Raw genomic sequence first — 124611 nt, 5'->3', positions numbered from 1 at the left:
TTGGTGCTGTGGCTTGTTGTCACCGACAACGCCAACAGATACTGGCAAGAGCGTATAGATGAGGCGAGGCGCATAAGGCTTCAGAAATTCTCGTAATTCGTAATTCTCCTTCTTCTGGGTTTACGGTGTTTACAGATCCCAGCGTGCTCGCGGGGCGTGTGTGGGCATGTGAGGACACTCCTCCTCACCAATCAGTGCACAGGGGAGTGTCTCCTCACGCCCCCAGCCCCACTCGGCTCGGTTGGGCTCACTTCAGCCCCACTCCAAAACCGTGCGAGTTTTGGGTGCTGAGTAGGGCTGAAGCGAGCTGAGTCGTGCTGCTCTGAGGTCGCCGAAACGCGAGCTGTGTCGGGCTGAAGTGAGCTGAAAAAGGGTAGTGGAAAAGGGCCATATGGGCATTTTCACATGCACTATTATTTTTGGCTTCAAGGGCTTTACATCAGTATTTTAGTATGTTGAGTGTAAAAGGTTGCAAACATATATGAAAGCCCATCCCAGCTACCATAATAATTGACTGTCGCCTCACAGCAAGAAGGTTCTGGGTTTGAGCCCAGCAGCTGACAAGGGCCTTTCTGTGTGGAGTTTACATGTTCTTCCCGTGTCTGCATGGGTTTCCTCCGGGTGCTTTGGTTTCCCCCACAGTCCAAAGACATGCAGGTTAGATTAATTGGTGGCTCTAAATTGACCGTGAGTGTGAATGGTTGTTTGTCTCTATTGCCGCTTTTCCACTACAAACGCGGCTGAGTCGGGCTGAGCCGTGCCGTGCTGAGTCGGGCTGAGCGGGGCTGTTGGAGTTGCATTTCGACTACAACCGCGCTGAACCGTGCTGGCTGGAAGTGGGTGGACACATTGGGTGGAGTTAGCGAAAGTGGGTGGACGTCAGGTGATGTCGTTAAGCAGCGCAAACAGTGACATCAGTGAGCTTTTAAGCGGTAGTCTCACGACCCGAATAGTAAACAATAAACATGGAGGACATGGAGTCGTTAGTGTTGCTGGTCTTGGTGCTGTGGCTTGTTGTCACCGACAATGCGGACAGATACTGGCAAGAGCGTATAGATGAGGCGAGGCGCATAAGGCTTCAGAAATTCTCGTAATTCGTAATTATTCTCCTTCCGGGTTTGCGGTGTTTACAGATCCCAGCGCGCTCGCGGGGCGTGTGTGGGCATGTGAGGACACTCCTCCTCACCAATCAGTGCACAGGGGAGTGTCTGCTCACGCCCCCAGCCTCACTCGGCACGGCTTGGCTCGCTTCAGCCCCACTCCAAAACGGTGCGAGTTTTAGGGGCTAAGCAGGGCTGAAACGAGCTGAGTCGTGCTGGTTTTTGGTAGTCGAAACGCGAGCCGTGTCGGGCTGAAGTGAGCTGAAGCGAGCTGAAGTGAGCTGAAAAAGGGTAGTGGAAAAGGGCCATATGTGTCAGCCCTGCAATGATCTGGTGACTTGTCCAGGGTGTACCCCGCCTCTCGCCCATAGTCAGCTGGGATAGGCTCCAGCTTGCCTGCGACCCTGTACAGGATAAGTGGTTATGGGATAATGGATGGATAATTTGATTAGACAAGCAGAGTTCCAAAAGTGCTGACATTTATTATAATATAACAGCCCTGTTACATTTCACTGTTTGTATCCCTTCACTTTCTGTGTTTGTGACATAAACTTCAAATTCTAGCAACAGTTCATGACATTGTTACACTTATTACAAGCTGTCAGATTTCTAAAGCAAGTGAGCAGCAATATCACGTGACCACCATGGGGCGTGTTTGATCTACTTTTAACCAAAATAAGTCGGCGTGGGCAAACATGGCGGACTCGGCTCTTTTGCCAGTTAAAAGCCAGTGAAAAAGAAAAGGAAAGCCTGCCTAGTGAGTGCAACTGCAAGCTAGAGCGAGGTTAGATGACGTCATTTTCCTGGACACATAACTAAACCGTTCTCACTAGCGCTTAGCTATCTTAGCTTTAGAAAGCATGGGTTCAACTCCATGGTAGCGAGTATGGAGTTATACACCTAATGTTTTGATCTGACAGAGAAAGAAACAAGAACACAAAAGCAGTAACTGAGAAAAGATATATTCATATTTTGTTTCACAAATCTGTTTGCGAATATCAACCACAAATTACATCCCTGTGAGTCAAAACTCTCCAAGGTCAATGCAGAGTCACGATGTTTTCCGCATCATCTTGGTGTGACCCAGTTCCATAATTATGCTAATTAGTTAAAGCTCTTCACATTCGGCTGTTTCCACAGGACCATAGTGTTTACCTCAAGAGGGAGGAAAACGGTCCCAAAACGGAGGAAAGCGACCCTCAGTACATCAAAATAATCACATCTCGTCCGCATGATATTATTCTTGCGGGACATAGGAAAATACAACGCACAGTAAAAAAAATAGGTACCCTATGGGTACATGTGGCTACTGCTTATAAATAAAATTGTTTTCTGATACCATGTCCATACAGTAAACATAGCATATATATTTACTCTATGAGACAGTAGCCACAAAAAATGAAGCGTAATCCAAAAATGAACAATTTAACAATCACAGAAGTAAAATATACCAAGTGTCTGTACTTTATATTATTCTACTCTTACGTCTTACAGTTTTCAAAACTGAAACCTCCGAACCAAGGCTGACATACACACGCTGTCACCATGAACTATTTAACAATCACAGAAGTAAAATATACCAAGTGTCTGTACTTTATATTATTCTACTCTTACGTCTTACAGTTTTCAAAACTGAAACCTCCAAACCAAGGCTGACATACACCACTCTGTCACTTATTTCCCGGAAAAGGCCTGGTGCTAGAGCTCAGTGGTCTCAATACTCTTTTTGATAACTTCCCAGTAACAAATTGGAAGTGCATCACATCGACATCACACATGGGACCACTAGCCGAAGAAGGCAAGGAAAGGGGGACAACTTGGAGTATATTTTAAAATACGATCGCACTTTCCCTCGGTAATAAGCATAAACACGTCTGAAAGCGATTTCTTTAGTCCATTTTATTTTGAACGGTGAACCGAATTGTATACACTCACCGGCCATTTTAATTGGAACACATGTATGCGCAGTGCGCAATTGTTACACTAATTCTTACATTCTTACAACACAATGATATAGTGGTCTCTGCCTCTATATGAAGCAGTAGCCACAAAAATTGAAAATTTCAGATGACTTTGCAGTCGGTGCCTTTAAACGTTCAATAATTACTATGAATTTGTTACTGCAGTAAAACTAATCAGAAAATTATAAGCAGTATCATGAAGCCATGCTATACTAATTCACTAGCAGAGAATTTTGGGATTTCATTTTGTACCTCATCACACAAACCAAGACATCTCTCTTCTTTCATGTACACATGTGTAGGGATCAGTCGCTTGCAGAGGTGGGAGAGAGCAGCCCTACATGGCCTGAACCCCCCACAGGAGATTAAAGACATACTGCTGAAGGAGACTACAGACCCAGACTACACACACAGGTGTGTACAACAATCACTAACTACGATTCATTTCACATGATGACATGTCGAAATGCACACACACACACACGGTCATAACACACTGATAAGTCCAGATTTAAACATAGCCTCATGTTTGATATTTTTTTTTGTTTCAGTCTCTGGTATGACTATCCCTTTTGAAGAAACATGGGTGAAGAAGATGAGACAGCAGTGAGAGAATGGATTGTCATGGTTATCATCATTGTTCATGTTTGAATGTTGCTGGGGGGGGGTTTGTGCTTACTAATTTTTACACTACATTTTTATAAAGTGGAGTTTTATTCAATGCTGCTTTGTCTTTACTTTAATAACCTTATAATAATAATAATAATAATAATAATTAGTTCAATTTATATAGTGCCTTTCTCACACCCAAGGTCGATTTACAATTAAGGGGGGAAAAAAATAGTAATAATGGCGGCACAGTGGTGTAGTGTCGCTTAACAGCAAGAAGGTCCTGGGTTCGAGCCCAGCGGCTGACGAGGGCCTTTCTGTGTGGAGTTTGCATGCTGTCCCATGTCTGCATGGGTTTCCTCTGGATGCTCCGGTTTCCCCCACAGTCCAAAGACATGCAGGTTAGGTTAATCGGTGGCTCTAAATTGACTGTAACTGTGAATCGTTGTTTGTCTCTATGTGTCAGCCCTGTGATGACCTGGCGACTTGTCCAGGGTGTACCCCGCCTCTCACCCGTAGTCAGCTGGGATAGGCTCCTGCGACCCTGTACAGGATAAGCGGCTGCAGATAATGGATGGATGAAAAATAGTAATAGTGTCTAATAGTCATGTGACAAAGTCAGTCATGTATTTTATTGCTATTTAGCCTGTAGTTGAAAAAGATGTGTATTTACATGCATACAACTAAGAAAAAATGAACTCAGATGCACACATGCATACAACTAAGAAAAAATGAACCACATGCACAACCACACATTACTCAAAAATACATACACACAACCACACAATTATTTATATATATATATATATATATATATATATATATATATATATATATATAAACACACACACATGTACTCTATATACTCAAGGTTCTAACTAGGCCTTTTCAGCGTATCGGGCTGATACACACTTTTTCCTTACTACTACGCCCACAATATTGCTGACACGGCTGTAAAAGTTGCCGCTACACTAATAAAAAGACTTATCAAGCTTGAAAATATGGTAATCCAGTCACTGGGGGTGCATAAGCGTACTCTTGGTGCCGGTCCCATAAATTGGAGAGGGTTGCGTCAGGAAGGGCATCTGGCATAAAACTGTGCCAAATCTAATATGCGGATTGAAAAGATAGCAAAACAGAATACATGTGCATCAGTGATAATGGGGATGAGAGTGTAGTGTAGATGCAAGGAGTCAACATAAAGAAAGTTGGTGAATTCAAGTACCTGGGGTCAACTGTGCAGGAAAATGGGGGCTGTGATAGTGAGGTGAGAAAGAGAGTGCGGGCAGGGTGGAGCAGTTGGAGAAGGATTTCGGGAGTCATTTGTGATAGGAAAGTCCCAGCAAAAGTGAAAGGTAAGATGTATAAGACAGTAGTGAGACCAGCTGTGATGTATGGATTGGAGACCGTACCCTTAACGAAGAGACAGGAGGCAAAGTTGGAGGTGGTGGAGTTGAGGATGTTAAGGTTTGCGATGGGAGTGACAAGGTTGGACAGGATAAGGAACGAGCACATCAGAGGGACAGCACATGTGGAGAGCTTGGGAATTAAGCTAAGAGAGATGAGACTGAGATGGTATGGGCACATCCTGAGAAGAGATGTTGAAAGGAGAATGTTGAAGATGGAGCTGCCAGGCACACGAAAACGAGGAAGGTCAAAGAGGAGATACATGCAGGGGCGTAGCTAGGATTTTTCAAAGGGGGGGAAACACTGACTGGCAACCTGAGTACATTATGTAACAAAAAATAATTACCATTGCTAGTTTTAGGTAGCTTAGAAACTGGCTCTTCCATTATTGCTGTTTCTTCCACGTTTTCTTGATGTTGTGTTCTAGAAACGGCAATAAAACTTAGCTTCGAAGCCACAAAATGCAATTTTGATGGAAAAAATATATAATAAATTGCTTACCTCTCTTCACATCGAAAGAAGGAGGAAGGTTTTGCTTGTTCTGACATGGCGAATTATTAACATGAGGAAATACTCGTAATTCGCAACTAAAAAGACTGCAGCTACACTGGCAGCTTGACCATGCTTTCTAGTGCGATCGTGTTCTGCTTCGCAGAACTGTTTCAGTCCTGAGCACCTTGGCCTGTGCACCTGAAGGCGCGCCTGTTGAGCTCCAGCACATGCACTGTTAACAAAGAACACCTGTCTTTAATCAATGAACTATGTTTGGGCTATTTAAGGACTGCGCCCATGCAAGGACGATGCGAAGTATTACGCCGTGTCTAGTGTGTCTTACTGAGCCTTGTTTCCTGTCCTTGTTGACCTCCTGGTTTTTCGACTCCTGTTTCTTGTCCCTTGATCTTGTATAGTTTTGCCTCTGATATTCTGTCCGCACCTTGATTGGCCTCCTGCCTGTTTCCTCGATTACGACTTTGCCTGCTGTTTCGGACTGTTTGCCTGTTATCACACTGTGTATTATTTAATATCTGCACTTACATCCGCCTCTCACGGTGGTGTAGTGGTTAGTGCTGTCGCCTCACAGCAAGAAGGTCCTGGGTTCGAGCCCCGGGGCCGGCGAGGGCCTTTCTGTGCGGAGTTTGCATGTTCTCCCCGTGTCCGCGTGGGTTTCCTCCGGGTGCTCCGGTTTCCCCCACAGTCCAAAGACATGCAGGTTAGGTTAACTGGTGACTCTAAATTGACCGTAGGTGTGAATGTGAGTGTGAATGGTTGTCTGTGTCTATGTGTCAGCCCTGTGATGACCTGGCGACTTGTCCAGGGTGTACCCCGCCTTTCGCCCGTAGTCAGCTGGGATAGGCTCCAGCTTGCCTGCGACCCTGTAGAAGGATAAAGCGGCTAGAGATAATGAGATGAGATGAGATGAGACATCCGCCTCTCCCGCACACACTCTGACAAACTGGGTTTTCGCGCCCAAACCACAGGAAGGCTCTGGCTGAGGTGACAATCTATTTTTTTTTTTTTTAAATGTTAGAAAAATTACAGTGGGTGTTTTTCTAATATTCTTATGCGGCTACTGAAAACATGTATGGTCCGACAAAGGGGGGGTCATGGGCACCCCCCAGCTACGCCCCTGACAAGGATGTGGTGAGAGAGGACATGAAAATGGCGGGCGTGGTAGAGAAGGATGTGGAAGATCCACTGTGGTGACCCCAATCAAGAGCAGCCAAAAGAAGAAGAAACAGCTTGAAAATGTGGTCTTTTGTTTAGTTTTTGGGCGGCACGGTGGTGTAGTGGTTAGCGCTGTCGCCTCACAGCAAGAAGGTCCTGGGTTCGAGCCCCGGGGCCGGCGAGGGCCTTTCTGTGCGGAGTTTGCATGTTCTCCCCGTGTCCACGTGGGTTTTCTCCGGGTGCTCCGGTTTCCCCCACAGTCCAAAGACATGCAGGTTAGGTTAACTGGTGACTCTAAATTGACCGTAGGTGTGAATGTGAGTGTGAATGGTTGTCTGTGTCTATGTGTCAGCCCTGTGATGACCTGGCGACTTGTCCAGGGTGTACCCCGCCTTTCGCCCGTAGTCAGCTGGGATAGGCTCCAGCTTGCCTGCGACCCTGTAGAAGGATAAAGCGGCTACAGATAATGTGATGTGTGATGTGATGTTTAGTTTTTGTGGCTACTGCCTCATAGAGGCGAAGCGAGGCAGGAGCCACTATGTCATCGTGTTGTAAGAATGAATGTAACAATAGCACACTGCGCATGCGCATAAGCATTACAATCACCAGAACGGCGAATCGTGATCTCGCGATACGAACAGCTGATCTCGCGATATCAAAGGTACACAAGAACGAGTGTCACCGTGTTGTAACAATGGAAGATTGAGTGTAAAAGTGTAACTTCGTATCCAATCAGCACTTATCCTGATCAAGTTCGATTACCCGTTCTACTTCTTGATAAACTTCGGAACAAATCGTTCTGAAACGAAATAAGAGAAACCTCGTTATAACTTGGTAGTATCGGAAGATAACCGGCAGATAAAAAGATAAACGAAATTCACCTCGTGGTTCGCCAAAACTACTGATCCGATATCGAGTAAGTGGTGTTTATTTTAAGAAAATTTACCTTTTGATTATCACAGCTTTTGTTTGGTCCTTCTGAAAGGTCAAAGGTTTTTTGAGCTTTTTGGCAGATATACTGAGAAGCCGCCATCAAACTTCTGCTATTCGTGTTAATTTTTTAATTTTATTTTTTTATTTTAGAGTCTTTACACTACACTTGTGAAACAAAATGTGCTCATTAGTACTAAATAATACTTCTAAGACAACTCATGAACAAGTGCTTTCTTACTATTTTGAAAATAGATCTAGTTCACAGCACTGTCTTTTGAACAAAACACAGTAAACAAAACTGGTAACCAAAACACTCCAAACCCTGATGCTGCTCACAGCTTGGTGATGCTTGCAATAGATGAGGCGAGTATCATTGATAACATGTATATATGCTATGTTTACTATATGGACATGGGATCAGAAAACTACTTTATTTATAGCGTATAAATATAGGCAGAGACTGTGGATACATAAAGAAACCCATCGAGTTGTTTTCTGATGGTTTTGGTCCTGTGCATGCCTCCACTATACCAGTGTTAGTAATTACCAGTCATACACACCGCCTAGTGGCCAGTGTTAGTAATTACTAGTCATACACTCCGCCTAGTGGCCAGTGTTAGTAATTACTAGTCATACACTCCGCCTAGTGGCCAGTGTTAGTAATTACCAGTCATACACACCGCCTAGTGGCCAGTGTTAGTATTTACCAGTCATACACCGCTTAGCGGCCAGTGTTAGTAATTACCAGTCATACACACCGCCTAGTGGCCAGTGTTAGTATTTACCAGTCATACACCGCTTAGCGGCCAGTGATAGTAATTACCGGTCATACACACTGCCTAGCGGCCAGTGTTAGTAATTACCAGTCATACACACCGCCTAGTGGCCAGTGTTAGTAATTACCAGTCATACACACTGCCTAGTGGCCAGTGTTAGTAATTACCGGTCATACACACTGCCTAGCGGCCAGTGTTAGTAATTACCAGTCATACACACCGCCTAGTGGCCAGTGTTAGTAATTACCAGTCATACACACCGCCTAGTGGCCAGTGTTAGTATTTACCAGTCATACACCGCTTAGCGGCCAGTGTTAGTAATTACCGGTCATACACACTGCCTAGTGGCCAGTGTTAGTAATTACCAGTCATACACACCGCCTAGTGGCCAGTGTTAGTAATTACCAGTCATACACACTGCCTAGTGGCCAGTGTTAGTAATTACCGGTCATACACACTGCCTAGCGGCCAGTGTTAGTAATTACCAGTCATACACACCGCCTAGTGGCCAGTGTTAGTAATTACCAGTCATACACACTGCCTAGCGGCCAGTGTTAGTAATTACCAGTCATACACACCGCCTAGTGGCCAGTGTTAGTAATTACCAGTCATACACACTGCCTAGCGGCCAGTGTTAGTAATTACCAGTCATACACACCGCCTAGTGGCCAGTGTTAGTAATTACCAGTCATACACACTGCCTAGCGGCCAGTGTTAGTAATTACCAGTCATACACACCGCCTAGTGGCCAGTGTTAGTAATTACCAGTCATACACACTGCCTAGTGGCCAGTGTTAGTAATTACCGGTCATACACACTGCCTAGTGGCCAGTGTTAGTAATTACCAGTCATACACACCGCCTAGTGGCCAGTGTTAGTAATTACCAGTCATACACACCGCCTAGTGGCCAGTGTTAGTATTTACCAGTCATACACCGCTTAGCGGCCAGTGTTAGTAATTACCGGTCATACACACTGCCTAGTGGCCAGTGTTAGTAATTACCAGTCATACACACCGCCTAGTGGCCAGTGTTAGTAATTACCAGTCATACACACTGCCTAGTGGCCAGTGTTAGTAATTACCGGTCATACACACTGCCTAGCGGCCAGTGTTAGTAATTACCAGTCATACACACCGCCTAGTGGCCAGTGTTAGTAATTACCAGTCATACACACTGCCTAGCGGCCAGTGTTAGTAATTACCAGTCATACACACCGCCTAGTGGCCAGTGTTAGTAATTACCAGTCATACACACTGCCTAGCGGCCAGTGTTAGTAATTACCAGTCATACACACCGCCTAGTGGCCAGTGTTAGTAATTACCAGTCATACACACTGCCTAGCGGCCAGTGTTAGTAATTACCAGTCATACACACCGCCTAGTGGCCAGTGTTAGTAATTACCAGTCATACACACTGCCTAGTGGCCAGTGTTAGTAATTACCGGTCATACACACTGCCTAGTGGCCAGTGTTAGTAATTACCAGTCATACACACCGCCTAGTGGCCAGTGTTAGTAATTACCAGTCATACACACTGCCTAGTGGCCAGTGTTAGTAATTACCAGTCATACACACCGCCTAGTGGCCAGTGTTAGTAATTACCAGTCCTAAACACTGCCTAGAGGCCAGTGTTAGTAATTACCAGTCATACACACTGCCCAGTGGCCCGTGTTACCCGGTAAAAAAGAAAAGAAAAGAGGCTGGCTATGGGGCGGCACGGTGGTGTAGTGGTTAACACTGACGCCTCCTGAGTTTGAGCCCAGCGCCCGGCGAGGGCCTTTCTGTGTGAAGTTTGCATGTTCTCCCCGTGTCTGCATGGGTTTCCTCCGGGTGCTCCGGTTTCCCCCACAGTCCAAAGACATGCAGGTTAGGTTAACTGGTGACTCTAAATTGACCGTAGGTGTGAATGTGAGTGTGAATGGTTGTCTGTGTCTATGTGTCAGCCCTGTGATGACCTGGCGACTTGTCCAGGGTGTACCCCGCCTTTCGCCCGTAGTCAGCTGAGATAGGCTCCAGCTTGCCTGCGACCCTGTAAAACAGGATAAGCGGCTACAGATAATGGATGGATGAAGGCTGGCTATGATATGGATTTCAACAACCCAGAAACAGATGGGAGCTGCGCTTTTAGGCAGTGCCTAAATCTATATATTAAGCAGTAGCCACCTGTACCCATAGGGTACCTATTTTCTCTTGTTATCCCCACGTGGTGGTGATGGCACGCCGCCATGCGAATATCCTATATTCGGACTAGGGCTGGGGTATGACCCAAAATTCATATCATGGTATAAATTGAATCTCTTCACGGTAATGGTATATATTGTGGTATAAATGTTGCGGTGTAAAACTGATAATGGAAGTGTTTCTGAATGGGTTTTGTACTCCCTTAGCAAAGCTAAATTGATTTAAACAACAACAAAAAAGCAAAGATATAATGTAATTTTTTGAGAATTTATTGTGCAGAAGAACAACAGAAGTAAGGATTGCGCCTCAGAAGTACAAAATTCTTACAAAAATAAAGTGGATATTGTCAACAGTACTTCAAGTAAGAGAGGTTTTCTATCAGGCAAATGGCAAAAACAGTGAAAAGGTTCTGTAATCCAAAATAGTGCAAAAGACACCAAACATTAAATTTTCCACATCTTAAAGAACACAAAAAATAAATAGATATTCTAATAACACTACTTCAAGTGCACAGACAGAACAGGCTTTTGTTCTCTTGTGCAAAAACTGTCACTGAACATTTGGTTTCATATTTCAAATTACAATCAAGCTACAAACACTGAACTTTGGTTGCCAACAATAATGGCCCTTTTCCACTACCCTTTTTCAGCTCACTTCAGCTCGCTTCAGCTCACTTCAGCCCGACACGGCTCGTGTTTCGACTATCTAAGAACAGCACGACTCAGCTCGCTTCAGCCCTGCTTAGCCCCTAAAACTCGCACAGTTTTGGAGTGGGGCTGAAGCGAGCCAAACCGAGCTGAGTGAGGCTAGGGGCGTGAGGAGACACTCCCCTGTGCACTGATTGGTGAGGAGGAGTGTCCTCACACGCCCACACACGCCCCGCGAGCACGCTGGGATCTGTAAACACCGTAAACCCGGAAGAAGGAGAATTACGAATTACGAGAATTATGAAGCCTTATGCGCCTCGCCTCATCTATACGCTCTTGCCAGTATCTGTTGGCGTTGTCTGTGACAACAAGCCACAGCACCGAGACCAGCAACACTAACGACTCCATGTCCTCCATGTTTATTGTTTACTTTCCGGGTCGTGAGACTACCGCTTAAAAGGTCACTGATGTCACTGTTTGCGCCGCCTAACGACATCACCTGACATCCACCCACTTTCGCTAACTCCACCCAATGTGTCCACCCACTTCCAGCCAGCACGGTTCAGCGCGATTGTAGTCGAAATGCAACTCCAACAGCCCCGCTCAGCTCGACTCAGCCCAACTCAGCACGGCACGGCTCAGCCCAACTCAGCCGCGTTGGTAGTGGAAAAGCGGCATAAGGTTTTCTTCTCTAATCCAAAATAGTGCAAAAGTTACCAAACAAATTTTCCACATCTTAAAGAACACAAAAATACAATTCTAAATAACACTACTTCAAGTACACAGAACAGACTTTTATTTTGTTTTGTCTGTTGTGCAAAAGTGTCACTGACTGATTGAACAATATATTTTTAAGAGAGAAACACTTACAGTACACTTAGCATCTTTTCAGTAAAAAACAACAATAACAAAAAGCAGCATATTTCAAATTAAAATCATAAGCTGCAACACTGAACTTTAGCGTTTACTCCAGTTCACTTGCTTCCCAAGTTCCCATCCTCTTATAGGTTGTTAGCCAAAAAACACAAGCTTGTCCACAGTCTCTGGCTTTAATGCAGACTGGTGGCATGTGACAATGTTGCCACCAGTGCTAAATGCCCTCTCTGAAGGGGCACTGGTGGCAGGAGTGCAAAGATATTTCTTTGCAAGGTTTGCCACCCTTGGGAAATTAGCCTGGTGCAGCTTCCACCACTCTAGTGGGTTAGCTTCTCCGTCAACTTCCACTGACTGCAGGTAGCTTTTTATCTCCACTTCAATGGCATCTCTATCAGAGAGAGCAGCTGGGCCAGGCTGAGTGGATGCTTTTTTGAAAAAAACTGCCCAGACTTCGTTTCACCTTCTTTGCCCTTCTCTCCACAGCTCCACCAGCAGCTGCAGTGCTTGTTTGTGGGGGTGACTCTGTGGCAGGTACAGCTTCAGCTTGCTTCTCAAGCAGTGCTTGAATTTCCGCTGCTGCTCTGGTCTTGATGTAGTCCTTTCTGTCATCAGCTATGTAGGACTCTTTTAAAGCGTGGATCAGCAAAGGACGCCGTGTCCAGCAGGTCATTGGTAGCAGGGTCAGAGTATTTATCATTAAGATACTGGAGGATGGCCGTCTTCATTTGTTTTGTCAGGTCTGTGTCATCATCAGAGTGAGGAAGAACTGTATTGTTCAGTAGATGGAGCACAGGTTTGAGGTATGACACACTGATGTACTCCTCCCCAGACAGTGCATCGGTGAACTCCATTAGAGGGCTGAGGGTCTTGTTCACAGATTCCCAAACATCAATGTCCTGCCAAGATGTCTGGTCTTTTTATCTGTTTTCAGGACCTGTGACATGGCCTTCTCCTGTTCAAGAACCTGCTCTATCATTTGTTGTCGTGACCCCCACCTTGTTGGTGTTTCGGTGATGAGCCTGTGAGGAGGCAGGTGTAGGTCAGCCTGGGCAGCAGCCAATTCTCTCTTCCTTTTCCATGTATATGAAAAAGCACTCACAATCTTTTTACACACGCCAACAGCTCACTCCACACGAGGATCTTTCACACTTTTCTCTGTTAACAAAGATAAAGGTTATTCGTTTAAGCCTAGGTCACAACCGGACGTACGATTTTTTGGCCGTGTGATTTTTGGCGTTTCCCCAAATCGCTGCGTTTTTTTTGTTCGTGGAGAAAGACACACGTTGGCCGTAAGTTTGTCTTGCAACCTGAAAAAAACGTAAGCGCCCGTAGAGTTTGTTTGACATGACAAAGAATCTCTGCGGCTGGTCTGCGGCCAGTCTACGGCTTGAAAATCAGCACGTCACACGCGCGCCCTCCGTGCGTTTCTTGCGTTTTTTGCACGTAGACCGGCCGTAGGAGCACGTACGGCCGGTTGTGACCGAGGCTTTAGTTTCACCTACAGAGCATCAGACATCTCTTCAACAAAACATAAAAATACTATACAGTTATCTAATAACAAATTAAATTAATGAATCTGAATAATTTTACCCCATGGAGGTGTGAAACTTAAAATTATCTTTATCAGTGTCCACATTGTGAATCACCCTAGGAGGCTCACACACACACACTATTGAAAATTGGAAATGCAAATTATAGTATATAATGTTGCACTTTAACCTACCAATGGCGAGATGCAGCCTGTGGCCGAAGCATTGCGGTCTTCTCCAGTCATTTAGCGTCACTGCCTTCACTACATTTGCGCCGTTGTCGGTGGTAATACAGACTTGGGATTCTTCCCTGAGGCCCCATGACTCCTCCAGCACATCCTTTAATCCTTCTGCTATTGCCTCACCCGTATGGTCATCAGGGAAATACAAAGTCTGCAAGCACCTGCTGGCCAGTTTCCACTCATCTGTTATGTAATGAATCGTGAGGCTGATATAAGGCTCCATTGTGCGACTCGACCACAGGTCCGTAGTAGTCACGTAGTATGTTAATTCACGGAGGTCTTTCTCAACTTTCTCTCGGAGCTGCCTATACAGTTTGGGCATTTCTGTCTCACTAAAATACTTGCGGCTTGGAGGCTCATATCTTGGATCAAGGGTTTTAATCATGTGTTTAAACCTGCTGCGCGCCACCGTTTGGAAAGGAACCATGTCTTTGCACAAGTGTGTTGTGATGGCTCTTGTTATGTCATTCCATCGCATGCTCTTTCTGTCATAAGGAGTACTCTTGGAAAAGGCTTGCACAATGGAGGTCTGTTGTTGGGTCACGGGGGAAACTTTTTTCTTTCCTCCCATGTTCGTAGACTGAGCCGGTGTTTGAGCCGAGTGCAGCCTCTGCCTCTCTGCATACTCGAGCACATGTTTTGATTTCAAATGGTGAAATAAATTGCTTGTGTTACCTTTGTTGGCGGTCACAGTTACTCCACACACTTTGCAGATGACATTTTTCTGCTCAACATCTGACTTTTTAAACCCGAACCACGTCCAAATCACGGATGTAGCACCGTTTTTTTTTTTCTTACTAGCTCCTCCTTCTCCGCCGTTCCTGTGTTTGCGGGCATTTTCACACAGAGGCAGGTGCGATGATGTCATCGACGGTATGACGGCAGAGCACAAATCTCTACCATGGCCAAATTTCTACCGTCATACCGTGTATACCACACAGCCCTAATTTGGACATACTCCACTCCCTGTGCACGTAAGCGCCCAGTGCATAGCTGCCCAAGTAGTTCTGTGTGGAGATTGTCACTGATCATGCTAGTCCGGTTTACCTCTGTCCTTACGCTGTGTTCGTGGTAAAGTGCCATCTGTGTTAAGAGGCGCTTACGCGCCATACGTGTAATACGTGCCAGTCCCCAAGTTAAATCTGGATAGTCATGTATTGTAATTGGCTGAAGCTGAAAATAAAGCTGACACTTGGTGAACATCAACTGGTTGTTTTATTCTTATTCCTTAACCCCTTCAGACATAATGTGTACAATTGTACACATGACGTTCCATAGCATTTTTCCTTGTGTCCGAAAGGGATAAATAGGTCACTAATATAGTTTAATATTAATTATAATAAGTCTTCCACCAAAAACAATGTAATATAATACATATAATGTAATATATAATATTATAATATTATTACAATTATGTTATAATAATATTATATTATAATTATAATATTATATACTATTATAATTATATAATAATTTTAATAATAATAAAATTAATAAATATTAATTAAATTAATAATAAAAATAAATTAATATTAATAAAATTGATATTTATTATTTATAATTATAATATTATAATTATAATATTATAATTATAATATATTATTATATTATACATATAATATATAATATAATAATATAATATAATGCCACTTTTGGCAAAAAAAAAAACCTCATTAATATTACCAAAAAAGAGTGACTTTCAGGGAGGCCTGCAAGTGCCAGGAAATGCACTAGAATGCAGGTCTGAGCATGTAGAATCTGTGCACTTTCAGGGGGCCTAAGGCAGCCCCTGAACCCCCAGCCATTATTACTGGTGCCACTATGCTGATATTTTGGTCTAGTTAGAACCCTGATATATATTCATCATATTAACAATTATCAGTTTTTCTTTGCTAAGTTACAGTTATATTTTTAATCCATATATTATGAGTCTTCGATTATGTTGCGTTTCTTCTATGCAAGGTCCCCGTGTAAGCAGTTTCTCTCGAAATGAGTGCATTAATATAAACCTGTACAACAATTCTTAAAACTAGAACTTTGACTGAGTGGTAACATACAGTGCCCTCCACAATTATTGGCACCCCTTTTAAAAATGAGTAATAAAGGTTAGAAAAGAATCCACCGTTTGGTGAAGTTGCTTCATCTTACACTGAAAAAATGAGAAAAATCCAACCTTTAATTGAAATAAATTTATTCAGAAGAAAGCAAATCCTTCATCAAGAAACAATTATTTTCAACAAAAACACATGTGCCATGTTTATTGGCACCCCTGCATTTGTAGTACTGTGCAAAAGTCTTAAACGGCTTTTTTCATACAAACTTTGTTATAGATTTCAATTTTATGACTTCTACATTATCAAGTCGGTACAAAAACATTTTAGCAGACATCCCAAGTCTCCCGGAAGTTCTGGGAGTCTCCCGCATATTGATAGTGGCTCCCTGATGCCCGCAAATTGGATAATATCTCCCGGAATCTAGAGCAAGTGAGCAAGAGCGTGCATGTGAAACACTGTCTGCATCGTGCATCTTAGAACGTGCGCATATGATGGAGAGCGCAAGGGAGAGCGAGAGAGACTGCGTGTGTGCCTGTTCATGTAGCCCATGCTAGACAAAGAGCATCCTGATTGGTTTAATCAGCAAAATAAGCCAATCAGCTTTCAGTGTGGGTGGGCTTTTATCTCTTTTCTCGAGGACCGAAGGCTTCAGTTCAGTCAGTGCAGCCTACAGGATCGTCATGGCAGAGAGAGAGCGCCCCAAAAAACGAAAATACAAAACCCACTTCACCTCAGATTACACAAAAGAATATCCTTGTCTAATAAGGGTAAAAAATAATGACAATTTCGCGTGATGTACTGTTTGCAACAGTGATTTCAGCATTGCCCATGGTGGCTTAAATGATTGTAAAGGACATGTTGAGGTGAGCTGTCGCCTCACAGCAAGAAGGTCTGGGTTCGAGCCCTGTGGCCGGCGAGGGCCTTTCTGTGCTGAGTTTGCATGTTCTCCCCATGTCCGCGTGGGTTTCCTCTGGGTGCTCTGGTTTCCCCCACAGTCCAAAGACATGCAGGTTAGGTTAACTGTGAGTGTGAATGGTTGTCTGTGTCAGCCCTGTGATGACCTGGTGACTTGTTCAGGGTGTACCCTGCCTTTCGCCCGTAGTCAGCTGGGATGGGCTCCAGCTCGCCTGCGACCCTGTAGAACAGGATAAAGCGGCTAGAGATAATGAGCATGATCTTTTAGGGAGCACAACATATTAGGGAGGCTAAGCACAGGGAAGGCTGCTCCAATATATCTCCGTTCTTCATCTCATCTCATTATCTCTAGCCGCTTTATCCTGTTCTACAGGGTCGCAGGCAAGCTGGAGCCTATCCCAGCTGACTACGGGCGAAAGGCGGGGTACACCCTGGACAAGTCGCCAGGTCATCACAGGGCTGACACATAGACACAGACAACCATTCACACTCATATTCACACCTACGGTCAATTTAGAATCACCAGTTAACCTAACCTGCATGTCTTTGGACTGTGGGGGAAACCGGAGCACCCGGGGGAAACCCACGCGGACACGGGGAGAACATGCAAACTCCGCACAGAAAGGCCCTCGCCGGCCACGGGGCTCGAACCCGGATCTTCTTGCTGTGAGGCGACAGCGCTAACTGCTACACCGCCGTGCCGCCCCATCTCAGTTTTTTTCATTAGAAAAGCAGAGTCTCATTGAGAAGGTTACTACAGCTGAGGTGTATTTCGCATCTTTTATTGTTGAACGTAATGTGTGTAGGCACACTGGCAAGTTATTTAGGAAAATGTTTCCAGACTCAGAAATAGCAAGAAATTATGCCTGCTCCTCCACTAAGACAGCAGCTATGATGAACTTGGCACTGGAACCTGAATGTTCAGAGGATGTGTACAAATTAATCTGGACAGAAAAAAGGCCATACAGTATTTTGGTTGATGAAAGCAATGACATCATGTGTGAGAAAGAATGTGCTATTTTAGTCAGGTACTACAGTGAAGCACAGGATAAGGTGATAGTTGGATTTGTGGATATGCCAGTGTACAATGATGACAAAGCTGAAAATATATTCAACTGCACTGCATCATCCGTGCATGAAAAAGGCCTTGAATGGTCTAATTGCATAGGATTCAGCAGTGACGACTGCAATGTTATGATTGGCAAAAACAACTCTGTCTTATCAAGAGTGAAAGCACAGGCCCCACATATATACAGTGTTGGCTGTCCTAGTCACTTGGTTAACATACGTGCCAAAACTGCTGCTAAAGAGCTCTCAGTGTCACCTGAAGAATTGCTAATTGACATCTACTACTACTCTGAGAAAAGTTCAAAAAGAAGAGAGGAACTTAAATAGTTTCAAGACTTCTGTAATGTAGCCCAGCAGAGAGTACAAAAGCACTGCCCTACACGATGGCTTTCTTTTAGAAAATGTTTGGACCATCTACTTAACCAATGGCCTGCCTTTACTTCTTATTTTGAATCACATAATGAGAATCAGAAGTCCTGTGATATTCAGAAGAGGCTGACAGACCCAATCATGAAAACTTACACTTGCTTTCTCCACAATGTCACACAGTGTTTTGACAAATTTAATTTGATTTTTCAAAACAAGGCACCCATTCTTTTCAAATTAAACGACAGTGTTGAAGAGCTCCTGCATGACATAGCAAGCAGATTTATTGTGCCAAAGGTGTTGAGAGAACAGAAAGTGCAGGAGATAGATGTGAGTAACCCTGAAATCCACTGTGAAGATGAAGAGCTTTTTGTTGGGTTCTTGACAAGGAGGCACTTGCTAAGTGAGGAAGCCCTCCCCCCTTACAAGACAAAGCAATTCTTCAAAGATGCCAGAGCATTCTATGTCCGAAGCTTCCAAAAAGTAAAGGAAAAGTTCCCAATGAGACACCAAATCTTGACAAATCTGTCAGTGGTTAATCCAGAGAGCCAAGATGATATGAAACCAGAGCAGATTTTGACTTTGGCTGAGAGATTCCCTAATGTGATGAAGGCAGTTGCCAGAGAACAACTCCACTTGGAAGTCCTGGATTATACCTCTACCAGTTTGGAAGCACTGGTCCCAAATTACAAGAATTTGTCAATCGATGAGTTCTGGGGGAAGCTGTCCAAGGTAAAATCAGTAAGCTCAGGGCAAGGCAGATTCAAGGAGCTCTGCCAGTTAATGAAGGTGTTGTTGGTTCTGCCTAATTCCAATTGTAATGTGGAGAGAGAGCATTCAGTTTGATGCGTCACATCAAAACTGAATTCAGGTGTCAGATGTCTCGCCAAACTCTCTTGTGAACCTGATGTCCTGTAAAATCAACAAATTCATTGACACAGAGTGCTATGAGCTTGAAGTTTCAGGGAAATTGCTTAAGTCTGCAAAGCAAGCAGCATCAAAATACAATGAAACCCTGCAAAAGTCACATGAAAAGGAATATGTCTACATTTAGGCTAAAAAACAGTGTTCTATTCATGTGAAGATATGAAAGGAAATTAGATCCTAACATGGAAAAGACATGGAAGTAGGCCTACATTCCGGCTATGTCCAACCTATGTAAATAGCTACTGAAAAAGTTGTGTTCTATTCATGTAAAAGCAAAAATGAAAGGAAATATCATAAGTGTTGTTTTATATGGCTTGCTCTGTAACATGCTAGTAGTTAATTAAAATTTGTTGAAGTTACATCGCCCCCCTGTTATGTGCATCTTTATTTATTTATTTTTTTGGGGGGGGCATGACTTTTTTCCCCATCAGCGGGGGGTCACGACACCTCCCTGAAATGAGTTTCTGCAGGTTGGGATGTCTGTTTTAGAGTCCAAACATTTGTTTTCCACCACAAAATTAAATGTTACAGAAAAAAAAAATTCATATCTGAGCAGCGTATTACATACAGTAAGAGAGCACTTTTCAGATTAAAAAAGAAAACATAACGAAGGCTACTGGGTTTTGGTGCAAAATGAAGAAGGAAGTGAGACAGTCAAAGTGTCTAGAAGAACTGTGGCTGGTTCTGTAATGCCGCTTTTCCACTACCAACGCGGCTGAGTTGGGCTGAGCCGTGCCGTGCTGAGTTGGGCTGAGTCAAGCTGAGTGGGGCTGTTGGAGTTGCATTTCGACTACAACCGCGCTGAACCGTGCTGGCTGGAAGTGGGTGGACACATTGGGTGGAGTTAGCGAAAGTGGGTGGACGTCACGTGATGTCGTTAGGCGGCGCAAACAGTGACATCAGTGAGCTTTTAAGCGGTAGTCTCACGAACCGGATAGTAAACAATAAACATGGAGGACATGGAGTCGTTAGTGTTGCTGGTCTTGGTGCTGTGGCTTGTTGTCACCGACAACGCCAACAGATACTGGCAAGAGTGTATAGATGAGGCGAGGCGCATAAGGCTTCAGAAATTCTCGTAATTCGTCATTCTTCTTCTTCCGGGTTTACGGTGTTTACAGATCCCAGCGTGCTTGTGGGGCGTGTGTGGGCGTGTGAGGACACTCCTCCTCACCAATCAGTGCACAGGGGAGTGTCTCCTCACGCCCCTAGCCCCACTCGGCTCGGTTTGGCTCGCTTCAGCCCCACTCCAAAACCGTGCGAGTTTTGGGTGCTGAGTAAGGCTGAAGCGAGCTGAGCCGTGCTGCTCTAAGGTAGTCGAAACGCGAGCTGTGTCGGGCTGAAGTGAGCTGAAAAAGGGTAGTGGAAAAGGGCCATAAGATGCTCAGTAAAACCTGCAGCTCGTTTCTTTATAAAACTGCACTCACTGTATCTGAGAACTACCTTTTCTTCTTTTTTTTTATAGCAAAGGGTTGTCTCACACCAAATATTGACTTTGTTTCATTTATGATGGCTTACTGCTGTTTCCAGTATTTTTTAATGTTGAAACATTTCATTTAATTATTTTTGAAGGCATCTTTGCTCTACAGTGTTTCATTGCATGTGCCTAAAGTTTTTGCGCAGTACTGTAATACTTTGTACAACCTTCCTTTGCCAGTAAAACAGCACTGAGTCTCTCCTATAACATTTTATAAGGTTGGAGAGACGGATCAGGGCATCTGAGACCATTCCTCTCTACACAGTCTTTCCAGAACATCCATGGCCCTGGGTCCCCTCTTGTGTACTCTCCTCTTCAGCTCACCCCACAGGTTTTCAGACATTTTTTCAGTGTTAGATGAAGCTACTTCACCAGAAGGTGGACTTTTTTAAACCCTTTTTACTCACGTTTACAAGGGGAGCCAATAATCCTGGAGGGCACGGTACCCTCAGAACAATTTCTTGCAACAAATCATAGCAGGGGCTTTGTGGTCACAGAATGTGTGCATGGAAAACTACTATCATAAACCATTTCCCTCTACAGATTCAGTCTGAAATTAATTCAGCAGTGTGCCGTTTTTCCAGTCATCTTTAGCCAGACTAGTCAGTGTGGACTATGGGGTCTAGGATGACGGCGATATACGCTCTCATTTTGGAAAAAGAGAAAAAAGAGCAAGACCAAATGAAGGAGTTCTGTTACAGTAAGATTGTAAGGGAGAGGGGCTATGAGGTCTGATAAATATAGGCTCATATCTATACAAGAATGAATTCTGAAGAGAGTATGATAGTAATTAGCATCATCTATAAGGACAGATAATTCTGGCTGCTTAACTGGGTCAGGTTGGCCTTGAGGCACATTTTCCTACCCACACTTACATTTAGACCGTACTGACAATACTAGATTTTTTTTTGTCACATGACGCACAGCATCATGTGATTCATAATTGTAGATTTGAACAAAACGGTTTGACTTTACAGGCACATTTGGTAGTTCCCCAACATTGCTCATCACCCCAAGAATATCATCCTTACAGTGAAGCATGGTGGTGGTGGTAACATCGTCCTGAGGAATTAGCCTTGGCCTCCCAGTTTGTTCTCTGATACTCTACAGAAACCCTTACTGATACTTTGACAGAACTTCTGGACTTGTTTTGGTAGCTCCTTGGTCTTCATTATGCTCTCCCTACCTACCTACCTACCTACCTGCCTGCCTGCCCGCCCACCCACAGGTTTTCCTGTATTTTGAATATTTTCTACATTGTAGAACAATACTGAAGACATCAAAACTATGACATAACATATGGAACATATAGAATTATGTGGTAAACAATAAAGTTGCATGCTCTGGTATTTTGTTTGGGACGCTTTTAGCTTTGATTATGGTGCGCATTCGCCATGGCATTGTTTTGACAACCTTATGCAACATCACAACATTTACCGTTCAAAAGTTTGGGGTCACTTTGAAATGTCCTTATTTTTGAAAGAAAAGCACTGTTCTTTTCAATGAAGATCACTTTAAACTAATCAGAAATCCACTCTATACATTGCTAATGTGGTAAATGACTATTCTAGCTGCAAATGTCTGGTTTTTGGTGCAATATCTCCATAGGTGTATAGAGGCCCATTTCCAGCAACTCTCACTCCAGTGTTCTAATGGTACAATGTGTTTGCTCATTGCCTCAGAAGGCTAATGGATGATTAGAAAACCCTTGTACAATCATGTTAGCACAGCTGAAAACAGTTTAGCTCTTTAGAGAAGCTATAAAACTGACCTTCCTTTGAGCAGATTGAGTTTCTGGAGCATCACATTTGTGGGGTCGATTAAATGCTCAAAATGGCCAGAAAAATGACTATATTTTCTATTCATTTTACAAGTTATAGTGGTAAATAAAAGTGTGACTTTTCATGGAAAACACAAAATTGTCTGGGTGACCCCAAACTTTTGAATGGTAGTGTATTTCCTTCATTTTTCACTGAGATCTTGTTTTGAAGATAGGAGGCTCAAGCCACTCCATAAAGTCTTCTCCAGCACATCCCAAAGACTTTCAACAGGGTTAAGGTCAGAACTCTGTGGCGGCCACTTAATTGTGAAAATGATTCCTCATGCTCCCTGAACTACACTTTCACATTTTAAGTCCTAATTTTATGCCCATGCCATCAAGGAAGTAAAAAATCCATTGATGTGATAACCCGGTCATTCAGTACATTCAGGTCGTCAGGTGACTTCATTTTATTGCTCCACAATGTTGCTGAGCCTTGATCTGACCAACTGAAGCAACTAGACCCCGAAGCCGTTTGTTTTCAGGATAATGGCTGGCTGATGAAATTATTGTCTGGCTAGCTGACTCAGCCAAAACCTTAATGGCTGCTGCAGCCACCAAAATGTTTATGGCTACAAATGGCTGATACTGGACGTCACTGTGTGGCATATATCCGGGTGAACGGATCAAACAAATGGGGGGAATAAATAGCAAATTACCACAGGTCCCCTGGTCTCTTACTTCATTGTAAATATAAATCTAGCAAGATTGTAGTTCAATGCTAATAATAAGCTAATCTGGATTGTTCGAGGAAGGCATCTAGCTATCTACTCTCACTAGCAATGACCAGTGAAGGACTGGCAGCTATCTTACTATGATGAAAGTAGAGTGGTGGAGTACTTTTTTTTTTTAATCAATCTCGAAGTATGTGAAACAAACAAACAAAAAAAATACCTTTACACTTTCCCTCAGCAGCGGCAAAGAATGCAGCCATCTCGTCGATATCGGAGTCGATTGATGCTCTGGGTGGGTTCCCGGGTTCCCCAGTGTATCGTGGTAACGGTGTGAGGGGCGGGAAGCCAGACAGGTAGTCACAACGGCAAGCTTGTGGTGGCTCTCTGTGCTGTGATATCAGTTCTAAATCTCTACAGTGTATGCCTATACGTCTCTATTGTGTTACTACTAGTGTGTACAGTTGATCATGTTTGTGTCACTTTTCTTGTAGCTCATGATGTGGATAAACCCATTATTTGGTGTACACAATTCTTAGTGGCTCAGCCAAATTTTATTAGATAGCGGCTCAAATTGGCTTACAAAATTATTGGCTGGCGGCGGCTCAAATTCTAAATGGCGGTTTTAGCGGCGCCTGGCGGCGGCTTCGGGGTCTAGAAGCAACCACAGATCATAACCCTGTCTTCAGAGGCTTGTACAGTGGACACTATGCATGATGGGTGCATCGCTTCATGTGCTTCCCTTCTTACTCTGACACACCCATCACCAAGAACGCGTTATCCTAATGGGCTTCATGGGCAGCAGCCCAGGGCCTCAGCCACTAGGGGGCCTCGGAGGTAGCGAGATCGGAAAATATGAAACGATATTTTCAGAAGTTTGGATCATATTGATAACGTTTTTGATGCATTTCGCCACCCTTAAGGAAGCCCACCTTGTCCCGCCGCATAAATCACCCGTCATTGTCAATATGATCACTGTCCACCATGTCTTCACACGCTACGCCAGCTTGAGTTCAATGATTTAATTAATGACTTCGCTTTCCAGAAAAGTAGGAAAGTGCCCTTGTAAGTTGACCCATGGCTGTCAAACTGAATGCGCAAAGCTGTGTGCCACTGCTGTTTGGGACATTACGTGTGTGAAAGGATGAAATGTTTCACATAGCCTAACATTTTGAGATTTATTTCTGAGAAGCAAGATATTTTTCTTTCTTTGTTATCGCTCTTTTGTTTTCACGAGTTAAAAGTCCCCTGGATTCCAAAATGAAAACGAACGGTTATATACCAAATGAATGTTCTTGTTCTGAATACTAAAGAAACTGTTGTAGGCCTAGGTTATGTTCTTGACATGTTGTTCATTGACTCACTCATTCAAAGGCTTCTTGAGGCTAAACTTTAATTAACTGTGACTTGTTAACCGTGATGTCTGATGGAATTTTTCACCATGCAATTGCCTATTTCACCATTGCTTTTTCTCGATTAAGTAGGTGTTGATGGATATAAAGTTTTATCGTTCAATAGTATTTCTAATTGTGCCACTGTCATTAAGTTTCTGTGTCTACGTAGTTAGACAGGCACATCTGACGGGGTGAATTTGCTGAGCGCAGTTGACAACAGGCGGGGGTGGGGCCTCGGGGGTGTCTGCCCAGGGCCTCGGCAAGGGTTAACGCGGCCCTGCCCATCACTCAGGAATAGGGTAAACCTGGACTTATCAAACCACATGACCTTTTTCCATTGCTCCAGAGTCCAATCTTTATGCTCCTTAGCAAACTGAAGCCTTTTCTCCTGATTAGTCTCACTAACAAGAGGTTTTCTTTTGGACACACAGTTATTTAGTCCCAGTCCTGTGAGTTCTTGTTGCACTGTGTGTGTGGAAATGCTCTTACTTTCAGTATTAAACATAGCCATGAGTTCTACTGTCAATTTTTTTTACAATTCAATTTCAACCACATTTCTTCTAAGAAGTTGATGACTCACCACTATCCTTCCAGGTTTTAATAATGCTTTATTCAGTTCTTCGCCCACTTCTAATCATTTCAGCAATCTCCTTAGGTGTTTTCTTTGCTTGCTGCAGGCCAATATCTTGACTTTTCTGAAACACAGTAACGTATTTTCCTTGACGTCTTATACGTCTTCTGACGTTTGTTTAAAAAATGAGAAGCTACTCACTGCATCATCCATCCATCCATTATCTGTAGCCGCTTATCCTGTTCTACAGGGTTGTGGGCAAGCTGGAGCCTATCCCAGCTGACTATGGGCGGGAGGCAGGGTACACCCTGGACAAGTCACCAGGTTATCGCAGGGCTGACACATAGAGACAGACAACCATTCACACTCACAATCACACCTACAATCAATTTAGAGCTACCAGTTAACCTAACCTGCATGTCTTTGGACTGTGGGGGAAACCGGAGCACCCAGAGGAAACCCACACAGACACGGGGAAAACATGAAAACTCCACACAGAAAGGCCCTCACCAGCCACGGGGCTCAAACCCAGGACCTTCTTGCTGTGAGGCGACAGCGCTAACCACTACACCACCGTGCCACTCCTCACTGCATCAGTTAGGGTTAAAAGAATTGTTGCTAGCTGAAACACATTAATCACTGCAGCAAATATCCAATCAAAGGCTCTTAAGTATTTGCTTATATAACTCCAAATGGCGACCTGTTTTTTGGCCAGGCAGAGTGTGTGTGTCAAATATGTACAGGATACTGCACGATTGCACAAAAATCTGAAGTTTATCTTCGAGTTGTGAGCATATTCACAAGTGAGCAAAGCGAATGAGTGCAAATATTTTCAACATGAGAGAAACTTCATATCTTCGCGTCACCATCTAATGTTTTTTTTTTATATTATATGGAAACATCCACAAAAAATATGCAAGTTAATCAAAAGAATTTTAATTTTGAACTGGTTTGCCATTTTGACAATGCGTGTCCAGTCAGCAGGAAAACACTGGGAGTGACATCATCGGAGTGAAATATCAGGAATTATTATACATACAGACCATTTTTTCCATGGAATAAAAACATGTATTTTATTCTCTTCTAGTGGGTTTATTGATAGCATGCAATATTGTTATCATATCACTTATCCTCCATGTATTACGCCACTCTCCCCAATGGAGAATGAGCGTGCAAAATTCTTACAATATTGCATGTTGTCAAGACAACATAACGTCACACGTTGGAGATGTAAAACTTCTGTGCTAGCAAGCAACAGTGACAATTTGTAAACAAACATGGTTGCCAGGTCTGCTTTGTTAAAAACAGAAGATTTTGAGAGAATCTTGGCTACCAGGTCACTCCATTGTGTGTAGTTGTCGATGTTGATTTTAAAAGCAACTAAGTAAATTACACAGGGAAAATAATAATAATAATATTCGGCGCCCTGTGATGACCTGGCGACTTGTCCAGGGTGTACCCCGCCTTTCGCCCGTAGTCAGCTGGGATAGGCTCCAGCTTGCCTGCGACCCTGTAGAAGGATAAAGCGGCTAGAGATAATGAGATGAGATAATATTCGGCTTGACTGTGTTAGCATTGGCCTTCGCTAACATTACACTGGCTGGAAGGTAACTGGACTGCCACGCTAACAGGACTGAGTTGCGGGTAAGTTAGCGTTGGCCTTCACTAACGCTACTGCTACACCGGCTGGAAGGTAACTGGAATACCATGCTAACAGCACTGAGTCACGGGTAAGCTAGCATTGGCCTTCAAGAATGTTGATATGAAGAGTTTATGTATAATAATAATAATAATAATAATAATAATATTGGCTGTCTTTTTTCTGGTCTATCAGATATATTCCATTCAGCTAGCATGATATTGAAATCGTCTTCGACTCGTTCAATATCATGCTAGCTGAATGGAATATATCTGATATACCACTCAACACCAGCCAATATTATTTAAATGTGTCACTCAAATCCGCTATGTATTTTGTATGAAAAATGCGAGTTTTTCAAAACAAGTAGATAAACTTCATATCTTCAAGCCAACATACAATTTTCTTTTTATTATATAGACACATTCACAAACAAAAAAATACCCAAACTTACCCAAACAATTCATCGATTTCTTCACGAGTGACATATAGAGATTTATGTCACTGTTTTGGTTCTCCATGTCCCGGATGTAGTTCATATGAAAAATATGAGTGGCGTATTTCCCAGAAAAGCACTTGTGTCTGTGTAATATATATATATATATATATATATATATATATATATATATATATATACATATGTGTGTGTGTGTGTGTGTTTTCTAACAAACTCTGGGGCCTTCCAGAAACAGGTATATTTATATTGAGATCACGTGACACTTTAACACTTACACACAAGTGACCTCATTTCAGCTGATTATGTAGACAACTAAGTTAGGGATTTCACAGCAATGGGGTAAATACGTATACAATCCCAGGTTTTAATTGTTTTGCAAACCCCCATTTCAGTATAATGGGCTGTACTGTGTAGATTCATAACATAATCCTAATTAAGTCAATTTCAGTTCCAGGTTGTAACAGTATGAAATGTATGTGACCAAGTTCTAGGGGGGTGAATACTTACACAACATATTGTATGGTGCTGTCTTTCTGAACTGCACAATGTTTGTAGATTGTATTTTAATCATAGTCAGATGGAATTAGGACAAAGTCCACGTTCTAAGAGATGCTAAACGGGATTTTTATTCTATATTTTTAGAATTTAGTAATATTGATATGGCAAATTTACACTTTGATGCTGTATGTGGGTGGCATGGTGGTGTAGTGGTTAGCACGGTCGCCTCACAGCAAGAAGGTTCTGGGTTTGAACCCAGCAGCCGGCGAGGGCCTTTCTGTGTGGAGTTTGCATGTTGTCTGCATGGGTTTGCTCCGGTTTCCCCCACAATCCAAAGACATGCAGTGAGGTTGACGTGGGGAGGCTTTGGGCTGAGGTGCCCTTGAGCAAGGTACCTAACCCCTGACTGTTCCCCGGGTGCTCTGGTGTGGCTACCCACTGCTTCAGATGGGTTAAATGCAGAGGATGAATTGAAGTGTGCATGTGACAAATAAAGGTTTCTTCTTCTATTAGTGGGAATAATTCCAATCTGGCAACCCATCTGTGAGAATTGCACGTTTATTGTAGACAAATGAAAAGAAATGCGTTCGCTTTAAAATAAAAAAAAAAGTCCTACTTAAAGTGGAAATAGTTTGTGGCTATGTGATCAAAAAAATAATACATTTAACAGCTCTGTATGGCACACCAATTGTTAAACGGGGGCGGGAGGGGATCAGCTCGGATAATACTGCCCTCCAAACAAACCGCAAAAAAAAAAAAGTCTGTAGGCGGGATTACTGTGGAGGCGATGAATGCGATTGGTCAGGTCGATTTCATGGGCTGATTTTCTCTATGCTGATTGGACAATCGGTCATGCGACAGAAGGCGATGCTAATAATGTCATTCTGTGGCCTGGCACTAAATAAAACAAACGATGCTCATTTAGAGAGACTGGAGAAAGCAGGAGAAGGACATTAAAAGCGACGGGGTCCAGATTATACAGTTTTCCTTTAGATTTAGAAATATAGCCCTGATCAAACCTTAACTGGAAAAAAATGTCGGAGATTTAATTCGCCTGCGGATTCCTTAATTTGATCATGCAGAATTATCTGGAAAATAGAAGCTAAAAAAGGTTTATTATTTTTTTCTGGATCACCGCAGTATCAGGAACCAACTAACTGGATAATTACAGCTGATTTATTTTAGGATATTTAAGTGACCTATTGCTGTATTGTTATTGTAACGGTGCTCATCGGTTTGCAGGAGAAGCGATATTGAAGTGGTGAGTAGACTTTTCTCTTCACAGTCCAGCTAGCTAGCTCTGATAAATCGCACAAACACACACAGGGGAAATATTAACCCACCTTTATTACTGTATGTAGCTTGGCGTTAGCATTAGCACTGCAGTTGTGGTGGCGTTTATTAATAAAGGTCACTACTTGGCAAACGTGACGACACGATAAATAAATCCTGTCTGTTGTGTATCAGGTCAATAATAATATTTACATTTTTCAGAGTCATGCGACAGACTGATGCAATGCCTAGTTAGCCGGTTAGCTCTGTCTTATAGCTGTATAGCATCTTTATTTGCTAGGCTTGGATTCACATTAAGTCAGTGCTTTGTTGTGTATTTTTAGTTTTGTTTTATGTTTTTCTAAATATATATAATTTTTTTTCCACAAAGGATAACTGTCAAGAATAAGATTTCATCCAGTTGTACTTGTGAGCAAGGTGAGCTCTGGTTTCCTGAGCTGGGAGCTAACAGGTGCACTAGAGCTGCAGAGAACAGACCCCAGACCTGTGAGCTCTTGCAGCACTTATAATGAGGTTATAGCTGCCTAATGCTGTCAATGCATTTATCTTCATTAAGCACTTCATCCTGCTCAGTTGTGCGGTGGATCTGGAGCCTGTCCCAGGAACACCAGGAGTGTGGCTGGGATGTCAGTCTATCCATCACAGGGCTCCACAGACACTCGTTCATACATGGGGCGGTTTAGCCTGCCTGTTTACAGACAGTAACTGAGCATCATGGATCGAACCATGAACCCTGGAGCTGTGAGATGACAATGCTGCCTGCTGCACCACCATGCCACCTCGTAACGAGACCATCAGTGATGGCGTAGCTCATTCCGGCCCCGTCTAGCCCAGAAGGAACGATCTAAAGTGAGCCACCTTGCGCAATAAATGTTGCAAGCTATATACACTATATCAGGGTTTTCATTGGTATGGAAAACAACAGATGAAATGTGAAAAGTAACGGATTAGGCCAGGGGTCATGGGGGCCCTCCGTGACTCCCATTCGTTTTGTGAAAACGAATTTCGCAATTTCTAACAGCCAATCGTTAGCTCTCCATGGTCCATCTGAAATAGAAATTCAACAGTCATTCCTGGGTCTCATGGCAATTACAGTTCGTATGCCACAAAGCCCAATCAAGATTTGGGAAATCAGAACATAACACGAACGCTTGCAGAACGAAGAAATCGAATGTGTAACGACAAACATGCAAAATAGCAATAACTTTTTAAAATGTAAACTGGGCAGGGTTTTCCACTTTTCAAAAATGAGAAGGGGCAGGGCCCCAATGGAGGGCCAGGGGGACAAAGTCCCCCTGAAGCTGACAGATTTGGGCCTTTTTTGACCGTGAAACTGGCCAATAAATGGATAGGAAATGCTAAATCATTGTTAGTCATTTTACAAAAAATTAACACATTCTTACTGTGGATATCTTTATTGTCAATGTGAGACTCATTTGACATTTCAGTTGAGACTGATGTGCCTGTTGCGCATCCCTGAATTATATATATATTTTTTTCTGTGTATGAAAAACAAATGAACTTCCATGTAATGCAATGAACTTCAATGCACGAGCTGGTGCGAGTGCCTGAGACTGGCACTACAAAGCCCCCCTGGCCTCCGTAGTTCGGGCCCTTTGACCCAGGAACCCGGAAGTCCTGCAGTAAGCAACCACAGTGAAGCAACTGGAAAATGCAGCTCTTGCATACACAAATCACAGATATATAAAATAAAAGACCTGAACTTAACTTGTGTGTGTGTGTGTGCTGTTATATGATTACTGTAACTGTGTATGGTCAGAAAAGAGCTAGATGAGCGTAACCGTTGTACAATAACGCTACAAACACCCGCAGTTATTTAGCTGCTGGCTAGTTATTTTGGCCACTTCAGGTAGCCACATATGCATTTGTCTAATGGTCTTCTGCATGTTAAATAGTTAAAATTATAATAAAGCGAATGCTTTATGATTTATTTGGTGTATACTGATGAAGTTACGGGGTTTTTTTTGTTTTGTTTTTTGGCCAAGGGAAGGGTGGCAGGCCAGAATTATAACGTGGCGGTGCACCACTTTAAAAGCGCCCGTGCAGAACACTGCTGGGCATTTTCCGCGAGACTTCCCAGTTTTTTCTGCGAAACCGAAATCAAAGTGTTCGCTTTCGTTTTTTCGTGGTCGCCATCACGCTATACCAGGGGTTTTCAAAGTGTGGGAGAGTCAGCCCCCCCTCAGAGAGCAAATAAACAACAGCGCCCCCCCTTACAATTTTTGTTGTTGCTATACTTAATGTTCCATTCGTATTTTTAAAAAATGGTTGTTGTACACATTTTTAATTTTTTTCTTTTACACATTTTAAACATCTGTGCTTTTTTTTAAAACATCTTGTTTTACACATTTTAATCATCTCATAGCATCGTTAGCTAGCACCTCTTGGCAGACAACACACTGTGGCAGTGGAGCATCTTCAGATCCAGTCTGTGAAAATCCAAACTTTAAATAATCATGGTCATACTTCCTTCTTTTTTTTGCTTGGCCCAGACTCTGTCTCCTCACTCACTGTAGTTTTAGGTACTAAAAATCGATCTGTTTTGTCTCTGGCAAAGGCTAGCTGAAGTTCGCTAAATGTCTGCAATAGTAACTTATTCTGGTTTATTTTTCCTCACTTTACGCCCCTCCCAAAGAACTCTGGCGCCCCCTGGGGAGGCGCGCCCCACACTTTGAAAAGCCCTGCGCTATACCATACAGGATAGGGTCTCCATCTTACCATGTGGGAACCATGTGATATGCTAATATGCGCGAAATGATTGGCTAATCCTTCTTATATCGTCCAATCGGTTCCCACCTTTTATCTAGTCACACATACACAGCATCAGCAACCAAACGACGCGCAAGTAACGACATTCCTTTTCAAATAAGTCCAACGAGAAAGTTCGAACAATTTCGGGAAAATTGCATTTGGCTGAAAAAACAATCGATTCAGACGTTGTTACAACCGACGATTTCGATCGGCAATTGGTTACTGATGAAAACCCTGCTATATCGAAGCTATATCCACCCTAGGAATACCGACCTTTGGAAATAATCCAAAATGGCAAGGAATTGACTGAGAAGACACAATTTTTGTTGAACTTCTCATTAAGGCTTAATTGGTCCATGAATTCATTAGAATAGAAAGCCTTTATTGTCATTATACAAGTACAATGACATTTAAAGCTTCACCATAAAGTGCACACATAAATACTAAAATAAACATAGGAAAATATGTACAATAAAACTAATATAAAACTACTACTAAAAAATTACTGACAACTATGCATAAACTATACATAAACTTGTGCAAGTCCCTGAAGGAACACAGGTGCATAGCAGTAACAGGGTTGAAAATAAAGTGACTAGCTGCATCAAGTGATAGAGGTAGCATTGGCATGTACAGACGCCTATTTTCAGTATGTAGGCAACTTAAAAAAAACAGATGATCTGACTTGGTATGGTAGTGCAATAAGACAGTTTACAGATAGCTATGATATTAACAGTGCAAATGTGACAGTTTACAGTACTTAATGACAAAGGAAGAGGATGTCTAAAAACAGATGAACTGACTTGATATGATAGTGCAATATGACAGTCTTGTGACATTTACAGTGCAAATATGACAGTTTACAGTCTGACAAGGAGAGACTAGGTTTGAGTTCAAGTGGTTAGTAGTATTGTGGTGATGGTAACCTTGTCAGTGGTGTTCAAGCATGACAGTTCCTCAGTGCAAACTTGAGTTGAGTATTGTGACAGCTCTTGGAAAGAAACTGTCCCTGAGTCTGTTTGTTTTGGCTGGTATGGCCCTGTAGCGCCTGCCAGAGGGCAACAGGTCGAAGAGGTGGAAGCCAGGGTGTGTATAGTCTTTTATGATGCTCTTTGCCCTGCCTAGGCACCGGGAGTTGTAAATGGTGGACAAGGGAGGTAGAGGGCAGCCGGTGATCTTTTGTGCTGTGTTAGTCACCCTCTGCAGTCTTTTTCTGTCCGCTTCTGTGCAGCTTGAGTGCCACACTGACACAGCATAGGTCAGCAGGCTCTCAATGGCTGACCGGTAGAAGGTCACCAGCAGGTTCGTGTCAAGTTGCTCCTTCCTGAGCACTCTCAGGAAGTGTAGTCTCTGCTGTGCCTTTTTAACCAGTGCGGTGGTGCTGGCTGCCCAGGAGAGGTCAGCAGAGATGTGGACCCCAAGGAATTTGAAGGACTCCACTCGCTCCACGCTTTCGCCGTTGATGTACAGGGGGGCAGGGGCGGCTTTGTTCCGTCGGAAGTCCAGGATGAGTTCCTTAGTTTTGGAGATGTTCAGCACCAGGTTGTTGAAGGCACACCACTCGCTGAGTCTAAGGACCTCATCTCTGTAGGCCGCCTCGTTCCCCTCTGTGATCATCCCCACCACCGTTGTGTCATCTGCGAATTTCACAGTGATGTTCTCAGGGTGGGTGGGTCTGCAGTCATGCGTGTAGAGTGAGTAGAGTAGTGGGCTCAGCACACAGCCTTGGGGCGAGCCGGTGCTGAGCATGCGGGCGGATGAGAGGTGGGGACCCAGCTTCACGTGCTGGGGTCGGTTGACCAGAAAGTCCTTAATCCAGGAGCAGGTGGAGGGTGGGAGCCCCAGGTTGGCCAACTTGGGGATAAGAATGTCCGGTATTATTGTGTTAAAGGCTGAGCTGTTAATAACTGTAATTAATCAAATCTGGGTAGAAGTTATATGCACCCTAGGTACCCCTACCTTCATGCCAGAAAGAATCAAAATCAGTGAAGAATTGAGGGAGAAGAAGCGATTTGTGTGGAAACTGCTTGTTAGGGTTTAATTACTTCATATCTTCATTATTAACTGCAATTATGTAAATTTGGGTAGAAGCCATATGTACCACAGGCAGACCTACCTTCCTGCCAAAAAGAATAAAAATCATTGAAGAATTGAGAGAGAAGAAGCGATTTTTGTGAAATGTGGATGATGCTGGATGGATGATGGACAACACACGATGGCATAGCTCATCCGGCCAACAGATGATGAGCTTAATAACGGAGCATCAAAATATTCATTCATTCATTCATCCATCCCAAGGACTGTAAAGAAACCAAAATTCCTCCTCCATGTCAAATTTGGAGCCAGAATTTGCTCAATAGAGATGAGAGTTGAAGTCTAGTTCATCTACTCATTTGGTAGGCCTTCTCCCAATACCAAGGTCCGGCACATCACCAAGGCTGTCAATCGCTTCATTCCCAAGTGCATGCATACTGCCTTAGAACATTAACGATTTATTAACCTCGCTTGCTCGGTTTTTACGAGACAAGATCAGACCGAGGTCTTGACAGTATGGATTGAGCTGTAGGTGAGGTCTGTACTGTCGAGACCTCGGGCTGATCTTGTCCTGTAAAAACCAAGCAAGCGAGGTTAATAAGGAGTTTATTATATGGCTTTTTTTATTTCTAAAGTGAAAATAGACAGTCATTATGAGGCATGACGCTGCTTTCAGTCACATCATATTTGTAATGTAGTTGAGTCACGCATACAGGATAAACGGCTAGCAGTTTCAAAACTGAATTTCTGTTAGCAGTTAGCGGTTTCTGAATGCTCTTCGTCGCTCATTTCTTGAATAACTCTGTGACTCTTGTTTGTCTTGTGTGTTGGCTGTTTTTGATTCAGTTTTGATTTCCAATTATTCATTTTTGTTTTTTGCAACATTGAAAGCCAGTGCCTTGGAAAGAAAGTCTGTTATCGCCCATGGGTATTACGGGAAAATTCTGCCCGCCAAGGAACCAATCGGAGCCAACGATTTTACCAGAAGTAGTGTGCGCCATATAATAAACTGCAATAAATTTTTACACTAATTTCTAGGGGGGAAAAATTAGTGTAAATAATACTATCAGTGCAATCAGTGTAGGGGAAATCAGGGGCAATCAGTGTAGGGGAAAACTGATTGAATTAGACAATGATGGAAAGATATGGAAAATCAACTATTTTGTCATCGAAATACATAGGGATGGGTGGTGCTAGACATTATACTGCAGCCAGCCAGCAGGGGCGCTAGACCTATGTGGGCCTCTTTATTTTATTTATTTTTTAAGAGATGCTATGCCATCCATGGTGGGATTGTTGGTTTTTTTTTATTATTTATTTATTTATTGGGGGGGTGTTACAGTTTCTGATTCCTCCTCAGTAACCGTTTTCCCAAGATGAGGGTTGCAGTGAATTCTGAAGCCTGTTCCAGGAATACCGAGTGTGAAGCTGCAGTTCATGCAGATGCTGTATTGGTCTGTGGTTGTGTCGCAGTAGTTCAGTTTGCAGAAGAAGCATTCCAGACGGTCTGTCCTTATCACCAGTGATCATGAGCTGTGGGTAGTGACCAAAAGATAAAGTTGTAATTACGGATAGCAAAAATGAGGTTCCTCTGCAGTGTTGCTGGGTTTACACTCTGACAGTGTTGCCCCTTTTCTACCAACAGGGAATTGGTTCCATTCTCAGGGTTCCCCCAGGTTCTGAAAAATATATATATATATTTTTTTCCTTGAAAAATAGTCAAATAAGTGTTCACTTTTTTTTTTCTTTTTTTTTTTTCTTAGTTACTGACTTGTCAGAGTGGACTTGATGCAGGTTTATACCAACCAAACTGGTGCAATTCAAATATTTGTACAGATACAGCTAGGGCTCTCCATTACATATAAAATCTGGGCTCCACTCCAGCCTCAAATAAGAGAGACTTGATGTTGGGCTCCCTGTGCACCATCAAACTAAAATAAACCTCTAGTTTGAGCTTATTTCAGGTTGTTTTAGCATGGACTTATTCAAGAGATATTAGGACTCTCTTTAGCCTTTACTTCAACACAAAACTTGACTTAGAATTGAACAGAGTCAAGAAGAATCTCGGAACGACCGATAGTGAAAGAATTCAAATTCCCTGTCGATTTACAGTACAAGCCGCACACAGGATGACGTGGCATTTTATTTATTTATTTATTTATTTATTTAATCATACCATTAGTTGGTAAAACACCAGGAGCTCAGTCATGTTTTCCTGGAGCTTATATTTTTTAAGGGAGATGGACATCGATAGGTTGGGGAGGTTGTATCTAACTTTACAGGAAATATTATCACCCACACACATTCAAATATTATATCGTTTATTAGTGATTTTTGCACTGCTCTTTTTAAATTTGTCATTCACTTCAGTTTCTGTCTTCCTATTATTAAGTTATCAACACCCATAATGTCTCAGGTAACTGACACATGTGCCAATTGACTTAATATCACCTAGTAAAATTAATCATCAGTTTAATAAAAAAAAATTCATTTCTCATACTCGTCTCTCCTTTAGGACCATAAAGACATCAATTCTAAACTACATTATTATATTACAACATTTCAAAATCCCAGATGATATCCAAGTCAGTTGTTTTCTATTAATCTCTTACTTTTTTTTGAGGGGGGAAAATACCCAGAGGCTGTAGCCCCAAAATGTAGCTCCCTTCGGTCGCTTGCTGGCTGACAGCACTTTCACTTTGGCATGGGATAATTTTTTGTGTTTTCACTTTTTATTTAATCAAATTTATTTATTTAGACCGACCCCTGTATCACTGACACTGTCCGATGTGCTCGGGGACAGTAGGGGCTCTGAGTGTGCCTCCTCTGTGGCTATTTTGGCCCTTAAATCATCTTCAGTGCTTGAAGGAGCCTGAAAAAAACTTGGTCAGCTTAGACTGCATTGTTTGGTTCATGCAGAGATGATTACACCACCACACCAGACCGATTAAGATGCCTTGCAATTGGTCAGAAGCTTGGCGCTCATTTGATCATTGTGTAGTTGATTTTTAAATTGGTCACAAGCACGTGCTCATTGTTTACACTCTGGCTTCCCACCGTCTCTTCACTGTGGTTGGATTTCGACAAACGGAGGGATTTCTAAAAAAAGATGACTCTTGATAATGATCAAGATGACAAATACATTCACCACTGTGACGACTGCTAGTCATTTTCTCTTCATCACTGACGGATTCTGTTCGGCTATGACGAGCGCCAGCGGGAACCCTGCATTCTGGTCGCGGAGCTCTATATAAAATCTGGAGAGCTCATATACTTGTCAGAGTGAAGCCATCTGGCTGCCATCTTACCACTCGCGTCGCAGAGTGGGACGGTCATTTAGGCTACTGGAAGCTACACAAAATTGGACAAGTTATGTAGTTAGTGAAGAAAATTTACTATAAAAATGCCTGCATGTGCAGCAGTGAACTGTACAAACTCAAGTCAAAAGTTGTGGACTGATATTTCACCTGTGAGTATTAGTGTGTGATCATTTTAACACGTATGTGCTTAGTGCCATTTGTGTGGATCCCTTATAGCATTTTATGATGGTTTACAAGAGCGAAAGGAAGGGGGAAAAAAAACCCAGAAAATCTGTCTCATCATCTTGTCTGTTTTTGTTGAAAATCTGACACTGATACCTGGGATGAACACTGTGACTGTGTCAGATTTTTTATGGAAATGTCCCAGACTAGATCAAAGCCAAAGTCTAGACATGTTTGATATTGAATGTGAGAGCTCAAGCTCAAAGGCTCAAATTCAAAAAGAAAAATGAACTGAGTAAATTAGCCCCAGGAGCCTAAATGAAAGAAGGCCCATAGCCTGAGGCAGAAATGGCAGTGAGGGATGTAAATAAAGAGATGTTATTATTCTAGTTAGGTCAGTAGTTATTTTCATTTACCTATGACTAAGTACATTTGGCAGTGTAGATCATCTACACATGTCATACCCACTTGCACAAAGTGACAAAATGGGCATGATTGTCTAGCAACATGATTTTAGTTTAAATTGAGTGCAAGTATATCTAAGTACTCTTAAATCAGGGTTGGTCATATTTCATGGTCAACGGCTTATTTCCCAGACGGTGGCCGATATGATTTCCTGTACAAAGAAAAGCTGAAATAATCTCCATAAAAATAATTATAGTAGTAAGAGCTGTTCAAAAAATGATCAGAGACTGGACTAGAAAAGGGGGAGAAAAATAAGTGAAGGGGAGTGTTCTAAAGATATGTAAGGGATATGGGTCAAGTTGAGAAAATAAGAGGAGGTAATGAAGGGGGGGGGGGAAGTCAGGAGATACTTGTCTTGGGGCAAATTTGATCAGTTATGATGGTTTAATGCACAAACCAAGTACATGTGAGTGATAAGATGGCAGCCAGGTGGCTTCACTCGTCTCTCCAGCGGAGAATAGGCTAGGAGCTCTCCATATTTTATATAGAGCTCGGTGCTTCTGGTTCACACACTAGATTTTGAACTGCGTAGAGCCTGGGTGCCCACTACGTCGATCGACCGGTCGATCTCGAAGGCAGGGATGGTAGATCTCATGATTGATATGTAAATATTAATATATTTGTTATGAAATTTAAAAAAAAAAAACGTCGTGGTCATTACATGTAAACAAATTCGCTTTTTCTCTGAAGCGAAATGTCAGCCAAGCGCTGCGTCAAAAAAAATGTTACATTAGGTTACCATGACGACCAGTAAAATGAAACTGCTGGTTTCAAAGATGCAGCGCCGTGATTTAGGAAACTTCCTAAACCTCGCCTCGGAGCCGGAGATGCAAGGGAGGGCGTTTACGCAACTGAACAGTGCGCGCTACACTGAGCAGATTGAAATTCTCCAGTCAGAGTTTGAGAAGCGATTTCAAGACTTTGCTTTGCTCGAGCCACTAGCTACATTCATGTGCCACCCATTCGGGGAAGATACTGAGGTGGATTCCCTCGCCTCAAAAGTTGCGGCACTGTTTCAGCTGAACACGTCTGCCGTGCAAGACGAGATGCTGATGCTGCAGTCTGACATCGAGTTGAAGTCCAGGGCGCATGGGACGTTTTGGAATTTACTCACGGAGGCGAAGTACCCGAACATGCGGCAATGTGCCACCTCCTTAACCGCATTGTTCGGCTCCACTTATTTGTGCGAGTCGGCCTTTTCGCATATGAAGATCATTAAGTCCAAATACCGCTCCGGTATGTCCGACGATCATCTCGAGGCCTGCTTGAGGCTCGCTACCAGCAGCTACTGTCCAGACTATGCAGCCCTCTCTGACTCCCTCCAGTGCCGATCATCATCGAATTAAGATCTGATTTAGGGCCTACATCAGTATGCTATGTATTAATGTTGTGCTGTTGCTAAGTTCCATGGTTAAAAAAAAAATTTTTTTAAATGTTTATATATAAAATTGTTGTAAATGTCAAATCTCTGTCTAGCAGGCTATACAAAAGTCAATTGATGTGAACAAAAATGTTTTGGGGTTTACAATGCCTGTCTGGATGCATTTAACTTTTTTTTTTTTTTTTTCTAAACATAGCCCTTTTTTTTTTTTTTTTTTGCAGTGGGCTTGTTTCATGTTTACTTATTAGTAGTTTGCGGTTTATAAAAGTTAACAGTGATTTGAACAAAAATATGTTTAGGAGTACAAAGCTTATGCATTTAACATAATTTGAATGTAAATTTCAGTCACCTTTTTGTATGCATGTTTGCATATTATTAAACAAATCGCATATGAATGTTTATAAATCAAAACAAGTGTCTATTATTATTATTATTATTAGTAGTAGTAGTAGTAGTAGCAGCAGCAGCAGCAGTACTAGTAGTCATAGTAGGCCTAGTAGTGGTAACAACCTAGTCTGAGTAGATCATATTAACATGGTCATTTTAAAAGTAGCTCGCAAATCAAAATCTTGTGGGCACCCCTGGCGTAGAGCATTTAGACCAGAAATCAGTTTGGAACCTGAAAAGTTGGTTCCCAGCTAAAGTGAAAATATAGCTGGTTTTTCCGCCACAAACCGTGACCTCAGTGGGCGTGTCATTAGTTTTGAAGAGGAAGCAGAGAGCAGCAATGGAGAATGCAACAGAAGTAGATACAGCGTCAGAAAAAATGGAATGGAAACATCTGTAAAAAAAAAAACAAAAGCTCACAGGTAATCAATGTGCTCTGCCATCTTATGCAACGCTCTTTGTTCATGATGCCTCCTTGATTACAGTGGTTACAAAACTGGTGAAAACACGGACTGGTTTGGTAGCTGGCACCAAGGTTCAAAGAATCCTGAATGAAACTGGTTCAAGAACCTGTTCCCTGTTGGTCAAAGTAGCATGGGAAGAGCATGATGATCTGAGACAGCCTTGAAATGGATCTGCTGCTCTTTCAAGAAAAAAAAAAATATTGAGCCTGTTGAAGTGGTTTGTGCATATTTTCCTGGATGCTCTCAGGCTGGTTCCTGCTAGAACTATATTGAGAAAATCTACTGGGTCAGAGACCACAGGCCAGACTCAGGAGCTGCTGGAGATATTGTTAGTGGACTTTGAAACATGATTGTGGATAGAGACGTCTGGACTGACCAGTCATCTTGACCTCCACCAAAAAAAGCAAAAGGGAAATCAATGGGGAAAATGTGTATATACATACGCACACTCAATGATCAGTACCTTCTAGGTGCACTTTTGTAGGGGATCAGTTGCTGGCTGTAGCTCACTTGTTCCTGTACGCTGTCGGCCTCCATCTACCTGGTCCGTTAATGGAAAGGGCTGATTGCTGCCCAGATGTTATTTGGCTGGTGTACATTCTCAGCACTATGGTTTTTAAATACCTCGGTCACTACTGGGCAATAAATGGTCTGCCAACCAAAAGTATCCAGCCAGCAGGGATTCTGGGGTTCTCTGGCTTATACTTGCCTCCCAAAAACATGCTAGTGAGTACTTAATTTCCCCTGGTGTGAATGTGTGTCTCCATGGTGTACTGTTGCCTTGTACTGCTTTTAAAAATCACAGCAACCCTGCTGCACATGTGCATGTGTGTGTATGTACACACCAACGTCTGTCTAACTGCTGTGCTGATGGTTCATCACACAAATGATGTGCTCAGCAGTTGTGCTCTGGTGGTACTTTTCCATTAAAAGATGGGTTTGATTCAGCTGACAAACTGTAACCGATGAGCTACGGTGGTATGTCCAACTGAACGAGTGAAACGGAGCAAATGCTAATATTCATTTAATGGCGCAGATGTTCTGTTAATTAAACATTTTACTGTTTCTTCAGACCACGAGTTGGTCTAGTGGTTACCGTGTCTGCCTCTCGACCGGGAGATCGCGAGTTCTACTCACGGTCAGGTCATACCAATCATAAAAATGGTACTTACTGCTGTCTGGCAAGGCACACTGCAATGCAGATGTGAGCGGGGAAGTCAAACTCTTGTGGTTACGAGAGGACTATTTGGAGCATTTGGTGGTCACATTTACTGAAATCAAAAGCTATTATTTCAGTCAAAAACATCTTACAGTGCCTTGGAAAAAGTATTCATACTCCCCTTGAACTTTTTCACATTTTTCCACCTTACAACCACGATCTTAATTTTTTTATTGAGATTTTATGTGATAGACCAACACAGAGTAGCACATAATTGTGAAGTGAAGCGAAAATGATAAATGGTCTTCAAAATTTTAAACAAATAAAAATCTGAAAAATGTGATGTGCATTAGTATTCAGCCCCCTGTCCTCTGATATCTCTAAATACAATCCAGTGCAATCGATTGCCTTCAGAAGTCATCTAATTAGTTAATAGAGTCCTACTGTGTGTAATTTACTCTCAGCATAAATACACTTGTTCTGTGAAGGCCTCAGTGGTTTGTTAGAGAACACTGAAGAACAAACAGCATCATGAAGACCAAAGAACTCACCAGACAGGTCAGGGATAAAGTTCTGGAGAAGTTTAAAGCAGGGTTAGGTTATCATCTCATCTCATCTCATTATCTCTAGCCGCTTTATCCTTCTACAGGGTCGCAGGCAAGCTGGAGCCTATCCCAGCTGACTACGGGCGAAAGGCGGGGTACACCCTGGACAAGTCGCCAGCTCATCACAGGGCTGACACATAGACACAGACAACCATTCACACTCACATTCACACCTATGGTCAATTTAGAGTCACCAGTTAACCTAACCTGCATGTCTTTGGACTGTGGGGAAACCGGAGCACCCGGAGGAAACCCACGCGGACACGGGGAGAACATGCAAACTCCACACAGAAAGGCCCTCGCCGGCCCCGGGGCTCGAACCCAGGACCTTCTTGCTGTGAGGCGACAGCGCTAACCACTACACCACCGTGCCGCCCTGGGTTAGGTTATAAAAAAAAAAAAAACATCCCAAGCTCTGAACATCTCAAGAAGCACTGTTCAGTCCATCATTCAAAAATGGAAAAAATATGGCACAACTGCAAACCTACCAAGACATGGCCGTCCACCTAAACTGACAGAGCAAGCAAGGAGAGCACTGGTCAGAGAAGCAGCCAAGAGGCCCATGATCACTCTGGAGGAGCTGCAGAAATCCACAGCTCAGGTGGGAGAATCTGTGCACAGGACAACTATAAGTCGTACACTCCACAAATCTGGCCTTTTTGGAAGAGTGGCAAGAAGAAAGCCATTGTTGAAAGACAGGCATAAGAAGCCATGTAGGGGACACAGCAAACATGTGGAAGAAGGTGCTTTGGTCAGATGAGACCAAAGTTGAACTTTTTGGCCTAAATGCAAAGCGCTATGTGTGGCGGAAAACTAATACTGCTCATCACCCTGCACACACCATCCCCACTGTGAAGCATGGTGGTGGCAGCATCATGCTATGGGGATGCTTTTCTTCAGCGGGGACAGGGAAGCTGGTCAGAGTTGATGGGAAGATGGATGGAGCTAAATACAGGGCAATCCTGGAAGAAAACCTGTTGGAGGCTGCAAAAGACTTGAGACTGGGAAGGAGATTCACCTTCCAGCAAGACAATGGCCAGACCTAAATCCCATTTGAGCATCTGTGGTAAGACTTGAAAATTGCTGTTCACAGACACACGCCATCCAATCTGGCTGAGTTTGAGCTATTTTGCAAAGAAAAATGGGCAAAAATTTCAGTGTCTAGATGTGCAAAGCTGGTAGAGACGTACCACAAAAGACTTGCAGCTGTAATTGCAGCAAAAGGTGGCTCTACAAAGTATTAACGCAGGGGGGCTGAATACTAATGCACATCACGTTTTTCAGATTTTTGTTTAAAATTTTGAAGACCATTTATCATTTTCGTTTCACTTCACAATTATGTGCTACTCTGTGTTGGTCTATCACATAAAATTTCAATAAAAAACTTTTAAGTTTGTGGTTGTAAGGTGGAAAAATGTGAAAAAGTTCGAGTATGAATACTTTTTCAAGGCACTGTAACAGGCCAAGTTGCATGTTAACATAGGACCCCTTCTTTGATATCACCTTCACAATTCTTGCACCCATTGAACTTGAGTTTTTGGAGAGTTTCTGCTTGAATTTCTTTGTACAATGTCAGAATAGCCTCCCAGAGCTGCTGTTTTGATGTGAACTGCCCCCCACCCTCATGGATCTTTTGCTTGAGGATACTTAAAATGATCTCAGTAGGGTTGAGGTCAGGGGAGGATGGGGGGCACACCATGAGTTTCTGTCCTTTTATGCCCATAGCAGCCAATGACACAGAGGTCTTCTTTGCAGCATGAGATGGTGCATTGTCATACATGATGATTTTGCTACGGAAGGCACAGTTCTTCTTTTTGTACCATGGAAGAAAGTGGTCGGTCAGAAACTCTATATATACTTTGCCGAGGTCATTTTCACACTTTCAGGGACCCTAAAGGGACCTACCAGCTCTCTCCCCATGATTCCGGCCCAAAACATGACTCTGCCAGCTCCTTGTTGGGACATGGTGGCCATCCACCAACCATCCATCTGGACCATCCAGGGTTGCACGGCACTCATCAGTAAACAAGACTGTTTGTTTGAAAATTAGTCTTCATGTATTTCTGGGCCCACTGCAACCATTTCTGCTTGTGAGCATTGGTTAGGGGTGGCCGAATAGTAGGTTTATGCACAACTGCAAGCCTCTGGAGGATCCTACAGCTTGAGGTTCGTGGTACTCCAGAGGCACCAGTAGCTTCAAATACAACCCCGATTCCAAAAAAGTTGGGACAAAGTACAAATTGTAAATAAAAATGGAATGCAATGATGTGGAAGTTTCAAAATTCCATATTTTATTCAGAGTAGAACATAGATGACACATCAAATGTTTAAACTGAGAAAATGTATCATTTAAAGAGAAAAATTAGGTGATTTTAAATTTCATGACAACACCACATCTCAAAACTTGGGACAAGGCCATGTCTACCACTGTGAGACATCCCCTTTTCTCTTTACAACAGTCTGTAAACATCTGGGAACTGAGGAGACAAGTTGCTCAAGTTTAGGGATAGGAATGTTAACCCATTCTTGTCTAATGTAGGATTCTAGTTGCTCAACTGTCTTGGGTCTTTTTTGTCGTATCTTCCGTTTTATGATGCGCCAAATGTTTTCTATGGGTGAAAGATCTGGACTGCAGGCTGGCCAGTTCAGTACCCGGACCCTTCTTCTACGCAGCCATGATGCTGTAATTGATGCAGTATGTGGTTTGGCATTGTCATGTTGGAAAATGCAAGGTCTTCCCTGAAAGAGACGTCGTCTGGATGGGAGCACATGTTGCTCTAGAACCTGGACATCCCATTCAGCATTGATGGTGTCTTTCCAGATGTGTAAGCTGCCCATGCCACATGCACTAATGCAACCCCATACCATCAGAAATGCAGGCTTCTGAACTGAGCGCTGATAACAACTTGGGTTGTCCTTCTCCTCTTTAGTCCGAATGACACGGCGTCCCTGATTTCCATAAAGAACTTCAAATTTTGATTCGTCTGACCACAGAACAGTTTTCCACTTTGCCACAGTCCATTTTAAATGAGCCTTGGCCCAGGGAAGATGTCTGCACTTCTGGATTATGTTTAGATACGGCTTCTTCTTTGAACTATAGAGTTTTAGCTGGCAACGGCGGATGGCACGGTGAATTGTGTTCACAGATAATGTTCTCTGGAAATATTCCTGAGCCCATTTTGTGATTTTCCAATACAGAATCATGCCTGTATGTGATGCAGTGCCGTCTCTAAGGGCCCGAAGATCACGGGCACCCAGTGTGATTTTCCGGCCTTGACCCTTATGCACAGAGATTCTTCCAGATTCTCTGAATCTTTTGATGATATTATACACTGTAGATGATGGTATGTTCAAACTCCTTGCAATTTTACACTGTCGAACTCCTCCTTTCTGATATTGCTCCACTATTTGTTGGCGCAGAATTAGGGGGATTGGTGATCCTCTTCCCATCTTTACTTCTGAGAGCCGCTGCCACTCCAAGATGCTCTTTTTATACCCAATCATGTTAATGACCTATTGCCAATTGACCTAATGAGTTGCAATTTGGTCCTCCAGCTGTTCCTTTTTTGTACCTTTAACTTTTCCAGCCTCTTATTGCCCCTGCCCCAACTTTTTTGAGATGTGTTGCTGTCATGAACTTTCAAATGAGCCAATATTTGGCATGAAATTTCAAAATGTCTCACTTTCGACATTTTGATATGTTGCCTATGTTCTATTGTGAATACAATATCAGTTTTTGAGATTTGTAAATTATTGCATTCCATTTTTATGTACAATTTGTACTTTGTCCCAACTTTTTTGGAATCGGGGTTGTACCTGTTTGCTGCTTTGTAATGGCATTTTAATAGCTGCTCTCTTAAGCCGATGAATTTGTCTGGCAGAAACCTTCTTCATTATGCCTTTATCTGCACGAACCCATCTGTGCTCTGAATCCGCCACAAATCTCTTCACAGTACAATGAGCACGCTTAAAGGAACAGTCCACCGTACTTCCATAATGAAATATGCTCTTAATTGAGACGAGCTGCTCCGTACCTCTCCGAGGTTTGCGCGACCTCCCAGTCAGTCAGACGCGCTGTCACTCCTGTTAGCAATGTAGCTAGGCTCAGTATGGCCAATGGTATTTTTTGGGGCTGTAGTTAGATGCGACCAAACTCTTCCGCGTTTTTCCTGTTTACATAGGTTTATATGACCAGTGATATGAAACAAGTTCAGTTACACAAATTAAAACGTAGCGATTTTCTATGCTATGGAACGTCCGCACTATAATGACAGGCGTACTAACACCTTCTGCGCGCTTCGGCAGCGCATTGATACGGAGCTCAGATATCAATGCGCTGCCGAAGCGCGCAGAAGGTGTTAGTACGCCTGTCATTATAGTGCGGACTTTCCATAGCATAGAAAATCGCTCCGTTTCAATTTGTGTAACTGAACTTGTTTCATATCACTGGTCATATAAACCTATGTAAACAGGAAAAATGCGGAAGAGTTTGGTCGCATCTAACTACAGCCCCAAAAAATACTATTGGCCATACTGAGCCTTGCTACATTGCTAACAGGAGTGACAGCGCGTCTGACTGCGTCTGACTGACTGGGAGGTCACGCAAACCTCGGACAGGTACGGAGCAGCTCATCTCAATTCAGATAAGAGCATATTTCATTATGGAAGTACGGTGGACTGTTCCTTTTAAGTTTTCGTGAAATATCTAATGTTTTCATACCTTGTCCAAGGCATTGCACTATTTGACGCTTTTCAGCAGCAGAGAGATCCTTTTTCTTTCCCATATTGCTTGAAACCTGTGGCCTGCTTAATAATGTGGAACGTCCTTCTTAAGTAGTTTAATTGGGCTCACCTGGCAAACTAATTATCACAGGTGTCTGAGATTGATTTCAGTGATCCAAAGAGCCCTGAGACATAATACCATCCATGAGTTTAATTGAAAAACAAAAATTTAAATCTTTTGACACTTAAATCCAGTTTGCATAATACTTTGGAATGCGGTGTATAACTACAATTATGACTATACCTATGCCTGAATTTAGTCCCAGTCTGGAGCAGTCCCAACACAACTATAATCTTGGTTGGTCCTGCCACTCGGGTAAATAAACGCATGCAACTTAGGAATAGCCATGGAAGTTTTTTTTTCAGGTCGTCATTGGCTGTCCATCGCTAGTGCAAAAGGATGCACAGAAACGCAGATGGATCACGAGGCCTGCACCAGAGTGACTGAGTTGCCCGCAGCAGCAGCATGAATGGTCCAGCTGAGCTGCCGCGGAATATCTTGCCTCATGAGCTCTTGCATACCATTCTCTCCTAACAAAGCGACTTGCACAGTAAGGTAAGACAAACGAGGTCATGCCCCTATTGTGCTGTCTCTCTGGACCTCCAGACCCAATGCCAAGTGGTGCACAAAAGTGCCACAGACCTGACTGGTATGGAAGTTGCTCTGCAGTGGCCACTGACTTGCCAGGTGATGCCATCCATTGGTCATTTGAGTGGCTCTTGCACACCACCAGATGGCATGTGGCATTGGACTTGTTGGGTTTATCTGCCACATTGCACCGAAAAGCACCCTGTTGCTAGCGCCTTCTTGGTGATGTACTATTTAACTCATAGCTGGAACCCAGGCAGGTGCTACTACTCCGGGTCAGAGCGGACCTGGGAGCAATGGTGATTTTTGTAGTAGTAGTAGTAGTAGTAGTACTTTGTCACCATACAAGTACTGTGAGATGTCGTTTAGAAACAGCCCACAGATGCCTGTAAATTAAGTAGTTTAAACAATATAGGTACTGTACATCAATATTTAAAATGTATATAGAAAATATAAGATACACAAAATAAATATATACAACCAAATGTACTGGTAAGGTTGGAAGTGATGATATAAAATTAAGATAAATAATAAATAGGTGCAGGGTTCAGGTATTCACTGACTAAGTTAGCAGCGCAGTAGAGATAGATTAATGTTGGTATGGGACACATACCCACACACACACAGTTGGCAAGTTAAAAATGGAGGTATAAATAGTAATAAGTAAGGTGCAAGTGAGTCATCATATTACATTACAAAGCTGTGGCCACAGAATGCAGTATAGTTACCCAGACCAATGCACAGGGTCTTATTGCACAGTCCCCACTACACAGTCCAGGAAAGCAGGGGTCAGTATCAGTAATGTCCTAGTACAGTGATCACACTATTGGACAGACAGTGATCACACTATTGGACAGACATCTACCCCCACCCCACACACGTGTGTGTGTGTGTGTGTGTGTGTGTGTGCGCGCGCGCACACACACCTCCAGGTTTCCCAGCCTGGGGGGACCACTGGCATCTCACAGTTCAGCACATCCTGAAGTAATGAGGGGGGGCAGGTGATGCATGGAGTTCAAAAGTCTGATGGCAGTAGGATAGAAACTGTTCTTCAGTCTTGTAGTGCGGCTGCGCAGCGTCCTGAAGCGTCTGCCAGATGGCAGCATGTTGAAGAGCCTGTGACCGGGGTGTGTGTGATCCTTCAGTATGTTTATTGCTCTGTTTGTGCAGCGTGTGTGATGGATCTCCTCAAGTGTGGGGAGTTGACTGCCAATGATCCTCTGTGCCGTTTTAATGATGCGCTGTAGCGTCTTCTTGTTATCGGAGGTGCAGTTGGAGTACCATGATGTAATGCAGTATGTAATGACTGATTCAGTGGTGCAGCGGTAGAAATTGATGAGCAGATTTTGTGGTAATTGGGCCTTCTTCAGTGTCGTGAGCTCTCGCATACCATTCTCTCCTAACAAAGCGACTTGCACAGTAAGGTAAGACAAACGAGGTCATGGCCCCTATTGTGCTGTCTCTCTGGACCTCCAGACCCAATGCCAAGTGGTGCACAAAAGTGCCACAGACCTGACTGGTATGGAAGTTGCTCTGCAGTGGCCACTGACTTGCCAGGTGATGCCATCCATTGGTCATTTGAGTGGCTCTTGCACACCACCAGATGGCATGTGGCATTGGACTTGTTGGGTTTATCTGCAGCCTTTGGGCCCCCTTTTTGGCTATTGCCGAGGTGTTGGTGGCCCATGACAGGTCCTGGCTTATGTAAACTCCCAGGAACCTAAAGCTCTGCACCACCTCCACGGACTCCCCTCCAGTGCTGATGGATTGGTGGTGGTCACCCTGGCCACGCCGCCTGAAGTCCAAGATCACCTCCTTCGTCGTCTTGGAGTTCAGGGCCAGGTTGTTATCTTGGCTCCAACGTGCCAGGTGCTCCACCTCTTCCCTGTAGGCCGACTCGTTGTTGTTGGAAATCAGGCCAATCACAGTTGTATCGTCAGCAAACTTCACGATTGTGTTCGTGCTGTGCTTAAGAACACAGTCATGTGTGAAGAGGGAGTAGAGAAGGGGGCTGAGCACACACCCCTGCGGCGCGCCTGTGTTCAAGGTGATGGGTCTTGAGTGGAGTTTGCCCATGCGCACAGACTGGGGTCTGTTACTGAGGAAGTCCAGTATCCATCTGCAGAGCTGGGGACTGAAGCCGAGGTTGTACAGCTTGGTGGCCAGCTTGAGAGGGGGGATGGTGTTAAACGCCGAGCTATAGTCAATGAATAGCATACGCACAACTAGGGTATTAGGCAGAAAAAGAAATTTACCAGTCAAAAATAATATTTTATATAATCCTGATAAGCGCCGCAGGTGCGAAGACGAGCGCTGCAGGCGCGAAGTCCCTCTAGGGGGGTCTGGGGGCATGCCCCCCCAGAAAATTTTTGAAATTTAGACTTAATTTCCTGCATTCTAGGACATTTTCAGGGTGAAATGGCGTGTAATTTTTGATCAGAAATATTGCATATTTTTACTTTGTATTTTTTTCAGTTTCACTCCTGAATGTATCAGATGTATGTATGGTGTTTGATTTGGTAACAAAAGTGAAAAGAAAATAAACAACAATGAATTGTATATAATCTTTTGATCTAGTTACAGTATTTAATAAAAAAAAAAAACCAACAGTATTCTATTTTACCATACCCCAATGAAACCCCCTTGTTAATCAATGTATCACACATACCTTTTCTGTCTTTTTGTGGAAAAACGAATCAGTTTTTGTCACATTCAATTTGGGGCGTTTGTTGGGATTCATCTTGATCCAGAAGAGTGAGTCAGCAAAAAAAAATGCGGTTCTCCCGCCAAGAAAGAGGAAACTACAACGCAGGGTGTTTGGCAATTTTCGACCAATCAGAATTCGCGATTTATTCAGTCCGCATGTTACAAGATTCAGTGCGGGCCAAAATGGCGGAAACGATGAAATATTCTGATTTTTCATTTCAAGTTTTCAGTATTTTTCGTATTAAACTGTGTTTCTTACGATTTGTAAATGATGGCGGAACCACACACGGACTGGCCATCGGGAGTAGCGGGAGTTTTCCCAGTGGGCCGGTGGTTCAGTGTGGGCCAGCGGAGAAAAAAAAAAAAAAAAAAACAGTTGCGCGCTGGCCTTTAATATGATAAGCAATGTTAACAGTTTCTTTAACAAACTGTTAACATTGCTTATCATATTAAAGGCCAGCGCGCAACTATAATAAGCAATGTTAACAGTTTGTTAAAGAAACTGTTAACATTGCTTATCATATTAAAGGCCAGCGCGCAACTGTTTTTTTTGTTGTTTTTTTTTTTTTTCTCCGCCGGCCCACGCTGAACCACCAGCCCACCGGGAAAACTCCCGCTACTCCCGATGGCCAGTCCGTGTGTGGGCGGAACATAACTGGATTTATCGGACGACATGTGGGAGTATTCATGTGCGAAAATTTTCGGCATTATCGTCCGTTTCAGTATCCGTCTGTGTGTATACTTGCCCGTTGAAATCGGCAATCACCCGTCAAATTTACGGGTGGACGGGTCTCTGCCTAATACCTTACGCACAACGGTTTGGTTCCTCCAGATGTGAGAAGGCAGTGTGAAAGGCCCATGAAATACCGTCCTCCGTTGATCTGTTAGTCCTGTATGCAAACTGATGTGGGTCGAGGGATGGGGGGGGTTGGATTTGATGTGAGCTAGCACCAGTCGTTCAAAGCACTTCATCACAATGGGCGTGAGTGCTACTGGGCGATAGTCAGAGACTTGATGGCCGCCTGCTTGGGGACAGGAACAATGGTGCTGGTTTTAAGGCAGGTGGGGACTGCAGCTTGTTCCAGGGAGATGTTGAACAGGTTAGTGAAGACTGTGCTTAGTTGGCCTGCACAGTATTTTAGGACCTTTCCGGGAACTCCGTCTGGTGCTTTGCGAGGGTTAATGCTGCCGAGGGCCCGCCTAACCTCGTGTTCGCTTAGCACCAGTGCATGTGATGCAATGTCCATAAATTCAATGGGGGGTTGGGGAATGGGTCCCTCATCAAACCGTGCAAAGAATTTGTTGAGGTCATCAGGGAGGGTTGGGTTGTGAGAGCTGGGCAGACAGGGGTTGGTGCTCTTGTAATCTGTGTAGGATTTGATGCCCTGCCACATGCGTCTGGGGTCAGAGTCCACAAAGTGCTGCTCTATTTTTTCTTTATAGGAGCGCTTAGCTTCCCTGATGCCCCTCTTCAGGTTGGCCCTGGCTACTGTGTAGGCTGCCTGGTCGCTGGAGTGAAAAGCCTTGTCTCTGATTTGCCAGCAGGTTCTGGACTTGTCTGTTCATCCAGGGCTTGCGATTTGGAAAGGTGCGAATGGTCTTGTGGGTGGTAACATTGTCTACACAGAAGCTAATGTAATCCAGAACAGAAGATGCATATGTATTTAGATCTGATTGTCTGTCTATCCAAGGTAGAGATAGAATTAAAAAGTTCCCAGTCAGTGTCCTCAAAACAGTCTTGCAAGCATTCAATAGCTCCTTCAGGCCAGACTCTGATGATCTGGCTAGTAGGCTTTGACCTGGCAATGAGAGGCTTATATGCAGGGGTTAAGAACAGAGGAATGTGGTTGCAGCGTCCAAGGTGGGGGGATGGGGATGCCTTGTATGCGTTGGCAATGTTACAGTAAACAAAGTCTAGTGTATTCTTTCCTCTGGTTGGAAAATCCACAAACTGATAGAATTTAGGCAGAACAGACTTCAATTTAGCATGGTTAAAGTCTCCAGCTATAATGAACACAGCGTCGGGGTGAGAGTTTTGCAAGTCGCTGATGCTGTCATAAAGTTTGCTCAGTGCCATCTTAGCGTTAGCTTGGGGAGGAATGTAAACAGTGAGGAGAAACACCGCGGTGAATTCTCTTGGAAGATGAAACGGTCTACATTGCAAAGAAATAAACTCCAAATCTGGAGAGCAGTGTTGTTCTGTGATAATAACAGAGGTACACCAAGAGTTACTCACGTAAGTACACACACCTCCACCTTTGTCTTTGCCGGAGTTAGCAGTTCGGTCGGCCCGGTATACAGTCCAGCCGGCAATCTGGATAGCCGAGTCGGGGATGTTAGCGTTTAGCCATGTCTCCGTGAAGAGTAGGGCACAGCTGTTCCACTTCTGTGTCGAGATCCTAAGTCTCAACTCGTCCATCTTGCTGGTTAAGGACTGGGTGTTCGCGAGGACTAAGCTGGGGAGTGGAGGTTTGTGAGGGCAGTTTTTCAGCCTCATCTGGATGCCGCCTCTCTTACCCCACTTCTTTCTCCTGTATCTCCTCCGACGATGGTATGACTTGGCTCGATTGTTTACCCACGCAGGCACAGTGGTTCTAAGTAGTTCTTCAGGAATATCTGTGGGTGGTGGAGGAATAAAGCCTTCCAGTCCAATATCGGTGAGTTCTTCCAGACTGTAAACAATGCATGCTCTCACTGATTGTGGACTATTGCTAATCCTTACTAAAACAAGGTTAAAAACGATAAAGTAAAATAAAAAGTTGCATCTGTTTTGGGAGCTCCGGGCCGCAGCAACTATGTGCGCCGCCATCTTCCGTAAACACGTTATCTGCCACATTGCACCGAAAAGCACCCTGTTGCTAGCGCCTTCTTGGTGATGTACTATTTAACTCATAGCTGGAACCCAGGCAGGTGCTACTATTCCGGGTCAGAGCGGACCTGGGAGCAATGGTGATTTAAGGAGACTTTTCAAATATGAAATTTCCACATGTAGTGGACTTCACATCTCATGCTTGTATTTTTCATTTTAATGTGTTTGTTCCCCCCCCCCCTTCTCCATGAATCATTTTTTTGCATGTTGCTTTTTTTTTTTTTATGAGGGTCATGTGGCTTCATCCATCAGATGGGATTTCGTTTTTCATATTAATGATTCTAATATTATCTCACAGTATTCCCATAATGTCACCTGTGTTTAACTGAGCAATGTTCATGTGAAATTTCAGGGGGTAACATGCTGAAATGCACATTCAATTATTTATTTTATTTATTTATTTAAAAACCCACACAATCACATCTTCACATAGTCATGTGGGAAAAACCATATCAGAGACTCAGATTGTTGGCGCGCCCGCGTCTAAGACGCACTATTTCGAATAATGAATGCATTGTTGAGAGGGGCAGGGGCCAATATGGACGCAAGCATTTTATACCCTATTTGGAACATTTCGTGGCGTATTACAGACCCTCCAGGATTTTGCGATTTGCAAATTCAACCAATCCCCGCGAATTCAGGGCGGTGTTGAAATTATATCCAATCACCGCAAATTTGACCAATCATTGGCGTCGTCTTGAGGTGACGTCGACAAACTACCTTCCACCTTACTTCCAGTGTTGCCAGATTGGGCGGTTTCCTGCCCAGTTGGGGGGTTTCAAGTGCATTTTAGCGGGTTTTGAACATATTTTGGGCTGGAAAACGTCAGCAGTATCTGGCAACACTGCTTACTTCCGTGTTTCTGTTCAAGAGAAGCAGCATGTGCGAGTCATGTTTACGTCGGCTTAAATTATGTTACTGAAAGTGTGTTATGTTTACAGTGAAGGACTGTGTGCACTTTACATTTTATATATATATATATATATATATATATATATATATATATATATATATATATAAATATAAATTTTTTTTTTACTTAATACAAGAAACTAATGGATGTCAACATTTTTGCCAAAAAGGCATTTTATTTTCCATTGTTTAGGCAGCTTCAGCATCATACTGTGAGATTCTGTTCAAATTGTGTTTTTTTTTTTTTTTTTTTCTTCTAAGAAGCCTGAGCCATTTATTTTATTAGTTTATAATTATTGTTTAATTTAGTCTTCAGGAGAGACTGCCTGCACACAGTACTAGTATTAATAGTTTTTTGTTCTTACATGAAAGCTGAGGCATTTATATTATATTTTAAGGTAACTTCATGTTGTGCTGTGAGGTTCTGTGCACTTTAACTTTTGAACCAACAGGTGCATTTGGATAAGTAAAGCCTATTTTTCTGCATTTTTGTAGTCCTGGTAATCTTTTATATTGGTAAAGTTGTTTATATAGTAGGACCATTTCTCAGTGTCTGGTTTTTTTAATCAATAGTTTTTCAGTAATAACTTATCACTCAATTTTAATCACAAAAAGAGAAAATCGCAACAATTTCTCGCAACTTTCACTTCCTCCCGCAATGTAATCGCAGCAAAAACCTAAAAAACACAACTTTCATCGCAATTTTTTGGAAAACCCCCCCCCCAGATGTATTAAATGTACATCTATTAGATGTAGATGTATTAAAAATACATCTATTTTGCCTTTCTTCGGCAGAAAGGGAGTACATTCCCCTGAAAAAACTGATACCCCTGATACCCAAGGTAATTAGTCATACTAGATTTACAACAACTACTACTACAACAGCAACCACTACTACTACCACTGGTGACGACTACTACTACTATAGACCTACACCAAACTGAAAACAAGTTAATAAAATTATAATTTACAAGGGGGAGATAATATAGATGTGATATATAGTGGCCTGTGGTTGAATTCCAAAATATTGCAACTGATTTAAACAATATCTCAATATATTTGGTTGAAGCATTGATTTTTGTCATCTACATTGCTTCATATGGCTTCTAATACAAAAAAAAAAACCAGAATTGAGAAGAAAAAAAACAGCCTTGGGCTCGCTTCGCTCACTAGGTTTACTTCAACTGAAGGATAATCAATGGGCCCCTGTTTTTTCCCAGGAGGGGCCCTGTGGGCCCCTTGACCTGCAAAACAATCTGAGTCTCTGCCATATGATGTGAAATGTGTGAATTTTCCATCACAGACCATCTGCATGTATGTGAAAGCAATGCAAATACTGCTTGTAAGAGTATTCAACAGTGTAAGACTTCCTTTAACACTATGGGTATTACTTTAGGCCAATTTAGGTGTAATTTTTGACACAGATCTAAGGTCCATGAAGTAACCGACATGACTTTGCACCATTAGCATGTGTAGTGAGTACTAATTTCTCTTTCACAGGGATGGACAATGCCCATACTAAGACGGTCGAGGAGGTGTTGGGGTACTTTGGAGTGAATGAGTCCACAGGATTGAGCAGTGAACAGCTGAGGAAGAATCGTGAGCGATGGGGTCCCAACGGTACACCACCATTACACATACAACGATAACATTATTACAGCCAATAAAAAGACTCTTCGTTCTGATGCAGTTTGATCTTTTGAAGTTTTCCGAAGTTGATGAATGTGGTGTATACTTGCTATTTATTAATGTGATGCACTGAGATTAATTTTAAACTTTTTCTCTTTTCCTTACTGGATCTAACAATTCATCATGCAGAATTACCAGCAGAAGAAGGTAAGAAACCCAAACCCCTGGTCTGGGGCTAATTAACAGTAAGCGTTCCTAAGCCGTATTCAAAGCTGCTGAGTTAAGTCCAAAAGTTGTCAGTGTTCACGTGCGGAAATTTGTGTATTCACATCCTACATATTTTTGATATTGTGCACAAAGTTTTATTGTCTACACCATGTAAGATGCAAAACTGAGGTCATAAAATTGTTACAATCGCATGTAACTAAGGCATGCCTCCATTTTACTGAACTCCACCCCACATGCGTAACTTTTGCACACCTTCTGAATAGAATTTAAGTAATGTCTGAGGTCTGAATACTGAAGCGCAAAATAAAATCTTTACTGCTACAGTGGTGCTTGAAAGTTTGTGAACCCTTTAGAATCTTCTATATTTCTGCATAAATATGACCTAAAACCTCATCAGATTTTCACACAAGTCCTAAAAGTAGATAAAGAGAACCCAGTTAAACAAATGAGACAAAAATATTATATTTGGTCATTTATTTATTGAGGAAAATGATCCAATATTGCATATCTGTGAGTGGCAAAAGTATGTGAACCTCTAGGATTAGCAGTTAATTTGAAGGTGAAATTAGAGTCTGGTGTTTTCAATCAATGGGACGACAATCAGGTGTGAGTGGGCACCCTGTTTTATTTAAAGAACAGGGATCTATCAAAGTCTGATCTTCACAACACATGTTTGTGGAAGTGTATCATGGCATGAACAAAGATTTCTGAGGACCTCAGAAAAAGCATTGCTGATGCGCATCAGGCTGCAAAAGCTTACAAAACCATCTCTAAAGAGTTTGGACACCACCAATTCACAGTCAGACAGATTGTGTACAAATGGAGGAAATTCAAGACCATTGTTACCCTCCCCAGGAGTGGTCGACCAACAAATGCCGCTTTTCCACTACAAACGCGGCTGAGCCGTGCCGTGCCGAGTCGAGCTGAGTCGAGCTGAGCGGGGCTGTTGGAGTTGCATTTCGACTACAACCGCGCTGAGCCGTGCTGGCTGGAAGTGGGTGGACACATTGGGTGGAGTTAGCGAAAGTGGGTGGACGTCACGTGATGTCGTTAAGCAGCGCAAACAGTGACATCAGTGACAGTGGCGGAACAAGTCAGAGCCGGGCCGGGGGCGGGGCAAATGACCGGGCACTTTATTAAAGCTTATCATAACATCATTTTAGGCTACAAAATGTCCGCAACTGCGGTGTTTACCAATTTCAACACTACCGGGTGCAACTATGTTATTTAGTACTTCAAGTCCTTCAAACGAACATGTAACTCAGAAACAAAAAACATTAGGATACTGTACATGGCTCATAATAAAACATCAATAGCCTATACTGCGCACATTATTTGAAGGGCATACGAATGAGCACTCAGAGGTTGCAACGGTGACAGGAAGAGTCAGAAATAAAAGGAGGGCGGTGCAAACCTCACTGAATGCACTGTGTTTACCAATTTCAACACTACGGGGTGCAACTATGTTATTTTGTACATTAAGTCCTTCAAACGAACATGTAACTCAGAAACAAAAAAACATTAGGCGACATACTGTACATGGCTCATAATAAAACATCAATAGCCTACTGCGCGCATTATTTGAAGGGCATACGGCGAGCCTTGCGCTCCGCGAACTCGTGCACGATGCTCTGTATGTCACTGATTCAGTGAGCTTTTAAGCGGTAGTCTCACGACCTGAATAGTAAACAATAAACATGGAGGACATGGAGTCGTTAGTGTTGCTGGTCTTGGTGCTGTGGCTTGTTGTCACCGACAACGCCAACAGATACTGGCAAGAGCGTATAGATGAGGCGAGGCGCATAAGGCTTCAGAAATTCTCGTAATTCGTAATTATTCTTCTTCCGGGTTTGCGGTGTTTACAGATCCCAGCGCGCTCGCGGGGCGTGTGTGGGCATGTGAGGACACTCCTCCTCACCAATCAGTGCACAGGGGAGTGTCTGCTCACGCCCCCAGCCTCACTCGGCACGGCTTGGCTCGCTTCAGCCCCACTCCAAAACGGTGCGAGTTTTAGGGGCTAAGCAGGGCTGAAACGAGCTGAGTCGTGCTGGTTTTTGGTAGTCGAAACGCGAGCCGTGTCGGGCTGAAGTGAGCTGAAGCGAGCTGAAAAAGGGTAGTGGAAAAGGGCCAAAAGATCACTCCAAGAGCAAGGCGTGTAATAGTCGGTGAGGTCACAAAGGACCCCAGGGTAACTTCTAAGCAACTGAAGGCCTCTTTCACATTGGCTAATGTTAATGTTCATGAGTCCACCATCAGGAGAACACTGAACAACAATGGTGTGCATGGCAGGCTTGCAAGGAAAAAGCCATTGCTCTCCAAAAAGAACATTGCTGCTCGTCTGCAGTTTGCTAAAGATCACGTGGACAAGCTAGAAGGCTACTGGAAAAATGTTTTGTGGACGGATGAAGCCAAAATAGAACTTTTTGGTTTAAATGAGAAGCGTTATGTTTGGAGAAAGGAAAACACTGCATTCCAGCATAAAAACCTTATCCCATCTGTGAAACATGGTGGTGGTAGTATCATGGTTTGGGCCTGATTTGCTGCATCTGGGCCAGGACGGCTTGCCATCATTGATGGAACAATGAATTCTGAATTATACCAGCGAATTCTAAAGGAAAATGTCAGGACATCTGTCCACAAACTGAGGCCCTGTCCACACGGCACCGGATTCAGGTGACTCCGATACAATTGCTTATCGTTTAGGCCTGGCGTCCACACGGCACCGGCGTTTTGGGCACCCAAAACGCCATCTTTTTGAGAACGGGTTCCAGAGTGGAAAGATCTGGCAACGTTGCCGTTGTGAAGTCGTCTGGATGAGTAGAACGGATTTGTTTACGATGACATCACAACCACATGACTGTGAGTGCTTCATGCCAGGTAGAAGTGTAACGAACTCGATGCGAGTTGTCAACAAATCCTATAACTTGGTTCATGAAACGCGCTTACAAAATATTTTCACTGTGAATATTTATTGTGTAATGGTGCAAAGTGAGAGAGACTCTGCCCTTAGGGCAGAGTCAATCCCGCCAGCAAAAATAGGGAAAAAAAGGAGCGATCTCACCTCTTCAGATGTTGGTTTAAGTCCTACAATACATTCCTCAAAAAGGGCGTAGAAGAGCAAATTAATCCATCAACGTGTAGCATTCAATTTATTCCGGACCATTAAAGACGCCGCCTTCCGCGTAGAATCATACGTCATCCTCGCCGCCATATTGGATAGGTCAAAGCGGAGAATAAAGATTAGCTGCGTTTAACTGTACCAACAGGTTTGCCATCCAAACGAGATCACATGGGATTACCTTTCACAGGTGAGACTGGAAAAATACTTTTCACTGTATTTGGTCATTATAATGTAATTTTACGAACAGATTTTCCTGACTTTGTGGCTAATATGAAGTCTCGCGCATAATAGTTTATGCGCATGTGTCCTTACTACTTCTATTGTTCTGGTGTCTCCGAAGGGACCGTCTTACAGCGCCCCTAGAGGTGTGGCATGTGTATTGCATTGTTTTCAGCAAGCGTTGCGTTGCCATATGGACCTGATATTTTACTGATCGTTGCTCATTTGGACGCGATATATTTTTAAATAACATCTCGTTGCCGTTGTCGTGTGGATGTAGCCTGAATCTCAAGAGAAGGTGGGTCATGCAGCAAGACAATGACCCTAAGCACACAAGTCGTTCTACCAAAGAATGGTTAAAGAAGAATAAAGTTAATGTTTTGGAATGGCCAAGTCAAAGTCCTGACCTTAATCTAATCGAAATGTTGTGGAAGGACCTGAAGCGAGCAGTTCATGTGAGGAAACCCACCAACATCCCAGAGTTGAAGCTGTTCTGTACGGAGGAATGGGTTAAAATTCCTCCAAGCCGGTGTGCAGGACTGATCAACAGTTACTGGAAATGTTTAGTTGCAGTTATTGCTGCACAAGGGGGTCACACCAGATACTGAAAGCAAAGGTTCACATACTTTTGCCACTCACAGATATGTAATATTGGATCATTTTCCTCAATAAATAAATGACCAAGTATAATATTTTTGTCTCATTTGTTTAACTGGGCTCTCTTTATCTACTTTTAGGACTTGTGTGAAAATCTGATGTTTTAGGTCATATTTATGCAGAAATATAGAAAACTCTAAAGGGTTCACGAACTTTCACATTACAGTGGTGCTTGTAACTCAACTCCAAATACAGCTTTTGATCTTTTAAAAGCCTGCAAGCAAAGGCTATGGTTTTGTCTGGCTAATTGAAGGTATACTGTGGAGGGGTATTGTGGGGATTTTGCTTGATGTGTGGCCTGGATGAATTTTTATATAAAATTCAGCAGTGTTTACATGCTGCCTAATAAACCAATCAGTGAAAACCAACCATGTACACATCTTAAGTAATCAGAGACTGATTTGTGTGACACTTCTGTAGCCTGTGAAACAAGGAGGCTCATCAGTTGAAGAGAAGTATAAACACTGTGTAAATGACGCAAACTGGTTAAGTGTGGAAAGAAAACTTGTGTTGCAGATAAAGAAAAAAATTGTACACCCTTTAAATCAGAAAAAGTTGGGACGGGATGGAAAATGCAAATAAAAAAAAAAAGACAGCGGTGATTGCCCCCCCACCCCAAAAAAAAAAATTTACTTTGACTTGTATTTCATTGCAGACAGAATGAACCCAAGATATTTCATGGTTTGTCTGGTCAACTACATTTTATTTTGTTAATACAAGGGTAAGTCAAAAAGTTCTAAGACAGATGTTATAATTTCAAAAGGTGTGAAAGACATCCCCCGGAATTCTACAAAGAAGGAATTCTCCGATGGAAACACGGCTTGCAGAAGTGTTTAGATTTAAATGGAGAATATGTTGAGAAATAGCTTTATTTTCATAAAGTTTTTTTTTCAATTTGTCTTAGAACTTTTTGACTTGGTATACATCATTCCTGTCTAACACATTCCAAAAATGTGACGGGGGGGATTTAGGGCTAGTAATGAGATGTTACTTGAAACAGGTGATGTCAGCAGGTGACTGAAATCATAATTTGGTACAAAGTGATTATCCAGGAAAGGCCTAGTCTTTGAGGAGCAAACATAGACCAAGGGTCTCTGGTTTGTTAACGACTGTGTGATAATTGAAATGTTTAAAAACCATGTTCCTCAAGGAAAGTTATGAAGGGATTTGGATATTTCACTCTCTACAGTAGACTCTCCAGGAATCTGGAGGAATATTGGTGCGTACAGGGCAAGGGCACAAGCCTAAGCTGAACGCCTGTGATCTCTGATCCCTCAGACAGCACTGCATCAAGAACCATCATTCATATATAGTTGATAACCACATGGGCTCGAGATTCCTTTGTCAAGCAGGACAATACGAAGTTATATCCACATATACTAGTTAAACTTTGCTGAGCAAAAAGGAAGCCTGATGTTAACGGTGTCTAAAAGTGCTGTTGATTTTCTCTGGGCTTGGAACCATCTGGGATAGACCATTACGCAGTGGAAATGTGAATTGTGGTCAAATGAATCCGTATTATAGGTCTTTTTTGGAAGAAGTAGCTCCAAACCAAAGATGAAAAGGACCATCCAGACTGTTACCAGCAGCAAATCCAAAAGCCAGGGTGTGTCTTGGTATGGGGTTGTGTCAGTGCACTTGGCAAAGGTAACTTGGACTTCTGTGATGGCGGCATTAATGCAGAAAGGTACATTGAAGTTTTGGAGCAACATGTGCCGCCTTCAAAACAGCATTTGATCTCTTACATTGTCGGTATTTGTTATAAGCTGAAAGAGTGGCTGCAAGGAAAGGAACAAAAAAAACCCCTAATGACTAAAACTAGTTTAGCTGTGTGCAGTGCTGCTTAGCCCGAAAAGACTTACAGTACCAGAGGAAAGGTTTGGACACGCCTTCTAATTCAATTTTTTTATTTTTTTTTTAAATTATCCCCTGCTGGCCAAAAGGCCCGAAGGGGGATGGTCGTGCCAATGTCTGTCCGTCAGTCAGTCCTGGGAAGGGTACTCACCTTCTGAAATCAACTCCTCTCACAATTTTTGGAGGAATTTCACAAAACTTGACAGAATTCTTTGTCATATCAGTAATCTGCGCATTGCAATTTTGTTCAATTCGGTCGCATTTTACCAGAGTTATAGCCCTTGATTACCAAACTTGTACTTTGACAATTTCATGAGGGTTTGCTTGTCTTCTGAAATGAACTCCTCTCCCAATTTTTGGAGGAATTAAACAAAACTTAGCAAAAGGCTTTATGTTGGTCACACGCATATTACAATTTAGTTCAATTCAGTCGAATTTCTTCAGTTATGGCCCTTGATTACCAAATTTGCACTTCGACAATTTCGTGAGGGTGTATTAAGCACTTATAGCATGGATGTAGTTACCAGCGGGGGATATTGTGCTCTCGGAGCACTCTTGTTATTAACTAAGATTAATGTATTAAAGTAACAGTGGTCTGTTGTTTCTCTTTACTTAGTTGAGTGGTTCTTGACATAATGTATGGATTACTACAGTTGTGGAATAGGGCTATTTGCTGCATTATTATTATTTACTGTTTGATCTCAAACGCACTAAGAAGGCAAGAAATTGCACTAATCACCTTTTGACGAGGCACACGTTAATTGAAAAGAATTTCAGGTGACTACCTCATGAAGCTGGTTAAGATAATGCCAATAGTGGGCAAAGCTGTAATCAAGGTAAACAGTGGCTGCTTTGAAGAATCTAAAATATCAAACTTTTTTTTTTTTTTTTGGGGGGGGGACAATTCTATTAGTGCTCAGCGTAAATGAGTACACCCCCTTGGAAAAGTAACATTTTAAACAATATCTCAATGAACACAAACAATTTCCAAAATGTTGACAAGACAGAGTTTAATATAACATCTGTTTAACTTTATAACGTGAAAGTAAGGTTAATAATATAAACTTGGATTACACATTTTTCAGTTTTACTCAAATTAGGGTGGTGCAAAAAGGAGTACACCCCACAACAAAAACTACTACATCTAGTACTTTGTATGGCCTCCATGATTTTTTTTAATTATGGCACCAAATCTTCTAGACATGGAATGAACAAGTTGGCGACATTTTGTAACATCAATCTTTTTCCATTCTTCAACAATGACCTCTTTTAGTGACTGGATGCTGGATGGAGAGTGATGCTCAACTTGTCTCTTCAGAATTCCCTGTTCGATTGGGTTCAGATCAGGAGACATACTTGGCCACTGAATCACTTTCACCCTGTTCTTCTTCAGAAAGCCAACAGTGGCCTTAGATGTGTGTTTAGTCATGTTGGAAAAGTGCATGATGACCAAGGGCACGGAGTGATGGTAGCATCTTCTCTTTTCAGTATAGAGCAATAGATCTGTAAATTCATGATGCCATCAATGAAATGCAGCTCCCCGACACCAGCAGCACTCATGCAGCCCCACATAAGGACGCTGCCACCACCATGTTTCACTGTAGGCACCATGCATTTTTCTTCGTATTCCTCACCTTTGTGACGCCATACAGTTTTGAAGCCATCAGTTCCAAAAATATTTATCTTGGTCTCATCACTCCAGAGTATAGAGTCCCAGTAGTCTTCATCTTTGTCAGCATGGGCCCTGGCAAACTCTAGGCGGGCTTTTTTGTGCCTGGGCTTTAGGAGAGGCTTCTTTCGTGGACGGCATCCATGCATGCTATTCCTCTGCAGTGTACGCCGTATTGTGTCACGGGAAATAGTCGCCCCAGTTTGGCTTTCTACTTCTTTAGATAACTGCAGTGAACTTGCATGCCGATTTTCTTCAACCCTGCTCATCAGAAGATGCTCCTGTCGAGGTGTTTACTTCCGTGGACGACCTGGATGTCTCTGTGAGATGGTTGCAGTTCCATCTTTCTTAAATTTTTGTACCACTTTTGCTACGGTATTCTGACCAAGTAAAGCTTTGCTGATCTTATAGCCTTCACCTTTGTGGTGTAAAGAAATTATTTTCTTTGGGGAATTCTGAAGAGACAAGTTGAGCATCACTCTCCATCCAGCATCCAGTCACCTAAAGGATATAATTCAGTATTGTTCTACAGTGTAGAAAATGGTCAAAATACAGGACAAACCTATGAATGAGTAGGGGTATACAAACTTTTGACTGGAGCTGTAGTTTCATTTAGTTCTGGTAAGCAGTGCCACGTTCTGTGCATTTGCACCTGAGTGGTTTCATAAAGTTATGAACGTGATAGGAGTAGCAGCAGTAGAAGAAGCAACATATAACATGTTTATAATAAGGTGCAAGTCCTAGAGGGAGGGGGTTACAAAACTTGTCCCAGCCAAACACAAAAAGGGAAGACACTGGAGTAAAAAGCATTTTAATCTGTATTTTGAAAGTCCATGCACAATCACCGTTACTAACCGTGAAACCTTAGATGTGTAACAAACCTAGTACACACAAACGGTTCATTTGGAATCTGCAATTGGAATCATAGCAACTATGTTGAAAGTGTGTTTGTGTCTCTGGTTCCTCTGGCTCTGTAAGTAAGAGGAGAGGCCTTTTTGTTGATTGTTCTCCTAACTTACCCAGCCTCTTCCCCTCTCTGTTTACAGGGAAGTCTCTGTGGGAATTGGTGCTGGAGCAGTTCGAGGATCTGCTCGTGCGGATTCTGCTGCTCGCAGCCTGCATTTCCTTTGTAAGCACTAATGGGAACCAGCACATCACAACTGTGATGCTGAACCTAACCCCCACCCCCGTGCATTTAGTAATCTAATAAGTGCCATTGCTAAGAACCTCTCGGATCATGAGCGTTTATCATCTAATTGCCACAGTATATTGTGGCCATCATGCACTTGTGCTCTTTCTGAATTTACTTGTTCATTCATGTTTTGGGGGAAGACTATCAATGACTAATTGGATTTTGTGTCTTTGTCAGACCCTGGCCTGGTTTGAAGAAGGGGAGGGCACAATCACTGCTTTCGTAGAGCCTTTTGTAATTCTCCTGATCCTTATCGCCAATGCCATCGTAGGCGTGTGGCAGGTAAGTACAGAAACATACAGTACTTGGCAAAATGTGGATATTTGGCTTAAACATCACTCATCAGTTGGTGCTAAATGGAAATGCGTATATAGGAACACCTGTACACCTGCTTATTCCTGCAATTATCCAATCAGCAAATCATGTGGCAGCAGCGTAGTTCATATGATCATACAGATACAGGTCAAGAGCTTCAGTTAATGTTCAGATCATGTATCAGAATGGGGAAAATATAATTTCACGGACTGTGCTACGGTTGTTGGAGATGGAAGGGCTGGTGTGAATATTACAGAAACTTCTCATCTCTTGGGATTTTCACACCAAACAGTCTCTGGAATTTATCGACAATTGTAGTGTTGTAGTCAAGACCAAGACTTTGAGGGGTTGAGACCAAGTGAAGACCAGGACCAGATCAGTGCATGTGAAGGAGGAAATTGAGAGGCGACTGCTATTAACAGTAATAAAAACTTCAAATTAGCAGTGACTCATGGTATTGGTTGAAGTTTTGCGGTTGATTCCAAGAGGAGACCAAGACTGATCTCGAGTAATACAATACTATAGAATGTTGCGAAAAACAAAAAGGTCCAGTGATCAGCACTCCTGTGAATGGGAAAAGCCTTGTTGTTGATGGCACTCAGAAGAGAATGGCAAGACTGGTATAAGGCCAGGAAGGCTATGGTAACTCAAATAACTACTCATTACAACAGTGATGAGCAGAAAAGCATCTCAAGATGCACAAAACTTCACACTTGTGCACACTGCGCAGAAGACCAAATCAGGTTTGTCTCTTGTCAACAAAGAACAGAAATTTGAGTGTACAGTGGGCACAGGTTCACCAAACCCAGACAGTAGGCGACTGGGGAAAAATGTCTTGTGCTGTTGAAGCAGCCTAACCATTCTCCTCTTACCTCTCATCAGCAAGAGGTTTCTGCTCACCGGATGGCTTTTGTTTTCCACACCATGCTGTGCAATCTCTTGATGGTTCTGCAAGAGAGAGAGAGAGAGAGAGAACTTTTATTTTTTTTAAACCCAGGAGAGTAGCAGTTGTTGAAATACTTGCACCAACAACCATCCCACATTTAGTCATAGAAATAACACTCCAATTGTTCTGATGTTTGGTGTGAATATTAGCTGAAGCTTTTGACCTGTATCCACGTGATCTTGTGCATTGCGCTGCTGCCACATGACTGAATTTTGGATAATTTTCTGTGTGCGAATGTACAGGTACATGCATATAAATAAATCTAGTCCTATTTGTTTATCTAGGAACGCAATGCGGAAAATGCCATTGAAGCACTGAAGGAATACGAGCCAGAAATGGGGAAGGTGTACAGACAGGACAGGAAGAGCGTACAGAGAGTCCGAGCCAGAGATATTGTGCCTGGTGACATTGTAGAAGTAGCAGGTAAGCAGAAAATCTACACACACACTATCCTCTGCTGTGGTTAACTGCAGGCTCTTCCCTGTCTGATTACTCATTCGGTGAAATTATGGAGTGAAGATGTACATTGGCTTCAAGAATTAAAACCGAAAAATGTTTTATAAAATAAGAGTGACACAATAATCAATGTTTTGGATGATCATCTCAATTTCTGTATTTTGAACCTGGTGTATGAATTGATGACTGCAGCCTAAATCTGCTAATTTACCGTATTTTCTGGACTATAGAGCGCACCTGTATATAAGCCGCATCCGCTCTATTTTAAAAAAAAAATTAAAAAAAAGATATACAAGCCGCACCGGGCTATAAGCCGCAGATATCTATGTTGAAAAATTAGATATTTACTGCATGTACAGAACGATTTTGTACTGTAAATGTACATGCATGTACCTGAACAGATTCTTTCCGAACAGTGCCTTTTAACACGGCAGCAACTTTGCTGATTAAAACGGAACAGAACCAAGAGAAAATAACCGGTATTTATTTACCTTCATTTCTCCTGTGTTTGAAACCACAAGTCACTTTAATCATCTTCGCTGGATTTGAAAATAATTACCAGTTAGTAATTTGTCATGCGTGTTCTATCTGCTAAAGATCTGCTAATTCTTCTTTGCATTGATTTTTCGTCTATCTTATTTTTGATTCTACTTCCGGTTAGAGCGCCCCTAGCGGTGGAAGAAAAATCCACAGAATAGCCGCACCTTTGTATAAGCCGCATGGTTCAAAACCTAGGAAAAAAGTAGCGGCTTATAGTCCAGAAAATACGGTAAATGAGCTGAAAATTTTCTGTATGAAGGAGGGTTCAAATCCACGGTCCGGGGGGGGTTTAAACAATACAGTAAAATGGCATAATTGATCAATCACCGAGTTGATTCAGCTGTAATATAGCAGTATATGCTTGGCCTTCTTTTTATATAAAACATCAGGCTGGACAGTGTTGTATTTACTGATGCTTTTCTGGCAGGTTCATAAGTGAATCAAGATGTAATTTTTCAGGCTAGCAGTAGCATATCGTCATTGCCCAAACTGAAACCGCCTGTAAAATACTCTAAAAGCCGAGTGAAGATTTCTCCATCAATCTGTCAGTTGCAGCTGGAGAGCATCGCTGCCGTGATGTGAGCTGGCCTTTTGTTTGCTTTGAGAGACCAATCAACATTGTCTGCTCAGGATCACTATCTTCACAAGTGTCCATCTCCAGGAAACCATAAATACACTGCTGGAAAAAAAGACTCGGTGTTTTTCTTAAAGGACATATGCAGAACCATTATTTCTAAATAAATTTCTGAGTGGATAGTATCTCCATCCTTGACTCTTGTATGCTGCATAAATGGGAATATAAATATATATTTTTGAGAGTTAAAATCGACCGCAAAGTTGGTATTCGAGCTGCCCCGCTGAGCCAGCCAGCCCTCAGTCCGTGACATCACAGCGGTAATCAGTTTTAAGGCCGAGGCCTTTGACAGCTATAGACCAAAGTCGTATAAATAAAAGTTTATGGTGAAAGTAAGAAATACCGTTACCGACTTGCTCAACTAAGACTGATTTGACTTCACTGATTGTGGGTTGACTCTCATTAAAACAGGATGGGTGTTATAACTTATGCAACATGCATGCATTTTCACTGATAAACTGTAAAAGGCTAATTAAATAATCAGATGAACTGAGACAATCACATTCTGAAGCAAATTAAATAATCTTATACTGGTAACTTAAACACGCAATACAAGTTACATGTATTAATCTAAATGCAGGTAAACAACATGGTGTTTTTGCTGTTTTGTATCCAAATGAGAGTCGGAGCTTACCCATTTGTGTTCTCGCTTCTTGAAGGCCGATCTTATGGCCGATTGTTTGAAAACAAATCTGACTTTTCAGTTGTTCATTCAGTTCTCTGTTCACTTCTTCCACATAAGGGCGAGATGGCAGCAATATCTAGCGGAGAAATCAGACGGCTGCTCCACTCATTCTCCATTTTCTCCATTCTGAGTACTCCATTATTGCTCGGCTCAGGCAATTACTAAAACCCGGGACGGGACGTCACTGGTTTTAGCAACAACTGTGGGGGAGGTCACTGCCCAAGCGATATGTCATGTCCCGGGTTTTACCAACAACCTTCGGCTTGCGCTCCAGGAGAACTGGTGCAACTGAACTTACTTTCCTTTTTTTTAAAAATAAATGGATACTTGTAGTTTTATTTAATTGTTGGTACTGCACCCTCTTTCAATACAGGCTTATAGCCAACGCTTCTCAACAGATCAGACGTTTCGTACGAGTTTTCAGTAAAATGTGCAGAGCAGAGGAGATACCACTTTATAGGTGCCCAATGTGTCCGTGAATGTCTCGCAAAACGCGTCCAGATCTTTGCAGTTTGAACATTCTTGGGCCATGAATGCAACATAAATCCACCTTCTGTCATGTTGCTGCACCCACCAATAACGCACCTACGTGGCATGGTGATAAATTAGCTCAAAATGGAGGATTGGAGTTGCAGTCAGCTCTGTGTTTTTAGTATAGCGGAAATGGTGATGAGACCAATAGATTTCTTGCTGTGCTGTCACAGATGTCAAGGTCATTCACTCAGACTGCTACCTATATAAATCACTTTAATCATAACAATAAATCTAATAGTAATTTTTAACACTTGAAATTATTCCTGTGCCATTCTTGAGGTCTCAAAGCATTTATAAAGGAAAGTGAGGCCATGGTTCTGCGTATCTCCTTTAAAGGAACAGTCCACCGTACTTCCATAATGAAATATGCTCTTATCTGAATTGAGACGAGCTGCTCCGTACCTGTCTGAGCTTTGCGCGACCTCCCAGTCAGTCGGACGCAGTCAGATGTGCTGTCACTCCTGTTAGCAATGTAGCAAGGCTCAGTATGGCCAATGGTATTTTTTGGGGCTGTAGTTAGATGCGACTAAACTCTTCCGCGTTTTTCCTGTTTACATAGGTTTATATGACCAGTGATATGAAACAAGTTCAGTTACACAAATTGAAACGTAGCGATTTTCTATGCTATGGAAAGTCCGCACTATAATGACAGGCGTACTAACACCTTCTGCGCGCTTCGGCAGCGCATTGATACGGAGCTCAGATATCAATGCGCTGCCGAAGCGCGCAGAAGGTGTTAGTACGCCTGTCATTATAGTGCGGACTTTCCATAGCATAGAAAATCGCTACGTTTCAATTTGTGTAACTGAACTTGTTTCATATCACTGGTCATATAAACCTATGTAAACAGGAAAAACGCGGAAGAGTTTGGTCGCATCTAACTACAGCCCCAAAAAATACTGTTGGCCATACTGAGCCTTGCTACATTGCTAACAGGAGTGACAGCGCGTCTGACTGCGTCTGACTGACTGGGAGGTCGCGCAAAGCTCGGAGAGGTACAGAGCAGCTCGTCTCAATTCAGATAAGAGCATATTTCATTATGGAAGTACGGTGGACTGTTCCTTTAAGGAAGTGGTGAAGCATTCTTATTTGGCTGGCTTTGTTGACCAGGATAACGGTGTATATTAATTTGATAACATTTAGAACATTATCAGAAACCAGCTTAAGTGAGTTTGATTTTTGACTGTAGGCAGAAAGGGTTAAGGTTCAGGCTTGTAATTGTTGGCATACTATTTAAGTTCTATTCCAGGAATCCCAGCGGTCGTGAATAAAAATAAGTTTGACATCCTTCTTTATGTGCCCTAATACAGCCGTCATGGACTTGGAGTTTTGAGTAAGTGGTTTTTGGGACTTTGACTGTGGAGTGACATTTGGCTGGCTCCCCAAAAAACGAGGAAAAATGTACATGGTGTGTTTTTGGTTCAGGCTTGTGTAGTTAAATCCTTCAGTATAGTTGGAATCTTTAGTGATGGTGTGGATTGAACAGATTTAGTAAATTTAATAGAATATTACTGATTCATATGATTGAACATGGCATGTTATTAAATATTGTAATCAGAACCTGCGGTGTAGAAACACTAGATAGACATTTGTTGCAGTGCAGTTATATGGTGACCATTTTAAGCTCTGAATTTTTTTTTTTTAAATTACCTAATTTCATTTAGTAATCCCTTATCTAGGACCTGCCCTTACATGCTTTGGGCTGTTATTTCCCATAATCTGCATCCTCATCTGGCATCTGTGTGTTGTAATATGAGCTATATCACTCAATTCTGTTATTCTGGAGTGTTTACATACCACTATCTATTTGCTTAAGCTAATGATTACAAATTACTGGCACCCCTGAAGGCTGTGTGCAGCTCCTGGAGATGGAAAAGTACATGGCTTGTCAGTAAAGATAATATACTGAGTGTGAGAAAGTTGATAATGTAGTTTCCATAACAACAGGGTTTTTTTGTTTTTTTTTTTTAAAGATTTTTTTTGGCTTTTTTTCACCTTTTATTGGATAGGACAGCGTAGAGACAGGAAATGAGCGGGAGAGAGAGACTGGGAGGGATCGGGAAATGACCTCGGGTTGGAATCGAACCCGGGTCCCCGGATTTATGGCATGGCGCCTTAGTCAACTGAGCCACAACGCCTCCATAACAATAGTATTTTTAAGGAAATGACCACCCTGATGTAAAAACCTTGCCAGGCTCTACAAGTATGTTGGTCTTGTGAAACCCTTCACGTGGGCGATTTTTGACCTCCTCCGTTACCAAAAACTTGATGCACTGATGGAAAACCAACATTCCTGCCAAATTTGAAATAATTATACAGGTTTACGTTGAAATGAGTCATCACTTTTTGATGACTCCTCCATATCAGTCTCTGCAACATCACCCGAGGTGAAAGTCACTTGCGGTATTTTAAAAATGAGCCCCTGCTCTGTGTGAGTGAGTGTGTCGGCACGCTCCTCTGTTTTGATGATGCAGGAGCATCACTGACATTTTGACACCCAGTATCTGATTACAGTCTGAATCGATTAGGCTTCTATCCATTTAGCTATGGCACGTAGCTACACAAAGAATAGATCAAATCATGGCCAAAAAAACCCCCCCACACTTAACTATCAAAGTTTGAGGCTTGTTAGTGTAGGATATACCAAAAACCAAGATATTAGCTTGAATGATTATCATACTGTGAACTCCAAAAATCAACATTTTATAATTTGAATGGGTGTATGTAGGACATGGTAATGATTTTTATCTTGGCCTGAATAGGAAAGATCACTTTTCGATCCCTTTGCCTTTTTTGCAGTGGGTGATAAGGTTCCAGCGGACATCAGACTGACCTCCATTCGATCCACCACTCTGAGAGTAGACCAGTCCATTTTGACAGGGGAGTCTGTCTCAGTGCTCAAACACACAGACCCTGTCCCTGATCCACGCGCTGTAAACCAGGACAAGAAAAACATGCTCTTTTCTGTAAGTGTGTATCCATGTGCATATGAGAATAATTTTTCAATACTATAACTGGTGGTTGTGTATAGTGTGGCTGAGATGTTTTGTTTGTCTACACATGAGACGTGTGTGTGAGTGACCTAACGGTGTGCTGAATAAAACATCATAGATGTTGTTTGCTCTCACTTGGTTGGCGCAATGATGTCACAAGCACTTTGAGCTTTCATATGGATAATGACCAGGGTGCCTCAGCCTTAAAGACCACACACACACACACACACACACACACACACACACACCCCAAAGCTTCCATTACTTCACTCCAGCTGAGACACTCTAATGGCTCTTGCATGTCATAAAAGCGCACCATTAGGTGGTACTGAGACCATGTTCAGACCACCAACTCTGTATTAGAGGTGCAGTTTGTATGTTTAAAAGTGTTTCTAGACCTGTAATATTTAATGTCCTTTTGAAGCCACTTTAATAAACGGCGATTCGCAATAATGACTTGCAGTGGATAGCTCTCGGTTCTTCATTGTTCCTTATTTAGCTTTACGCCCAGATGATTAGTTCTTCCTGTTTTACTAAGGCTGGGGTCATATTTGACTCTTAGATATATGACAGATTTTGGAACACCGTTAATCACATATTTGTCTGCATACATTTTATACATCAAGATTAAATATTCTGCCCACTAGGGGGCATGTCGGAGTCAACACATACCTTGCCAATACTGGAATACTTTCTTTGACTACATTCACTGATTTTTTTTTTTAAATTGAAGCATGTAAGGGGCGGCACGGTGGTGTAGTGGTTAGCGCTGTCGCCTCACAGCAAGAAGGTCCAGGTTCGAGCCCCGTGGCCGGCGAGGGCCTTTCTGTGTGGAGTTTGCGTGTTCTCCCCGTGTTCGTGTGGATTTTCTCCGGGTGCTCCGGTTTCCCCCACAGTCCAAAGACATGCAGGTTAGGTTAACTGGTGACTCTAAATTGACCGTAGGTGTGAATGTGAGTGTGAATGGTTGTCTGTGTCTATGTGTCAGCCCTGTGATGACCTGGCGACTTGTCCAGGGTGTACCCCGCCTTTCGCCCGTAGTCAGCTGGGATAGGCTCCAGCTTGCCTGCGACCCTGTAGAACAGGATAAAGCGGCTAGAGATAATGAGATGAGATGAAGCATGTAATCAGTGATTTTCTAGCAATTGCACAACTCTTTTGAATACCTGATTCTGAGTGACCAATTATGACATTCAGCAGTCTGTCATTTTTAAAACTGACTGTTCCTATGGGGAGCGATATTAGCGGAAGCAAGAAAATAATTTTTAAGTCTATTTTTATTTATTTATTTTGTCATTGTTGATTTCTTTAGCCAGTAACTGTGTAATGACCATCTTGCTTGTCCTGTACATGTTGGTTGGTGCTGTAATTTTATTAGGTAAGTTGGAGGTTGCCATGCAGCTCATCTCACTGGGTGACCTTACTAGCACAGATACAGGGTTTTTTTTTTTTTTTTTTTTTTTTTTTAATTGAAAATACTTCAACAATCTCAAACATGAGGGATAACGGGTCAGGTTTTGCTGATGGCTCCTAAAAACAAAAAGCAAGACGCACGCGCACACACACTGAAAGTCATGGTATGCACCACAGTTGTTTAACATCTACAGGATTTAGCAGAGGTTCTTATCCAGGGCAACTTGGAGAAGTACTTTATAGTGGAGACCCACCCACCCCCAATAAATAAACAAACAACATCCTAGCATAAGGATATGTAGATCCTAGCACACGGTTAAACACGAGTATAACCAAAATTGTTTAGTTTTTGCAGTTCAGCCAGTAGAGACCGCTAAACATGACAAACTGCATCTTTAATGTAATTAACCAAGAAACTTCAGAAACATTAATTTCCAAAGGATCTGCATTTATAAACTCTTTCAAAATGTACTTTATATAATGAATGCCACTTTACCTACGTTTTGAGTCAGTGTGACCTAGAATTGTGTTATCTTGATGTTTTGCCACAATGTTGAAACCTTAATTAATGAAGCCATAACCCATTATACAATGTGAATCTGGTCACCTTGAGTTTCTATCACACGTGTATATTTTGGAAATCGTGAAACCTGCAAGCAGTTTGATCCCAGGTCTTGTGTTTTGTTGATGCACAGGGCACAAACATCGCGGCAGGGAGAGCAATAGGGGTCGTGGTGGCCACTGGAGTGCAGACAGAAATTGGTAAAATCAGGGACGAGATGGCAGCCACAGACCCAGAAAGGACGCCTTTACAACAAAAACTAGACCAGTTTGGGGAGCAACTCTCAAAGGTAGTGTGCTCCGTTTATTTTCACTGTCACTTTCTTCTGCTCTCTGCCTTCCTACACACTCACACTTATTAGGTTGGCTTTTTTTCCTTTCACTGCATTGTTCATAACCAAGTTTGCAAATGGAACAGATTTTTGAATATTTCATTTTTCTATATTTCTCAGATACACACTATACTACAACTACACACGCATGATTTTCTCTGTCAGGTTGTGTTATGACTGTTTTTGTGGTGGTCTCTACTACAGTGGGGTATATGCCTATACTTGTTTGTGTGTGTGTATATATCTCACACACAAGTACTGTTGTTTGATTATATAAATAATATAGTCGAATACCAATTGCTACAGGTCAAAACTGCCCCTCTTCATCTACTCATTTCAGTTTGCATATTTCTTGTAACTCAAATTACAGATTTAAGGTTTTTTTTTGTTTTTTTTTTTTTAATTTAGCAAGAAAAATGTATAAGGAGACTTTTGGATGGAGTCTCCAGTATCGGTGCTTTGTAGGCATGTAATGATTTGCCCAGTTCAGGGTTTGAGTTGATTGATATTGGGTTCATGATTACATTTTCCCACAATATTTTTTTTGAAAAAATATTAAATGAGTTTTTATCCCCCACTGGCCAAAAGGCCCGAAGGGGAGATTGCCATGACAAGGTCTGTCCGTCCATCCTGGGAAGGGTACTCACCTTCTGAAATTAACTCTCCACAATTTTTGGAGGAATTTCACAAAACTTGACAGGATTCTTTGCTTTATATCAGTAATGCACATATTGCAGTTTTGTTCAGTTCACTCACATTTTACCAGAGTTATGGCCCTTGATTACCAAACTTGTACTTTGGCAATTTCATGAGGGTGTATTAAGCACTTATAGCATAAATATAATTGCCAGCAGGGGGGATATTGTGCTCTGAGTTTTTTTTTTTTTTTTTTTTTTTTTTTAATGTTTTCAGCATTTATTTTCCTATTCGTTTATCAACTTGAATATTTCTTTTATTTAAAAAAAACCCTTCATTTTCTTAATAGCCAACAATTATTACATACCCACCTTTGTAAGGATTGGAGTAAAATATAATAGCCTATTAACTAAAATATTCATTTTATTAAAAACGAAGTTTAATAACAAATGGGCCTTTTCTTAATAAACTCTTTTTTTTTTTTTTTTTTTTTTTTTTTTTTTTACTTTTTGTACTACCTTCATTTTTCTTGTCTTTAGCTTTCTGGAGTCTGTAAAGGAAGCTCAGATTTCTTATTAAATCTGTTTGTACAATCAATCGCACAGCAGCTCTTTCCGATTTTAGATCTGTTTTTTTTGTGTGTGTCTGTCTGTTTGCTGCATTAGAGCTGCGTTACTCCCGCCTACAGTGAAATCACATGCATTTCCACTATTTTACCTTATTACACCCTCTGCTCTCCTGAACAACGCAGATCAAGGAAAAACTAGGATTACGCAGCCTAATAATAATCGTAATTCATTTTTTATTTCGAGTTGAATCATAAATTTGTATCATGATTTATTACACAATCTATCATTACATGCATAGTACTTTCATAAAAGTTAGTAAGTTTTTCCAGCTCAGGAGCCTTCAGGACCGAGGGCTTTCTGATTTCTCTGTAACATTGTTTATAGTTGTAGTAGTAATAACCATAATTAACTTGTTTCATGTTCCACAACTTCAACTAGAAACAGTTAAAAAGCATGATGTATTTTTACATTACATAAAGTAATTGCTCATAATTTGCTGTGGAGTAAGAGGAATAAAATGTTTCAAGGACGTGAGGTTAATGGAAAAAATGGACTTCAGGATGGTAACAGTAATTATGCTTCATGTTGAGCCGCTTCACACCACTCTGATATCAGTTCCTATATGATGTAATTTCCTATAACATTCTCCCATTAAAAAAAAAAGTTTATTGTAGATGGGTTATTTATTTAATGGTGTAAAATGACATTCAGGAGTGTTTTTTAAATGTTGTTCTGGTTATAAAGGCCAATTTATGCTGACAACGCAGTCCTCGCAGACGGTGTCGCAGATAGCGTCTGCGTAGCCCCCCCCCACCTTCGCAGACGCTCTGCGCGCACCTCCCAAAAATTGTGACCACCGCAGAAGCCTCGCAGACAGCATCGCAGACAAGAGGGCTCTGATTGGTCCACTCTACATCCGCTGTACACGCACTTCCGCTTCCCTACTTTCCCGGTTTGTTTTGTTTTCACGACCGCCATTTTTAAAAACACGAGCGAAGATGGAGCAGCAGGAAGAGCGGTTGATCGAGGAAGTACGTACATTTATACGACTCCAGTTCTAGTCATTATAAGTAACCGGAGGATAAACACTCCACTAACCACACCCACCAACTACTCCTAGCGATTTCGCGACTTCACGCCCCCTTGCGTTGTGGCGGTGAATAACATCGCGCACGCCTATTACTCCCCGCTCAACGATAAATTACAACTGTCTGCGAAAAGCTATCTGCGAAAGCCTTGTCGCAAGAACATGCAGAGGCCTTAACCACTCATGTAAAGTTTATGCCTATATTGATATACAGAAATCTTAGAAAGCCTCATCTTTTTGTTTTAAATCTTGCTGTCTCTAGGTGATCACGGTGATCTGTGTGGCAGTATGGGCCATTAACATTGGACACTTCAATGATCCTGTACATGGTGGCAGCTGGCTGAGAGGAGCTGTGTATTATTTCAAGATTGCTGTGGCTTTGGCTGTAGCTGCCATCCCAGAGGGTACAAAATACATCTCAATCTGTCTTTTTTTTTTTTTTTTAAAAGCTTTTTCATGCAACAGAATTGTACCGTAAATTTTAGACGACATACAAGCTTATGTGTTAATGAGTCTACTTGGCTACCACATGCATATGTGCGCGCACACATTCATATTGTGTATCATATCTTTTTGAAGTATACATATGTAGATCACACCCTCTTTCTTTCTCTCTCGGTGTCTGTCGTCTGTCTTGTAGGGCTTCCTGCTGTCATCACCACCTGTCTGGCTTTGGGCACACGTCGTATGGCGAGGAAGAATGCCATTGTGCGCTCACTGCCTTCTGTGGAGACCCTGGGCTGCACATCTGTCATCTGCTCTGATAAAACTGGCACTCTCACCACCAATCAGATGTCTGTCTGCAGGGTGAGATGGAATTTCTTTTCAACGTTGTGTTCAGTACATGTCATTAGAGACGGTGTTCCAAGATTGTGCCACTAACAGCAGCTTTGGCAGGTTGCTTCGCACCGTGTCGTGTGTTTTCTCTCCATTAGTGTTGTTAAAGTCATCGTTATACAACTCTAATTCCAAAAAAGTTAGGACACTGTGTAGTTTAAAAAAAAAAAAAAATTATAATTTGCAAATAATGGAAACCCTAATATTTTAATTGAAAATAATACAAAGACAACATATCAGATGTTGAAACTGAGAAATTTTATTGTTTTTTTGAAAAATATATGCTCATTTTGAATTTGATGTCAGCAACATGTTTCAGAAAAGTTGGGACAGGGGCATGTTTACCACCGTGTTGCATCATCTCTACTTTTAACAACACTCTAAATGTTTGGGAACTGAAGAGACTGATTGCTGTAGTTTTGAAAGAGAAATGTTGTCCCATTCTTGCCTGATATACAATTTCAATTGCTCAACAGTTCGGGGTCTCCTTTGTTGTATTTTGTGCTTCATAATGCGTCAAATGTTTTAAATGGGAGACAGGTCAGTACTGCAGGCAGGCCAGTTTAGCACCTGGACTCTTACTATGGAGCCATGCAGTTTTAATATGCGCAGAAAGCGGTTCGGCACGTTGTCTTGCTGAAAGAAGGAAGGCCTTCCCTGGAAAAAATTTTGTTTGGATGGCAGCATATTGCTCTGAAACGTGTATATATCCTTCAGCATTGATGCTGCCTTCCCAGAGATACAAGTTACCCATGTCATGTGCACTAATGCACCATCATACCATCACAGATGCTGGCTTTTGAACTGTGCGCTGATGAGCCGGATGGTCCCTCTCCTCTTTAGCCTGGAGGATGTGGTGTCCATGATTTCTAAAAAGAATTTCTACTTTTGATTTGTCAGACCTTGGGACAGTTTTCCACTTCACCTCAGTCCATCGTAAAAGAGCTCGGGCCCAGAGAAGGTGGCGGTGTTTCTGGATATTGTTTATATCTTGTTTTAACTTGCATTTGTGGATGCAGTAATGAACTGTTTTCATAGATGACGGTTTTCTGAAGTGTTCCTGAGCCCATACAGTGATTTCCACTACAGATATGTGTCTGCTTTTAATGCAGTGTCTCCTGAGGGCCTGAAGATCACAGGCATCCAATGTCAGTTTTCAGCCTTGTTTCTTGCGTACAGAGATTTCTCCAGATTTTCTGAATCTTTTAATGATGTTATGTAGTATAGATGATGTGATCCCCAAATTCTTTGCAATTTTTACATTGAGGAACGTTATCCTTAAATTGTTGCACTGTTTGCCCACACAGTCTTTCACAGAGCAGTTAACCCCTCCCCATCTCTACATCTGAGAGACTCTGCCTCTCTGGGATACTCCTTTTATACATAATCATGTTACTGGCCTGTTGCCAGGTAACCAAAGTAGGGGTGTGTGTGTGTGTGTAGGGGTGTGTGTGTGTGTAGGGGTGTGTTTGTGTGTGTTTTTTTTTTTTTCCTTTTAAAAAGGATTACACAACTTTTTCAGTCTTTTGTTGCCCCTGTCCCAACTTTTCTGAAACATGTTGCTGACCTCAAATTCAAAATGAACATATGTTTTTCAACAAACAATAACATTTCTCATTTTCAACATTTGATACAGTATGTTGTCTTTGTACTATTTTCAATGAAATATAGGGTTTCCATGATTTTGCAGATCTTTACATTCTGTTTTTGTTTTAGACGGTGTCCCAACCTTTTAGCGTTTGGGGTTGTACTTTAGTTTAGCTATGCATGCTTATGATGACTGCCACACTCATTCTCAGCCTTCTCGGTGTATTGCAGAAATTACTATTGCATCTCCTTGTCATGTGTAATACCAACATACTGTGTGGCCCACACAATATAGGCTAATTTGCATAAAGTAATATATAGGACTGCAGTATGAGGGACTCCAAGCCAAATTTTCCTGTCTATCCAGGGAACACTGGGCACAGGACAGGAATACACACACCTTCGAATCTAGGAACAATTTAGATTGTCCAGTCCATATATGGGCACATTTTTCAGACAAGGCCGGGAGTGGGACTGATTTACAGCTGGGGAATATCATCTGAGCGGCCCACACACTCACTCAGGATGTCCACAATGACAAATCTGCAGTATGCAGCAAAAAAAAAAAGTTAATAGGCCTAATATAAATATATTAGATTTCTATATGCTTTTGATGATTTACTAAAGACTAATCTGAAAGTAGCTTGAAGATTTAAGAAAGATGGGCTAACTAAGAATTGTAGCTTGTCAAGTCATAAGCTTCTCATGATTTAATGCAGTCAAGTATCTGCTGTGTCCCATACATGCCTGTCTGAGCAGCTGCATTGCTATCGTCTGGGCTTGTTGCGGTCACAAACGAGTCTGCAAATTTGGCACATTTACTCGCATCTTTCTCTAATGCACTTCTCTTCTTTTATCTGGCCTTTTCCTCTCCCTTTTTTTCCTTTTTGCTGTCCATATTAGTTAGAGATTAAGGGTGTTCTCCAGTGTAAATGTAAACCTGTACATGTCACATGACCAGCCTGAAATCAGTCGACCAGTAGGGGCGCTCTCACTGTCTCATTGCCTCCTGTATGGGGAGGCGGGGGAATGATCGATTAGGCTGATTGTTCGTGTGTGTAGTTGTGCATATGCGGCTCAGAGCGCGGCTACCTGCAGCCTATCCTGGAACAGGTAGTTCTAAATTATAACACTAACATGAAATTTATTGTGTCACAAAAACCTATGTAGACATTGTATGAAATTCTGCATAACCCAAACTCTGGCTAGAACCAGGAACCCTGGAGCTGATGGCAACAGTAGCTGCTGCCTCACTGATATGAAATTGTCTAACAAATACCTATCAGTTTTGTGTTGGATTCACAATGCACTGTGGGTAATGGTGTAATGAGAATTGTCCACTGGAATGCAGGCAAATACATGGCTGTAGTACATACTTCTAGATAGAAGGTTGTAGTACGCACTAGTTTGACTGCAGCAACACTTAGACTACGTTCAGACTGCACCCTGAAACGACCTATATCCGATTTTTTTTTTGTCCATATGCGACCTGTATCCGATTTGTTATTGACAATCTGAACGACACAGATCCGATTTTTTCACATGCGACCCAGGCCGCTTGGATATGTGGTCCTAAATCCGATGCATATCCGATATTTTCACATGCGACTGCAGTCTGACCGGACAGGTCGCATTCATGCGACCTACACGTCATCAACAAGAGACAAACGTCACTATTCTGCGTTGGCTAATCCCGCCTCTTTGGTGGAAAACAACGTTTGTACAGTTTTCAGAATTTAAATAGACTTTTATAGAGTTGATCAAGCTAATGGTGGATTTGGTAGGGACCTGGATGTTTATCTGTTAGCCTGATTAAATAAAACAGTTTCTATAACTGATTTATAACTGAAACCATCCTGTACCACATCGCCAGGTCTCGCCTCATCTCCATAGCAAACTGCACTGGTGTTTCTGCACCTTGAGCCAGCGCTGAGAGAAGTTGCAGAATTCAGCTGGCTATAAACAATCTAAATAAATATTTATAAAAATGTAGAAAAAGTTTATTAATATGACGAAATAAATATGTGCAAATTATTAAGCCTGAATTAAGAGTTTGGTAATACAGCAGCCGTATCCCAAATGACTGCCTACTGAAGCTCGAGTGCACTATATAGAGTTTAAAAATCCATTACTTCCTAGTAACATGTAGTGCACTTGTATAGAAATTAGAGAGACATTTAGGAGTCAACCCTCGTTACCAGGCTACACGTTTTCATTTCAGTTCAGAAACAAAAACACACACGAGACCTCACACTTTAACCAGATAATTAAACAAACGAACAAAAAAAAAAGAAAATCATTAAACATGAAGAGTGCGGTTTTTTTTTTTTGTTTACGTATTAGGTAGATGTGCTTATTACGTGTCAATTTGCGCATGCGGGACACTTTTGGGTCGTTTTCCGTTCATATTGGAGATCGCATACAAGTCTCATATAATTGGTAATGTGAACGGCCTAACAAAAAAATCGGATTTCACAACAAATCGGATATGGGTCGTTTCAGGTTGCAGTCTGAACGTAGTGTTATAGTGGGGTAGTTCTTCGGTAACAGAATTACATTCACAGCAAAATGTGGTAACTTTTTTTTTTTTTTAGTTGCAGTACTCAAGATAATGGTATTAAATAAAAAATTCACACTGTATAGGGCATCTTTTGACCCTAAAATAAAAAAAAAAAGCATAGAAAATTGGCAGCTTAACTCTGAGTGCAAAATCTTTAATGAGGAAAGAAAAGTCAGTAACGAAATTGCATCAGAAAAAACTGAACTTTCATTTCTTAAAATTCAAACCAAGATTCCTCTGAAGCGACATTGCTATAACTGGGATATATATAAAATATGGTTTTCAGTACATGTTGTCTTGAATAACATGCTTTAGCAATGTCCCTAAGCTGACAAGATAAGGCAGTCTTAATAATTTCATAATTTTGACATCTCTGCTGAAGAATTGCCCAGTGAAAGTTTGTTTATTTTATTTATTTATTTATTTGGGGGGGGGGCTAAGAATTTGTTTGCAGCGAAATGACATTTCCATGCTGTTCCATAGCAAAATGTACATCCCAGAAGGCATGGGGGAAAATCAAATGCATACAGCGCCCTCCACAATTATTGGCACCCCTCGTTAAGATATGTTCTTAGGCTTCTAATAATTTTTTTTTTTTTTTTATAATATAGGACAACAATGCAAAGAAAGAGAAAAATCCGACCTTTAATTCAAGTGCATTTATTCAGTGGGGAAAAATCCCACATTAAGAAATAATTATTTTATGTGAAATCATGTGTGCCACAATTATTGGCACCCCTGACGTTAATACTTTGTACAACTCCCTTTTGCCAACAAGACAGCACTTGATATTCTCCTATAACATTTCACAAGATGGGAGAATACAGAGAGAGGGATCTTTGACCATTCCTCTTTGCACAATCTCTCTAAATCATCCAGAGTCCTGGGTCCTCTCCTATGCACTCTCCTCTTCAGCTCACCCCATAGGTTTTCAGTTGGGTTGAGGTCTGGGGACGGAGATGGCCATGGGAGGAGCCTGATTTTGTGTCTGGTGAACCATTTTTCTGTAGATTTGGCCACATGTTTAGGGTCATTATCTTGCTGAAAGACCCAGTGACGACCCATCTTCAGCTTTCGGGCAGAGGCCACCAGATTTTGATTTAAAATGTCCTGGTATTTCAAAGAGATCATCAGGGGTGATAGCGTTCCGGCGCCGCGCCGGATTTCCGGCGTACCGTGGCTGGGGAAAAAAAAAAATCTAGTTCGCCCATTGTCCTGTGTCATTCTGAGATGCGCAGATGGACAGTAAAGGGAATTCGCATGATTTGGAACTAGTGGGAAAAAAGTGCCGTCACGGCACGAATTAGACTAATTCGTGCCGTGACGGCACTTTTTTCCCACTAGTTCCATATCATGCGAATTCCCTTTACTGTCCATCTGCGCATCTCAGAATGACACAGGACAATGGGCGAACTAGATTTTTTTTTTTTTCCCCAGCCACGGTACGCCGGAAATCCGGCGCGGCGCCGGAACGCTATCACCCCTGGATCATGATGCCATGCACCCTAACAAGGTTCCCGGGGCCTTTGGAAAAGAAACAGGCCCACAGCATCACCAATCCTCCCCTATACTTCACAGTGGGCATGAGGTGCTTTTCCGCATACTCATTTGTGATGTATTAGAGTGTTTGTTGCCAAAAAGCTCTACCTTGGTCTCATCTGACCAAAGCACATGGTCCCAGTTGAAGTCCCAGTACTATGGAATCAATTTTGTGCCAAAATGTTCAGACAATACTTTTGAAATATCAAACAAAAACGACAAATCAAAATACAAAAAAAGAAAAAAAGTCAATTTTTTTAGACTGGCAAACAAATTGTGTAATCGTGCAAAATATCAGTCTATTACTCTTCAGAAACCTTTTATTTTTGTTCCGCGTCTTTCTCAGTTTTGTTTGGCGTAATTTATTTTGGTTGGGATTCCAGCTTTCTCGTTTGCGCTCCCTGACTTTTTGCTTGCAGTTTTGGCACAAACTTCCCGTGTGGGTGGGCTGTCCAGGAATGCATTCCCATTGGCTAACTTGTGTTTGACTGACAGCTACGCTCAGCCATTCCCTACTCGGATTCTGGCGGACTGTTTGACGAGTGACCGATCCATTGACGGTAAACAAGGATCGAGTGGACTTCAGTGGCGACTATGATATTGAATTTACACTTTGTTGAATTAATTCAATATCATAGTCGCCACTGAAGTCCACTCGATCCTTGTTTACCGTCAATGGATCGGTCACTCGTCAAACAGTCCACCAGAATCCGAGTAGGAAATGGCCGCTACAGCCTCCGGGGGAATTGCTGAGCGTAGCTGTCAGTCAAACACAAGTTAGCCAATGGGAATGCATTCCTGGACAGCCCACCCACACGTGAAGTTTGTGCCAAAACTGCAAGCAAAAAGTCAGGGAGCGCAAACGAGAAAGCTGGAATCCCAACCAAAATAAATTACGTCAAACAAAACTGAGAAAGCCGCGGAACAAAAATAAAAGGTTTCTGAAGAGTAATAGACTGATATTTTGCACGATTACACAAATAATTTGTTTGCCAGTCTAAAAAAATTGACTTTTTTTTTCTTTTTTTGTATTTTGATTTGTCTTTTTTTTTTTTTTTTTTTTTTAATTTCAAAAGTATTGTATGAACATTTTGGCACAAAATTGATTCCATATAGTACCGCTTGGCGAACTCCAGACGTTTACGTTTATGCCTGTAAGTGAGAGCTTTTTCCGTGCATGCCTCCCAAACAGCTTGTTGGCATGTAGATGGCGCCTGATGGTTGTTATGGAGACTTTGTGACCCCAAGATGCTACTCTTTGATGCAATTCTCTAACAGTGAGCTTTGCAGAACTTTTTACTTCTCTTACCATCCTCCTCACTGTGCGTGGTGGCAAGATAAACTTGCATCCTCGTCCAGGCTTGTTTGCCACTGTTCCAGTTGTTTTAAACTTCTTGATTCCTCTGACTGTAGATATGGGCAGGTGTAGGCGAGTGGCTATTTTCTTGTAGCCATTGCCTGACTTATGAAGGTCGACACACATCTGCCTTACTTGAATGGTGTGTTCTCTTGTCTTTCCCACGTTGAAGAGTGGATAAGAGAAATAGGCCTCTGTGTCACATCATATTTATACCCCAGGGAAACAGGATGTGATGAATTACTAATTAAAGGTTCCCGAATACTCTGATCAACTTTATAAACTACAGTAGAAATGACAGAAATGCTTCAATTACATTTATTTTCTAGGAATTGTGTGCCAATAATTGTGGAACAGGTGATTTTGTGAAAAATTATTTCTTAGTCAGGGATTTTTTTTTTTTTAATTCACTTGAGTTAAGGGTTACGGTTTTTTCTACAATTTTCAGTGTGAGATTATGCTTCTGCAATAAAAATTGAATTTATTTTAAGGCTTTTAACACATCTTAACCAGGGGTGCCAATAATTGTGGAGGGCGCTGTACATACTCACTCTTGCGTCAGCATGTCAATTTGCCAGTGAGGGTTGTTTTAGGTTCTGGTCTGCCCTCTAGTGGCCATGGCTTTTAATCCTAAAAATGCCCAGGCAAGAGGGTGAACAATGCAGTAATGTGTCGAGTCTATGCTGTCCTTAAATGTGTCCCAAGCTACATTTGTTTAACTTTTACCTGATTTTATTTATTTTGTTACAAATCAATGTAAAAATATGCAGGATCAAATTTTGTGTAACTGATGTATTGCCTGCCCAATTATTAAACTGATTTTTTTTATATAAAATATAGTTTTATGTAATATATTCCTCCTAATGTGATTTTACTGCTAAATGCATGACCATAGTGGCTGAATAACTTTTATAAACTGTTCTATTCACAAATCATATAACAGATAAATATAATAACAATGATTTGAGCACAACTCTAATGATTTTTATTAACTGTGTGTGTGGGCATGCATGCGTGTGTGTGTGTGAAGATGTTTGTCGTGGAGAAGGTCACAGGCAAGAGGTGTGTCCTGAATGAGTTTACAGTGACTGGATCCACTTATGCACCTGAAGGAGATGTGTGAGTGACTTTAACATTTACTCACACACACTACCTAACCACAATACAACTGATGTTGCTTCTGTACCCGTGTCATTGGCCTGCTCATGATGTAAACATCTCATCTCATTATCTCTAGCCGCTTTATCCTTCTACAGGGTCGCAGGCAAGCTGGAGCCTATCCCAGCTGACTACGGGCGAAAGGCGGGGTACACCCTGGACAAGTCGCCAGGTCATCACAGGGCTGACACATAGACACAGACAACCATTCACACTCACATTCACACCTACAGTCAATTTAGAGTCACCAGTTAACCTAACCTGCATGTCTTTGGACTGTGGGGGAAACCGGAGCACCTGGAGGAAACCCACGCGGACACGGGGAGAACATGCAAACTCCGCACAGAAAGGCCCTCGCCGGCCACGGGGTTCGAACCCGGACCTTCTTGCTGTGAGGCGACAGCGCTAACCACTACACCACCGTGCCGCCCCATTATGTAAACATATCTGTAATTGAGAACTCACACACTTGTTTACCTTTTTTGCCAAATACACTCTTTTCTCTCTGCACAGATATAGGGATGGTGCTGTGGTGCGCTGTAGCCAGTATGATGCCCTGGTGGAACTGGCCACAATCTGTGCCCTGTGTAATGATTCTTCTTTGGACTACAATGAGGTGTGTATACGTACACGCACATGAACAGAAATACAAGCATCGTTGTTCAAAAGTTCAGAAATCAGCTTTCACAGTGATTATTATTTTAATCTATATTCATGAAACACAACACTCACAGTGAAACAAGGAAGTGGAGAATAAACAATTACGTATAAGATGAGTATTAGAGCCCTGCACTCCCGCGGGAGTCCCGTGGGACTCGCGGGACCCGCCGCAAAGCAGTGCGGCGCGGGACAAATTTTGAAAGCTTATTGCGGGCGGGACTGGAAGTGCACATATGCGCGCGCGGGCGGGAGCGGGAGTGCACATATGCGGCGCAGGTGGGAGCGGTGATAAGCTGCAGTCCCGCTAACTAAAAACGTGCTTGAAATAAAATTTATAAATTATTGATTTATGTCTATCATATATAATTTGTGCTGGATATTTTATTTGGCATTAATAAAAACATTTTAAGATGCCTAAATTTGCAGAGAAAATCAGATTGCCGGATTGAGTGAGAAATAGCATCTTAAACTTGCCATTGATCACTCTAATGACTCGCAGTTCACACCCAGCTAGCAAGAGAACCATGAGTGAATTGATTTCCTGCTTGCGTTAGTCTACAACTTTAACCAGAGAGACAGGTTACACAGTGACAGTAGGCTTGACTCAATGCTATCCCAGAAATCCTTCCTGTAATATGCAAATTTGGCTGTCCAATCAGAGGCGGCCAAATTTGCATATTACAGGAAGGATTTCTGGGACAGCATTGAGTCAAGCCTACCGTCACTGTGTAACCTGTCTCTCTGGTTAAAGTTGTAGACTAACGCAAGCAGGAAATCAATTAATTTCTTTTACTAGCTTTGCAATTAAAAAAAAAAAACATTGGTACAAAGCAAGCCCATTCACTTTTTTATGCTGATCAGAGAATTACAATGGTTTCTCATGTGATAAAAATGTGTGATTTGCAATTAAATATTTTAATCGTTTGACAGCACTAATTATTATTATTAGAGATATTACATGCTGAATTCAGAAATAAGGTAAACAATGACAAACATGAGCTGTAGATATTTATGCTCAAATCCACTCAAAGTAGGGGGCGGGGCACCATCACGCTGTGTCAAGATAAGAACTTTCCTGAGAAATAATGCGAACGTCTGCATCATGTGGGATTTGCGGGCGGGAGCGGGACAAAATATGTCAGGCGCGGGCGGGAGCGGGACTGAAAATCAATTTTTTTGTGGGCGGGAGCGGGACTGAAAATCATAATTCTTTGCGGGCGGGAGTGGGACTGCACAATGCGGGCGGGAGCGGGACTGAAAAATCCAACCTGCGCAGACCTCTAATGAGTATTGTAACTTGAATGGTGATTAATGATTACTGAGATATAACATTCTCACCATTTCATTCTCTCTCTCCCTCATGCACAAAATTTATAACTACAGAGCAAATGTGTGTATGAGAAGGTAGGGGAAGCTACAGAGACGGCTCTGTGTTGTCTAGTGGAGAAGATGAACGTGTTCGACACAGACCTGAGGAGTCTCCTCCCTGTGGAGAGGGCTACTGCGTGCTGTTCGGTGAGTGTGTGTCGTGAGATAAAGGGTGAGCGGGTAGATGAGAGTACTGTACATGTATCGTGAGCGATGTGCAGAGTTGCACACCTACAGTGTGTAAATGGACGCTCTTGGTAATTGTCCCTCTCTGTTTGCCTTCAGGTGATAAAACAGTTAATGAGGAAAGAGCTGACGCTGGAGTTTTCTCGTGACAGGAAGTCCATGTCGGTTTTCTGCTCTCCTAACAAGCTAGCCCGCTCCAGCACAGGAGCCAAGATGTTTGTAAAGGTCTGTTTTGTCTTTTCTCTTTTGATATCTAGAATTGCTTTTTGCTCAAGCCATATTTTAGCTTCCTCAGTTTTCCAAGTTTTGTCCAAAGCAATGTTGATGACGGTGAGAGAAAAATGTATCATAAAACTGCTATTGGATCCAATTTATTTTTTATATGAGAGCCCTGCTCATTTCCCGTACTCTTTGCACATCTTTCCTCCCTTCTCTCTGTTAACCAAAGGGGGCACCAGAGAGTGTTTTGGAGCGTTGCTGTTGGATCCGGGTTGATGGTGGGACACGGGTGCCCTTGACCTCTGACCTTAGGGAACAGCTCTTGGGCACAGTAAGAGAGTGGGGTTCAGGTCGTGACACCCTGCGTTGCCTTGCCATGGCAACCAGAGATTCACCACCTGACCCTCGAACCCTGAATCTGGAGAACTCCTCTGCCTTCTCGGAGTATGAGGTAAGTGACGCCAAGCAACATGGCTCATGCAGGTAGGGTGGTTGGGGTAGGGGTGGTACTTTTTTTTTTTTTTAATTTACTTATTTTCAATAAATGCTGATGAAACCTGAACAATTTTGCCGCAAAAGAGCTTTCTTTTATGTGGCACCATTCCTGCTGGCATCGTTTGATATCTGGTACTTGTCAAGTTTGAAGCATCTGCATTCCCAAACTTATTTGACTGGGTTCTGCAGCTCTGCCCCAGCTTAGCGTCCCATTTTCTCCCAATTCTTGGGGAACAAAATGCACAGCTGAACATGCTTGAACTGCTAACTGAGCTATTCTGTTTTACATAAGCTGACAAATGCCTGGTGATTGGCTACGGGGAAAAGGAATGCCAAGTTTAGTTCAACACCTTGTGGTATTTGGGCAGGTTTAAACACTGCAATCCCAGAACATGCAATCCAGGACCACTTGGGTGTACTACTAGTTCAGCAGGGTTGGGTCATATTGCCATCACTGATCGATCAGTAATCAGCCCATCAATAAAAATATTTTGTAACAATATGGAAAACTAGCCTGTTCATATTTCATTTCACCTCAAAACAGTTTAACCATGATTTTACTCAGCAGAAGAAAGTGACTCATAAATTAAACATAATGTGGTAATAAGAGAGGAAGACAACACAGATGAGATGGATATAGGCAGGGATAGCATCACAAACAAATGTAGACATGTGTGCGCGTGCATGCTTTACTGGCAGTTGCAACAAACTGAATGGGTGATGCACGTCATTTCTAATAAGGTTCTAATAACTTCCTCTTGAAGGTTTTTGAGTCATCTGTGCAAATCCATGTCTGAACAGAGGAAGCTGTCGTAAAACTGTATCCATCACACGCGCTGTTTAAATGCCAGGAATTTTCAACATCAGTAAAACCTGAAAAGGATCGGTTTGTATCAGATAAACAGGAAAACCTCTTCAAGATTACAACACACACCATCTTGCAGAATATGACACGACTGTTATCAGCAACATCACTGGATGATGCAATAGAATCCGATCTGTTAATCTTTGCTGTGCCTTGGGGGACGTGCATGGCTGATGGAAATGTTTTGCTCTCAGGCTGGTTCTCAAAAATATGGGCGCTATAGATCGAGCCAAAGTGATGGAAATGCTGGCTGGTTCTCAAAAAAAGTGACCGCTATAGGTTATGGTCCAAAGCAACAAGCTAAGTGGCAGCATGGTTAATTGCTTGCAAAAAAAGCTGGTGTGTGTGTATATAAATAAAAGTAGATTAGGTTAGAGGCCTCACTGACTTGTGTAAAGACCTACAATCTTGAGGTCTGGTTTAAACTATCGTACTATAGGCAGTATACTCTAAAAATCCAATCGCGAAAAAAAAAAAGATTGTCTGGCAGATTACTAAATTGGGGAGAAATTCCAAAATACATGAATAAGATACAGGACTCTAACCTGTATGTTTCAAGTTGTATCTGATTTCCAAAAGTAGTATAGGGAAAAGGGTAGGACAGGAATATGATGGAGGTGTATACAGTACATGTTCTGTTCCTGCAGTCGGAGCTGACATTTGTAGGCTGTGTGGGAATGTTGGACCCTCCAAGAAAGGAAGTACTGAATGCTGTGCGCATGTGCAGGCAGGCTGGTATACGGGTCATCATGATTACTGGTAAGTCAATTTTAATTGTCTATTCATTACAACGTACTACAATATGAAATGGTATTTAAAGACCTTTCTTTTCCAATAACTTGCAAGCTTTTGTAATTAGATGAACACACATGGTCATTTTTTTTTTATATAGTGTCAGGTCCTGTATTGAAGACTAAGCTAACCTGTACAGTGGTGCTTGAATGTTTGTGAACCCTTTAGAATTTTCTATATTTCTACATAAATATAATGTTTTAATCAGATTTTCACACAAGTCCTAAAAGTAGATAAAGAGAACCCAGTTAAACAAATGAGACAAAAATATTATACTTGGTCATTTATTTATTGAGGAAAATGATCCAATATTACATATCTGTGGGTGGCAAAAGTATGTGAACCTTTTGCTTTCAGTATCCAGTGTGACCCCCTTGTGCAGCAATAACTGCAACTAAACATTTCCGGTAACTGTTGATCAGTCCTGCACACCAGCTTGGAGGAATTTTAGCCCATTCCTCCGTACAGAACAGCCTCAACTCTGGGATGTTGGTAGGTTTCCTCACATGAACTGCTCGCTTCAGGTCCTTCCACAACATTTCGATTGGATTATGGTCAGGACTTTGACTTGGCCATTCCAAAACATTTAACTTTCTTCTTCTTTAACCATTCTTTGGTAGAACGACTTGTGTGCTTAGGGTCGTTGTCTTGCTGCATGACCCACCTTCTATTGAGATTCAGTTCATAGACAGATGTCCTGACATTTTCCTTTAGAATTCGCTGGTATAATTCAGAATTCATTGTTCCATCAATGATGGCAAGCCGTCCTGGCCCAGATGCAACAAAACAGGCCCAAACCATGACACTACCACCACCATGTTTCACAGATGGGATAAGGTTCTTATACTGGAATGCAGTTTTTTCCTTTCTTCAAACATAACGCTTCTTATTTAAACCAAAAAGTTCTATTTTGGTCTCATCTGTCCATAAAACATTTTTTCCAATAGCCTTCTGGCTTGTCCACATGATCTTTAGCAAACTGCAGACGAGCAGCAATGTTCTTTTTGGAGAGCAGTGGCTTTCTCCTTGCAACCCTGCCATGCACACTATTGTTCAGTGTTCTCCTGATGGTGGACTCATGAACATTAACATTAGCCAATGTGAGAGAGGCCTTCAGTTGCTTAGAAGTTACCCTGGGGTCCTTTGTGACCTCGCCGACTATTGCACACCTTGCTCTTGGAGTGATCTTTGTTGGTCGACCACTAGAGGTCTGCGCGGGTCGGATTTTTCAGTCCCGCCCGCGCCCGCATTGTGCAGTCCCGCCCGCGCCCGCAAAGAATTATGATTTTCAGTCCCGCTCCCGCCTGCGCCTGCCATATTTTGTCCCGCTCCCGCCCGCAAATCCCGCATGATGCAGACGTTCGCGTTATTTCTCAGGAAAGTTCTTGTCTTGACACAGCGTGATGGTGCCCCGCCCCCTACTTCGAGTGGATTTCAGCATAAATATTTACAGCTCATGTTGTTATTATTTACCTTGTTTCGGAATTCAGCATGTACTGTCTCTAATAACAATAATAATAATTAGTGCTGTCAAGCAATTAAAGTATTGCAAATCACACATTTTTATCATATGAGAAACCATTGTAATTCTCTGATCAGCACAAAAAAGTCAATGGGGTTGCTTTGTAGCAATGTTTTTTTTTTTTTTTTTTTTCTTTTTATTGCAAAGCAGAGCTAGTAAGAAAAGTGAATTGATTTATTGCTTGAGTTAGTCTACAACTTTAGTCAGAGAGACGTGTTACACAGTGATGGTAGGCTTGACTCAATGCTATCCCAGAAATCCTTCCTGTAATATGCACATTTGGCCGCCTCTGATTGGACAGCCAAATTTGCATATTACAGGAAGGATTTCTGGGATAGCAGTGAGTCAAGCCTACCGTCACTGTGCAACATGTCTCTCTGACTAAAGTTGTAGACTAACGCAAGCCGTAAATCACTTCACTCATGGTTCTCTTGCCAACTGGGTGTGAACTGTGAGTTATTAGAGTGATCAAAGGATTTCCTGTTAGGGTGATCAATGGCAAATGTAAGATGCCATTCCTCTGGTAATCTGACTTTCTCTGCAAATTTAGGCATCTTAAAATGTTTTTATTAATGCCAAATAAAATATCCAGCACAAATTATGTATGATAGACATAAATTAATAATTTATACATTTTATTTCAAACACATTTTTTTAGTTAGCGGGACTGCAGCTTATCACCGCTCCCGCCCGCGCTACATATGTGCACTCCCGCCCCCGCGTGCGCATATGTGCACTTCTGGTCCCGCCCGCGCCCGCAATGAGCTTTCAAAATTTGTCCCGCGCCGCACTGCTTTGCAGCGAGTCCCGCGGGACTCCCGCAGGAGTGCAGGGCTCTATCGACCGCTCCTGGGGAGGGTAACGATGGTCTTGAATTTCCTGCATTTGTACACAATCTGTCTGACTGTGGATTGGTGGAGTCCAGACTCTTTAGAGATGGTTTTGTAACCTTTTCCAGCCTGATGAGCATCAACAATGCTTTTTCTGAGGTTCTCAGAAATCTCCTTTGTTCATGCCATGATACACTTCCACAAACATGTTGTGAAGATCAGACTTTGATAGATCCCTGTTCTTTAAATAAAACAGGTTGCCCACTCACACCTGATTGTCATCCCATTGATTGAAAACACCTGACTCTAATTTCACCTTCAAATTAACTGCTAATCCGAGAGGTTCACATACTTTTGCCACTCACAGATATGTATTATTGGATCATTTTCCTCAATAAATAAATGACCAAGTATAATATTTTTGTCTCATTTGTTTAACTGGGTTCTCTTTATCTACTTCTAGGACTTGTGTGAAAATCTGATGAGGTTTTAGGTCATATTTATGCAGAAATATAGAAAATTCTAAAGGGTTCACAAACTTTCAAGCACTACTGTAACTAGACAGCTGAGAAAAATAGCACTAGCTTTCACGTTATCTGTGATTGAGTTAGCCTAGCTAAATCTCACCATGAAAATAACTTCTAGCAGTCTACAAACCAGACAGCCAACGATAAAATGGTATATGGCCATGATTAATTGTCCATGATAACAATATCTTGTGTGTTATATGTAGACCTCCTCGGCTCCATTGGAGTGCTGTGGTCATGTGATTTGAAATAAACAAATGCATACATGCCTCGTGTGTTTTTGTATGGATTGTGTATTCATGAACTGCAAAGTCTGAGATGTAGCTCAAAACGGTACATTATTGCACAGCTTATGGCTGCAATAACAATTCAACTGATAGTCTGTCATTTCATTCTTTCCAAGTCATAAAAGACTTGAGGAGGCAAGAAATTATTAAATTTGGAAACAAATTTGCATTGTTTGGTAGTTGTGTGCGCTGTAGCATTGAAACCTTCGTTTACCACACTTTGAAAGATGATTTGTGATGGTAATTGTGGGCATGACGTTTTATCAGGGGGGGTATTAAAAATATCCCCCACTGGCCGAAAGGCCCGAAGGGGGATTGTGTTGTGGTGATTTTCATCTGTCTGTCCGTCCCAGGAACCGTGCTCACCTTCTGAAATCAAGTCCTCTTACAATTTTTGGAGGAATTTCACAAAAATTGGCAGGATTCTTTTGCCACTTTTCCACTACAAACGCGGCTGAGTCGGGCTGAGCCGTGCCGTGCTGAGTCGAGCTGAGTGGGGCTGTTGGAGTTGCATTTCGACTACAACCGCGCTGAACCGTGCTGGCTGGAAGTGGGTGGACACATTGGGTGGAGTTAGCGAAAGTGGGTGGACGTCACGTGATGTCGTTAAGCAGCGCAAACAGTGACATCAGTGATCTTTTAAGCGGTAGTCTCACGACCCGAATAGTAAACAATAAACATGGAGGACATGGAGTCGTTAGTGTTGCTGGTCTTGGTGCTGTGGCTTGTTGTCACCGACAACGCGAACAGATACTGGCAAGAGCGTATAGATGAGGCGAGGCGCATAAGGCTTCAGAAATTCTCGTAATTCGTAATTCTTCTCCTTCCGGGTTTGCGGTGTTTACAGATCCCAGCGCGCTCGCGGGGCGTGTGTGGGCATGTGAGGACACTCCTCCTCACCAATCAGTGCACAGGGGAGTGTCTGCTCACGCCCCCAGACTCACTCGGCTCGCTTTGGCTCGCTTCAGCCCTACTCCAAAACGGTGCGAGTTTTAGGGGCTAAGCAGGGCTGAAGCGAGCTGAGTCGTGCTGTTTTTTGGTAGTCGAAACGCGAGCCGTGTCGGGCTGAAGCGAGCTGAAGTGAGCTGAAAAAGGGTAGTGGAAAAGGGCCATTTGTTACGTCAGCAATACACATTGTAATTTTGTTAAATTTGGTCACGTTTTACGAGTTACAGCCCTTGATTAACAAAATTATACTCTGACAAGTTCATGAGTGTTTTCCTTCTGAAATCAACTCCTCTTGCAATTTGTGGAGGAATTTCACCAAACTTGGCAAAAGGCATTTTTACATGTCGCTACTATGCATATTATTTTGTTAAACTGGGTCACATTTTACCAGAGTTGTGGCCCTTGATTTAACAACCTTGTACTTTCACAATTTCATGAAGGTGTGCTTGCCTTCTGACATCAACTCCTCCTCTCAGGATTTTTGGACGAATTTCTCGAAGCTTGGCAAAAGGCCTTGTTATACGACAGTAATACGCATATTGCGAATTAATTTCACTTGTGAAAACTTTACCAGAGTTTTGACCCTTGATTAAATAACTTGTACTTTGACAATTTCATGAGGGTGTATTATATTCTGAAATCAATTCCTCTCACAATTTGTGGAGGAATTTCACCAAACTTGGCAGGATTCTTTGTTATATGTTGGTAATATGCATATTGCAATTTCATTCAATTCAGTCACATTTTACCAGAGTTGTGGCATAGTTGCTAGCAGGGGATATTGTGCTCTCAGAACACTCTTGTTTTGGGTCCAAATTGCATCACTGGCCGCACTAGTAGAGCTATTAGTGACTGCCATTTTGGATTTGTGTTTACCCATTTCAGATCATGTGATCTTGAGTCTGAGGAGGTTTATTGCAGTATGATGTCTAGTCTACACACAAATGCACATCAGAGGCCACAATATTTCACAATTCACAAACGATGCAAATTTTAAAATATCTTGAAATACCTTATTTCTAATTGCTGTCTGTTTCTGCGTGGCATGAAGGTGACAACAAAGGCACAGCACTGTCAATCTGCCGACGTGTTGGGATCATCACAGAGCAGGAGGAAGAGGAGGCAGAGGGTGCACCCTTTGGTGGAGGGCTGACCGGGCGAGAGTTTGACGAGCTGCCACCCCACCTGCAGCGCCAAGCCTGCCACACCGCCCGCTGCTTCGCCCGTGTTGAACCCACTCACAAGAGTCGTATCGTAGAGTATCTCCAGAGCCTCAGCGATATTACAGCTATGGTGCATATGGAAAAGAATTCATACAAATCTCATCTCGTATAATTCAAGTTTGTGTATACAGTGTGTGTTTGTTTATTTCTGGCTTTATACAGTATATTGATCATTTAAATTGTCTGTTTATTTGCCCATTAATTCTTATTTTAGGTTTTATACAAGTTGTACTTATTGAGTTGACTTTAGTGTTCATTAATTCCTGAAATTAGTTTTGTTTTTTTGTTTTTAAGTCCCTGATTTATATTAATACACTGGCTAATATATTAATACAGCTTTGCGCCCCCCCTTTAGACAGGTGATGGAGTGAATGATGCTCCTGCTCTGAAGAAGGCTGAGATCGGGATAGCCATGGGCTCAGGGACGGCAGTGGCTAAATCAGCCTCCGAGATGATCCTAGCTGATGATAACTTCTCCACCATTGTGGCTGCAGTGGAGGAGGGTCGAGCCATCTATAACAACATGAAGCAGTTTATCCGTTACCTCATTTCCTCAAACATTGGAGAGGTGGTGAGGTGAGTATTGAGAAATGGAGAGAGATGCATATTACTGCACACATTAGGATTCTGCAGTGCCATCTATGGCAGACCTGGGCATTTTCCGGCCCGCGGGCCGCATCCGGCCCTTTGGTTCATTCTGACCGGCCCGCGTAAGGTTAATTAGAAATTACAAAATAAACGTATTTTCTAATTTTACCTCATGCATGGACTGAATGTGCATTGCTTTTATTTTGAAGTTGTGTTCAACAAAAACGCAATGCGCGCGACATGAACATGACATGAAATCCCACGAAACCTAATCCCGCGATAACCACTTCCGTAATTTGTCCAGACCAACCACAAACTTGTACGTCATCTTTCAAACGGTCCAGCCAATCACATAGTGTGACATCACCAGCAGGCGCCGGAGCCCGAGCCAATCTGTAGATCTGATACCTACACCAAATGGACTGATGATCATCTGTCAGCTGTGCTTCGCATCTCCACCTCAGACATTCAACCTGACTTTGATGCACTCATTAAAGACCAATAGAGACTAGATTTCTCTCGCTGAAGAAATAAAAAACACCAAATGAGGTGATTAGACTACAAATGTGGGCATCATTATTATAATGTATCTTGTTTGATATTTGGAGTAGAAAGACAATATTGTGATGTCTTTATTGTGTTTTGGGGTGAGTGTGACTGAAAAAAAATGGTACAAACGTTCACATTTTGTTAACCATTGTTTTGGGAAATTTGATTGAATAAATGACATTTTTTGTAAGGCAACCTCGTTTTTTCCATACTCTTACCAGTCTTAGCAGCTTGTAAAAACAATGATATTTATTGCTTTATATAAAGAAATACAATTAATATTATGCAGAATTTAGTTCAGCCTTATGGTCCGGCCCTCCACAAAATTTTCTGTTTCTCATGTGGCCCTATGGAAAAAGTAATTGCCCACCCCTGATCTATGGTGTACTCCTAGCCATAGCCATGACCCTGAGCAGAATAAGAGGTGAATGAATGTAATTTAATCATTGTCTAATTACAGCATTCATTCATGTAGTGGCTTGATCCTGGTCAGAGTCATGATTGATTTAATTTCATTCCTGGTAGCAGTGTGTGTGTGTGTGTGTGTGTGTGTGTGTGTGTGTGTGTGTGTGAGAACTACACCTAGATGGGACCAGCCAGGGTACCATGCACACACACTGGCACAACTAGGGGCAATTTAGAGTGACTGATGGTTTTAAAGAAAAAAAATGCAGGAACTTTATATTTTGTTTTCAGACATAGTGTTGGCACTATAAAAGGGTTTATTGGTAGGCTGTAAACAAGCTGTAACAGTGCAAACTTCATGTATTTAGAAACAAATCCAATATTTGACTGGCTCCCGTGGTACCAAAATACTAAACAAAATACTAAAGCCTATGTAAACTCCACTGAGTTACTGCCAGGTTTTTGTTTTTTTGTTTTTAAACACTTATTATGTACTTACTCAATATCTAGTGTATTATAGAATCCTGTAATCTGACCCTGATGTTTCAGTGCTATTCTAAAAGTCCTATAAATCAGTTTCTTCTTTTGTTATATCCTTGATCTCTCATCCTCAGTATTTTTCTGACTGCTGCTTTGGGCATGCCTGAGGCTCTCATCCCGGTTCAATTGCTATGGGTGAATCTGGTGACGGACGGCTTCCCTGCCACTGCACTCGGCTTCAATGCCCCAGACCTGGATATTATGGCACGACCACCACGCTCTCCCAAAGAGCCCCTCATCTCTGGCTGGCTTTTCTGCAGATACCTCATCATTGGCTGTGAGTGGACATTGCATGGCAATTTGATCCTGGTCTAGTTGATGTTGCTTCACGGATGCATCCTTGTACAACTCCGATTGCAGAAAAGTTGGGACACTGTGTAAAACACGAATAAAAACTGAATGTGAAGATTTGCAAATCATGGAAACCCTATAGTTCATTGAAAATGGTACAAAGACAACATATAAAATGTTGAAACTGAAGAAGTTTTATTGTTTTTTGACAAATATATGCTCATTTTGAATTTGAAATGTGTTGCTATCAAAAAAGTTGGGACAGGGGCATGTTTACCACTGCGCCTGTTGGGAACTGAGGAGACCAGTTGCTGTAGTTTTGAAAGAGAAATGTCCCATTCTTGCCTGATACATGATTTCAGTTGCTCAACAGTTTGTGGTCTCCTTTGTCATATTTTGCGCTTCATAATGCACCAAATGTTTTAAATGGGAGACAGGACTGGACTGCAGGCAGGCCAGTTTAACACCCGGACTCTTACTGTAGAGCCATGTGGTTTTAATATGTGCAGAAAGTGGTTTGGCATTGTCTTGCTGAAAGAAGGAGGGCCTTCCCTGGAAAAGATTTTGTCTGGATGGCAGCATGTTGCTCTGAAACGTGTGTGTGTGTGTGTGTGTGTATATCATTCAGCATTGATGATGCCTTCCCAGATGTACAAGCTACTCATGTCATGTGCACTAATGCACCCTCATACTATCATAAACGTCTCAGATTATGAGATTCGAAGTGGTGGGGTTTTTTTTTTGGTGGGGTAATGTTCCAATTCTTGTAGCTGTGGAACAGTATGTAAGGGAAGACTTGTCTGTGACCTGAGGAAACATCCAATACAGCAACATGGTCCTAATTTTAACTGGGGGGGGGGGGCTAAGGAGCGAAGTTACACAGGCAGCCATTGTATCATTTCTTCTTGGGTTTTATGTTTGCACTTTGTGTGCTGTAGTGCCACCAGTGGGTCAAATTTGGAAGTCCTTTTATGCGCACAATTTTTTAATTGTATGCCTGATTTTCAAAGATGAGAAACCATTTGGATTCCTTGGCTCAAACCGAATTCAATGCACCCCATTAATGGATGCCATATTGGATTTTATGAAAAAGTTTTAAAATGCTTCACAGGCTGCAGATTTTGTTCAGTTTTCACCAATTTGCTACAGGGGTCTTCAGACCAAGCTTCACAAAATTTATTGTAAGGATTTTTAATTTTCAAAACAGTTTGTCCATTACAGCCGATCAAAATCAGCAACAAAGCCTCCAGAGGTCATATCTCAGCAGTTTGATGTATCAGCACCAAACATGGTACATGGACCTGGGGGGGGGGGACTTGTCATTTGACCACTGGGGGGCTGCAATAAGTAAAAACATGTTTTGCCCAATAACTTTTGATTGTGTTTTGCCATTAAAAAGTAATTTGGGTGTATATTTATACAACCCGAATTCCAAAAAAGGTGGGATGCTGTAAAACTCAAATAAAAACAGAATGTGATTTCAAATCATCCCTGTATTTCAAATCAAACCCTATATTTCACTGAAAATGGTACAAAGACAACATATCCAACGCTGAAACTGACAGGGGCATGTTTACCACTGTGTTGCATCGCCTCTTCTTTTAACAACACTGTAAATGTTTGGGAACTGAGGAGACCAATTTCTGTAGTTTTGAAAGAGAAATGTCGTCCCATTCTTGCCTTATGTGCAATTTCAGTTGATCAGCAGTTTGGGGTCTTTGTCGAATTTTGCACTTTATAACGCACCAGATGTTTTCAGTGGGAGACAGGTCAGGACAACAGGCAGGCCAGTTTACCACCCCGACTCTCTTACTATGGAGCTATGCAGTTGTAATACATACAGAATATGGTTTGGCATTGTCTTGCTGAAAGAAGGAAGGCCTTCCCTGAAAAAGATTTTGCCTGGATGGCAGCATATTGCTCTGAAATGTGTACAGTGGTGCTTGAAAGTTTGTGAACCCTTTAGGATTTTCTATATTTCTGCATAAATATGACAAAAAAACATAATCAGATTTTCACACAAGTCCTAAAAGTAGATAAAGAGAACCCAGTTAAACAAATGAGACAAAAATATTATACTTGGTCATTTATTTATTGAGGAAAATGATCCAATATTACATATGTGAGTGGCAAAAGTATGTAAACCATACTTTTGTATGGCAGGGGGATTTATTTATTTACTTATTTTCTTATTTATGCATGCCCCAGTCTTTCGTTGCCCCTGTCCCAACTGTTTTTTGAAACATGTTGCTGGGACTAAATTCAAAATGAGCATATTTTAAAAAAATAAATTAATAAATTAAAAAAAGATTTCTCAGTTTCAACACTTGATATGTTGTCTTTGTACTATTTTCAATGAAATTTAGGGTTTCCAAGCTTTTACAAATCATCACATTTCTCTTTTTATTTACTTTTTACACAGCGTTCCAACTCTTTTGGAACTGGAGTTGTTTCTTGGGAGATCCCAAGGCAGAGACAAAAGCGTTCATCCGTTACAAATTGTCATGTCAACTTGGCTGCTGTTTTTAAAAGATTTTTTACAGGCCACACATTTTGTCCAATATTCATCAAATCTTGATCTTTGAACCAAGATTCACAAAAGTTATCAGATGGATTTTTCATTTTCAAAAGCATTTGACCTTTACAGTTCATTAGAATCAGTGTCAAGTCTGCTAAACAGGATGTGAGGTCATATTTCAGTTACACCAAACCTTTGGTCAATTGACAAAACTTATCAGTGCTTACAGCCATGCTTTTAACATGATCAGATCGAGTCGTTATTGAGACTGTGCCCTGTTGGCCTCCTCATTACTGCTGGACTTTGGGTCCTTAAATCAACCTACCAGATATGTGAATTTTGGTTCTTTGCTATGGTTTTGAACACTGTTGACTGCCAAATGGATACGTCTTAGGAACAGTGAAGTCACTGTTCGTTCATGTATATTTATTTGAAACGGTTCTGTGCTCTTGAAGATAAGTTGGTTTATTCTTGATCGTTCTTGCTACAGGTTATGTGGGAGTAGCTACAGTGGGCGCTGCAGCTTGGTGGTTCATGGCCGCACATGATGGACCGAAACTCACTTTCCATCAACTGGTCTGACAAACATCTTAAAATGATTTCACATTTTTACTATGATTTTCTATTAATGTTTGATATTTAAATGTTAGCAAAAAGTTGTTTTTCATGTTTAAGTGGTTTCCGAGCACTTCAGTATGTTTCTTTCTCTCTTTCCGTCCATCAGTCTCACTATCTGCAGTGCAGTGAGGGACATGCTGACTTTGCAGGAGTTCAGTGCTCTGTATTTGAGTCACCGTATCCAATGACTATGGCTCTGTCAGTGCTGGTCACCATAGAGATGTGCAATGCCCTCAACAGGTAGGTGCTGTCCTCTGTCTTGACTTTTTGTGCAGTCTGTTCTGAAGTGTGAGCACGATGAATGAGAAACACCAACGGAAATCATCTGTATGGTCAGTAAAACTAAAGTGCTGATAAACGATAACTGGACCATCACTGGACCTTTGACTCTGGAGATTGCTTGTATTATTCTATTCTGAATGGGGAAAAATAATTGCAGTAACCAGTTTACTTACAAAATGTAGCTCTTTTTAGAATATTATATTTGAGATGTCCACAGGCACTGGCGGTTTTCTCCACCTCCACAGACGGTCTGAGCCGGCTACTTGATCGCAGGAAAAAATTAAAACTTGCCTTTCGGTGTTCAAGCAATTTATATTGTCTCTGCTGCCCATAATTTGCTGCAAATCCAATTATTCCACCATGAAATTGTCTTTGACTCGGGTCCTGCATGACCGGAAGCAAAGCCATATTTGTTTATCGATTCTCACACTCTGATTGGCTAAGCCGGACCACACCGTAGTGGACAGTAAAGACGCAGTTGGTGGTTGTTGCAGACAATTTCACTCAGTTTTCACAAAATGCCACCGAAGAAGAAACTAGAACCTTTCGTGGGCCAAATAAAGTCCGTTTTCTGTAGGTTTGTACATACAAATCATAATATTTTCATATCGAAGAATTATTTTCATATCCAGAAGCTATCTGGAGTGCCTAAGTTCCCATAGAGATGTTTGGTCCCTTAGCTAAGGCTTCATACTTTATAAAGTGCAAGTGCAAATAACTGTGTGCAAATATTTATGCTGAAATTAAAACTATACACAATACCACACCAGAAGTACATCAAGTGCATTACATATGTACCAAATAAGCTCACCATGTAGTTATGTTAGAGCCAGGCAGCATACTACAGTGGGGAACTGAGAAAGCCACGTGTGCGCACATCTGGAGGGAAATTTCATATATATATATTTTCCAGGGAAATGGTTAGTAATTTATTAGCTGAGAATGTACCAGAAGGCGTGTAAGTTTTAAAATTTTTCGGGGGGGCATGCCCTCTTAGCATTCGCACACCTTTGGCGCGAATTCCAGAGCCGCCTATTTATTTATTTTTTATTTTTTTTATTTTTTTTTTTAAGCCGGCAACTTCAGATTTTCTGGAGAACCCTGTATGATTATATTAAGTGTATTTAATATAGTAATACATTGCAAGTAAAAGGACCGCCAAAACTACTATGGCATGCGAGTTGTCTGGTAACTTTTTAATTGTTATGCTAGGTAGCAGCCTGTCGCTTACTCATACATTTTAGGAATGGGTCATGATTTTCAATTTTCCAAACAGTCATTAAATTATGAAGTATCATAGTTTGTGATTTATCTTTTTGTCTTAAATATATTTTCTCTTGTTTTAATGTTACTTACTACTGCCAGAAGGTGGTGGTAATGGACCTATAAGCTGTTTGTCAACCACCATTAAAGTACACATCACGAGTAAATTCAGGAGCAAGATCAGTGTAATTCTCCTATTTTATATTAAACTTTGGTCAAATATCTGTCACATTTTGCATTTTGTGCAATTTTTTACCTTGCGCAATACCAGAAAAATTCAGTTGAAATCAAGCCATTTGAGGCGAATTGGTCCGCCTCTGAAAAAACTTGGCATTTGGATTTCCCGGCAAACATTGATTTTCATGACGTCGCGTGCGGGACGCCTCCCTCTGAATCCTACGTCAGCGCTGGTTTGTTTATGAGAAAACGACCTGGTGGTTTTCTGCAAATTTCTTCAACGTTATCACATCTCATCTCATTATCTCTAGCCGCTTTATCCTGTTCTACAGGGTCGCAGGCAAGCTGGAGCCTATCCCAGCTGACTATGGGCGAAAGGCGGGGTACACCCTGGACAAGTCGCCAGGTCATCACAGGGCTGACACATAGACACAGACAACCATTCACACTCACATTCACACCTACGGTCAATTTAGAGTCACCAGTTAACCTAACCTGCATGTCTTTGGACTGTGGGGGAAACCGGAGCACCCGGAGGAAACCCACATGGACATGGGGAGAACATGCAAACTCCGCACAGAAAGGCCCTCGCCGGCCACAGGGCTCGACCCCGGACCTTCTTGCTGTGAGGCGACAGCGCTAACTACTACACCACCGTGCTCTACGTTATCACATAATTATTAAAATGGTTAACAGATGTATTGTAGGAGAGTGTAGCAACACCAATCTTGATGGGGATTAGTACTCATCGTTTCCCAAAAGACCAGACAATGAGAGAGAAATGGGAGCGCTTGGTCTACACAGGCTGTGCACTAAAACTGTGCAAGCTCTTGCAGCCTGCTGGCGCTTCCGCAGATAACGTCACAAATCTGGCTCCAGACTCCCTTGGGATTTTTCCTGACGCGTTTTATTTTTTTCTGCTGTAGACAGATGGCCTTGTGCAAAATGACCATTCTGGGTGAGTGTGTAAAGGGACATGCTTTTCATCTCATCTCATCTCATCATCTCCAGCCGCTTCATCCCTCCACAGGGTCGCAGGCAAGCTGGAGCCCATCCCAGCTGACTACGGGCGAAAGGCAGGGTACACCCTGGACAAGTCGCCAGGTCATCACAGGGCTGACACATAGACACAGACAACCATTCACACTCACATTCACACCTACGGTCAATTTAGAGTCACCAGTTAACCTAACCTGCATGTCTTTGGACTGTGGGGGAAACCGGAGCACCCGGAGGAAACCCACGCGGACACGGGGAGAACATGCAAACTCCGCACAGAAAGGCCCTCGCCGGCCCCGGGGCTCGAACCCAGGACCTTCTTGCTGTGAGGCGACAGCGCTAACCACTACACCACCGTGCCGCCCACATGCTTTTCATATAAAAAAAAAAAAATTGGTCCAGAATATGCACTTTAAACATGTTACTATTAGGCAATCTTCAAAGAATGGTCAAATTAGGTTTTTTTTTGTTTGTTTGTTTGTTTGTTTGTTTGTTTGTTTGGCTTGAACTGTCTGCCAACCTCACATTAATTTGTGTTAGTGTGAACTATAAGTGGAATGTGAAACTGGTGGCAGTGTGGGGATGTTTTTGCTTAGGTCAACTGTTCATTAATAACTTGCAATCAGTTGCAAAAAAAACCCCATTAAAGTTACTTCTGGATGACTGTGATGGTACGTTCAGACCAAACATGGTGAGATGTTGAAGTTTGTGGATGCTCTGTGGTGTAGATGAAATGGGCAGTTACAAGTTCGTTCGCTCAAATGCTTTGTCTTGTGAACTTTATTTAAAGGGGCCACAAAGCAAACACATGTCAACCAGTATTTTTGTGGTCCTGGTCTTGGCTGAAGTTTAGCAACTAATTACTATAATTGGTCAAATTTGTGGTGTTTGAGCCAGTGACTTGCATTCCCGCTTAACCCTTTGGTGACTGACCCCTTGAAAATGGTTCCTCCAGGAACGATGACGTTTCAGTTGTCAAGACAACGGAAAAACTAAAATACAAGAGCATTTTGTTTTGTGCACAAGAGCATTGTGACGTATCTTTGTTTTTGTATTTTAGTTTTTCCGTTGTCTTGACAACTGAAACGTCATCGTTCCTGGAGGAACCATTTTCAAGGGGTCAGTCACCAAAGGGTTAAACATTCTAAAGCAAAATGTTGCCTATAAATAGTGTTGCAAAGAGGGAAACATCATATAAATAATGGAGGAAACCGCAGTGGTGATTTTCTCCTCCATTGTACTCAGGAACAGTTTGAGCAGAACCGAAATTTACATGATTGTATTCTCGAGAGTGATACACTTCTAAATTCTGATTGGTTGCTGCCAAACCAGGTCATGGCTCATTGCCTGGACTTCAGCTTTATCTGGATGCCCCACCCACCTCAGATGCACCGCTTGACTGCAGCCTCTTCATTTCAAAATACGTCAATATGATGACAATAGTGAGCAAGATGGGCTCTAAACTAATAGCCAGAAGATATTTTATATATCCAAATAAGTGTTGATAAGCACCACAGACAAAAAAAAAGTCAAGATTGTGCACCTGGAAGACTGTAACTCTGGGAAATGCTGTTGGCCAGTGTCTGAGCTTGCCTTCTGTGCTTCATGTCCAACTACAACACATCACTGACATGCTGATGTTCTAGCAGGATGTTGGGCCAAAAGTTGGGTGTGACTTGATATTTAGACTGGAACCTGAAACCATCCCATAGAAAATTTTTGATTATTTTAAAATCCATGCATGTAAAGGAAAAAAACAACCTGATTTTAAATATTAGTATGATAAATTATGATTTCTAACTGAACATGTTTTCTAAGGTTATTACAAAGCCTTGCTCTGATTTTGTGTGTTCATTCGTTCTGTAGCCTGTCTGAGAACCAGTCTCTGCTGAAGATGCCTCCCTGGTCAAATCCCTGGCTTGTGGGTGCTATCTGCCTCTCCATGGCCCTACATTTCCTCATCCTATATGTGGATCCACTGCCTGTAAGTCTAAACTAGTGTTTCTCAGTCCTGCACATGGATGGTCCATACAGTGCCTTGCAAAAGTATTCATACCCCTTGAACTTTTTCACATTTTTCCACCTTACAACCACGATCTTAAAAGTTTTTTTTAATTGAGATTTTATGTGATAGACCAACACAGAGTAGCACATAATTGTGAAGTGAAACGAAAATGATAAATGGTCTTCAAAATTTTAAACAAATAAAAATCTGAAAAATGTGGTGTGCATTAGTATTCAGCCCCCTGTACTCTGATACCTCTAAATGCAATCAATTGCCTTCAGAAGTCATCTAATTAGTTAATAGAGTCCTACTGTGTGTAATTTACTCTCAGCATAAATACACTTGTTTTGTGAAGGCCTCAGTGGTTTGTTAGAGTAAGTAAGTAAAGTAAGTAATATTTATTTATAATGCACATTTAAAAACAGTTTTAAACTGACCAAAGTGCTGTACAGAGTTAATAAAACAAAAAGCAATAAATAATCACAGAAAAGGGATAACGCACGCAATTATAAACAAAACCACAAATATAAGTACACAGGAGTTTTGAGAAATAGAGCAGAAGGGGGTTAAGACGAAGGAAAAGCCAGAGTATAAAGGTAAGTTTTAAGTCGGGATTTGAAAATTAAAATGGAAGAGGCGCTTTTAACATTAGAAGGTAATTGGTTCCATAGACATGGAGCGGCAACAGAGAAAGCCATGTCACCTTTCGTTTTCATGCGTGTTCTGGGCACAATAAGTCTTTATTTGCAGATCTAAGGGATCTGGATGTGGATTGTGTGTGGATGAGGCTACTAATATAGGATGGAGCCTGGCCATGTAAAGCCTTAAAAACAAGCAGTAAAACCTTAAATTTTACCCTGAATTGAATGGGGAGCCAATGCAAGGAGGCAAGGGTTGGAGTAATATGCTCCCGCTTCCTAGTGCCTGTCAACAGTCTTGCAGCTGCATTTTGGACTAATTGAAGACGTGATAGAAAAGACTGAGGGAGGCCAAGGTATAAGGAATTGCAGTGGTCTAAGCGTGATGTGATGAAGGCATGAATGACTTTCTCCAAATCATGATAGGACAGAAAGGATTTGAGTTTGGCAATGATTCTTAACTGATAGTAACTGTTTTGACGACAGAGTTGATTTGTTTATCAAGGCGGAGCTCAGAGTCAAGGATGACACCCAAGTTCCTGGCGTGGGACTTGACACATGGGGAGAAATAATCTAAGCTATTAGAGAAGTGGTTTAGAGATTTATGAGGGCCAAAAATGATAACTTCAGTTTTATCACTGTTTAGTTGAAGAAAATTATTTGACATCCAAGACTTAATGTCATGGAGGCAGTTAATGAGAGGTTGGATGGAAGCATTAGTTTTTAAAGGGAGATACAGCTGGGAGTCATCAGCATAAAGGTGGAAAGAGATGTTGTGCTTCCTAATGATGTTGCCTAGAGGTAGCATATACAGGCAGAACAAAATTGGCCCCAATATGGACCCCTGAGGGACCCCATAGAAAACGGGCAGAGAAGGAAAATAAATTTTCTAAAGAAACGGAAAAAGTCCTCTGGGTGATGTAAGAGATGAACCAGTCTAACGCTGTACCAGTAATGCCCACCCAATGTTCAAGGCGGGACAGTAGGATGTTGTGGTCGACTGTGTCAAAAGCTGCACTAAGGTCCAATAAAATCAGAATAGCATTTTCACCAGAGTCTAAAGTGAGTAAGAGATCATTTATCACCTTTAACAGAGCAGTTTCAGTGCTATGGAGAGGTCTGAAACCTGACTGAAAGGGTTCCAGTAACTCATTTGAACTTAGGAAAGGTAACAGCTATGACAGAACAACTTTTTCTAGCACTTTTGAGATAAAAGATAGCTTTAATATGGGACGGTAATTTTTTGGACACCTGGCATCAAGATTGTTTCTTAAGCATGGGCTGGACAACTGCATGCTTAAAACATGCTGGGACAGTGCCAGTGGTTAGGCATGAATTAATGATAACTTGGATGCTAGGGCCAACTATATCAAAAGTATCTTTAATGATATGAGAGGGAACAACATCCTGTTAGAGAACACTGAAGAACAAACAGCATCATGAAGACCAAAGAACTCACCAGACAGGTCAGGGATAAAGTTCTGGAGAAGTTTAAAGCAGGGTTAGGTTATAAAAAAAAAAATCCCAAGCTCTGAACATCTCAAGAAGCACTGTTCAATCCATCATTCAAAAATGGAAAAAGTATGGCACAACTGCAAACCTACCAAGACATGGCCGTCCACCTAAACTGACAGAGCGAGCAAGGAGAGCACTGGTCAGAGAAGCAGCCAAGAGGCCCATGATCACTCTGGAGGAGCTGCAGAAATCCACAGCTCAGGTGGGAGAATCTGTGCACAGGACAACTATAAGTCGTACACTCCACAAATCTGGCCTTTTTGGAAGAGTGGCAAGAAGAAAGCCATTGTTGAAAGACCGGCATAAGAAGCCATGTAGGGGACACAGCAAACATGTGGAAGAAGGTGCTTTGGTCAGATGAGACCAAAGTTGAACTTTTTGGCCTAAATGCAAAGCGCTATGTGTGGCGAAAAACTAACACTGCTCATCACCCTGCACACACCATCCCCACTGTGAAACATGGTGGTGGCAGCATCATGTTATGGGGATGCTTTTGTTCAGCAGGGACAGGGAAGCTGGTCAGAGTTGATGGGAAGATGGATGGAGCTAAATACAGGGCAATCCTGGAAGAAAACCTGTTGGAGGCTGCAAAAGACTTGAGACTGGGAAGAAGATTCACCTTCCAGCAAGACAATGACCCTAAACATACAGCCAGAGCTACAATGGAATGGTTTATATCAAAGAATATTCATGTGTTAGAATGGCCCAGTCAAAGTCCAGACCTAAATCCCATTGAGCATCTGTGGCAAGACTTGAAAATTGCTGTTCATGGACGCTCTCCATCCAATCTGGCTGAGCTTGAGCTATTTTGCAAAGAAGAATGGGCAAAAATTTCAGTGTCTAGATGTGCAAAGCTGGTAGAGACATACCACAAAAGACTTGCAGCTGTAATTGCAGCAAAAGGTGGCTCTACAAAGTATTGACGCAGGGGGGCTGAATACTAATGCACATCACATTTTTTTTTTTCAGATTTTTATTTGTTTAAAATTTTGAAGACCATTTATCATTTTCGTTTCACTTCGCAATTATGTGCTACTCTGTGTTGGTCCGTCACAAAATCTCAATAAAAAACTTTTAAGTTCGTGGTTGTAAGGTGGAAAAATGTGAAAAAGTTCAAGGGGTATGAATACTTTTGCAAGGCACTGTATTTTTCTCTCTCTAACCAACATGCCTGACCAAAGAACAACCACTTGAATACCTCTCATTGCTGTACTCTGTTAGCAAGATGGTCCTTTGTGTGCAGTTATGTTTGTTTGAATTTTGAATCATGTTTCACCTTCTACAAAAGCAACACTTCTAACATTTAAATCGAGCAGTTAAATCTATGCTGTTTAGCTTTCAAGCTGGAAATAAAAGCTGTACAAGTTATCCATTTTAAGCAGAATGCCTTTGACAGAAGAACTTGTCCAATGGATGGGTCACTAGATGGTATGGATAGATGGGATGGAGAGACTTTATTGATCCCTGAAGTGTAATTTGGCTGTTACAGCAGCAAAGACATTGATGCACTAAACAAAGTCTTACATTTAACACATATATTTACAAATATACTAAATCTCCAAATGCTTGTGGACACCTGAACATTACAGCTATGTGAGTCATTCTAGAATTCGGAGTACATTTCACATCTCTGAGGTAAATATTTTATTTTCCACAAAAGAAATCTTTAGTGAAATCAGTTTTTAGCAGTAATGCAAATGATGACAAACTTTCACCAACGGCAATGCTTGATGTACGTTTTAGACCCAATTTATCCATAAAACAATGGCTCCCACCCCTCCCCCCCACATTATTGGCTGTCTTCAGCTCCTGATTCGTACATTCAACTTGAATAAACATGAAGTGATTTAGTCTAACAATCTGTTTATTGGAGCTTATTCTATTAACTGTGATAAAATCAATTGCATAGAAAGTCTATTTTCTGTATTATGTGAAATTTCAGTAATAAAATGTATCCATCCCAATGTTCTGGTCAACTCTGTTATAAAACCGCATAAAATCCACAAAAACTTTTTAATAATACGCATGACACCTGCACCTAGTGATGTCACTTCCTCTGGCAGGAAACTTTAGAAAGGCAGTGAGGTATGTTGTGTGTGTTCTCTCATTATTTGAACAAAATGTTGAGGATACACCAGCAGTAGATTAATTATTTGTCAAATCTGTTATTGTGATATTGGAGTGAATCTGTCACTCATTTTTATAAGAAACAATGATTAAAATCCTTAAAATTCTGTTTCTATACATGCTGTGTGATAGCTAGTTTGAAGTTAGCATGTGGAGTTAAGACACACAATGGCGGGAAATGTCAACTGTTATCGTCAGTTCTGTTAAAGGAGAACTGAAGGCAATTTTTTTTATTATCAAAATTCTATCTCATTTGATTAAATATCGGAATGCATTTTTGATAGCTATTTTGTCACTGCTATAGCAAGTTATGAGTGTTTTGAAATATGCTATGTAATATATCAGTCCATATGTCAAAGCAATGGCCGTAAACGAGATTCGCTGAGACCTGTGCAAGACATTGTAGGGCGGAAGTAAAACGTACAGCAGAAATCAAAGTGACCAACATCTGCCAACGTTGTCAAAAGACGCGCGCGCCCTCTTTCGAATGCTGACGTAATCAAGCCGGAAGTTTTGTTTGTTTTGATAGCAATCAGGAAAGTTTGAAAAAAGTAGGCAGTAATCGTCATTTAAACTCATTTTTGTGCAATATTTCGTTTGGAAAACAGTTTTCAAAATGGCGGCACTGACACCTGGCTGACACTTGACGTTTCAAAGTCTCGCACAAGTCTCGTGAAGATCGCGCGAATAAATGATGCCTGCTGTGGACCAAACGAACTAAATTCAACATGGTTAAAACCCGAATAGGTCGATAAGTATAATATTTAATTGCAATTAGTTGCCAATACAAGTCACGATGTAAGGTTACTAAAACCGAAAACGTAATTGAATAACACGTTAATTAAGAAATAAAGCAAGTTTAAAAATGACTTCAGTTCCCCTTTAATGGATTGCCCAGTTTAACAATTAGTGTTGACCATGACTAACAGAGTCACCACTTGAAATGTGCCTGCACTTACAGAATGGGCCTTGTGTGGTTCTTCCCCAAACTGTTGCCTGATTTGAAGCACATAGTTGTATAGAATGTCTTTGTATGCTGTAGCACTACTGTTTCCTTGACTAGAACTAAGGGAATCAAATGTGTTCCAGCATGATAATGACCCTTTGCACAAAGTGAGGTCCATGAAGACATGTTTTGCCAAGGTTAGCATGGAAGAATTCGAATATTCTGCAGAGCCCTGACCTCAACACCACTGAACCCCTTTGGGAGGAACTGGAATGTTGACTGCACCTCAGGCCTCTTCACCTGATATCGGTGCCTGAGCTCACTAATGTTCTTGTGGCTGAATGAGCGCACATCCCAACAGCCGTGCTCCAAAATCTAGTGGAAATCCTTCTGATCAGAGTGGAGATTTTTTCTTCTTATTATTATTATTAATGTCACGAGAAACAGTCAGAAACTGAACTGCCCCAAAACAAGAACAAACAGATATAGCAACTCTCCTATTCCGTATATGTGCAACCTGCTCAGTAAGTCTGGGGAATAATTTCCATCAGCAGCAAGCCGCAAATATTTTCCATGTCGTTAACACTTCTCTGTTTTCAGACAATCGAAAAATTAAGTGCAATCGATATATACATATTTTATTTAAGTTATGTGGATTTTATGAATGTGTTAATCATTGTGTGTAAGGGGTATAGTGTAAGAATCTTGCTACTTTTAATTACAAATGTTACGAGATGTGCAATATCGTTAGGCGTACAAGTTTTTAACTTTTAAGTCTGTAAATTGAAAGTAATTCAGTGGTGACTTCACTGCGAATTTCAATAGACATCTTGAATCTTGAATTATTATTACTACAACAGCAGGTGTGGGGGCTACATCTGGAATGGGATGTTCAAAAAGCACAAGTGTTGTGGTCAGGTGTCTGCATTTTTTTTTTTTGTCAGTGTATTGTAATGCATAGTGAAGACATTCGTGGTGGTAATAAGATACAAAATACAGCAAGGTGAGTACAGTATGGGCTCTGTATATATGATTGTATGCATATACAGTGGTGCTTGAAAGTTTGTGAACCCTTTAGAATTTTCTATATTTCTGCATAAATATGACCTAAAACATCATCAGATTTTCACACAAGTCCTAAAAGTAGATAAAGAGAACCCAGTTAAACAAATGAGACAAAAATATTATACTTGGTCATTTATTTATTGAGGAAAATGATCCAATATTACATATCTGTGAGTGGCAAAAGTATGTGAACCTTTGCTTTCAGTATCTGGTGTGACCCCCTTGTGCAGCAATAACTGCAACTAAACGTTTGTGGTAACTGTTGATCAGTCCTGCACACCGGCTTGGAGGAATTTTAGCCCATTCCTCCGTACAGAACAGCTTCAACTCTGGGATGTTGGGGGGTTTCCTCACATGAACTGCTCGCTTCAGGTCCTTCCACAACATTTCCATTGGATTAAGGTCAGGACTTTGACTTGGCCATTCCAAAACATTAACTTTATTCTTCTTTAACCATTCTTTGGTAGAACGACTTGTGTGCTTAGGGTCGTTGTCTTGCTGCATGACCCACCTTCTCTTGAGATTCAGTTCATGGACAGATGTCCTGACATTTTCTTTTAGAATTTGCTGGTATAATTCAGAATTCATCAATGATGGCAAGCCGTCCTGGCCCAGATAACGCAAAACAGGCCCAAACCATGATACTACCACCACCATGTTTCACAGATGGGATAAGGTTCTTATGCTGGAATGCAGTGTTTTCCTTTCTCCAAACATAACACTTCTCATTTAAACCAAAAGTTCTATTTTGGTCTCCTCCATCCACAAAACATTTTTCCAATAGCCTTCTGGCTTGTCCACGTGATCTTTAGCAAACTGCAGACGAGCAGCAATGTTCTTTTTGGAGAGCAGTGGCTTTCTCCTTGCAACTCTGTCATGCACACCATTGTTGTTCAGTGTTCTCCTGGTGGTGGACTCATGAACATTAGTCAATGTGAGAGAGGCCTTCAGTTGCTTAGAAGTTACCCTGGGGTCCTTTGTGACTTCGCCGACTATTACACGCCTTACTCTTGGAGTGATCTTTGTTGGTCGACCACTCCTGGGGAGGGTAACAATGGACTTGAATTTCCTCCATTTGTACACAATCTGTCTGACTGTGGATTGGTGGAGTCTAAACTCTTTAGAGATGGTTTTGTAACCTTTTCCAGCCTGATGAGCATCAACAATGCTTTTTCTGAGGTCCTCAGAAATCTCCTTTGTTCGTGCCATGATACACTTCCACAAACATGTGTTGTGAAGATCAGACTTTGATAGATCCCTGTTCTTTAAATAAAACAGGGTGCCCACTCACACCTGATTGTCATCCCATTGATTGAAAACACCTGACTCTAATTTCACCTTCAAATTAACTGCTAATCCTAGAGGTTCACATACTTTTGCCACTCACAGATATGTAATATTGGATCATTTTCCTCAATAAATAAATGACCAAGTACAATATTTTTGTCTCATTTGTTTAACTGGGTTCTGTTTATCTACTTTTAGGACTTGTGTGAAAATCTGATGATGTTTTAGGTCATATTTATGCAGAAATATAGAAAATTCTAACGGGTTCACAAACTTTCAAGCACCACTGTACAATGTGCAAGTATATGAATTAATGAACTGAAGGAACATTACAGGAACCTCTCGAATCACGGGGGCTAGATCACTCTCCTTTTGAATCACCTGATTTCTGATCAGCATGAGAGAATGCTTGGTAAATTTAAAGCACATGGAGTTTTATAAATTGGCATGCGTTGTAGGTCTGGCTAATCTGTTGAGTCAGTCAGGCTGTGTGTGAATTGATCTGACTCATGTGCAAGTGTATGCTTCACTGGAAGAGCAAAGCATGCTCACATTTGTGTTTAGTTTACTGAAACTCTCTGAGCCCAGAACAAAGTTGAAGTATCATGAGGCAAGGCAAGTTACGAAAGCAGATGTGGGGGGAAAAAAAATTGCCTCTGGCACAAGGATGAAATTGTACATTCAGCTGACTTTCTTTTCCTGAGGAAAAGAGAACTTGAATATCGAGTTGGCACACCACCAAACCGCAATCAAAGTGATTGTGTAACGGAAAGTATACAGTTACTACTGTCAGTTAATTTGTCCGACTCCAATTCTATTGCAGATGATTTTCCAGATCCGACCGCTGTCCTGGCAGCAGTGGGTTACTGTTCTGAAGATGTCCCTGCCGGTTATCCTGATGGATGAAGTGCTGAAATTTTTGGCTAGGAATTACATTGAGCCAGGCAGTGACCTTGAACAAGAGGAAGAGGAGAGACAGCGCCAGGACCAAGGCGGCAGCAGGGGAATGGCAGGCCTGGTTAGCAAAATACAACGGGGTCTGAAGGGTGTCTCCTGGGCATTTGTGTTCATCTCTGCTCCCCTTTTGTTTTGGATCTACAGCCTGGACTCAGATATTACAAACATCTTCTGGGAATAGTTAGCAAGAGAAAATGTGAGAGAGGGCATGGGCATTAGAAAGATTTTTAAAGCGAGAGTAGGAGGATAATTCAGTTCAAATAAGGGGGTTTAGGAATAGAACACCAAAAAAAGGAATAAAATGAATATATAAGAGCAAAAAAGTATGAAAGGAAGACTTTTTGGCCATGGACAATCAGAATTAGTAGGAAAACAAGGATGGCGTAAAACAAGGAAGGAAGGCAATTTATTCAGTCCAGCCTCATTTTGTGGTGGGGTGTTTTGTTTTGTTTTTTTTTGGTGGGGTTTCCTTATGTCCTTCATCTTCAGCACCATTCTTATGCTGTGTTTTTAATCATTTGATGCCATTTGAAAAATATTTATATAGCTATACATTATTTCCAGTCAAGTCATTAATTTAAATTATCTCTACAAGCCCTACATACAGTGGGAACCAAACAATACACTTCTTGCCGGCAATACAGAACATTCACATCTGTGAAAGATTAAATCACAAACATTACATGTTAAAAGGTACTGTGTGTCTTCTTTTGTTCTTTTTAAGCACGTATTTAGAATATTTATAGTCACCTGCATGTTAGGGGACTTTCTGTTTATATTGTTTATAAGGATAAGGTGATGCAAGTAGGAGAGAAAATCAATTGGTGACCAGAAACTCAACACCACCACCCCCAGGTGAAATGTGTAACTTGTTACTGTCTAGATTGTGGGATCTTTTTTTATTATTATTATTTATTATTATTTTTTTAATTTTAGAACCATTTCTCCCGATCGGGGGGGGAAGGGAATTTTATCATGCTGAACTTCATTCATTAGTCCAACTTGCTCCCTTTTTTTTTTTTTTAAGAAATTGTTAATCCCATTTCCTACCCTTAATATCCATGTGTGTCACATCCACTTTCGATTTGAGCTATACATCCTTTTTAGGGAAGAATGGTGAGCAGAGAACTTGATGAGGTCTGAATCACTATCACTTTGGGATATGAGATGGTTACATGTCATCTCAAATTTCATAATGGAATATCAATGCTCTTCTAATACACATTTAAGAAAAATACAATTCGCACACTGTGTGTGTGTTATTCTTTAAACATGCACCACAATCCTACTAATTAACAGATGTCTTTATTAATAATATGGTTCACTCAAGATTTCTCTTCTCCAGATGAGTTAGTCACTGTTACCTAAGGAACGGTGTAAAGCTGAAGGTTCTTCCCCAACATATGCATTGTTTTGTAATCACATGGTAGAAAACCAAATGAGTCATATGTTACTGCACTGCTGTGTATGTACCCTCTTCATTTTAAATTAATTTCTACATTGCAGGTGTTCACACTAACGTATTATTGCATTACATTTGTGTTAAAACTATTTGTTTTGTGTCCTATTGCCAGGGAAAAGGAAGGGCTGTGACTACAAAATGTAGAGCGTGTTTTAATTATTTTTTTCCCATTACTAAATTGTCCTACTCCTTCAGAAGTTTAATTTACTTTTAGTTGAATTTATATTTTGTCCTTTTTTAATTGTGAAAAATCCAATAAAAACAACCAGACAGATTATTAAGATGAAACACTTTTTTTTTTATTTCATGTTGTTCAGTTTGTTTTATTTTGAAAAATGTTTTTCACATTTGTAAAATATTTTCTAAAAACAAAAAATTGTGCTATTAATTTAATTGGTACCACTTGTCTTAACTTTTCTTTGATGTTAAATGCTCAATGGAATGGAAATAAACAATTTAAAATGATTTCAGTATTGATGAAATATCTTTACTGGTTAATCCTTAAGTTGCATTGTTGTTGGTATAAATAAATTCAGAAAACGTTTAAACAAACGAACAATGTCACATTTTACAAACTAAGCATTTAAAAAAATTAAAGGAAAAAACAAACCTGTAAAGTTTAAACAGCATCCTTTTATGAATTGACAAAAATAAATAGTAAATATTTAAATCGGCTAAACAAATATGGACTCTCCATTGTCTAAAATGCAGCAATATTCTAGTAATCATATAGAGTTGTAGTTTGAAGGTGAACATACAATCTTAAGCATGTTGTTGCATGTTACAACATCTTGAGCCCACAAATTCAACAGGACATCGAGCTTAGACCACAGAGACAAGTGTGAATAGGGACACACGGCAGGCAACAGGGCGCAGTTGGCAGTTTTGGAGTTCTGCGAAAACAAAATCTGTTAGCACTGGTTCTGAGAATTTATTTTTTCTTCTGTTGACTCCTGGCAAAATAGGTTTTACCTGCAAGTTCTCCACCAAGCCTTTGGTTTCTGCTTTCATGTAGCTGATCTCTTTGATTTCTGGAGACAGGTCAAGGTCACATGCCTGGAAATTGGTTAATCTTTGTATGACCTCACACTGAGGAAAAGGATCGGTCGGTGCCGTTCTCTAGAATCAAAAATTTGAATGACTGTCAAAGCAGATTTTGTTTTTCAACTAGAAAAGAATGAAGAAAATTCGTATGCAATTTTCACTGATGCACTGTGGGAAATTATATTTTTTAAAATGTACATAATGCCATAGATGGATAGATATTAATAACCAGCTTTTTTTAAATGTGTTTTATATAATACCTGATCTACGGGCTTGCTCCCTCTCTGCTTTTGCAGGTTTAAGGGCTATGGAGAGAAATTGCAGTGTTATATACAGGCAAGCAACAATAATCCAAATATGTAATAAGTCATTTGTAAAAGTTATTTTTCATTGCAGTACTTAAAACACACTTACTGTCCTGTTAGCTGCCTTTCTAACAGTCTGCAGCAAATTGAGGATGCTCTCGATCTGCCTCTCTGTGTTTTGACAAAATGTAACTGGCATAGATGACGCAGGCCACACCAACAGCAGCAGGAGAACACTACACGTTGGAAAAGGCACTGTAACGGGAAAAAAAACTACTTTAATGATAACATGCACCATTAATATTGGGCTATGATAAATTAATTAGATCAAATAGTCATATTACATACATGCATCCATACAAACAAACTTACTTCTGTTTTCTCAGTGCTGTCAATGACACTTTGAAGAACTTGGAGGCTCAGAATGATAACTCTTCTACTCAGGTTCTTCTGATGCTGCTGATCCTCCATCCTGCCTACTTTATAAAGCGGGGAAACCATTAGCTACAGCGACCCTAGATTCTAAGGAACTCTTACCTAACTTTTCCCCAACCTCCAAGTTGATTGGCTGCTATCTGAAATCTAATATTGCCAATGTTTTGAGTGTGTATGACTCACCTTTAGCACATACCCCTTTTCGCCGCCTCCTCCTTTCCCCACCCACCCAGGTGTAGACAGTGGACTAGGTCAAGACATTTGAGTAAGACTCACATTACACACTATCTGATTTCACATTATAACTCATGATTAATCAGGAATCAAATTTTCTGAATAATCCAGCAGATTTATTTAAGCTATTCAACAATCCATTATGGGAAACTGTGTCTCTTCTACATAAACATGCTTCCTATGAGCTAATTGCTGATATCGAACATTACCACCAGCCTGTGTACATGACCTAAGCTGCCAAACACGATGATCATCAGCTGACATGTGTCTTCTAACTTCAATTTTTTTCCTCTCTCTTTCTAGGAATAGGAACAATAAGTGAGAAATTTCAATAATTTCACTTTGTTTAATATGTTATTGAAAAAACATTTGGCCATTTCAATTTAGTTAATTTAGTTCTGTTCATTCTGTGACTGAGTTCATGTGCATGAGAGGGCATTATTTTCTGCCATTTTGCCATAAGAAATTGCTCCAGTAATGATGGCGTAAAACAGGGGCGGCACAATGGTGTAGTGGTTAGCACTGTTGTCTCATAGCAAGAAGGTTCTGGGTTCGAGCCCAGTTGCTGATGTGGGCCTTTCTGTGTGGGTTTCCTCCGGGTGCTCTGGTTTCCCTCACAGTCCAAAGACATGCAGGTTAGGTTAATTTATGACTCTAAATTGACTGTGTGAATGGGTCTTTGTCTCTATGTGTACCCTGCCTCTCACCCGTAGTCAGCTGGGAAAGGCTCCAGCTTCCCTGCAACCCTGCGCAGGATAATACACGATTACGGATAATGAATGGATGGTGTAAAACATAATTTGTAAATTGTTGTGCTCATGCACACCATGTGTAAAACGAATTAGTGTCTTTACAAGTTTCACTGTGACTGACTTTTTACAATTATTTTTCTCTACACATATTTTCTCATGTGAATTTGTCATGTCGTGCAAGCGATTTTTATTTATAAATGTATTATTCACACGATGCCATACGTCTTTGTGTTCACGTGAAATGTACCACATGTATGATCACATATTACTCACCATGTGAAAAATGCATGATTTTTTATATATATATATATATATATATATATATATGGTCATGCATGTGTGTGTGGGGGCAGTCTGAGAGGTTTCAGCAAAGATCGGCAAAAAATCAGCTTGAAATGACTTGAGAGTGTATCACACACATTCTTTATGAAGTTTTTGTTGTTAATAAGCACTGCACAGAGTATCAGGAACGAAGCCTAGGAGTAGAGCTTTTTAATTATGGGTCTTTCTTCAGCTTTTAATCCTGACAACTTTTAAGAAATGAATACTCTCACAATACACTTTTAACATTCTTTCTAATTTCATTAATTTGCCTTGTAACAAAGTGTGATAATGGGCACATTTGCATAACTGAGGAATAATGTTGTTTTTCCCCCATTTTTCTCAAGAAAAAATGTCATTCCAACCACATGTGAATTTATATCTATTATTTGTAGTTAATAAAATATAAGACATTATTTTTGATTATGTTTCCGTTGCGGGCAGCATGGTGGTGTAGCGGTTAGCACTGTCGCCTCACAGCAAGTAGGTCCGGGTTCGAGCCCCGTGGCCGGCGAGGGCCTTTCTGTGCGGAGTTTGCATGTTCTCCCCATGTCCGCGTGGGTTTCCTCAGGGTGCTCCGGTTTCCCCCAAAGACATGCAGGTTAGGTTAACTGGTAAGTAAGTAAATTTTATTTATAAAGCACATTTAAAAACAGTGCAAACTGACCAAAGTGCTGTACAGTGTCTGGCTAAAACAATAAAAAGAAAATAAAAGCAATAAAGCATAACTCTAAATTGACCGTAGGTGTGAATGTGAGTGTGAATGGTTGTGTCTATGTGTCAGCCCTGTGATCACCTGGCGACTTGTCCAGGGTGTACCCCGCCTTTCGCCTGTAGTCAGCTGGGAAAGGCTCCAGCTTCCCTGCAACCCTGCGCAGGATAATACACGATTGCGGATAATGAATGGATGGTGTAAAACATAATTTGTAAATTGTTGTGCTCATGCACACCATGTGTAAAACGAATTAGTGTCTTTACAAGTTTCACTGTGACTGACTTTTTACAATTATTTTTCTCTACACATATTTTCTCATGTGAATTTGTCACATGTCGTGCAAGCGATTTTTATTTATAAATGTATTATTCACACGATGCCACACGTCTTTGTGTTCATGTGAAATGTACCACATGTATGATCACATATTACTCACCACGTGAAAAATGCATGACCATATATATATATATATATATGGTCATGCATGTGTGTGTGGGGGGGGGCAGTCTGAGAGGTTTCAGCAAAGATCGGCAAAAAATCAGCTTGAAATGACTTGAGAGTGTATCACACACATTCTTTATGAAGTTTTTGTTGTTAATAAGCACTGCACAGAGTATCAGGAACGAAGCCTAGGAGTAGAGCTTTTTAATTATGGGTCGGTCTTCAACTTTTAATCCTGACAACTTTTAAGAAATGAATACTCTCACAATACACTTTTAACATTCTTTCTAGGGCGGCACGGTGGTGTAGTGGTTAGCGCTGTCGCCTCACAGCAAGAAGGTCCTGGGTTCGAGCCCCGGGGCCGGCGAGGGCCTTTCTGTGTGGAGTTTGCATGTTCTCCCCGTGTCCGCGTGGGTTTCCTCCGGGTGCTCCGGTTTCCCCCACAGTCCAAAGACATGCAGGTTAGATTAACTGGTGACTCTAAATTGACCGTAGGTGTGAATGTGAGTGTGAATGGTTGTCTGTGTCTATGTGTCAGCCCTGTGATGACCTGGCGACTTGTCCAGGGTGTACCCCGCCTTTCGCCCGTAGTCAGCTGGGATAGGCTCCAGCTTGCCTGCGACCCTGTAGAAGGATAAAGCGGCTAGAGATAATGAGATGAGACATTCTTTCTAATTTCATTAATTTGCCTTGTAACAAAGTGTGATAATGGGTACATTTACATAACTGAGGAATAATGTTGTCTTTCCCCCATTTTTCTCAAGAAAAAATGTCATTCCAACCACATCTGAATTTATATCTATTATTTGTAGTTAATAAAATATAAGACATTATTTTTGATTGTTTCCGTTGTGGACAGCACGGTGGTGTAGTGGTTAGCACTGTCGCCTCACACCAAGAAGGTCCGGGTTCGAGCCCCGTGGCTGGCGAGGGCCTTTCTGTGTGGAGTTTGCATGTTCTCCCCGTGTCCGTGTGGGTTTCCTCCGGGTGCTCCGGTTTCCCCCACAGTCCAAAGACATGCAGGTTAGGTTAACTGGTGACTCTAAATTGACCGTAGGTGTGAATGTGAGTGTGAATGGCTGTCTGTGTCTATGTGTCAGCCCTGTGATGACCTGGCGACTTGTCCAGGGTGTACCCCGCCTTTCGCCTGTAGTCAGCTGGGATAGGCTCCAGCTTGCCTGCAACCCTGTAGAACAGGATAAAGCGGCTAGAGATAATGAGATGAGATCAGACATGTGTCATGATGTAAATAAAAGTGTGGGGCGGAGATGACAGTAAAAGTTTTGTCCCTGGTTGTTTTTACTGAAATTGTCAGTCAAAATATTATAAACCATGTCTATCATTGTTTGTTATACACTATGCCCACCATGTCTTATGAAATTAATGAGGAATATACACTGTCAGAAACAGGGGTACAGTAGGAGTGCATTTCTGTCCCCCAAGGTACAATCTACCCCTAGGGCTCATTATCATGTTAACTATGTGTATCTTTTTAGGACCAAAATGGTACATACATGTTTCCAAGCAGTATACAGTATAAAGGGTACAAATAAGTACCTTAGAGGATACTGCCCCAGTGACAAGCCATTGTACCAGGGGTGCTGCTAGAAATTTTGGGCCCTGTGAAAGAATATTACTCCCCCCCCCTTTACGTTTCTAGTAACCCAACTTCTTCATGATGGTGTCGATCTACTGATGGTTCACCATCAATTCTGCTTGTACCATCCGCAGCTAACGTTAGGGCTGGATTGGAAAGCAACAGACCTAACATGTTGTCATGCTCTGGCTCAGCCTACACAAGACTGTACCATGTAATGAATAGATGACTTGCAACCACGTGATCAATATGTGCTACATCCTGAGCACTCGCCATGATGGTGGATATACAAAGCAACTAGGATGGCAGCCACTGAAAGCATGTCTGTAAACAATGCTAAATTTTCCCAGTATTACCACAACTTGAACGGTCGAGTGAAGATTCGATACAAAGAGAAGATAGATATGTGTGGGTTTTGACCCATATTATTTAAGAAGTCAGACTTTATTGAATATAAGACGCTTCTACCAACCATCGAGTACCCAAATATCACGTTCTATCTGGTTTGGCTGCCGAAGAATCAAGTCTGACCTGGGATGAAACGTAGCCCATTTTCTGAGTGGGTGCCCAGTCTGGATTGTTTCTATCGTATAATTTTGCTGGCGCTCCTAGAAGCGAAATGGCAATACACTTGTTAAAATTCTAACAATGACCGAGTGAACCACAACAAGAGAACATTCATTTTATAGCAAAATTCTAGCAACACGAAATAAAATTCTTCCATGATATCATTGAGAAAGCTTTTGGATTTCACCAGAGATAAAATGATTACTGCAAACACGAGCTGTTTTGTTTTTACCCTCTGTTAGATCAGCCCTGCCGGTGTTGTTCAGCCGTGCTCGTCTCCTCTCCGTACTAAGCCTTGGCGTTTCCTCGCCGTCTTTCCGAATCACGGATGGAATTCTAAAAAATCGGAATGTGCCACGGTCACGAGTACTGTTGTGACCACAAAGTTATGGCAGAACTAAAAGAACGCTTAAAGCAGTGGACAAACAAAGAAAGTTGCACACGTGACTATGTTTTGTATGGAATGTCGCTTGACCCCGCATTTGTATATCAGTGGCGGCTGGTAGTCTTTCAAACAGGGGAGGCTGGTCAGTTACGATATTTCCAGATTTTAAAAGAAAAAAGAAAAAACATCAATTTTGCCCATACTCTTGCCTCTGATCTGGCTGATTGTTGGCAGGGTCACAAACTGTGAAATAACAGGTTCTTTTGGCCCATTAGCCTACTGTCCAATATACATGATGGTGGTGTTGGGGGGGGGTATATTTTAACATTTTATATTTTAAAATTGTGGCATGTTTAAAAATTGATCATTATTGAAAGCAGCTCTTTGTCAGGAACCTCAGCAGTAACAGCAGAGTGTTCTGGAATAGGCACAAGCACTGACCTTGGGGAGCCAAACATAGAGCTGGGTGCCACACATTTCATTCAATGACACTTTCCCTATATTTTGCTTATTTTGACTGAGAAATGTTTTATTGACAATTTTGATAACCCTTCACTTTTAATCCAGGTCTGTAGTGTGAAATGTTCTCGGCTGTGTTTTTGTTTAAAAATGTTTTCCAAATTGTAGCTATGTTTAATTCATATCCAGAAAAATATATATTCCAATATAATATACTCAGCATAAACATTTTAAATAGATTCTATATTTTTGGTCCATCCATGACATATTACTAAAGTAGCCTATTTACTGTTGTTGATGTGGGTCACTTGCTGTTAGCCAATTCACTTTCTTGTACCAGGAGAGCTGAAAGGAACGAGTATTATTCCCTACCTTTTTCACCAAGTCAATTTGAGGCGTTGGTCTACCCTGCTCTTTAATTTTAATTTTTTCCTCGAAAGGAAGACTGGCAAATGGCTTCGCCAAAATTAAATTAGCAATGCTTGGCATCCGTGCACAGCTTTCTTGCTAGCTGACTAGCCCCCTCAAGTTCAGTCACTCAAATAAACGAAATTTCTGGAACTAAGATAGCAAACTTGACAACACATATACACTTTATTTACAATGAAAATATATACAAACTAAAAAAGCTGGTAGAAACCGTATGTAATGAATGAAATTGAAATGTAAGCTGATCTCTTACAATCAGGGCCGGCTCTAGGTCTTTGGCTGCCCTAGGCGAGATTGAGTTCCCCCCCCCCCCCCCCCCCCCCCCAAGAAAAAAACCCCTCTAATAACATCTAAATAACACTTTAATCTAATCACTCTATTCTATTACTATTAAACAATGTATGGTGCATGGACAATAAACAAGAAGTCATTTTTATCTTTTTCATTATTGTTATTATTGTTATCATTATTAACATAAAGTGTCACAAAGTAAAATGACCACACAAATTCAATACATATCTCCATATAATGGGCAAAAACTCTTCCGCACCCTGTTCAAAGTGTAGTGCATGGACAATAAACAAGAAATTATTTTTAGTTTCTTTTTTGCTATTAAAAGTTGTCATCTCTGAAGAATTAACAAATTAAATGAATAAAAAATTCTACAATTCTAAATTGTGCAAACTTAAGCACCCTGTTAGGACATCAATGGGCTGTATTTTCAACAAAAGTGCTATTATGGGTACTTTTGTTATTGAAGTCTATTGCTGTTTGCATCTAGTTAGCTAGGCAGACATTGATTCAGGCGTCTAAAATATTAATTTGCCACTATAATGGTTGATATGAGAGATTAGATCAGACTTACCTCTATACTTGGCTCTTTTTGTTTCTTCCTGTAGCCTTCGTTTGCGTCCTTGCGCACCCGAGAGTTTGGATTTCTTCATTTAAGCACTTGTAGTCTGGGCTACTTTTTGCAGTGGATAGCCATTCTCATTCCTCGATGAACACCGCTCCCCCCACCCCCCTTATAACCTATCATTGTGCATTTTTAGTCGGCATAAGGAAATCACCGACCACTACTGCGTAGGCTACACTTGTTTTTCAACCTTTTTGAGCCAGGGCGCACTTTTTTCAATGAAAAAATCTCAAGGCACATCACCAATAGAAAATGTTGACTGAAACTAAAACGCTGTTGCCAATATTTACAATATACAGTCATTCTATAATTTTCCACGGTACACTTGGTGATCTCTCACGGCACACTAGTGTTCCGCGGTACTGGAGTTCGGCAGCACAGTGGTTGAAAACACTGTACACCACTGATGCACTTGGTAACATCTCCATTCAATAACTCCATCCCTCCTTTTTGGTGGGGTTTTGGTCGCCCTTGGCGCCCCTGGGCACACTTTGCACTCTAGGCAATTGCCTAGGTCGCCTATAGCAATCGCCGGCTATGATTACATGGCCAAAACAGAGAATAGCCACGGATGCGCACTTGCGCGCCCGAAGACACACTATAGACAGGGCGAACCACTGTTGAGCGCTTATTGTTTCATGATTAACAACCACCACCCCGCTTTTTTGACAAATCGCACCCTGACTACATGCTTTGCTGTACAATTAAATTAGGCTAAGACATTATAATGCTGACTCGTTTTCAGAATAGTGGAAGTCATAATTTTTCTCTCCCCGTTTCTGCGCCCCTGGATGGACGCAGCGCCCTTAGCATTTGCCTATATTGCCTATGCCACGGGCCGGCTCTGCTTACAATACACCACAGCACTT

At 41.7% G+C, this 124611-nt stretch overlaps 2 protein-coding genes across 4 annotated transcripts in view; both read left to right on the top strand.

Moving 5' to 3' along the window:
* The window catches only part of pold4 (DNA polymerase delta 4, accessory subunit), a 4792-nt gene extending 1010 nt beyond the window's left edge, over window positions 1–3782 (top strand). For both annotated transcript variants that reach the window (XM_060924843.1, XM_060924842.1), the window contains exons 4-5: window positions 3364–3475; window positions 3613–3782. In XM_060924843.1, the coding sequence (XP_060780826.1) occupies window positions 3364–3475; window positions 3613–3637 (137 nt within the window). In that variant the 3' untranslated portion in view covers window positions 3638–3782. The remainder of the gene's footprint in view (window positions 1–3363; window positions 3476–3612) is intronic.
* Window positions 3783–28644: 24862 nt separating this feature from the next.
* Window positions 28645–114372, top strand: si:dkey-28b4.8 (sarcoplasmic/endoplasmic reticulum calcium ATPase 2). 2 transcript variants are annotated; one of them, XM_060926375.1, is made up of 23 exons: window positions 28645–29041; window positions 55181–55300; window positions 55499–55516; window positions 64104–64186; window positions 64427–64531; window positions 65795–65933; window positions 71159–71325; window positions 73461–73616; window positions 76213–76354; window positions 76591–76757; window positions 84861–84949; window positions 85502–85604; window positions 87032–87163; window positions 87302–87427; window positions 87651–87872; window positions 89429–89540; window positions 94739–94980; window positions 95266–95486; window positions 97067–97269; window positions 100292–100377; window positions 100526–100659; window positions 105007–105124; window positions 113547–114372. In XM_060926375.1, exons 2-23 carry the CDS (start codon window positions 55183–55185, stop codon window positions 113859–113861), a joined length of 3198 nt encoding a protein of 1065 aa, XP_060782358.1. In that variant the 5' UTR covers window positions 28645–29041; window positions 55181–55182; the 3' UTR covers window positions 113862–114372. The 2 variants fall into 2 exon arrangements, with proteins under 2 accessions (XP_060782358.1, XP_060782359.1); XM_060926376.1 differs by lacking the exon at window positions 28645–29041 and adding an exon at window positions 39924–40016.
* The last annotated feature ends 10239 nt before the right edge of the window (window positions 114373–124611 follow it).

The sequence above is a fragment of the Neoarius graeffei genome, chromosome 7 (genome assembly GCF_027579695.1).
Source record: "Neoarius graeffei isolate fNeoGra1 chromosome 7, fNeoGra1.pri, whole genome shotgun sequence".
NCBI lineage: Eukaryota > Metazoa > Chordata > Actinopteri > Siluriformes > Ariidae > Neoarius > Neoarius graeffei.
This window is presented reverse-complemented; position numbering and strand designations above follow the sequence as displayed.

Bases quoted from the DNA above. Each gene is read 5' to 3' on its own strand.
- si:dkey-28b4.8 (XM_060926375.1), top strand. From the start codon at position 55,183: ATGGACAATGCCCATACTAAGACGGTCGAGGAGGTGTTGGGGTACTTT. The intron at 71,326-73,460 runs GTAAGTGTGTAT...GTTGATGCACAG, and splicing joins AGAAAAACATGCTCTTTTCT to GGCACAAACATCGCGGCAGG. The intron at 76,758-84,860 runs GTGAGATGGAAT...GTGTGTGTGAAG, and splicing joins ATCAGATGTCTGTCTGCAGG to ATGTTTGTCGTGGAGAAGGT.